At 45.7% G+C, this 126,392-nt stretch overlaps 1 protein-coding gene across 3 annotated transcripts; it reads right to left on the bottom strand.

Moving 5' to 3' along the window:
- Nucleotides 1-6,425: 6,425 nt before the first annotated feature.
- On the bottom strand, nucleotides 6,426-52,444 carry KHDRBS1 (KH RNA binding domain containing, signal transduction associated 1). Of its 3 annotated transcripts, XR_008793704.1 has the most exons (12): nucleotides 51,809-52,444; nucleotides 34,666-34,790; nucleotides 31,426-31,542; nucleotides 29,095-29,241; nucleotides 25,628-25,761; nucleotides 24,297-24,498; nucleotides 23,186-23,253; nucleotides 21,806-21,864; nucleotides 18,514-18,707; nucleotides 15,879-15,939; nucleotides 13,114-13,253; nucleotides 6,426-6,592 (listed from the first exon to the last, which is right to left on the bottom strand). XR_008793704.1 is itself a non-coding variant. In XM_056123187.1 (9 exons), exons 1-9 carry the CDS (start codon nucleotides 52,188-52,190, stop codon nucleotides 18,610-18,612), a joined length of 1,332 nt encoding a protein of 443 aa, XP_055979162.1. In that variant the 5' UTR covers nucleotides 52,191-52,443; the 3' UTR covers nucleotides 17,379-18,609. The 3 variants fall into 3 exon arrangements, 1 of the variants encoding a protein (XP_055979162.1); XR_008793703.1 differs by lacking the exon at nucleotides 13,114-13,253 and having other exon boundaries at nucleotides 6,427-6,592; XM_056123187.1 differs by lacking the exons at nucleotides 6,426-6,592; nucleotides 13,114-13,253; nucleotides 15,879-15,939 and having other exon boundaries at nucleotides 17,379-18,707; nucleotides 51,809-52,443.
- Between the last annotated feature and the right edge of the window lie 73,948 nt (nucleotides 52,445-126,392).

Raw genomic sequence — 126,392 nt, 5'->3', positions numbered from 1 at the left:
CTACAGGTTCTGTTTTGGGGTTTGTGAGAGATCATCTTTGTGACCCCAAATCAGGTAAAAGGAGATGCAGCCTTAGGGTTGGGAAATACACACACACACACACACACACACACACATCATGGCTCAGCAAGTAGGATATAAAACTTAGAGCTATTGGTGCAAATCATCCTGCCAACATTTTTGTTATTGTTGTTGCCTGTGGGTTAAATTCAGTAGTGATTTTGGACTACTTTCAGCTCTGTGTTTGGGGTCAGCTCCTGGTGGTATTGTGGGTGGACAAGGCAGTGCTGAGAATTGAACCTGGGCCTTTGACACACCAGCTCCTCCATGCAAAGCATCCACTCAATCTTTTGAGCTCTCACTCTGGCCTCTTAAACTTTTTTTTTTTTTTTTTTTTTTTTTTTTTTTAGTGAGGGGATTGGGATAACACCTGGAAATGCTTAGGAGTTATTCCTGACTCTGAACTCAGAAATTACTCCAGGCGGTGCTCAGGGGAAACACATGGGGTACTGGGGATTGAACCTGGTTGCTGCATTCAAGGCAACTATGCTATCTCTCCAGCCCCTTAAATTATTTTTGTTTGCTTTATTCACACACAGGTGCTAGGGATTGTTCCTGGTGGTGCTCAGGGGATCAAAGCTGGGCTCCGGCATGCAAAGCTTGTGCTCCAGCCCTTTCAGACATCGCCTAGCTGTGATTCAGTCCTGTGTACTCCAGGTCTGTGGCCAAACATGTTTTTCAGTCAAATGTTTTGTGACTTTGAAACCTTTACTTCCCTTTTCTACCATTTCCTGATGAACGTTCCATTGGCTTTTCCAGAAGTCTGTGTTTTGTTTTTGTTTTTTTGGGGGGAGGGGAGACACATCTGGTGATGCTCAGGGATCACTCTCGGCGGTACTTGAGGGACCATATGGGGTGCCTGCGATTGAACCCAGGTTGGGCATGTACAAGGCAAGCACCCAACCACTGTACCATCACTCTGGCTCTAGAGTCTATTTTTGAGGAAATGCCACTCATTGGCTCTGTGCCAGCTGTTCACTGGTAGAGAGGAGGTGGGATCTCTTCCTTGGCCAGGTTATTTTGGGATAAAGGCCAGTATCTGACCTCTGGATAGCACTTTTATTATTATTTTTTAGAATTTTATTTCAGTTTTTTGGGCCATACCTGATGGTGCTCAGGGATCACTCCTCATGGTCTTAGGGAACCACATGGGATGCACGGATGGAACACACACACACACACACACACACACGTGTGTGTATTTGTGTGCATGCATACGCACAAGTATTGAGGTGTCAGGGACTGAACTCAGGGCCTCACACATATAAACAAGTGTTCTACCAGTATCAACTCCCTAGTTTTACATTTGATTTTTTTTTCTGGCCCATACTTGGCTGGATGCTCGGAGACATCTCCCAGTACTCCTATTGGGGGTCGCTCTGGGTAGTGTTCAGGAGAACCATGCAGTGATGGGGGGGCCAAACCCAAGCCCCCTGTATGCAAGGCATACACTCATCATTTGTGCTATATTTCCTGTCACCTTCCATCTGATATTAATGCGGGAATTCTGGTGTTTCCATGTTTCTGCTAATTTCCAGATCTATTCTTACTTACACACACATATATGTATATATGTGTATGTATGTGTATACATACATATATATATACACACACACACAAACATATGTGATAGACCTCCCATCCAAGCTCCAGACTCCTATTTTCTTCCCCCCAAAAATTATTTAAGACATTTGTCCTACAATGTCTTAAATAATTTTACTATTATAATTCTAGTTTTGGAAAATACTGTATTTTCTTAGTTTTTGGAAAACAAACAGAACTTTGGTGGATAATGTACTTAGGAAGTAGGATAGGGGGAGATTAAGGTCCAGAGGTAAGCTAGGATCCAAGATGAAGTCCATTTGGCTTGATGGTTATTCAAAGTCAAATTAAAATCATTTGAGAATGTTAAGTGCTACAAGATGGTAGAAAGTTTGGATTTTGATTGCACTTCTGTCTACTTCATCTGATAATCGAGATAATTCTTGTCATTGAATTACTGGGAATTGATGACAGAAAAAAGCAAACACATGGAAGACAGGTAATTAGAATTAGAATTACTGTCATTAGTAGCTGTGGACAAGGATTTTTCTTGGTATACAACAAACTATTTTCAAACTATTTCACAGCTCGGGGTGGTCTGTCAGTCCATCAGGTCTCTAGTCTGCGTGTATTTTCCTGCAACATACATTTCAGCCACCAGAGGGCGGGCCATACAAAGGAATCAAGGCTCTGCGCGAAGCAAGGCAAAGATGTGGATGTCTTTCTCTTTTTCTCCATCTCTATTATTAGTATTAATTTTTGGCTCTGGGAGCCACACTGGAGGTGCTCAGAGGCCCATGTACGGTTCCAGGGATCTCCGTGCAAAGCAATTAAATGCCTTAACCCCTGTACACTCTCAGGCTCCTTCTCTATTTTTGGGAACCACACCGTGGTGGTGCTTCGGGGGAACCACGTGGTGCCAGAAATCAAGCCCAAGGCCTCACACATACAAGTGCACCACTACTGACTCACATCCCTGTGCACTCCCTTTTTTGGGGGGCACACCCAGCTGTGCTTAGGAGTCAGTCCTCGTGGAACTTGGGGGGCCATAAGGGGTGCTGTGGATAGGTCACATTCAAAGCAAACATTCCACCTGCTGTTCTATCTATCTGCTGTCTCCCCACCCCCCACCCCCCACCTTTTCTTTCCTGCACCCATCCCAAGGAGAAGAGTAGCGCAGCTCCCTCTAGGAATGGAAAGGATGAGAGTGAGACAGATGAATTTGGGGCATACATTTCTGATCTCAATAAAAAATATCAAGACCACTGGGCCCAACTCCTTACGATGCGGGTTCAAGCCAGGGAAGAAGCCAGGAGCCTTAGGGAAAGGGGCAGGCAGGGCTGAAGAGACAAGATAATGGCCGACACAGGTCTGGTCCTGGAACCCCATACAGTCCTTTGAGCCCTGCTAGGAGTCTCAGCCCTAAGCACAACCAGGTGTGGCCCCAAAAGCAAATACACAAACAAAAACGACAAAAAAAAAAAAAAGGAAAAAGCTAAAGAAAAAGGGGCTTGCAACAGGTTGGAGCGATGCTGTGCAGGTAGCAGGTCCTGATTCCCTCTGAGACAGCATCGTGCCCTGAGCACCATCAGGAGGAACCCAAGTACAATAAGGCCAAGCGCCTTGTTGGGGCAAAATGGGGGGAAGAAGGGCCTAGATTTTCCAAGCAGTATCTACATTGCACTTACGGCATCAGATGAAATTTAGTCCTATCAGAAAAGGTTATGGGGGTCCAGTATCTCAAATCAATGACCTTATGCTTCATGGGATATTTCACAAAATCTCCTTATGTCATCTGCTCCATTTGCCTCCAGTGAATTAGCCAGCAACTTTTGTGGGGTGGGGGCTTCGGGCCACATCCTTTAGCGCGCAGGGGTCATTTTTGGTTCTCAGGAGTGACTCCTGGCAGTGCCAGGAATTTCAATCAGATTAGCCACGTGCAAGGCATCTTGTTTCCTGTACTCTTTGGAGTCCTACACAGCAATTATTCTCTTTTGGGGACCTCACCTGGCGGTACTCAAGACTACTCCTGGCTTGGTGCTCAGGAGTCCTTAGTAGTACTTGGGGGAATCCCTCGGTGCCAGGGATCAAACCTAAGCCTCTTACACGCAAAACACGCACTCTAGTCCTTTGCGCCATCTCCTGGGCATGCAGCAATTTTTGCTACAAGTATTAAAATGAAAGCCCAGAACAAGCAATTTACCCAAGATCAAGTATCACTCAAGGGTGAGCTGGGCCTGGAAGCAGTACAAGCCCCGCTGAAGGGGCCCCGGGAAGGGAAGGGGAACGGAGAGAATCGCCTTCAGAGTAGTGACAGCAAAAGCTGGCTCCTGGCCAAGCTTATACCCCCGTCCAAGGTCTGTGCTGAGGCCCCAGGCTGCAGCCTCCACACCCACTTTAGCCCCCAGAGAGCTATCACCCTGGCAACAGCTAGATAAAGGACCAGCTCAAATATTTATGGCTCCCAAACAACCAGGAGGCTTTGAATGGCTGATGGGATGGGAAGGAGGCTGATGTCATCGCCTTTGCTTGCTGGGGAGGTGACTGACAACCGAGGGCCCTGAAAGGAAAGTCCCCAGGGCTGGGAGAGGTAATGGGGGCTGCTTGTGACAGGTGACAGGACTGGGTAAGAAACAAGCTGAAGGAAGGAAATAAGCATTGAACGGGATCATGTGTTCTCTGCTTTTTCTCGTTTCGTTTGCTTCTCAGATCACGATCTATGGAGAGGAATTATCTTTCTGAGCACATTCCCAGTAGCGGTTGCAGGCCCTGTGGACACTGTTGGTCACTCAGCAGTGGTACTGATGTTATGACTGTGCTGCACCCCTCTGAGCGGAGTTCCTGGCCCCCGTTCCTGCCGATCTCTTGCAAGTGGGGTCTGAGGATGCTGCGGCTTATCAGAGTGAACCAGCTCTGAGTTTTCATTTCTCTTAAGACCATCATTCCCTAATTCTCTACCCCAAACTCCTCCTCCTCCTCCACTCAACTCAAAAGCAAGATCTCAGATGCTAGATAAAGGAATTCTTACCAGCAGGAAAATTCTAGGATGACTTAAGATTCCAAGATGGGACTTGTTTAAGTTGCCTCAAGCCTCACAGGTCTGCTCTCGACTGAGCTTCAGTGCAATACAGGGGGGACAAGTTGAGTGACCGACTCCCCTGACCCTCAGTGCTGGTGAACCTGGAAGGTCTGAGTGTAGACAAATACCTCACATGAGCAACACATCTGTTTCAAAGAGCTTGTGGCTGAGGGAGTCCATTAGGGGCTCTTACATCCAGAGCATGAACCCTTGGGATCATCTCCCCAGCCCTGGCAGAATCATTTTTATTTCTCTAGCATGTTTTATTCTACTTAAGTCTCTTTCCTATGTGCATCAAGTGTCGTACATACTAATGGCTGATAGTGCCTGATATATACTAAACACTCAAACATTGTTTTGGGGTCACACCTAGCTGTGCTCAGGGACTATTCCTGGCTTGGCACTCAGCGATCATTCCTGGTTGTGCGTGGGGAACATATGAAGTGTGGGGGATCAAACTCTGGATGGCTGTGTGCAAGGCAAGCGCCCTAACCACTATACTATCCAGCCTCTCAATACATTCTTAGAGGAATCAATAATAAAGACCAAACAGCTCAAGAGGCTAAATAACTTGCCCAAAGTAAATTGATTTTGACATCCATTTCCCATTTTTCTTCTAAGAATGCCTCCAAGCTCATTAGAACCCTCGCCGATAAGGCATGTTCTCCAAAACCTAGTCCTTTCCTTTGCTCCCAAGTTAGGATAATTAACAAGAAGGCACTGAATAATGACTAGATGCTCGTAACATGACATGAAACTGCTGTGAAATCAGCGTAGGTTTAAAGATGAGAAGGTATGCTTGTAGACTGCCACTCAATGCCTCTTTTGCAAACCACAACACCCAAAAGGAGAGAGAGAACAAAAGGGAATGCCCTGCCAGAGGCAGGGTGGGATGGGAGGGATGTGGGGTGGGAGGGATACTGGGACCTGTGGTGGTGGGAAATGGGCTCTGGTGGAGGGATGGGTATTTGATCATTGTATAATTGAAACCCAAGCACAAAAATTTGTAAGTCTACAACTGTATCTCATGGTGTTTCACTTAAAAAAAAAAAGTTAAAAAAAAATGAGAAGAGACCAGAAGTTGCTCGAAGGTTGACTTTCCAATCCTTGAAGAGTAAATTTTAGGATAAAGAGCTAGAGGAGGGGTGGGGGTTCGGGGGTGCGCTTCTGGGACTCTCCTAAAGCTGACAGAAGCACCAGAGTGGGAATATTCATCATTTGATCAACTCTTTATTGAACTCCTCAGTGCCAAATATTTTGGGGGTTAAAAGATGAAGTACAGAGAAGTGAAGTAGGAAGTTTTATGTTCCAAAAGTGTTTTGGACAATGTTAGTAATCAAAAATGAGATTAAAAACAAGCTTAGAGGGCTGGAGTTATAGGGTTGCCTTGCACCCGGCCGATACGGGTTCGATTCCTGGCATCCCATCTGGTTCCCAGAGCACTGCGAGGAGTAATTACTGAGCGCAGAGCCAGGAGTAATCCCTGCACACTGTACCGTGTAGAACTCCCAGCTGGCACCCATAATACAGGAGGTGGTGGTAGGTTGTTCTGCCAACTCTGCAGGAGGCCCAGGGGAAATAGGCAAGCAGAATGGCACAAGAGGTGTCAGTTTATTTATATCTACAAGGTTAGGAGGGGTCAGGGGTTACTTTTAGTCCCCTTTCACTCTTCAAAATCCTGAGCAGGTTAACTATTACTATCAGTCTCCTGTAGCCTGAGGACTCCATCTGTGCTTAGGACTGTCTTAGAGAATCCTGGCTGGCTGTGTGGGTAAATCAGGCTGATGGGACCCTGGGATGGGTGGGAAAAGATTGTCGATCTCCTCCCGGGCTTCCTCTGTGCTCAGCAAATGCTCCCAGGCCAGCCTCGACACAGCAGGTAGTTCTCCTGGACTCCGGACCCTCTGAATGCTGCAAAGACACAGAAAATTCAGAAATACCAAAGAGTCAGGGATATCCCAGTCTCCTATTTGTTCAGGATGCCCCCCCAACAATCTCCCCTTCCACAGAACTCGTTTTTTCACTCAGTGGAAGGCTTGCAGGTACACAGGTGGGTAGAAAAAAAAGTCACAACCTATTTTTGCCACCTATCAGGCAATGGAAACATTTCCCATACCTCAAATTCTTGGACATGCCTCAGCAAAATGATTAAAGCCCGTGGTGCTAGAGCTCAGATGCTCTTTCTCCTCTTCCAGAGAAATGAAAAGATAAGCAAAAAGCCTCCAAGCGTTTGGAAGAAAGGAATGAGGAAACAGGTCTTATAGCCTTAACCCAAGGCTCCGGTGAGTTCATCTCTTCTGGGATGAAGGATTGATCCTGGCTCTCCAGGTTATCCACAGGAGACACTCTAATGCTGGTGCTCAGAGCAGGGCCCTCTTAAATCAGTGCCCCCTACCTTTCCAAATACTGTACACCGTTCCACCAGTATGTTCAAGCCGGTCCTCTTCCCTTTATCTAATCCGTCTCTGAGTTATGTTCATTCTATTTCCTGAAAGTTGAGTCCTTTCTCTTTTCTATGTCTTCACTGATATCCTCCTCCTCCAAGTCTTCCTTATTCCTTGTTTTGTTCTTTTGGACCACACTGGCGGTGCTCTGGGGACCTACAGAGCTGGACCGCAAACCTGGGGCTCCTGCACACAAGGCGTACACACAGGTCCTTTGGGTGCTCTCCCACACCCCTGCTGTCTTTTCTGGACCACGAATTTCCAAATTGGTTCCCAAAATCTATTCCCCACTTAGGAACGAAGGAAATTTCTGTTGTCTTTGAGCCACACCCAGGTTCTACACTCAGAGATCACTCCTGGAGGCGCTGGGGGGACCATATGGAATGTTCAGGATCAAATCTGCATTGGCTGCAGAAGCAAATGATTAAAAAAAAGTCTTTCTTTTCTTCACTGTACTGTCGGATTAAATCTTTCAGCGATGTCTTCTGCTTAGCTAACTTTTCCTTTAGGAATCAGCTTCATTTCCTCTGGCAGTCTTGCTGCCGGATCACACCTCTGATGTATTTTCTCTGACTCTCCTTACATTCCTCTTTTTTGTCGTTTTAGGCCACACCTGGTGGTGCTCAAGGGAGCACGTGTGATGCTGGGAACGATTTAATCTGGGCTAGCTGTGTGCAAGGCAAGCACCTTACCTGCTGTACACTCTCTGGCCCACATTTTTCCTAATGAATACTATTTTACTGTACACACACAAAATTTCCTCAGGACTAGAGAGCGCATAGGACAAGTGGGCTGAGCACACGCAAAGCATGCAGGTGGTCTGGGCTTGACCCCCAGCACCGTGTGCCCTACTTTTCCTGCATCACCACAACTGACCACTAAGCACAGAACCAGGAGTCATCCCTGAGCATACAGGTATGACCCCAAACAGCCAAAACCAAAAAAGAAAAAAAAAAGTTCTCAGAGAAAAAAATAGTTCAGCTCCTTACGGTATATTCTCATAGAGCCTTTTCCCTTCCACTTATTAAAACTGAAATTATGGGGTTGGATGGAGCCCAGTATAGTAGGCAGGGACCTTGGTCAACCAGGGTTCGATCCCTGATATCCCACTGCCCAGCTAGGAGTGATTCCTGAGAGCAGAGCTAGGTATGGCCCCAAAATCAAAAACCCAAAACTAAACAAAAAACCTTAACTGAAGTTGATTTATGAGCTTAATACCTGTTGAGTTTGCCTCTCCAAGTGCAGTGGTAAGCTCCATGAGAACAGTGGTCATTTTTGCTTTTTCTCTCTTGTCAGAGATTTGCCAATGTTTAGCACAAAACTAGTAGGTGCTCCAATTTATAACAGTGAATGATTGACACTGAAGGGAACTGAAGACCCCAGTGAAGAATTCAAGGTCTATGAACCAGAATTCTGTCAAATTCTCCCACAAAACTTGAACATGGAGGAGAGGTGCTACCCAGAAGGTAAACAGTGAACCCAGGCGTCCTGTAAAATACGGATCACCTGGACAGCATTCAGGAGTGCGTGGAATCACTTTCTGCCTGCAGTGCATGCTCAGAGGCCACCAGAGCTCTTCTGGTACAGAGTGGAGCAGGTGCACGCAGTGGGGTTGCAGAGTGAGGCGGAGAAACACAGTGGGGGGCAGGTGCACGCAGTGGGGCTGCAGAGGGAGGCAGGTGCACACAGTGCTACTGCTGGATCTGGTGCAGTCGGGGGGTGTGCATAATAAATGCTGCTGTTGAACACATGCCCTATTCTCCCTAGTCCCTAGTCTGGGCATCTTTTTGTCCTGTTTTGCTTGTTTCAGGGCCAAACCCAGCAGTGCTCAATGGTCACTCTTGGCAATGATCAGGGGGACCCTATGTCGCTAAGAATCAACCCAGGGCCTCCTATATGCAGAGTAGGTTAATGCAGTTACTTAGCAGGTGAGACGTGCCTTTCACCCGCTGTACCTCCTACTGCCGAACAACATCTCGAACGTCCTCTCTCTTCTCAGAGCCCCCATAACCTCCCACAGTTTACCTAGCAACAAGGCATCCTTGAAGCAAACGCTTGCCTAGGTCTCGCTGGAGGGAAGCATGGAGATGTATGTGTGCAGCTCCAAGAACTCGGACTGGCCCATTCCCCACACTCAGAGGCCATCGCCGACGCTAGGCTTGGGATGAGAAGTAAACGTACTCCCGAGAGGCTGCTGCATCTACAGCCAAGGAAATGTCAAAGACTGAAGTACGAGTATGAAACTCAAGAACTTTCCAGATACAAGTCTCCTTTCAGAGCAGGGAGCTGCAGTCGGCAGCATATTGGATGAGAACACACCCTCAGGCCCAAAGCCGTTAACTGGTTACAGAACAAAAGATGTCTAGCTTCAAAGTTGAAAACCCGATTCTCGATGTCAGTGATGGTATCTGTTAACTATCACCCCCGAAAAGGATTTGATCTACTGCTTGAAAACCTCCTTGAGATTCCAGGGTAGTTACTAGGGTGCAGCGCCCAACACAGGCATTTGCTCCTAGTAAACAGGTCAAGGGCTGGCCACAAAAAAAGAACATGCAGTTAAGCAGTGCAGTGAGTGCAGTGCGCCCTGCAACCCCCAGAGCTGCTGTCTCAGCCGGATCTTGCCCGTGTGCTTAAGGCTATTAAATATTCATCAGATGTTTGCTAGCTTCAAACATGCAATGACTATTAATCTGGATAGCAGGAGGCACAGGAAGGCCTGGAAAGACTGACTTAGGATGACCCAGTTTTCTTCCTTCAGGAATCTGGACTCCAAGCTAGGACCCGTCCTGTATACAAAGCCAGCACTCCTTTAAGTGTAAGCTCATGACCACTGGAGGAATAGATACACAAAAAGCGGCAAGATGGAAGCATCAAGATTTGGTGTTAAACTTGGGGCTGGAGAGGGGCGGGACAGTGCAATAGCAGGGGGCGCTTGCCTTGCACATGACTGACCCAGGCATCCCATATGGTCCCCCCCAAACCAAAACCAAAACCAAAACCAAACCCTGAGGCTGGAGAGACAGTCACTGGAGCACACGTTTTGTATGCAAGAGGCCTGGGCTGAATCCTGGCACTGAGTAGCCCAAGCACTGCCAGGTATGGCTGGGAAAACCAAAGGAAGGGGCTGGAGAAACAGTACAACAGGCAGGGCATTTGCCTCGCCGGAGGCCGACCCAGGTTCGATTCCCAGCATCCCATATGGTCCCCCAAGCACTGACAGGAGGAATTTCTGAGTGCAGAGCCAGGAGTAACCCCTGAGCATCCCTGGGTGTGACCCAAAAAAGCAAAAACAAACAAAAAATCTCAAAGAGAAATTAAAAAAAAAAAAAAAAAACAAAACCCAAACAATAAAACTACAGCTCTGGGATCCTATAGTTGTGCTAAACCGTACACATCAGAGTTCCAGGATAATCCTTGCTTCACAAAACTGTTTGTGAGATGCACATGGGGTGCACAGATTATACTTTTAGAACAAAACTGGCACAAACTTTAAGAGCTTATAGGGGAGGCCAAGACCGCATTCATTCAGGAATCAACATTGGCGAGGCAAGTCCATGCTTAACAATTTCTTAAGAGTGAAGCTTCCATCCACAGAGGTTTGAGGTTTGGTCTCCAATTCACATCAGAGAAACATTAACATCAATAGCACATTGCCTACGCCACCCAACACACAGGCGTCCTAGTAGTACCCAACCGAACAGCTTTCAAAATCAATACTAACCCACTCTCTGCGCAGCCTTTATTAATTTAATCACCTTTACTATTTTAAAAAACAACTTTTATGTAGGTTGCAGAAGCGACTCCTGCCTGTGCTTGGGGGAACCATAGAGGGCAGCAAGATCAAAACGGGGTGGGTCACATATAAGGCCAAGAGTCTTCCAACCCTGTATTAGTCTTCCAGTGCTCCCCCACCTTTATTGATGGCTCATGTTGATCGGCTATCATGTTGAGTATTTTACAAGCATTCCATCTGAACGATGTTTTGAAGTAAACAATCACCTACTTTAGGAACAATGAAACAGACTTGGAGATGTTTACTCAACTAATTCTAGGGTAGAATTTGAAAAGATTGTTAAGCATAATAAATATCAAGTTCACCTGGCGCTCTGGCAAACCTTAGTTAGCCCCTCTCCTTAGTAGCTGACTATGAATGCCACGCTGCGGCTGGTACTCGGGGGCCTTTCTCAGACAGCTTCTGCAGGCTCCTTTACATTCACATCAGCCACAGAACACAATCACCTACTTTGACAACTATTTTTGGTTTTGTTTTGGGGCCACAGATGGTTGTGCTCAGGGGACCAGATGGGTGTTGGGGATCAAACCTGGGTTGGTTGCGTGCAAGGCAAGCATCCGATTAGTTGTACTATCTCTCTGGCCCCACTCTCTTTTTTTTGAGTTTGTTTTTTTCCATACCTGGGAGTGAACAGACTATATAGGGCTTGGTGCTCAGGGGCCATGTAGGTGCCAGGGGCTGGACCTGGGCCTCCTGCATACATAGCATGTGTTCCCAGTTCACTGGGTTATCTAGCTCTCTGGTCCTAAAGTGTGTTTCTTTTTCCTTTTCTTATTTGGTCATACTTAGCAGCACTCAGGGATCACTCCCGGCAGTGCAAGGCAAGTGCCTAACTCACTATGCTATTTCTTCAGCAACATTTTTTTGGTTTCCGCTTATTTGGGCCACACAGGCCATGCTCAGGGTTTATTCCTGACTGTGCATTTAGGGATCACTCCTGGTGGGGTGCAGAGGGTCATACAAACCCAGGCTGACTGTGTGCAAGGTAAGTGCCTACCTGCTGTACTCTCCAGTCCTTAAGAGTTTTAGCCACACTCAGCGATGCTAAGGGCTTACTTCTGGCCCACATGGGATGTGGGGGTCCAATCAAGGTCGGTCACATGTAAGGCAAGTGTCCTACCCTCTGTACAAGCTCTCCAGCCTCTGGCGTAAGATTTTCTATTTGTTTTTGGACTACACTTAGTGGTGCTCTGGGTTTACTCCTGGTTCTGTGCTCAGGTACCATTCCTGGTAAGTTCAGGGGACATTTTGGGGTGCTGTAATTGAACCTAGGTGAGCCGAGTGCACGGCAAATGAATGCCGTACCTGCTGTAACATTACTCCAGCTCCTGAAGTGTTTCTATTTTTTGCTTCCCTGAAGCCACACCTTCAATGCTCAGAAATTACTCCAGGCAGTGCTCAGGGACCATATAGGATGCTGGGGATCACCTCGGTGGGCTGCGTGCAAAGCAAGTGCCATACCTGTTGTATTATCTCTCCATGCCCTAGAGTTTCTTAAAGGTGGAGACTACATAAACGGATCTAGACCATTGCCTGCTTAATGACCAAAGTTGTTTCAGCAAACATTCATTGGATTAATTAGTACTTCTGCAGAAAAGTCTCATTTCAGGCACAGTGAAAGACTACACAGATTCCCCAGGATGCTCTAAATTCCAGTATGTAACTGAGACTGATCATAGATCAGAAATCAAATCACCAGAGTTGGAATCTGAGCTCTGCTATTTAAGACAGAGCAAGACAATAATTAGCTTAGCCGTTCTAGGCCTCAGTTTCATCATTATTTGAAAACAGGGCAACATGAATTTTTTTAATAAATGGAGGAGACAGGACATTATACACAGTAAAAAAAAAAAAATGTTAGAACTGACAAAAGACAATAGTAGCTTAACACCCCACCCCACCCTAGATTTTTACATGTCTGAAATAATGCATCCTTCATAACCGTTATGAAAGGAACTATTATGTCAATTTAATTGGCAGGATTTTTCTTTCTTTGCAGTTATGAATTTTATAATAAATGGCCACAGTGTAAGTAAAATATGGCACTATCACAATGAAGCAGCATTATTTTGAGGGGAGTGAGCACATTCACTAGCGTTTAGGGGACTGGAGACTGAACCCTCAATCCTCACACATGCAAGGCAAATTCCTGACCACTGAATTACATCTCTGGCCCCTCCTGAGGCCTTTTTTACCTTCATTCATAGCTTGGGGGTGGGGTGGGGAGAGAGAGCAAGACAAATTTTAAGATCATATCCTATGTCAGGAAGGGTGAGAATATTCCCTCAGCAGCAACTGTCATTGCCAAAAGCACCCTGGAGGCTCCATGGAAACCCTGGAGGGAGAGAGAAGAGAATCAAAGGTGGATGATGGGAAGATACTGGAATTATAACCCTGAGTCTTTGGAGAACATCTGATCAGGCATGGCAGCTACAATAGGTTCATTTCACTGCAGTAAACTTCAACAAAAAGCAGCACAGGATGAATTGGAGACATCTATATTTCAGGCCAAATCCTAGTCCCACCACTTAATATTAGCAATGCCAAATAATCCAATCAGTTATTTACTATTGAGTAGCTACTATATGCTAGCAATTGCACTGATCCCTTGAAATCAAAGGCAGAACTGCATTATACATTGAATCATTTTCAGTGAGGTTACAGTAGGGCAGTCAATGGTGAAAAAAGCAGTCTTTCCCAGTGGGGAGATAGCTTACATATGCCAAGCACATGTGTACAGGCCCTGAGTTGAATCCCAAGCACTACAGTATCCCCACAGCACTGACAGATATGGCCCTGGTGGCCCAACTCAATCAATAGGCAGGCCTACATCAGGAAGTATTGCCAGCAGTAGCCCCAGCAAGGCCTCCTATCCTCAACCCAGCACTGTGAGGCGTGGCCCTATAAAATCTGCTCAAAGACTACTCTAAAGAGAGTAGAGATCAAATTTTCTGTATTTCAGAGACTCTCCCCCTTAAGTTTCCTGACCATTTAAGTGACCACTCTCAAACTAGAAACTACCAAACCACATTCAATACAGTTGGTCCTTCTCAAAGTCCCAGATCTCAAAACACTCCTGGCTGAAAGGTAGGCTGAGAAAGAATTTTCTTCAAAGAGGCAGATTATTTTTTCCTTTCTGTGGGTTGTGGAGTTTGGGTAACACCCAGAGGCACTCAGGAGGTCCTCCTAGCACGGTGTCTTCTCTGCATGCATGACTGTTCTATTTTTGGACACGCGGCAGTGTTCAGGGTTTCTCCTGATTTTGTGTTTAAGGACAGACACTCAGGGGATCAAGCATACTGTGGTATGGGTGAACAAACTAGGGGTGATCACATGCAAAACAAGTGCCTTAACCCCAACAGTTTCTCTCTGACTCACAGGCAGATTTCATTGTCAAAGGCTTTATGTGCCCTCAGTCTAGTTTTTCCCCTGTGACCTCCTAACAGTAACAACTCAGGGGCAGAAGGAAAATCCTGACAGTTTCAAGCACCGGCAGATTTACTCAGCTGTCAGAGTCCCAATTAATGAGTGAGGTCAAAGTTTCTTAGGGGGGGGAAAAACCCCACTTGTATTGCGCTGGAGAGAGTGTTCAACAGATTGAGTGCAATCTGCCTATGAGGTGCCCGAGTTCAAGCCCTGGCACTACACCACACAAACAGCACCCCTGAGCACTGCTGAGTCTGGCCCCAAACCAAATATTTAAATTTTGACAATAGATAAACATGGGCTTGATTACTGACCATACTAATTTTGCATTTCTGGGAATTCACTTAACAAACATGATTGTATTTCAGGGACTGCCTCTATAAAATACGAATATTAGGACCCAGGGATGGCTTGGTGGCTAAAGCACCTTCCTTGCAAGTGTGAGGCCCTGAGTCAGACCTCCTCTGTGCACCGAGCACATCGCCTCTGGTTCCATAGTCTGGGACTACAGACGGCAATAGCTGGAGCACACCAGGCATGTGTTAAGTATTGCAACTCTAGTTGTGAGTCTCAGCAAGCAATACAACCAGAATTTGTTGTTCTTACACCAAAACTAGGTGAGTATGCACCTTGGTGAGAATTTGCGCAAGTAACAAATCTGTCAGTGTGCAAGCTCTGTTGAGTGCTACCACCCTGGGGATGTGGCTCAGTGGGCAGAGCACCTGTCCTGCCTGTATGAGGCCCTGGTTTGATTCCAGGCACCGGTCGGTCCCCTGGCACTGCAGGGAGCCGCAAGTACCACATTGGAAGCAGACTCCAGCACAGTGAGGGATAGTCCCTACACCAAACCAAAGGGAAGAGACGCGGGGAAAATACAGATATCACGGGAGAATTGTCTTTAGGCAGACCAATACCCACTTCCTTTCCCAAGTAATGTTCTTCCTTTTGAGGACGTTTTCTGCATATTGGTAAAATATGCCATGTGACTTAAAGAAATTTAATCGTATATTCTCTCCCCAGAACTTGAACAGAGGAAGCAAATATGTAAACATGGCCAGAGTTTACTTATTCCAGCTTAATTAAGCTCCAGTTTCAAGACCATTACTGTATGACTATTGTCCCAGTTCTCTGCTACTACTGGTTCCCAAGCCAGGATTTCTAGCCTTCACACCGCATCTGTGATCTGTGAACACATAACATCCTTTTTTTTAACATTTACCTTTGATTTTATTCATGTATTTTATGCTAACATCCTTTTAATTCATTCCCTTTCATTCACGTTAGACAATCACTTTGTTGCTTACACCAGTGAACTCCAAATAGACTATGATCTCATTAGATTATTGATAGGCTAGAGTAGGATTCAAAAGACTAAAGTTGGTACTACTTGACCATTACAAGTCAAGGAATAAGCATGGGTCTTCCTGAAAATATGGTAGACACAGGAAAGAGATCTTCCCGTTAACCACCTGTTGGTGAAACTTTCACCCATGATAAAAGTCCCACATCCTTAATAAAAAACCACTCAACATACCTGACTATGGGTCTTCACTACCCATTCTACTCCAGGAAATGCCTCAGGAATAATCAATTGCCTGCAAATGGAGAAGTAATAGATCAGTATTTTGAAGAGGAAGTTTTAAAGACATACAAAATAAAAGATAGAGATCCTGCATGCAGTTTACACATTACAGGAAAGAAACATGCAACTTTAAAGAAACTTTAAGTAACATTTCATTATAAATATCAAATAAATGAGGACCTACAGGGGCTCATCTTTGTACATTTTAAAATAGCTGAGCAGAAAGCTTTACTTTGGGGAGCAGCAGGTCTAATCTATAGTCATTGAAATTTTACAATGTGTCATTTAAGATGTCAGACTTTGTGCCCAGATTACATTACAGTTCACTTGTGATGGGCAGGATTATTAAGAGTTATGGCTAATTTATGCGGCAGCATATGGTTTTTCTTTTTACAGCTATTTTTATTAAACAAGTTTTTCAAAATTTTAACATTAAAATTAACAGCTAAAGAATTGTTTATGCAAGTTGCTGTCACAGTTTATGTAAAAGAGAAATATGTGCTATTAAAATCAGACATTTAGGTTACCTTTGGTTTTTTGCGATGCATGTTAGCTTTACACATCCTGATTCTCTTGCGATAATTTTCCTTTAAAAAGGGGGGTATAGAGTGATCTCTTTTCATCAAAACAAGACATAATGCCCTGAAAGCTGACTTCAAACCATGGTTGAAAATTCAGTTATTTACACTTTATCACAATCTACAAATACAGTTTTTGTTGGTGTGTTTTAAAAAGAAAAAAAAAATGTTCATCATGCACTGCTGCAGGCAGCTTGGCACTTCATACGAGAGGATTTTTCACCCCCGAGCAGTTTAGGTGGTTCTTAGGCAAGGCATGAGAAGCCTGAGAATTAACACGGAGGAGTGGGAACAGGACCAATTCCATCATGTCCTCTCCTTGTGTCTCAGGAGGGAATTCAGAGCAGGCCAGATCCTGCCCCAACCCAGTTGATTTATTAGCAGTGTTCCTGGGATCAAAGGGCAACCCTTAAGGGCCCCCCCACCGGGACTGCTGAATTGTTGTCTTTAAAAGCAGGTGCACTTTCCACGCTCGCTGAGATTATTCGGTTCACTCTTAGGGCCACCGAGGGCCTCTCGACAGAACGTGCAGACTAGGGTGGCTGGAGGATACTTGGAATTCTGTGATCGCTTGGGAAACCAGTCAAGTTTTGGCTCAGTCAGGTTTCTCTCCGAAAATTAGAGCTCGTGATAGGAATGGATAAAACTGCTCTCACAACTTCCAGGGGGTGAAAAAGCTTTGGTTATTTTTTAACTAAAACTTAACAACTCGATAAACTTTTTGTTTTTTGGTAAACTTAAAATAAAATCCCCACCACCACTTTTAAGAATGTCTCCAACTTTTAACAAGACCATTAACTTTAGAGTTAATTTAAGTTTATTTGAAAGAGAATACTATTTTATTGTCCACCCCAAAAAATGACAATTCATCACATTTACTTTGATTAAAAAAGGACTAAACTTTATTGACAAACTGCTGCAGACATTTTGACATAAGTTTAAGCTACCTATTTAGGCAGACTTACACATGTAGCATTTAATTTTCCAAGAACAAAATGGGAGGACGGTACAAATCCAATTAGGACTTTAACTTATGTACAAAGTGGATTTTGATTCCTTTTTCATTCAGCTGCAGTGTCCCTTTTTAAATCATGCTAGTGTTGAGACATACTTGACTAACACTACCTTGGAAACAGTTCAGTATTGACAACTGTCAATTTAAGAACATCATCAGCTTTTGGCTCCAGTGTCCAAGTGAGCTTTTATCATGGAGTGCAGAATCTCAGATGGACAGAATACTTTTTTTTTAAATACTGAAAATTTATTATTAGTACTATCACTGAGAGATTGTGTGTGGCTAAAAAAGCTCTGCATCAAATTCATTCATTTCAGTGGCCAGCCCCTCACCCCCTCTTCAAAACCTACTCCCTACTAAGTATCTCTCAACACTGTATGTCTGGGGCTAGATTTCAAAACCCACATAATGAAAAAGTCAGTTTACAAACCTAATTTTGTTGTTTTTAAATCAACGTTAAAAATTGCATCAACTATTTAATTCATGAGGATCTTTCATATTAAAATTTAACCTTAAGATTCAACCGCCATGTGCTTTTAAAGGAAACATTTTAGAGACGTCTGAGCTTACTTTTACATGGTGGCACCTACTGCCGTTAACGTTTGTGATTTTAAATCTTAAACAGCCCTGAATTTTGAAATGTAGCCTAGTTTGGGATTCTGCAACTACAACTTTACGGGATGCCTCAAATCAAAACTAAGAGAAAGTGAACAAGTCTTAACTTCAGAACCTTTAAGCAAGCAATGTCACTTTTGAAACTAACAGGTTTGTGTTTTTTTTTTTACTCAACTTTTTTTTATTATAAAAGGTACATTTGTTTATATTTAAACAACAAAGAAAAAAAAGCATCTACACACTTAAAAAATTAATTCGATATTCCTAAATCTATTTTAACTCATTTTAAAATACTACATACAGAAGCCAGAATGCAGAGTTAAGAATGGAGTAAGGTTGGGAAGAAGGGGACCACGAAGAAAAACACTTAGACAATTACTTGTCTGTTGTGGGTAAAGCAACAGGAATCCTGGGAGATACAAGAAATCAGTAACAACTTTGCTCATAACTGATATTTTCCCCTCATGTTTGTTTTTTAATAACGTCCATATGGGTGTTCTCTGTATGCTCCCTTCACGGGCCTAGCTGGAGGGGCCTTCAGTGATGGCCTGGTCCCATTCCAGTCGTCTTGGCCTGTGTGGGAAAGCAAAAACAGGTCATAAATCATGTGTCAGAGGTATTTTGGAGGCGGCGGCAGAGGTCACCTGGTAGAGATCATCAAAAACACTGCTTTGCTTCAATGTCTTCCCGTCTCCACGTAGGCCCTGCTTTTTTTTTACCGTTTGGCCCTTTTGAGCAGCTAAAGTAATTTCCAAACTGTAAGGTAGTTTTGAGCATTTGGACACAGAAGAAAACGGCTCAGAAAGGGAAGCAGTCACCAGCAAAGAATGTCCACAGAAAGCATACTAGAATACAATGAAACTTCTACTCTCAAACCTGGATATGCCCAACACTTTGTTTAAAACAGTGAAGAAATTTTCAGTGGACAAAAATGCCCTCTTCTGTTCTTTGCAAAGTAAACCCCAGGCAGCCTCCGGTAAGTTGACAACCACTCGAGCGCTTTCAGATTGGAAGCAGCCCTTTTCCAAATCAGATTTCCATTTTGAGAATAAGAATTCTTAAGATTCTGGGGGAAGCAAGATAGGATCAAAATTTTATGAACCCTTCAGTAGCAGGGCTGATCCACTGCTCTGATAGAAGAAACTACAGGCAAATGCTGATTACAGTATTTATTAGGGAAATTCATGATCTCCCTTTTTATGCCAATAGTTCAGACAAGTGTTGTGGAACGAAAAAGAGGCTGTATTTGGTCCAGGGAGTCAGCTTAAAGGGCTAGAGGGAAGAATTTACACATGGGAGTCCTGGGGAGAGAAGTAGAAAGCATGGTTGATAAATCAGCTCAATTTTTTCTTTTTAGCTTGTGGCCACACCCAGTGATGCTTAGGGGTTACTCCTGGCTCTGTGCTCAGGAATCACTATTGGTGGTGCTTGGGGGGAACCACATGGGATGCCAGGGATCAAACCCAGTTCCGACACATATAAGGCAAGTGCCTGATCAGTCATACTATCACTCTGACCCCTTCAAATGGGGTTTTCATTAGAAGGAATAGCCTAAAGGAGATTAAAAACATGACACTCAAAATAGGTCATGTTTCTAAGCTCAGTCTTCCTGTTCACCCTCACACTTTACCCACGCCAGTTCACGTCTCAAGTATTTTTCCAACTGCCCGAATTGACAAATATGAGCTTTCATCAATATAAATTTGAACATTCACTATAGGGAGCTGAATCACTAGAATTTTACCTTTGTCTATTTATACCCCTAATATAATTAAATTCATCAATTTCCAAAGTGGGCGTGGCTACCAACGTCTATTTTAAAATTTTGTACTTATAAAGGCAGGAATCAGATTAGCCATGGCAACACCATTCCATGAGTACAAGAAAGCTGCATCTTTCAGCCCAGTCCTTTCTCCAGCCAAACAGAAAAGCGATTTAGTCAAATACATACAACACAGGCCTCACTGTGTTGCCTTTCTGATGGCGGGAAATACCCAGGGGCAATCAGCATCCTTCTGAATAGTGGTATACTGAGAAGAATACTGCAGGGTTACAGGATGATAACTGTCCAGAATCATTTAATTAGAACAGTAAAAATGTCTCCCTGTGCTGGGGATACTGCTAAGCAGTAGAGCACGTGTCTTGCAAATGGAAGGCCCTGGGTTTGGTACCTGCACGTATGCACACACAGTCCTGGCAAGAAGCCAACTGAGCTGAACTCAGAGGCTCACACACACACAAATTCAGGCAGCCTATCCTAATAACACAGCATCACAGGGAAACTGTCAAGCTCTAAGCCCCCTGCCAAGGACTCTGGAATTCCCTCTGGTGTGTAGAAAACAGCGTACACTTAAAGGGCTCTATCCATCGCCACAAGGCACTCCCTCTGGGGCCCATTAACACAGTGCCATAGCTGGCTCAAGTATACTCTTGAGCAATGTGTTTTCAACCAAACCTCAGGGAAGGTAGTTTAGTTCTGATGTCATGCCAGCATCTGGACCTCTCTCAAGATTTAAGGACTGAGAGAATCCTATCAAGTCAGTAGAGAGCCTGGGGTCAGTACTGCCCTAAAAGGGTTAGCTCCCGTTCAGCCTAGGCTTGAACTTAAGAAGCACTGCTCTTGCCCCCTACCGGCTTCTGTTAGTGGCCATTTTTCCCTCTTTAAAGATTCTTATTTTGGGGGGTTTGGGGCTGGGGGCAGGGGACACTTGGTGATGCCCAGAACTAATCCTGGCTCTGCTGGCTCTATGTACAGATGGTGCTGGGGATGAAACTTGGGCTAAGCAAGAGCCTCAATTCCTATACGAACGCTCTGCATCTTTTGAGCTCTTTTACAAGGATTTCCACTACAGTTTTTAAAAAAACAAACCAAAACAAAAAACAAGGCGGGAGAGAAGAGTGGAGTTGCTTTTATCAAACTGTCACTATTTGCCAATGTGGTCTACTTATGAGCAGCAAAGGCTGAGCAATAACCCAGGCTTAACCCAAGCCTGGCCTACGGTAGGAAAAATACCAATTTGAAAGCCCTTTGCTACAATCAGGCCAAATCCTAATTTACAGATATCTGCCTAAGGTCTGACAGGGCAATGGCTGAGCACACACTCTCTATACAAGTCTGGGTTCTCTCCAAGGCACCACACAAGAAACAGACTCCCTACTCCCATCTCCCTGGCAAAAGAGAGCTTAAAGGAGTCCCCAAGCACCAGATGTGGCACCCAAACCAAACAAAACAAAAATTACAACTGCCTAGTTTTTCAAGAGTAAGAGTAAAGTGACCCTTAATCACTTTATTATTATTATTATTTGCTTTTTGGGTCACACCCAGCGATGCACAGGGGTCACGCCTGGCTCATGCACTCAGGAATAACTCCTGGCAGTGCTCGGGGGACCATATGGGATGCTGGGAATCGACCCCGGGTTGGCCGGGCGCAAGGCAAACACCCTACCCTCTGTGCTATCGCTCCAGACCCCCTTAATCACTTTAGTGGTCTCTTTCTCTCAGCTTACTGCCCACTATAAAATTTAAATAACAGTAAGATTTCTATCATCATTATTTCCAGCGTCTTGGCATTCTACTTAGGTGTGACTGTCTGACTCCCCAATAATCCGTCACTAACATTCCCAAGGCACTTACTTGCACATTCGGCCCCACCACAGAAATTAAAACATACCATAGGCTTCATAAGAATCTTGAACCTCCCCATGTCCATAGTCATAATATTCTGAGTCCCTGAAAGTTAAAGACACAGTATTAGAGAGCTACAGAGTAACTATGTTCAGTTTCACCTTTCTTCCTGTTTTCATATTTCAGAGCAGTTTACTACATACACAATATAGGAAAAGGGTCATTTCTGACCTACGCCAAAACATTTTTTTGGGGGGGAGTGGGGTGGGGTGTGTTTCACACTCAGTGATGCACAGGGACCATAGGCTGGGACCAATTCTGGAAATTGAACCCGGGCTGGCCACATGTAAGGCCAATATCTTAACTGCAGAACTATTGCTCCAGTCCCCTACATGAAATATTTTCAACATATGGTAATACTATCTAGTCAGAGAAAAACATATACAATAAGTTCAGGGAGGGATGAGGCTCTGAGGCAGTATATGACTGAGTTCAAATCCCTGAATCAAAAAAATCCTGACAACTATAGATTAGAAAAATAGATACCGTGAAATGCACAATCAGGGGGCTAGAGTGACAGTACAGTGCATAGGGCACGTGCCTCGCACGTGGCCGACATGGGTTTAATCCCTGGCAAACCATGTGGTTCCCAGAGTCCCTGCAGGAGTGATTCCTGAGCAGAACCAGGAATAAGCTCTTAGCACAGCCTGGTGTGGCCCAAAAAGCAAGCAAACAAAGAAATGAAAGAAAAAGCACAACCCAGAATTGGTCACTTTATTGATTTTTTTTGCTTTTTGGGTCACACCCAGCAATGCACAGGGGTTACTTCTGGCTCTGGACTCAGGAATTGCTCCTGGGGGTGCTGAGGGGACCATATGGGAAGCTGGGAATCGAACCCGGGTTGGCCGTGTGCAAGGCAAACGCTTTACCCACTGTGCTATCGCTCCAGCCCCGAATTGGTCACTTTAACCATAATGCCAATTCATATTCAGAGCTCACTGGAGACTGAAGACAAAAATGAAGAAGAGAATTATTCTGTTCCCCCATAGAATTTTGAAATGCTTTTTCAATCATAAAGATATACACAAAAAATATTTTAAGAACCTAAGTTATGGGGAAAAAAGAAATCCAAGTTATTTAAGTTATAGTAGAGGGGGTATATTTTCCTGCATACCACGTTAGTGTGCCTGTGATATTTTTCAGTAACAAATAATTTAAAGGCACTTTCCCTCTCTTTCCATGTACAGTCACAGCTTAGAAATTTTTCAGCTGCTGGTTCCAGATTCTATAAATTCTGTTAAGGTTCAATGACTCAAATTTGCAGATTTGAGTGTATGATGTATGCCTTCCCTCTAAATCATTCCTGAGACTTAACAAAATAAAACGAAACAAAACAAAACGAACAGCACCACAGTGCGTTACTCACCCCTGGCTCTGGCTGTAATAGCCTTCGTAGCCTTCATAACTTTGTTCAGCATACGTGTCATCATATCCCTAGAAATATAAAAAGAATCTCAGAGAGGGAGAAGGCAATCCTACAGAATATTCTACATTATCAGAATATAGAATTTACCTAAAAAATGCTAATGCCTATTGTGGAATATAAAATACTAGAGTTTTACTATTATTATTAACTTGGTTTGGGGGCCATATTCAGCAGTGCTCAAGGATTACTCCTGGCTGAGTCAATATAGAGGGTGTTTGAGATTGAGGCAAGTGCCCTATACCTGCTGTACTATACCCCTGACCCCTATTTTATTCACAAACACACAGCTCTCTCTCTCTCTCCTTTCCTCTCATTTCTGGGGCCATGCCTGGCAGTGTTCTCGGCTTCCTCCCAGCTATGTGCTCAGGCATCACACCTGCCAGTGCTCAGGGAACAATGTAAGGTGCCAATGATGAAACCCATATTGGACTCATGCAAGGAAAGCTTCCTGTGGTATCTCTCTAGTCATTAGTATTACTTTGTTCTTTTTGATTTGGGGGCCACACCCAGCAGTGCTCAGGGTTTACTCCTGACTCTGCACTCATTGATCATTCCTGGCAGGGTTTGGGGAATTATAGGGAGGACAAGGAATTGAGTCTGGGCCAAACACATGCAAATCAAACATGCTGCCAGTTGTACAATCTCTCTAGCACCTTATATTTTAAAATGAAACAAACCACTTAAACTTAAACGTACAAAAAAAACCAAACCCACAATACCCCCCCCCCCCACAAAAAAAACCCCTTCAAGTGTGGGCAGGTGATAAAGCACAAAGTGAACATAATCAGCAACAGTATCGGGAGATGCCTCAGTAAAACTCTACACAACAAAGCACAGCTCATTTCCTATGTAATCTATACACAAGTACTCAAGTGTCAGACATGTTTAAAAAGGAAAAAAGGGGGAAAAACTGTCTCAATTTAATACTGACTTCAAGAGAAGGGGGCAACTCAGTGGCATTTCTATCAACTATGTCAGGTGCCATGTCCCTGTAAACCAACTTCCTTGGCAATGTATGTATTCAAAGGGTCAAACTGTTCAGACTCCTTACATATTCTTCGTATGTTTCTGGCGCTGGGGGTGGAGGCAAGGGTATTCTCTGGATGCCTGCTGTCCGTGCTCGCGGTGTAGGAGCACCCCTCACGGTAGGTGGAGGTGGCACTCCTCGAGTCACAGTGGCACCTCTAGTGATGGCTCCTCTCACCGGCGTACCACGCACCAAAGCCCCCCGAGGTGGTCCGACCCCACGACCCCTGTATAAAGAAAGATCACTGCATTATTCTTTGTAGTGCTGGAGATTGAATCTACGATTTCACTTATATGAAACATGTATTTTACCACCGAGTCATATCTGTGGTCCAAGTTTACTGTGTTTTGGTTTTGGGGGCCACACTCAGCGATGCTCAGGAGCTACTGGTTCCTGGTTTGTTCCTTGTGGAGCTTAGGGGACCACACAATGCTGGGGATAAAACCCGGGACTCCTGCATACATTGAAGCATATACTGAACTCACTCTACGGGCCCAATGAAAGTTTAAAATTGTTTAAATATTCAGAACTACATAGATTTTTTTCAATGTTCCACTACTGAAACTAAAAGGAATGAATGGGTGGGTAGCATTATGCAGTCAAAGATAATACTACATACTAATACTACACAGTGTTACCCATGCTAGAAGACTTCCTAGACCCTGCACCCCTGAAATTTCTGAGGCAACTGTCTTAAAGACTGAGGATTCCATAAAGGTCAACCAAGAAAAGTAAAATTTTAATGTTAGACCATTTTAAAAAATGCTAAAACTAGCTGAATATGTAACTCAGTGGTAGAGCATCTTCCTTGTATGTGAGAGATCCCAATTCAATTCCTAGTAAACCCCGCCTACATTCCCACAAAACCCCTAAAACTTTTCAAAACTGAAAGACGGAAGACCAAAATTAAAAGAATGTTGCGGCCACGCGACATCTTATTATCTCAGTCTTGCTTTGGACAACTTGGCAGGCTACCGAATGTAACCTGCCCACACGGCAGAGTCTAGCAAACTCCCCATGGCGTACCCAATATGCCAAATACCAGTAACAATGATGGGTCTCATTCTCCTAACCCTGAAAGAGCCTTGAATGTGACACTTTTTAGAATGTCAGGGCTAGGACGAAGGAGACGTTACTGGTGCCTGCTCGAGGCAATTGACGAACAACAGGAAGATCGTGATAGTGAAGACCAAAAGGACCACAGTACCTGACTAGTCAAAGTGCCCAAAGATCTAGAATTTTACTCCTGATGCAACATATAACCCCCAACCCTCCAAGCTGGAGGGTGGATGACTAAATGAGGTACAACAGTCAAACTTCTATATCCTATTTCTGGCTGACCCTATTATTATTACCTAGGAACTGGTGGAGGAGGTGGCGCAGCTCCCCGGCCTCTCACTGGGACCCCACGTCCACGAGAGGGTTCTGGTACACCATTCAAATAGGAGAGCTCCAGGAACTGCTCCTGGCAGATATCGTCCATCATATCCTGCAAATGAAAAATAATAAGAAATGAAGTGCAACATTATCTCTACCTTCTGCCGAGAAGTAATCTAGCCCACATTAGATGAGCCTTGGGTGCTAACAGCTTTGAAAGCCAAGATGAAGTCTTAGATTGTTTGTTCTCAAATCACAGTACCCTACCTGTCACACACTTGAGGAAATTTTAATGGCAGATGCCTGATTAAAACATAAAGTCTTTATGATGTGGTTCCTACTTAGCTCTTTGCATCACTTCTATCCTCTCTTCATATACTGCCTCTTTTTAGACTATGCTGAACAACCTACAATTCAGAATCTTCTATTCTTACACCTGCATTCTTATAGTTTCCACTTTCTAGAATAAGTCACTACCACTAAGCTCTATGTATTTTATTAAGCTTTCCAGAGATTTTCCCATTTATCTTTTTTCTTTTTTTTTTGCTTTTTGGGTCACACACGGCAAAGCACAGGGATCACTCCTGGCTCTGTACTCAGGAATTACCCCTGGTGGTGCTCAGGGGATCATTTGGGATGCTGGGGATGGAACCCGGGTCGGCCATGTGCAAGGCAAAAACACCCTACCTGCTGTGCTACAGCTCCAGCCCTCCCCCGCCCCCAATTTAATTTTCAAAGTAATCCTGAAGTAAGCAGATCTTCCAATTTTACAGTTGGAAAAACAGATTAATGGGGGGAGTATAAGGTAACCAGCAAAGAATACACAGGTAAATGTCAATTTAGAATTACTTGTCTCTAAACCTAGGCTGTACTCATTTTTTGGTGCCACTTTCAGAAAACAGAATCTAAAATATCAATTTCTGAAAACCTTGCTCACTCATCTCTGCTCCCTCCTCTTGTCCCAAAGCAACAGGTAATTTCCTCTACCCAAGCACTTACCACATTATTCTGGAACTGTTTCTCTGTCTTTCTCATTACATTCTGGGCTCTTCAAGGAGCCATTATTTTGTAATCTCAGACCCAAGTATAGTATTAGGCACCTACCAGATACTTAACAAATGTTTGGGATGAACAAGGAACCTGAGGCTCAGAAAAGTGAAATAATAACTTGTCCAAGATGACGCAGATAAAGCTCCCAGTCCAGTGTTCTTCCTACTGTACCAGGAAGCCTCTCTGGTACAGGTAATGGCTCTACGGGGAAAACGGAGGGCTCTGGTCATGGATGCAAAAATTGGCTAACTTTTCTTTCTTCACAAGAGGGAAGAATTGAATCAAATGCCATTTGCAAATCTTTTTCCCGTAACTCCTAATGAGAGCCAGTCTTAGTATTTCATACATTTTAATACATCTTAGGTGAATGGAGCTTCAAAATAGAACATTCTGGAGCCAGAGGGACAGTATAGAAGGTAAGACGGGTCTTGCAAGCTGCAGACCTCATTTCCATCCCTGGAACTGCAAGTGCCCCCCCCCCCCCCCCCCCCCCGCCATCCTGAGCATCACGGGAGTGGATCCTGAGCAAAGCCAGGTATGCCCAGCAAAAGATTCTAATCACCGGAGAACTGCTCCCCTCAATTCTTCACATCCTTGAATCTTAGATATTGCTGCTATTTGAGACTTACAATGGAGACTCAACCGATCAATCACAGTCCATTTGCTCATTCTCTTCCAACCACTTATGACAATGACAGCTAAGGAAACCCAGGTCTCCCTGGCACGTCTCTTTTAAAAACAGATCCACTTTTATGGAAGCCTTGTAACCCTACCCCCCTTTGAGAAATATGGTTACACTAACAATAAAAAGGAGGTAGAAAATTCCTGTCAATAAACAATTCAGAGGATACATACAATTCAGAAATCAATTTAGGATGCTTCCTTAAGAGTAAAAATAATTTTCCAAAGACAAACTTTTTCAGCAGAGTTTTCACTAGAATATGTCAAATTTACCGTTTCATAGGGATCAGTGATGCATTTCAGTGGCAAAGAACTTGCTTTCATGTTTGGAGCTTTGCTCCTGACACCTCATTTGACATTTGAGAAAGTATCAAATCCTTGGAGCTTAGCATTATAGGTAGACATGGATTTTTGTTTTATCAATTTTTTTTAAAATTTAAATTTATTTGGTTTGGGAGCCATACCTGGCAGTGCTGAGGGCTAATATGAGTTACCAGGGAGCGAACCTAGGTCAGCTGCATGCCAGGCAAGTGCCTTTCCCACTGTACTATGGTTATGGGCCCGTGTTATCAATTCTTATATTCTGATACTATATTACTTCTTACTCACTGTTTACATATGAAAACTAAGAACTGTGTCTCATCTTTGTGATAAAAATATCACACATACTCAATTCTCGTGGAACATTCTAAATCCTTCTTGACAGTCTAGATTCATCCCTTGCTAGTGAATACTAAACAGCAGTATTTCTGACAAACATGGGATCTTTCTAAAAGTAACAGAAGCTCACAATTACCTACTTAAAAAGTGATCGATCTCCCAGACCAGCTGTCAATGAACATGACAGGTACCCTCAAAAGTTCCAACTCTTAGGTGTCAGATTTATGCTAAAAGGGTCTACACAACAACCTACCCACTTAGCCAAGACTTCAACTTGCCTATCTCTTCCAAATCAAACCCCTCCTGAGTAAACGGCTCTCGAAGAGAAAACCATGAATGCATCCATGCCAGAACTTAACCCTTTAACACCAAATACTATAAATGTCTTGTCGCCAGATTCTCAAGAATATAAATTCCTTCAATAAGAGGGATTACGATCAGTTTAATCAATTTTCATAATTTACCAGGTTTATATAACTATAAAAATACTTTAGCTCAATATTTCAGACCTTCAGACTGTTCAGCTAGACGATAGAATGCAAACAGTAGAGAGGAGAGGGGAGGGGAGGGGAGGGGAGGGGAGGGGAGGATCCAAGATTTTGACAACAGATATTGGTATACAACTAAAACCACATCAGATAAGGAAGAACAAAAGGGTCCTGGGACATGGCTCTGAGAACTATAAAAACTCTGTATTCAGAAAAATGAATGTAAATGCAAAATTTACTATGCAATTTCAAGTTATGCAGAGGCTCAGTTAAGAAACTCTGCCATGTTGGAATGATGTATGACTGAAACCTAATCATGAACAGCTTTGTAAGGGTCTATGTCACAATGATTTAATAAAAAAGCCTATTTTTAAAAAAAAGGAAAAAAGTGAGTCAATTAAGATTACATGATTTCTAACTAAAGTATTCCTCTTTCTCCCACATTAAAACGTCAATAAAATACTTTTACAAGCCAAAAAGAAAAAAAAAAAAAGAATGAAATCCTGCCGTAAAGCACAAGATCCCAGTTCTCTTGGCCCCAAAAAATAGGATATAGATTTCCTTACTGGTACTAGAAACTTCTTGACTTCTTCCATAGCATGGGCCATGAGAGCATAAGCTTCACAAGGAGGCCCGAATACTTCGATGAAGACGTGCAGATCCATATTCAAGTGAGCGTATTTGGGGTCTCCACCTTTACGCAACTCTTCCTCCTGTGGAAGGAGAAAATGACACCTTTATGGAGCCAAAGAGATAGTACTTGCCTTACTGGGTTTGATCCCTAGCATCCCATATCGTCCCGCAAGTCCAACAAGAACGACCCCTGAATCCAGATCAGGAATAAGCCCTGAGCACAAGTGGGTGAGGCCCAAATATGAAGAAGAGAAAAAGGGAAAGAAGAAAAGAAAAGAAAGAAAGGAGGGAGAGAGACATCTTTATTTCAAGGTCAAAAGGGCAGCAAAAATAACCACAATATCTAAGAGTATTAGTGAAGTGCAAAAGGAAAACGAAAGAAGGTTTGGAAAATAGTAAAAAAAAACAGCCAACCCCGAATTTATCTAAAGAAAATAAAAATTGTCTTGAACTTCCAACATGTTCTGTTCTTGTTAAATGGCACAGTAAGAGGGACCAGAGAGATAATACAAGAGATAATGCAAGAGAGATAATACAAGAGAGATAATGCACTTGTCTTGCATGCAGATGGCCCCAGTTAAATCCCTGGCACTTTCGATGGTCAGCCATGCACCACCAAGAACGATCCTGAGCACAGAACCATGAATAAGCCCTGAGCACTGCCAGGTGTAGCCCGAAAACAGAACAAAAAGGCACAGAAGAGATTAATTTAATCCCAGTTTCCATTCAGATAATAGCTGTTTGCCAACCATTCATTCATTCATTCATTGCCAAGAATTTACTTTTAAATTCCAGTTAAAAATTTAATCTCCAGCTTTTGTGTGTTTAAATGGTCTGGGGAGTTCCAGCAGAAGAAAGAAGTCAAGCCAAGGTAGAGGGAAAAAAAAAACAAAACAACAAAACCCCACATAAGTCACATTAGCTAGATAAAAACCTTAAGCTCCAATTTTATTTACTTTGTGAGAAAGGTAAGTGGAAAAAACAGTCTGAGAAAAGAATGTTTGTCACAGAAGGCCCAAAGTGTGTGTTTTTCGGCTTCAACAGGAAAGAAAAAAACTTTAAAAAAGATTTAGATTTTTTGGGAGTTAGAGCAACAGTATAGTAGGTTAGGTGCTCGTCTTGCACGAAGCCAACCTGGGTTTAATCCCCAGTCACACATATGGCCCCTTGAGCCCTCTAGGAATGATCCCTGAGTCCAAAGACAGGAGTAAGCTCTAAGCATGGCTGACTGTGGCCCCTAAATAAAACAAAAGTCAAATAAAAACAAGACAAAAAACTTCTGCTTTGGTGTACAGCTTCAAAGAGAATTAAGTACATAGAGCTATGGCATGGGGGTTGTGGGGGAGTAAATTCTGTGAAAGGTTTACTCATGGTTTCTTAGAATAATTACTTTCTTTTGGGGGGGGGGGTGTCACACCTGGTGATGCTCAGGGGTTACTCCTGGCTCTGTGCTCAGGAATTACTCCTGGCGGTGCTCAGGGGACCATACGGGATGCTGGGAATCGAAACCGGGTCGGCTGTGTGCAAGGCAAACGTCCTACCCGCTGTGCTATAATTACTTTAGTAGGTTTTACTTTCCACAAGGCTATAAAACAAACCTGCCAACTAATAATCCTCAAACTCACCCCCTGCACCAACATTACTACTCTTACTTTTCCACAGCGAGTAGGGCATTTATCTTGCACGCGGGCGACCCGGTCAACCCAAATTCGATTCCTCCGCCCCTCTTGGAGAGCCCAGCAAGCTACCGAGAGTATCTCGCCCGCACGGCAAAGCCTGGCAAGCTACCAGTATTCGCTATGAAAAACACAGTAACAACAAGTCTCACAATGATATTGGGCCTGCTCGAGCAAATTGATGAACAACGGGAGGGCAGTGACAGTGACAGTGACTTTTCCAGGTTATTGAGAAGGGATTGTGCTATTCACATTTTAATATCTTCAGTCTGGTAAGTTCTAGAACAACTAGTTCTCCTTCCAGGTTTTCTTAGATAAATACCCTAATGCTAAAGCTGATATTGTTTCCATTAAAATGCACACAAAAAAAGTCAGAAAGATAACAATCACCAGGGCAGACCCAGGTGCTTCCAAAGGTTGCCAAGCAAATAAATGAATGGGGTCTATAATTGCTTACGTTCAAATACAAATGGGAAAGAATCATTTTCTGCTCAGAAACAGATGCTCACTTCCACAAAGCATCTATCCTGAATCCAGGTTACTGGAAGGCATTAAGGTGTCCTCTTGCCTCACTAAGGTGGGATGTACCTTGGCCTTGTCTCTCATTGAGCCTTTTCCCAGCACAGAGATCTTTGCACCAGTCTCCTCTTGCAGTCTTTTGATTGTATTCCCTTGTGGTCCAAGGATCTTTCCCACAAAATTGAACTGCAAAAGGTAAAAACATTTTAAAATACACAGACTTCATATTAGTAAACATTATAGTGTTTTTTATTTCGTTTGATGGTCAACAACTCTGAAAATGTACTATTACTGGTCTCATTTTTCTGAGAGATATACTGAGGTTCTACAGAAAAAGTGATTAAGGTTTTGCAACTAAAGTAGCAGTTTAGGAGACAGTGGGTAGGGCGCTTGCCTTGCATACAACCAACCCAGCACCTCATTATGCTTCCTTGATCTCACCAGGAGTTATCTCTGAGTGCAGTCAGCAGTAAATCCTGGGCACTACTGGGTGTTGCCCAAAAACCAAAAGAAAAAAAAGGGTGGGGGGAGAGAGAGAGAGAGAGAGGGTGCAGTTTATCTAGACTTGAATTTTGGAGTCCTGATACAGTTTGGTACTCCTTCAAGATTCCACTGCAGGGCTAGAGATAATGCAGCAAGTACAGTTCTTGCCTTGCACACAGCTTACCCAGGTTCTTTGAGCCCCAGTACTACATACGGTCCCCTCGGCATTACAAGGTGTGATCCCCAAACAAACAAAACCAAATATCACCACATCGGAATCATACTTTCATAATGGGGGTGGGGGGTGCAGCACGCACGTCCAGCAAGTGTGCGTGTGCGTGCTGGGCCCACCATATATGGTGCCAAGGATTGAACCGGGGTCAGCAGCATGCAAGGCAAACCTTCCCTAATCAAGATTTCTCCAGTTCGACATGTTTTTTAAAAATAAGAGATACACCAGAAGTCCAGGGGAATGTAATGCCAGGCCTCACACATACCAGAATTGTGCTCTACCATTTAAGTTATGAAACATGTTTATTAGGCGATGCCTGGTGGTGCCTGGTGTTTCTCCCAGCAGTACTCAGGGGAACCCTATAGTGCCAGGAATGAACCTAAGGCTCTGGCATGCAAAGCACATGATCAAGCCCTTTAACCTATCCCCTTGGCCCCATAAACTATTTGGAGGTGGGTTTTTTTTTTTTGGGGGGGGGGGGTTATTCTCAAAAGATTACCCCTTGGCTCTGTGCTCAGAGACCATTTCTCATGGGGTTCAGGGAATCACATGGGGTGACAGAAATTGAACCAAGGCTCGCTGTAAGGCAAACACCCTACTTTCTGTACTATCCTTCCAGTTCCTTAATAAAAAATTTTAAAACACTGAACTCAGGACATAAGGTTTCTTCTGGTAAACTAAATTTAACCGCTTTCAAGAAAAAAAGGAGAAAAATGATTTAAAGTACAACAGGCAAAGAGATAGCAATAATGCACTTGCCTTGCATGTAGCCAACCTAGTTTTTTTTTTTTTTTTTTTTGCTTTTTGGGTCACAGCCAGCAATGCACCAGGGTCATGCCTGGCTTATGCACTCAGGAATTACTCCTGGCGGTGCTCGGGGGACCATATGGGATGCTGGGAATCGAACCCCGGCCGGCTGTGTGCAAGGTAAACGCCCTACCCGCTGTACTATTGTTCCAGCCCCACCAACCCAGTTATGAGCCCCAGTACCGCATATGGTGCCCTGTGTGCGCCAGGAGTAATTCCTAAGTACAGAGTCAGGAGTAACCCCTAAGAACTGCCAAGAATGATCCCCAAGGGGCCTAAGCGATAATACAACAAATCTGCCTTGCATATGGTCAACCTGGATCCAACCCCCAGCACCCCATATTGGTCTCTAAGTACTGCCAGGAGTGATCCCAAAAGCCAAAAAGCCCCCCACCCTAAAAAAGATCCCTAAGTGCAAAGTCAGGATTTAGTCTTGAGTACCGCTGGTTGTGCCCCTCCTGCCCACCCCCGGGGTGGGGGGGGGGGGGGGGAGGGAGATAAAACTATGAATAAGAAAGTATCACCAAACTTAAAGATTTAAGCAAATACCCTACCCGCTATGCTATCACTCTAGCCCCTCTTCAAGATTTTTATTCCTAAGAATTTGAAACATGAACAAACATTTGATGATTTTTGATAATTTAAAAAATGAGTATTGGGGCCGGAGCAATAGCACTGCGGGTAGGGCATTTGCCTTGCACGCGGCTGACCTGGGTTTGATCCCCAGCATCCCATATGGTCCCCAAAGCACCGCCAGGAGTAATTCCTGAGTGCAAAGCCAGGAGTAACCCCTGAGCATTGCTGGGTGTGACCCAAAAAAGCAAAATAAAGAAATAAACCCTTCCTGAATGTAGTTATGCCATTTGTCATGAACTTTGATGTTCTATCTGATAGAAACAGGTAGTATAAAGTTCAGGGGCTGGAGTGCTAGTACAGTGGGTAGGGCGTTTGCCTTGCACGCAACCGACCTGGGTTCGATTCCCAGCATCCCTCAGCACTGCCAAGAGTAATTCCTGAGTGCATGACCCAGGAGTAACCCCTGTGTACCGCCGGGTGTGACCCAAAAAGAAAAAGAAAAAAGTTCAAAGCTTTTTTGGAGGTGGGGGTGAAGAAAGACAGACTGACACACACACACACACACACACACACACACACACCCCTCCTCAGCAATACTCAAGGGATACCCTGGCTCTGCACTCAGCAATCATTCCTGGCAGGTTTGGAGGAAAATAGAGTGCTGGGAACTGAATCCATGTTGGCTGTGTACAAAATAAGCAACCTACACAGTGTACCCACTTTGACCCAGATTCAAAGGTTTTAAGTTTGGTTTTTTTGGGGGGCTTTTTTTGTCTTTAGGTCACGGTCAGCTGTGCTCAGGGCTTATCCCTAGAAGGGTTGGGAGACCATATAGGGTACTGGGGATCAAAATTGGGTTGTACAAGGAAATGTTCTATCCACTGTACTATCTCTCTGGCCCGGCTTTTAAGTTCCCTTTTAAAATGCATCAAGAGCTGCAGAGATACTCAACAAGCTGGAATAGAAGAAGCCTTTGGTTTGATACCTGGCTCATCACCAGGTGTAGTTCCCCGCCCCGCCACTCCCCCCCACTCCCCTAAAGAATTTAGACTCTTGGGGCTGGGGTGATAATATAGCGGGTAGGGCATCCTATATGGTCCCCCGAACATTGCCAAAAGAGTAATTCCTGAGCATTGCCGAGTGTGACCCAATAACCCTCACCCTCCCCCCCAAAAAAGAAAAGGAAAAATGAAGTGACTCTTTTTGCTTACCTTGGGATACTGTTTGACAGGTATCAGTACTCGCTCCTTCAGCTTCATGTTCTTGTGAGAAAACAAATCTAAATAATTCTCTTCATCATCCTTTTTTGAATCTCCTTTCTGAATCTTCTCTATTTCTGAACAGGACAAAGAGAATTTGTTCTGGTAAATAAAGATAAAATTTCAAGTCTCCTTAGAATAGTAATGGAGTATAGCACAATAGACCTGATGAATGTGCAAATTTCAGACAGCCTGGTTGAAACAGCATCAATCATATGAAATTGATCAAGAAACCTAAAGTTAGTTTCTAATTAAGGGTGTGCTCTCAGACCCCACCTGAAATCTCTTTATCAGAGATATTCAACCATCCCCACCACTACAGCTACGCAAAGGGCTCAACTATATTCGCCCACAAATTTCCTCTGCATACCCCAATCTCTGAATATTTTCAGGCACTGGCACATGGGCTGAGAATTTGGGTGTTTTTTTTTTTCTTTCTCAGAGTCAAGAGTTGGTAGCTTCTCCCTCACCTCCCATACTTCCGGAAGCCCCAGCAGTTTGTCCCACCCACCACCCATGTGTGCCACCTTGTTGATTCTTTGGCTCAGACCACAGATCTGGAAATGTCTGAATCTCCCCAAACAACAAAAAGCTTAATGAATTCTTAGACAAGAATTTACCAACCCTGCAATAAAACATAATATTTATATAAACTTATTTCCTAGATCTATTGATATTAGTGACTTTGTCACGTGGGTTCCGGGGCCGAGATCTCCAAGCCTACTCGGATTTGGGCCGAGCATCCTCCACCCAGATCCTCCAAATTCCAGTAGGCGGGGGTCACACCCACCAACTGGCCCCCTGGCGCCATGTAATCCCATCAACGGCCAAGACTTAGAGACTATAAAAACCAGCTCCCAGAAGAACAGTGCAATCTCCTGCCCCCACACCTGACTGTCCTCGCCGCCGGGGCCCCTTGGAGGGGAGCGGGTTGAGCTTTCCTCCCCGCCCCGACCAGGGCTCTGGCAGCCAAAGACCTCCAGGACCAGCCACCACCATGCTGAGACCACTCTCCGCACACATGAAGGTACTGGCAGAGGGACAAAGTCACGTGGGTTCCGGGGCTGAGATCTCCAAGCCTACTCGGATTTGGGCCAAGCATCCTCCACCCAGATCCTCCAAATTCCAGTAGGTGGGGGTCACACCCACCAACTGGCCCCCTGGCGCCGTGTAATCCCATCAACGGCCAAGACTCAGAGACTATAAAAACCAGCTCCCGGACATCCTATTATGACATCTTATTATCTCATTCCTACTTTGGCAAACTGGCAGGCTACCGAATGTAGCCTGCCCACACGGCAGAGTCTGGCAAACTCCCTGTGGCGTACCCAATATGCCAAATACCAGTAACAATGATGGGTCTCATTCTCCTAAAGAGCCTTGAATATAATCTCAGGGCTAGGATGAAGGAGACGTTACTGGGGCCTGCTCGAGGCAATCGACGATTAACAGGATGATTTGTGATTGTGATTGATATTAGTATTGCAACTTTGTTATCTAATCAATTTTAATCCTAGTACTACATCAACAGTTGCCAGAGTTTTCTACACTAAATTAAAAAAAATGATAGTCCATTCCTGATAAGGACGTGGAGAGAGTTTACTGGGCTGAGCACATGCCGAGTATACAGGTTTGGGCTCAAACCCTCAGACCAACCATATGGTCTCCTGAACATAGCCCGGTGTAGCCCAACATCAAAAATCTTGATGAGGTAAGAATCAATAATTTAAGGCCAGATCGACAGTACAGCAGAGTAAGGCGATTGCCTTGCTTGTAACTAACCTGGGTTTGATCCCCAGCACCGTTCCTCAAAGCACCATCAGGAGTGAGCCCTGAGCAGAGCCAAGAGTAAGTCCTGAATTCAGTGGGTGTGTGGCCCCCAAACAAAGCAAAACCCAGTAATTTGGGGGCTAGGACTGTGGCTCAGTAGTAGAGTCCATGCCTTGCATGTGGGAAGCCCAAGCCAAATTCCCCACACCATAAGGGCACCCAGCACTTCCAGGATAAACTCCTAAGCAGAGACGCAGAAGTAGCTCCTGAGCACTGTTGGATTTGACCCAAACACAAAACAAAACACTAAGATGGGGCCAGAGTGGGCAGACAATGACCCACTGACAACTGCCAATAAAAATATTTCATTTTATAAAATCATTAAACAGTCTAAATAACAATGTTCTCACATAGTATTCCCACACTGTGTTTCTATTTTCTATAGTTAAGAAAGGGGTTCTCAAACTTTAGTAAGCATTAGCCTCAACTGGAGGGAGTGAAGTACAGAATTGGGCTCCAATTCCACACCTGGTATTCAGTTAGGAAACGGCATTTCTAACAAGTTAACAGATAAGGCTGGTGTCGCTGAATTAGGAATTATGTTTTTAAATCTCTGATTTAAAAATAAAGACACATCACAAACATGTTCTGAAAATTTATACCTTGTACACTTAAAAAATACAACTCTTGGACCAGAGTCATAGTACGGCAGGTAGGCCTTACAGGGAGCCGACCCGGGCTCAGTCTCTCAGTGGCTGAGTCCACCAGGAGTGATCCCTGTGCACCACTAGGTGTGGTCCAAAACCAAAATACAACTCAGTTAAACGCTGAAGCACATAGACAGACAAAACTTACTTTGAGACTTCTTAAAAGTTCAGAATTGAAGACTCAAAAGTCTACCTTACAGAATACAGTGAACCTACGAGAGAATATCCCTTACTCTGACAACTACAAACAACTACTTTTTAGGATGATTCATCCTAAGAATAATTTTAAGTTTTTGGTCCACACCTGGCTGTGCTCAAGGACCAAAAGGGGTGCCGTAGATCATACTTGGGTTGGCTGCTTCCCCAGTGTACGACTCCTCCAGTTCCTCATACTGAAAATATTCTTTCACTTTTGTTTTTGGGACACATCCGGCAATGTTGAGGGATTACGCCTGGCCCTGTACTCAGGAATTATTCCTGGTGGGTTTCGTGCAAGGCAAACACCCTCCTTACTGTAATATTACTCTGGCGCTAGAAAATACTCTTCTGTGAGAAGTGTAAATGACAGTGTTGTTCACAGTCCTGTTTCAGTGCTTGGAATGGAAAATAAATTTGTCCTTACAGCTAAGAAACTAAATGCTTCATTCAACACCCAATTTGTTTGCTGTTTTATTGGCTATATATTTTGATCTCCAGTCAACCCTTCCCACCTGCTACTAATATTAACTTTCTCTAGTCACTACTTCTGAGCCTATATCACTGAATACATCTCTTCTTGAGTTCCAGGCTGAAAAACTGGGTACTTGGTCCACACTCTTTTTAGGGAAAAGGGAGGGGCATCCACAACCAGTAATGCTCAGAGGACCACAGGAATCCCAGGGAACAAATCTGGATCTCCTGCATGGAAAACATGTGCTCTAGCCCATAGAGCTATTTCTCTGGTACAAAGATGTCCTTCACTGATCTGAAAACATTAGTGAGGAGCTGCTAAGCTTCTAAAAATGTGGAATAAATTACATGCTTTGTGTTATATAGATACCTCCAAGAGTTTCATTGCTATCATCTAGTTAGTTTCTTCAATTATACTTATATCATATTCCAGAAACTTGGGTTACTATAATGTATGTTTATTTGTCACAAGAAGTAGAGTTGTAAAAACTAAACCCAGTACTTATGTAAATGCAATACAATTTAAAGTTTTCCTATAAATGGCTCTTTCTGCTACATATGTATGTATTTACACTCGCCTTCCAAATTGTCACTACTGGTAATACTTTTTCTAGTTGGACCTGACAGGTTTGGATCTACTGAGACCCCCCTCCTTTTTGGGAGCGGGAGGTTTACACCCAGCTAGGTCTTACTGCTGGTTCTGAGATCAGGGATTACTCCTGACAAGGCTAGGGTGCTGGGGATCAAATCCAGGTCCAGATCAGCAGTATGCAAGGTAAGCGTCCAATCCACTGCACTACTGCTCCATGGCCCTGGACTTAGTAATCCTGGGATCCTGTAGTGCTTCGCTGAGGGGATAGCATACCTGGAACTCCTGAAAGCATGTGCTCCACCCTTTGGTCTATTTCTCTTGTCACCACCCCCCTTTCTGTTGTCTTTTGATTTTTTAAGGGGCACTACAAAAGCAAAAAAACCCAAATCACTGAACTAGTAAGATCTTACTTAGATACCTTTTAGTCCAATTTATTACATACTTTTTTTTTCTTTTTGGGTCACACCGGCGTTGCACAGGGGTTACTCCTGGCAGTGCTCGGGGGACCATATATGGAATTGCTCCCATATGTGGGAATTGAACCCAGGTCGGCTGTGTGCAAGGCAAATGCTCTACCCGCTGTGCTATCCTCCAGCCCTACTACATACACTTTTAATGACTATAAAATTATTTTTTAAAGAATTCATAAAACATTAATTCAAATAAAATTGAGAACTGTGGGCTGGGTAGATGTCTCAGAAGGTTGGAGAACGAACATACTCTGCATACAGAAACCACAGGTTTGATCCCTGGCACCCTATGGCCTGCCAAGCACCGTTAAAAATGAATGATCTCTAGGAATTGAGCTAGGATTAGCCCGTAAGCACCACTAGGAATATACAGCGGCCAAACAAAAATAGTGAAGTCAAAAAACCTGAAAATTGGGGCTGGAAGAAAGCAGAGCACATGCCTAGCACCTGGCACATGCAAGACCTGGGTTCAACTCCCAGCATCACATGGTCCTTGGAGTACAGACAGGAGGATGATCCAGGTATCTGTGGCACTGCAGTCAGGGTCCCTGCTACACAACACTACATTTTCAGATCCTTGCACTGAACTGCCAGTCCAGATGACTAAGAATCACCAATGAGGGCCCTAAACCTCCTGAGAGCCACTCGGGAGAATTCCAAATAAAAAAGAAAGAGGTAAGTCAGGAGTTGGAGATAGTACAGTAAGTAAGGCATTTGATCTGCATGATGCAAAATTTGGTTTGATCCAAGGTACTACATATGGTTCCCTGAACCCCACCAGAGTGATCTCTGTCTGCAGAGTTAGAAGTAAGCCCTGAGCACTGCCAGGTGTGCCTCCAAACAAAAACAAAACAAAAAATACTTAAAAACACCTGAAAATAAAAAATTCAAAGAAAAAAATTAGGAACTTGGTCTAGAAAGCAAAAATGGGGTGACATGAGCTTCAAAAAAGGATACTATATCTGGGAGAGGAAGAAAACATTCAATATTCATTAAGCATTAAATATTATATAAATAACTTATTTAAAAAAAACAATACTTTATATCCACATTTTACAACCAAGCAAATAGAAATCCAAAAGTTAAATTTTCAGGCCTGAAATTGCCAAAATATTTAAACACTGAGGGATAGGAGTGACAGAACGGCAAATAAACTGCTTTTCTTATACACAGCTGAACCAGGTTCAATCCCCAGCATCCTATATGGTCCCCTGAGCCTGTGAGGAGTGACTCCTGAGCAATGGACTGGGAGTAAGTACTGAGTGCGGCCAGTGTGGCCCAAAGGCCAAAATAAATAATACTCAAGTTTTTTCTAACTTCAAATCTTTTTTTTTTTTTTTTTTTTTGCTTTTTGGGTCACACCTGGCATTGCACAGGGGTTACTTCTGGTTCTGCACTCAGGAATTACTCCTGGCGGTGCTCAGGATGCTGGGAATCGAACCCGGGCCAGCTGTGTGCAAGGCAAACGCCCTACCCGCTGTGCTGTTGCTCCAGCCCCCAAATCTCATGTTTTTATTATTGCTTTTCAATGAAGGCTTGAGGGGAAGGACAGTGGGCACTAAAGCAAGAAAGAACTTATTCTATAAAGCTTGAGGAAGCACAGTTTATATTCAATTGATACTGCCATGTGGTGACAAACAACGAAAGGGCTCTGCAATGTCTTGGATGTTCAGCTGCCTGATCTTTTTTCAATTCTATCTCCTTGGTTTCACTTTTTCTGGGAAGCTAGGAGCAAGCTGTAAAGGAAAGAGAAAACAAATAAACAAAAGTAGATTCCTTAAATCCTGGACAAAACTTTCTAGACTAACTTTTGAAGCTGACTGCTTTAACTGATCTTTGTCTAGATCTCTGGAGACCCTAGATTTCCCGAGAGGCAAAGAAAGAAACCGTAAGGTGTAAACAACAGAGGTGACCAATTTGTTTCCCAGGTAGATGCTTACAAATAATCATATCTTATGCAATGCCTTCTATGTGCTAATAAGTGTTTTATGTTTATCGTTTCCTTGTCTTTATAACCAAAATTATTCCCTATTTAACAGGTGAAGAAATCTGGGTTCAGAAAAAAAATGTTAAAACCCAAGATCACAAAACTATTTAGTGACAGCAAGTATTCAAATCTAGGTCATCCAACATCAGCAAATTCAACTGTGGCACTTCTTTTAAGGGCCCTGACTTCTTTTATGGTACCTGAATCTTTCAGTTTCTAGGTAATCTTATCACAACGAGACTTTATTATTCAAAACATGGTTCTGAAATGTATGTCTCAGAATATGTTTCCATTGTGATGCCAATGGCTAAGCCCAGGGCTTCACACGTATGTGGAAGGCAAGTGACCTACTGCTGGGCTACACCGCTTTCAAAGAACAGACTGGGTTTGATGCCCAGCTCTGCTAAGTGCTAGGTGTACAACACTGTAACTTAATTTCTCTTACTATCTTCTCTTTTTCTGGCCATACCCAGTTGTGCTCCATCTACTCCTGGCTGTGCTCAAGGAACTGAACGTGCAGTTCCAGGGACTGAACCCAGGTCTGTTGAAAGTCAAACTTTTTATCCACTGCATTTCCTCTCCAGCCCCATTTTTGTGAATATCTTTTTAAAAAGGTATTTATACCTCTAAATACAGCATTCATTACCCTGTTAATGATTTTTGGATTCCTTCCACAACTAACCTATGTAGCTGTCATTCTTAGTGCAATGCCTAATTATGCAAAAGGCATCTATAAACGTTCATTGAATGAAAGAAATGTACCATTAATACCCTCAACTTCCCTCAGCAATTTATTACCTCCTCATTCCCAAGTTAATTTTGGTTTCCTGAGCACAGGCAATGGTCAAGGCTTACTCCTGCTGGGTCAGGGGATGATATGGGGTGCCAGGGATCCAACCAGTCATCGTGCCCAAGGCAAGCACCTTACCCACTATACACCCCCTTCCCAAATTAAAACTTTCAAGGTTGTATTACCTTTCAAAGTTACAAGTTTACTAAGAACTATCTTTGTATTAAAAAGACATCTATGAGTATTGCAACATTGTATGACTGAAACCCAATTATGAAACATTGTAACTCTGTACCTCAGTGATTCAATAAAAATAAATAAAAAGAAATCTAGAAGACTGAGAAATAGTGTAGCAAGTGGGGCACTTGCCTTACTCTCCGGGCCCTGGTTTGATCCCCAGCATTCCACCTGGTTCCCCCAAGGGTCTGAAGGAATTCCTGAGTGCAGACCCAGGAATACATGCAGCATACATACTCCTAAACATCACCCAAAACAAGAACATGGCCTGAACATGACCCCAAAATAAAAACTGTCTATATCTATCAAATTACTTGTTTCAAGCAAGAGAACAAAGGGATAGATTCTTAATCTTCTTTTGGTGGAATCAACCCTTGAGGTTCAAGAAAGTTACAGACTTGCTCCTTAGAAAAGACAAGACAGAATGAGAATGGGAAAGGAAACTCAACCCAATACCCCTCTGGATAAGGGTTAATATCAAGGATATACAGAGCACTGGTTGAATTCTACAAGAAAAAACATCCAACCCCATCAGAAAATGGGGCGATGAAATGAATAGAAACTTTCTCAAAGAAGATATTCGAATGGCCAAAAGGCACATGAAAAAAATGCTCTTCATCACTAATCATCAGAGATGCAGATCAAAACAACAACGAGATATCTCACACCACAGAGACTGGCCCACATCCAAAAAACAAAAGCAACCAGTGTTGGCATGGATGTGGGGAGAAAGGGACTCTCCTACACTGCTGATGGGAATGTTGACTGGTCCAGCCTTTTTGGAAAACAATAGGGACGTTTCTCAAAAAACTAGAAATTAAGCTCTCATTTGACCCAGCTATATACCACTTGTAGGAATATATCCTTAAGATGCAAAAAAGTACAGTAGAAATGACATCTGCACTTGCATATCTATTGCAGCTCTATTTACAATAGCCAGAATCTGGAAAAAACCCAAATGCCTGAGAACAGATGATTGGTCAAAGAAACTTTGGTATATCTACACAATGGAATACTACGCAGCTGTCAGAAAAAAATGAAACCAAGAAATTTGCACATAAGTGGATCAACATGGAGAGTATCATGCTAAGCAAAATGCATCAGAAAGAGCAGGACAGAGACAGAATGACAGCAGCCATTTGTGGAATATAAAGTAACATAATAGGAGAATAACACCTAACGATAGTAGAGATAAGGGCCAGGAGAATTGCCCCAAGTCGAGTTCATGTGCTGGGGGAAAAGGCAGGAGGGGAGGGAGAAGAAACCACTAAGTAAATTATGGTTAGGGGGATTGCTCGTGACGGTAGATGTGTGCGCAAAGGAGACTATAGACCAAACATGATGGCTGCTTGGTGTCTACCAAGCAAGGTGTTATTGCAAACCATAACACCCAAAAGGGGAGAGAGAGTAAGAGGGAATGTGTCACAGAGGCAGGGGGAGAGAAGAGGAGGGGGAGGCGGCAGGGATACTGGGAACACTGGTGGTGGAGAAAGGGCACTGGTGGAGATGGGTACTCGAACACTGTTTGATAATCACGAAAGTTTGTAAGTCTGTAACTGTATCTTACGGTGATTCATTAAAATAAGAAATTTAATAATAATAATAAAAGATACAGACAGCAATTCACTATGTTAGCAATATAAAAAAAGCCCCCAGGGGCTGAAAAGATGGTATAGGAGGTAAGCCACTTCCTTGCACATGGCCACTTTCTACAGAGTAAGTCTTAAGCCAGGTGTGCTCCCCACAAAAAAAACCCATCTTCCAATGAGTCCAAAGGGCTGAGTCACTTCCAGGATAGTGGCAAACCCTATTATGGCATGTTGACCATGGTCTACTACATCTCTTAGGGAACAATTCAGAATTCGGGGCTTAAAAATGGAGAAACAACTTTACATTCTAATTACCATTACTATGGAGGAATGGGAGTTGGGCCACACCCAATGCTGCTTAGGGCTTACTGGTACTTGTTTGGTGCCAGGAACCAGTGTTGGTCACATCAAAGACTAAAGCCTTATGTCCCTGTCCTTTCTCTGCAGCCCTGCAATTACTGTACTTACAATGGTTTTTTTTTCCCACTTAATATACTTCTCTCTTGATCTATGCAAGTTCTTGCATGTATCAATAGTTTTATTTCCTTTTATTGATGAGCAGTATTTCATGGTATGGACATACCGCAATTCAACTTAAAAAACAAAGAACAAAAAATGACAAAGGACTGGAGAGACGGTACGTGTGCTTGCCTTGCACATGGCCAAGCAGGGTTCGATCTCAGGCATTCCATATGGTCCTCCAATGCCACCAGGAGTAATTCCTGGGTATAGTCAAGAGCAACTCCTGAGCATTGCTGGGTTTTGACCAAAAACAAACAAAAAAACCCCACACATTTTAGCTATTTATCTACTAAAGATATAATTTGTTTCTAGTTTTGGATATTTTGAAAAAAGATGCTATGAATATTCAAGGACAGATTTTGTCTGAACCGAAGTTTTGTTTTGTTTTGTTTTAATTTTTATTAGTGAAACATTAGCGCCCTGTAATCCCATCAACGGCCAAGACTCAGAGACTATAAAACCCAGCTCCCGGAAGCGCGCGGCTGCATTCGCGGCCACGCGACATCTTATCATCTCATTCCTACTTTGGACAACCTGGCAGGCTACCGAATGTAACCTGCCCACACGGCAGAGTCTGGCAAACTCCCCGTGGCGTACCCAATATGCCAAATACCAGTAACAATGAAGGGTCTCATTCTCCTAACTCTGAAAGAGCCTTTAGTATGGCACTTTCTAAAAATCTCAGGGCTAGGATGAAGAAGACGTTACCCTGGTCTGCTCGAGGCAATCGACGCGTGAAACATCATGAGGTACAGTTGTAGACTTACAAATTTTTGTGCTTGGGTTTCAGTTAGACAATGATCGAGTACCCATCCCTCCACCAGTGCCCATTCTCCACCACCACTGATCCCAGTATCCCTCCCATCCCCTATCCCCCCATACCACCCTGCCTCTGTGGCAGAGCATTCCCTTTGTTCTCTCTCTCCTTTTGGGTGCTGTGTTGTATAGAACACACATCAAGTTAATTCTGGCTTTTTTTTTTTTTTGGAGGGGGGTGATAAGGGGAAAAGAAAGAACTCTCCCGAGCAGTGCTCAGAGACCTGGAGTCCCTTTAGGAAATCTCAGCAGACTAGAATGCAGCTGAAGGCAAGGACTGAGGCGGCAGTGCTGTTTATTGAAATGGGGGTAGGCCACAACCAAAGCACATGCCTTGATCCTTGTAAAATCTATCCAGTACCTACAATCTACATATCTAGATTGACAAAACAAAACAAAATAACTTTATTGGATATATGTACACTAAAAATCTATCCTGCTGTATCTGTTGTATTATCAAGTTAGACTTTCCCTACTAACAGCAGATTTCTAAAATTTCTCTTGCTGCATAGAGCTGTAGTTTTTGTTTACATCGCTAAACATTTCACTTTATAAATCTCACAAGTATCCAATCAAGTGGTGAAACAAGTTGACCATTTTGCTAACAAGGCGCACCATTTCATGAAAGAGGCATTAATGCACAAATTTATTTGGCCTTATTCCTAGGAACAGCGTTGAATTTTAAGGAATCTGAATGTTAAGCTTTCAAATGAAATGCCATGCTGTTATCCAAAGTGGTTGTACCAAGTCACACTTTTACCAGCAATGTTTAGGATTTTTTTTCTAATTCCTCTCAAGCCCTAATTCAACTTAATTTTCTCAATGTAGGCTTTCATTATTTTCCTGCTTCCAAAAATCTTTTTCACATTAATCTCCATTTATTTTTAATTACTTTATATATTCAGCACATCAGACTTAACAAAACAATTTGTAATATCTCCAGAGAGAGTACAGCCTTACAAGCTGCCGACCCAAGTTTTATTCCTGGCACTACATGTGGTCACCCAGCACCAACAGAGCCAGGAGTAAGCACACAAGAGCAGTGAGGTACAGCCTGAAGACAAAAACAAAAACCAACAATCAAATAGACCTTTTCGTTGTTTGCCTGTCTGGTAGGACTCAGGGCCTACTCCCAGCTCAGTGCTCTGGGGACCACACAAAACATGTAAACTAGCCCTTCACTACAGATTGGTCTCGTGGACATTACAGTGCTGCTCATTGGCCCCACGGTAAAACCCCAAGTAACTTTTAAAAATATACTTTTATTTTAAATGCCATGAAAAGTTTATTTTTCTAACTGACCAGATTTCCATGTTGCCTTAACTGCCACATAGTTAATTAACTTTTATTTGTATTTTCCTTGGGCTGGAGTGATAGCACAGCAGTAGGGCATTCGCCTTGCACGCGGCTGGACCAGCTGGGTCTGGTTGGATTCCTCCACCCCTCTTGGAGAGACCAGCAAGCTACCAAGAGTATCTTGCCGGGGCTTGCAAAGCCTGGCAAGCTACCGTGAGGTATTCAATATGCCAAAAAAGTAACAAGTCTCACAATGGAGACATTGCAAATCCACTGATGAACAATGAGAGGACAGTGCTACAGTTAGTTTTAAAATGAGTGTTTATGGTGGGACTGGAGCGATAGCACAGCAGGTAGGGCGCTTGCCTGCTGACCCGGGTTCGATTCCCAGTATCCCATATGGTCCCCCGAGCACCACCAGGAGTAATTCCTGAGTGCATGAGCCAGCCTTTGCACTGCCGGGTGTGACGCAAAAAAAAAAAAAAAAGTGTTTATGGGGGATGGATTTATAAGTACTTTTTTTTTTCCTTTTTGGTTCATACCTGGCAATGCACAGGGGTTACTCCTGGCTCTGCACTCAGGAATTACTCCTGGCAGTGCTCAGGTGACCATATGGGATGCTGGGAATCGAACCCAGGTCGGCCACGTGCAAGGCAAACGCCCGACCCCACTGAGCTATCGCTCCAGCCCCTATAAGTACTCTTTTAAGATATTGATAATATATTAAAAATGTTTACTGTTCTTGATTCCTATACACATTTTTTTTGAACTGCAGAAAGAAAAATACTCTTAGAAACAAACAAAAAAAAAAATCCGAGGGGCCAGAAAGATAGTACAGCAGTTAGGGTGCTTGTCTTGCATGGAGCAGAGACAGTTTGATCTCTGAAATCCCATATGGTCCCCCACAGCCCCACCAGGAGTGATACCTGAGCGAAGTGCCAAGAATCAGTCCTGAGCATTCCCAGATGTGGCCCAAAAAAACAAACCAAATACAAAAACAAAAACTGAGGGTCTTGAGAAATAGTACAGTGGATAGGGCCTTGCAACTACATTTGATCCCTAGCACCACATATACTCCCCACACAAAAGTGATCCCTGAGCACAGAACCAGGGGTAAGACCTGAGCTCAGCTGGGTGTCGTCGAAAAACAAAGCAACAACAAAATGAAATAAAGATTTGATATTGGGCAGGAAGCTAGTACAGCAGGTAGGGCATCTGCTTTGCACACCTGGGCTCAATCCTTGGCATCCCATGGTCCCCCAGCATGCCAGGAGTAATTCCTGAGTGCAGAGCCCAGAGTAATCCCTAAGCATCACCAGGTGTGACCCTCTCACCAAGCGACAGCACAGTGGGTAGGGTGTTTGCCTTGCACGCAGCCAACATGGCCGACCTGAGTTCGATTCCTCCGCCCCTCTCGGAGAGCCCGGCAAGTTACCGAGAGTATCTCGCCCAAACGGCAGAGCCTGGCAAGCTCCCCGTGACGTATTCGATATGCCAAACACAGTAACAACAAAGTCTCCAATGGAGACGTTACTGGGCCCGCTCGAGCAAATCGATGATCAACGGGAGGGCCTTTACTTACTTATATACTTTTAAAAAGTACTTTGTGCGGGCTGGAGCGATAGCACAGCGGGTAGGGCCTTTGCCTTGCACACAGCAGACCCAGGTTCGATTCCCATATGGGTCCCTTGAGCACCACCAGGGGTAATTCCTGAGTGCATGAGCCAGGAGTAACACCTGTGCATTGCTGGGTGTGACCAAAAAAGGAAAAAAAAGAGAAAAATAGAAAGGTACTTTGTTTCAGAAACAAACATGGGTACACAGAGTACTGGAATGTCTACAAATGCACCAAATCTAAACATCACCGAATCTAAATATCACTTCAGTTAATACAGAAATCTGTATTAAGATTACTGTGCTATTTTTTCCATCATGATGAAGGTGAATATTCACTGATCAAATAGTCCGAGGCCACCTGGCAACACTCTTCAGTGAACTGAAGTTAGAGTGGCCAACAAAGCAAACAGATGATTTCTGCCCTGGTGAATCTGACATCTTAGTTATGAAGGGAAAATTCAAGTAGTTAACACATACAATATATGGTGTATCAGATGCTGAGTGTAAAATAAAGCTGTCAAAGAGGGAAAGCAGTATGATTGACAATGGAAAAACAGTTCGGTAGGTAGGTAGGTATCTCTCAGAAAACGAGTATAGTTCCGAAAACAAAACAAAACAAAAAAAGGTGCCGAAGCAAGAGTACAGTCGGAAGAGTGTTTGCCTAGCACATGGCCAACCTGGGTTGGATCCCCAGCACCCCATATGGTCTCCCAGCCCACTAGGAGTGATCCCTGAGCTCAAAATGAGGAGCAAGCTCCAACCTCAGGTGGGTGTGGCCAAAACCTGAAAGCAAACCACCCCCATAGCCAGAAAATTAGCACAGGTATCTGAAAGTGTCACTTCAAGTTCTAGGTTCTATAGATCGTCAATTTGCTCGAGCGGGCCCAGTAACGTCTCCACTGGAGACTTTGTTGTTACTGTGTCTGGCATATCGAATACTCTCGGTAGATGTCCTTCTAAAATTTAACCTGTCATTCTTTGTTATGTTTTTGGGCCACACTGAGCAGAGCTCAGGGGACCATACAGGGTGCCAGGAACTAAACCCAGGTCAGTGTCCTGTAAGGCAAGCAGTCTGCAGCTGTTCTACTGCTCGGGCCCAAACTGTCATTTTCCACTGCCCTTCATTAGTATTCACTCTGATGATTTCAAAGGGGTTTTCTTTCTTGCTTGTGTGCTTTCATTTCTTGGTCACACATGATTCAGGGTTGGGACAGAACTCTGATAGGCCATGTGCAAGGCAAGGCAGAGGCAAGGCTGTATGCTGTACTTTAACTCCAGCCCCTAGAACACTTTGTTAAAAAAAAAGAATCACCAAGAATTACAAAGTTACAAAGGAGGAAAGATAATACAGGGTAGGATAAGGTACTGGGATAGGGGCCTCCGCCTTGTACTGCACAAGGCCATGGCCAGGAGGCCAGCCTGGGTTGGATCCCCCTGGAATCCCATAAACAGTTCTTGGCCTGGTCCCTCTACTACCGCACACCCCTCAGTAAAACTGCTCAGGAGTAACCCCTGAGCATAGCTAGGTGTGGTCCAAAAACCAAACCAAACAAAGTTACAAAGTTATTCATGATTGAGTTTAAGGTCTACAATGTTCCAACATCAATCCCTTTCAATGTCCTCAGCTTCCCCTCAGCCCTTACCAGCTCCCCGCCTGCCTTTAAGGTAGTCAGGAGCTACCCCTCATTCCCCCCAACATTTTTTTCCTAAAAAAGGAAATTCTGTTGGTTGGGGGAAAATGGCAGAGAAAGTGCCTTACAAGTAGGAGTCCCCTGATGTGCCTCCTCATCCCTCAGAAACACTACATTAAAAAAAATTTATGATAATATGTTGCAGGTAATCTAATGGCGAGGTAGAGAGGGTCAGATGTGCGGATCCAGAATTACTAATGTCTAGTTATAATACTTATAAATTGTTACCATATGTAAATTATTTAATTTACTTGCTAGGGTTTTCTCAAGTGACTAACTTCTCTGTTAGTAGTGCCATAAATTTAGGTTAAATATTTGATGTTAAGTGTTGAGATCAGTGCCTGAAACAATGTTTCAGCTACAGTTTTCTTTCTTAGATGTATTTTTTAATCAAGGCTTAAAATATCAGTACCACCTTTTCAGTCAGTGAATTAACTACACTCCCCTTTCTACACCAATCAGAAATCCTTAAACGTTGGGTCCAACTTATAACAAGATACCATGCTAAGTAGTATCCCTTACAAGCCATCTTCTCAGCAAGTACAAGCATCTCGTTTTGATTCAGGAAAAAAATTATTTTTAAGTCTATGTTAAAAAGATTAAGAAGTTAACCAGTGAGTGAAAATTACAGTAACTTTTAAGAACTGATAGTTTTTTTATAGTGATCTTAAGAAATAATCTGACTCTGAAATACCACAATGAGCACTTGATGTAGTCAGAAAAAAAAAATCACTTTGCAAATCCACAATATAACCACTATTGATTTAGAACTAGAAAACTGGTAACAAGCTGTCATCTAAAGAAAGGGAAACAAGGGCCACTGTGCCTGTGCTGCCACACACTTTTTTCATAACTCACTAACCCCTTTTACAGATGGGGTTATCGAGGATCAGAAAGGACCTGAAATTCAAATCCAAGTCAACACCTTAAAATTCTCAAGTTTGTTTTAGTCTCAGGCATTTAATCTGCACTGATCTAAAGGCTTGAGGAAATTAAGATTAGACCAGTAAATCAACCTTACCATTTAGTCTGACATCATTAAGTCTGAACATACTTGTATTCAGAGTGTTCGCTATGTTCAAAACAGACCCCCTCCAAAAAAAAATTCCTGCACTTAAAAGAGCTTGCCAGAACACAGTGACAGTAATGTTCAATGACTGTTACAGAACAGCAAAACCCTGAACTGAAAATATAAGCAGGTCATCTTAATCTTGTTCTTTGCCAGCACGTGCTGCGCCTGTTTGAAAGCAGACCCCTTTCCAATGTTGGGGATACAGAACAAAGGGAGGGAAATGTTTCGTTCAAAAAGACCTGTCCGTTATAGCAACCTTGCCAAAGAGTCCAACCATTCGTTCTGTGTTGACGCCTGTTAATTTTAACCTGCTGAATAAAATTTGGTCAAAGAAACGCATCATTAAATCGTTTTAACAAGAAGTGAGGGTGAAACAAACGTCTTTTAGAGAGGAATCTGAGCGACTAGGTGATTGGCCGATGTTGAGCAGGAAAGGAGCGCTGGTCTTGAGAACAAAGACTACTATTTTCACTATCGAAGCAACGGGGGAAAAAAAATCCAACGAGGCCCAGCCTTTCAATTGTAAACACTATGCAACTTTTCTCAATTTCGGTGTAATTCTTTGGGGAATCCCACGCAAAACACTCTCCAACTCCTCCTAGCATCCCGTTTAACCGCACTGAGGCTATGAGCCCTCCTCCGCCCCTCCTCCCCAGCAAGGGTGAACGCACGTTTTTTAAACTAAACCTCCAAGCTCTGCGGCAATGACCCGCTGCGGACGGGGAAGCGGGGGTTCGGGTAACCTCCGGCTCCGATTCCCACAGGTTGCTCCCCGCCTCTGCGCTCAACTTCAGCTCCAGTTACTCCGAGTGGGCCGGGGCTCGGGGCCCCGCGTCGGTCCGCGGCGCGCTGGACAGGGCGCTCGGGCCTCGCCCCACCCTCCCGCGCGCTCCCCGCTCCCTCCTACACCCTCCGCACCCGAGCCCCAAGCAGCGCGCTCTTTCGGGGTGGGAAGGGGGATGGGGAAGGGAAAGGCTCATCGCCTTTCTGGAAGGATCCCGCCCCCCCGGCAGCGGGAGGCGGGGAGCCCGGCACTATCCATCACCGTCTCGGCGCTCGGAGATCCCCAAGTCGCCTTCGGGCCTCCCCGGCAGCCCAGAAACCCGCCTTGGTGCCCCGGGCCGGCCTGGCAGCGCTTCGGCGGGCCCGAGCGGAGGCGGCGGCGGCACGGGGGCTCGCGGTGGCTCGGCTCCCCCGGGGCGCGGGCAGCGGGCGGAGAACAAAGCCCCCCGACCACCCGTGCCGGGCGGCCCCGCCAGGCCCCGCTTACCCGCCGTCAGCAACTGCATGGCGTGCGTGAAGGACGGGTCGAGCGAGTCCTTCTCGGCCATGAGCTCGGGCAGGTACTTGTTCTCCGGTTCCATCTTGACCGAGGCCGTGGCTGAAGGGGGCAGCAGCGGGGTCGGCGCCGGGCCGCCCACCGTCGCGTCGGGACCCGTGGAGGCGGGCGGCAGCAGCGGCGGCGGCTGCGTGGCCGGCGAGGCCCGGGCGCCCCCTCGGGAGCCCCCTCCGCCGCCCCGGGATCGGTGGGGCAGCGGCGGCTGCCGAGAGGGCGCCTGACGCACGGAGGGGTGGGCACCCGAGGGGTCCAGGGTGCAGCTGCGGCACGAGGAGCGGCTCATGCGCGCCGCGGGGTCGTCCCGGCGCTGCATCGGGGAGGATGTGCGGATCGAGGGGTCGAGGGAGCGACGCGGCGGAGGCCCGAGCGGCGGTTAGCGGGGTGGGGAGAGCGGGAGCGACGGCGACCGAAGCCGACCCGAGCGACCCAGCGAAAGAGAGCACCGGAAATGAGGCGGCGCGCGTGCGCAGCCGGCCACCGGCACCGCCCTTGGGTGTCTCCGCGGAGAACAAAGTCTCCGGGCGGGCCAGCGCGCCTGCGCAGCGCCGCGGCGCCCGCCGACTCCGACTGCGCGCTCGCCGCCGGCCTCGGGGCCCGCCAGGCCGGAGCCCTCTGCGCAGGCGCGCGTGGCCGCGGGCTCCGTTCGTTTTCTTGCCCACGTGACTCGGCGCTAGCGGGACACGTGTCTCCTCCCCCTGAAGGCCGGGTGCGCGGAGGGGGCGGGGGCTGTGGAATGTCTTTGTCTGCGCGCGGGCCCGGAGCTGCGGGCGGGGCGCCCCGGTGCTCGCGGGGCCACGCCCCCTCCAACGGCTGCGCGCCGGAGTGGGGGCCCGCTGGAGTCGGGTGGGAGTGGGCGTCCGTGGGGGCCGCGGGAATGGGGGCGGGGGTGGGGAAGGCTGGAGAATCGAGGGCGTCCGGGCAGGAAGGGAGGCGCGGGGAAAGTGATCGCCGGAGCCCGGAGCGGGGAAAGAGACTGAAATCCGAGGTGCGGGCGGTGAAGGGAGAGAGGGATGCGGCAGGGTGAGGGGAGCGTGCGGGGACAGATGGGGAAGGACTGCTCCGTGGGGACACTGAAGGCCACCGGAGGACTGGAACTGAGAGGGAAGGTGGAGATCGGAGACCTGGAAGCCAGTGAGGAACAGGGCCCAGACCAGAGCAGGGCACCCCACAAGTCATCTAACTTTTCCTGGAGGGCAGGTTCTCCAACGTTAGCCATGGCTAATCGAAGATGTAGTTTTTTTTCAAAGACACCTTAAAAGCCGTCTAGCCCGACAGAAGAATACTGCTTTCTGCTGGCATCCCACCTCCACCCTCTACTTTCTTCGGTCTGGGGAGGCTCTTTCCACTGAAGGGCAGGGCCCCTCCTGCTTCTGTGGGCCCCCCTATTATGCGTCATTCCAGACGCCTCTAAGAGACCCACCCTTTAAACTTCTGAAGACCCAGGTGTATACAGGTGGGCCGCCCTGGAGTGTGTTGTGCAAAAGGATAGCCTGCGTCTGTACTCTGTCTCCAAAATCTCCGGGCTGGAGAAATTGAGGTCACTTATGTGACCAACCGGGGTCAGGTCCCCAGCACCCCATATGATGTTCTGAGCCCCGCCAGTAGTGATCTCTGAGCACAGAGCCAGGAGTAAGCCTTGAACACCGCTGGGTGTAGACAAAAACAAAAATCTAGTGTCAGACCATTTCCTAGCTCACAGATTTTTTTGCTTTTCATGTTCTAAGCACAGTCTTCCATTTCGTTACCTTCTGGACAGTTTTTATAATAAACCCATTTCATTTTGGGGTTTTTTTTTGGGGGGGGTGACGCCCAGCAGTGTTCAGGGCTTACTACTGGTTCTGGTGCTCAGGATCACTCCTCAAGGGGCTCAAGAGACCATATGGGGTGCTGAGTTTTGAACCAGGGTCAGTCATATACAAGTACCCTTCCCTCTGCTCAAAGCCCATGCTTTTCAACAATTTTATAATGTCTTCTGGATTCCTGGAACTGGTTGCTTTTTTGTATCTGAGACTTAGAGGCTTTCAATTAGCCTTCATTAAGGCCCACCTACCTTCTTGGGGATAGAGGAGAGAAATTACCCATAGAAATGAGAAAGATACACAGTATTGCCATAAATTGTCACATGTACATTATATGTATGTGCTTCCAGTGTCTGGTGAGTACTTTGAAGTCTCATGGGTCGTTAATCGAAAAGAGAGAAAAGGTTGTTTTCAGATAATTATGAGAACTGTAATGTGGCAAGTGCCAAAAGATAAGTGAATATTAAGTGTGATAAGAGTTCCAAGCAGGGAAGTTTGTCCAGGGGAGAATGAGTTCTAAGCAAAGGAACTTCTGACAGAATGAACAGAGATGGAAGAGTTTAAGAGGAGCAATCTAGTTGTAGAGTCAGAGCAAATAAATGCAGGGAGAAGGGAAAGGGGCAGGAGGGACAGATGGCTCCCTGGCAACCCACTTCTGCTGCTGTCTTTGAAGTTCCTGGTAGGGTGGTGACAATACAAACCACTCAAGCATGTGTTCTTGCACTGTAATGAGATGCCCAGGGAGAGGTATCTTGAGCTGAGGCTAATAAAACTTTGATAAAGCAGTGTCTGGGGGAGGAGCTCTGTCAGCTGTGGTGTCAGTGAGTATCTAGAGTCAAATAAACAGTCCAGGGGGGCTACCAAACCAGAGGGTGGGGTGGGGAAAGCTGAAACTCTTCTTACTGGGGAGAAGTAAAAAGGTGATGGGGTTGTGAGCTGTGATGCTGCCCCAGGTGATGTGACAGTTTTCACTGTGTGTGGGGGAGGGGTTTGGGAGTAATATCTGTGAAAGCCAGGAGATCTGGAGTTCATTTTTTTCTTCCCCACAACTAGTGGTGCTCAGGGCTTACTCCTGGCTCTGGTCAGGGATCCCTCGGCGGTGCTCAGAAAACCAAATGGGGTGCCAGGGATCAAGCCTGGGTCTGCTACATGCAAGGCAGGCACCCTACCTGCTGTACTGTCTCTCCTGCCCAATCATTTACATTTTTTCTAAGATTTTGTTTTGTTTTTAGGGCACACTTAACTATGCTAAGGGCTTATTCCTGACTCTGTGCTCAGCAGTCATTCCTGGCATTGCTTGGCCAAACCAGGCTCAGCCACATGCAAGGCAAGCACCTTGCCCCTGTGCTATCCCTGTGGTCCTTTTCCTAAGATTTTTAAATTATGAAATATATGCTGGGACTCAGGAGTAGCGCAGTGGGAAGAATAATCTACTTTTCTACATGCCTGCCTTGTAAGCCTGTGGCCAAGAGTTCAATTCTGGTGCCACCCATATATGTCAGGTGTGGTCCTGGTGATCTGCTACTTTGGATTCCCAATGCCTCAACAATATATGTTGGATCCAGGGCACTGAATCCAAGGGCGTGCAAGCTGAGCACTGAAACTAAGGTGTGGGGCCCCCTGGTGAATACCATAACCAAGATGCATACGTACTGCCGTTAAATGTGTGCCTTCGCTGAGGTCAAGTGGGCAACTTCATGCCAGCATGTGCATGAGCATGACTAGTGTGTGATTCCTGGCAAGTACCACAACCAGAATGCATGCAAGCACCACAACGAAGCATGTGTACAATCCATGGTCATGGCAACACAGCAATAGCAAAGAAAGGGAAGGGCAGTTAAGTAAATGCTGCTATTTCTAAGAAAAGTCTAATCCAAAGACTGACATTAAGCATAATTAATGAGGGCAGAGATACAGTACAACAGGTAAGTCACCATGCATGCGGCAAACTGCAGGGTTCAATTCCTGTCATTGGATATAGTCCCCTAAGTACTACCAGGAATGGCCCCCTGAGCACTGCTGAGTGTGGTCCAAAAGCCACATTTTTTCCCTCTCAGTATATATCAATCTAATCTTTTACATGACTGCATAATATGTCTCTGTGTACTTCTTGACCATTTTCCTTCTGTCAGAAATATCAGTTATTCCAGCTTATCAGTCCTGAAAACAATACTCCAGGGAGCATTGTGCTACCCAACATCTTTGTGTACTGATAATAACAATGGGTACATTCTTACAAGTAGAAAAAGACTCGAGTAGCAGGTCAGGCAACATCCTCTTTTTCCACATCAATTCTGGATCATGGGTACTGTCTTTCCATAGTTTTCGTCCTTGTGAGTATGTTGGAAATGACGTTTCAACATTGAGTAAGAGAGTTCCTCGAGGAGCTCATTGTTAAGTGAAGGAAATAAAAAAAGTAAGTGAATAGTGCTGGAGAAATAGTATACAACAGGTAAGGCACTTGGCTTGCATGCAACCCACCCAGATTTGATCCTCAGTACCCTTTATGGTGCCCTCAGCACTTCCAGGAATAATTCCTGAATGTAGTGGGGCCTGGAGTAAGCCCTGAGCATTGCTGGGTGTTGCCCCCAAGCTCAACTGCAGCACTGTCTTCCCCTTGTTCATCGATTTGCTCCAGCCGGCCCAGTAACATCTCCATTGTGAGACTTGTTACTGTGTTTGGCATATCGACTACGTCACAGGTAGCTTGCCAAGCTTTGCCATGCGGGCGAGATACTCTCGCTAGCTTGCCAGGCTCTCCAAGAGGAGCGGAGGAGTCAAACCCGGCTCGGCCGGGCCAGCCGCTTGCAAGGCAAATGCCTACCACTGTGCTATCGCTCCAGCACCAAGCTAAACAAATTTTAAAAAAGTAAACCATGTGTATGTGTACAAAGGGTTGCAAGAGAAGAGTGTCCACCTGCCAACATGAGGGAGGGAAGGTGGGTGCCCACTTTTCCTGGGTCTTTGGAGATTGCCGTGGTATATAAATTCCAGGAGTCGAGCAGAGCTGGATTCCCTGCTCTTTGTTTCTAGCTCTGGAATTTAGATCTCTAGCCCAAACTTGTGTTTCAAATAATTGCATGGCTGGCATCTCCATTTAGATGTCTCAGAGGGCCCTCAAAACAGCATTTCCTCATTAGAACTCCAAGCATATCCCTTCCCAGTGCTGCTTCAGGGGGCTTAGATAACAATGAAACTCAAGGCTGGGGGCTGGGGCAGCTGCTCTTACCCCTGCCAGGCCTGCTCCAGCTTCTGGAAAGCTTCCAGGCCAGTGAAACTTACAGAGGCATTCATTCACTTTTAGGGTGTGCTCCCTGCCTGCCTTTGTCTAGTCCTGGAATGCTATTAGCACACCCACGAAAGACACCTTTAGTATGGGCTGTGAGGATCAGAACTGGAATTATGCCCCCACTGCTTTGTGTGATAAATGCTTGGGAAAAGTTCTTGGCAGGGTCCGTGAAATACTTTAAGGGGACTTTGCAGAACCCCCATAAAACTCAGAGTGGTTAGTGTTCATGTGGTTTTGTTTGAATCCACAGGCTGCTGAGACCTGCACGATACTGGATTATAATCTTTTTCTGCCTGCCCCTTCCTAGTATTTCCCCTGGCCCTCGATTTGTGGGCAGGAATCACTCCTGTCTTTGTATAGGCAGAGGCTGGCCTAGGAATTCAAAGCAGGAATTCAAAAAATATATATCTATTGTCTAAAAATCATTGAATACCTATTTTTCTTCTTTCCTTTTTCTTTTTAAGTCGCACATAGCAATGCTCAGGGGTTACTCCTGGCTCTGCACTCAGGAATTATTCCTGGTGGTACTTGGGAGACCATATGGGATGCTGGGGATTGAACCTGGAACGGCTGCGTGCAAGGCAAATGCCCTACTGGCTATAATATCACTCCGGTTCTGAAATACTTATTTTTCCATTGTCTTCACTGTGAAACTCACCAGATCGTTTTCCAGAGTCTTCTGTCTTAGGCACAGACATTGCAAAATAGAAGTCTGATCTTCTTTCCAAACCCTCACCACTCTATTCCCATCTGCAATTCGTTTCTGAATTCTATTGTTAGACCTAAGTATCCAAAGGCCCAGCTCCTTCGTCCATCTCTACCACTGCCTCATCTTGAGTGCTCTCATGCTCCACCTTACCCATGACCCTCTGCCGTTCCTCGTCCTCTCTACAAAGCATTCCTTAATGGGGCTTGGAATCACATAGTGATATTAATAACCAGCAACTAACTACACGTATTCAGTCTATTTCATTCTCACGAAAACGCCTATGAAGTTGGTCTTCTTATCCTTATTTAATAGTAGGAAAAAGCTCAGGTGATTTGCTCATCAAGGTTACCAGAGATCTAAATTTAGGTAACTTGGATTGAGCCCCAAAATTTAAGCACTGTACCATATATATGGGCTGGAGCGATAGCACAGAAGGTAGGGAGTTTCCTTGCACACGGCCAACCTGGATTTAATTCCTCTATTCCTCTGGGAGAGCCCGGCAAGCTACCGAGAGTATCCTGCCTGCATGGCAGAGCCTGGCAATCTCCCCGTGGCAAGTTCGAAATGCCAAAAACAATAACAATAAGTCTCACAATGGAGACATTACTGGTGCCTGCTCAAGCAAATGGATGAACAATGGATGACAGTGCTACAGTACTACCATATATATGAACATCTTTTTTCCTTGGGTGGGGGCCACATCCAGCAGTAAGCTCAGGGCTTACTCCTGGCTCTGTGCTCAGGGATCACTCCTGGTGGGGCTTGGGAGACCATAAGAATGATGCCAGGGATCATTCTTAGAACAGCTACATGCAAGGCAAACACCTTACCCACTGTATTATGACTCAGGTCCCAATTTTTTATTTTTAATTTTTGGTTTTGGGGTCACACCTAGTGATGCTTAGAGGTTACTCCTGGTGCTGCACTGTTACTCCTGGTGGTGCTTGGAGGACCACATAGGATCCTGAGAATCAAAGCCAGGTTGGATATATGTCAGGCAAGTGTCCCACATGTTGTACTCTCTATCTGGCTGCCAATTTTTACTATCCTATGGCAAAAAATCCCATATATTTATAATTCATCGGCTGCACTATGTAGATGATGCCACATATGTTTGTTTTTGAATCTTTTTCTTTTTGAGTCACACCTGGCAATGCACAGGGGTTACTCCTGGCTTTGCACTCAGGAATTACTCCCGGTGGTGCTCAGGGGACCATATGGGATGCTGGGAATTGAACCCAGGTTCATCACGTGCAAGGCAAATGCCCTACCCACTGTACTATCGCTCCAGCCCCTGTTTTTGAATCATTCTTGGCAGTGCTTGGGCCTTATTCCTGGTTCTGTGCTCAGGGATCACTCCTGGCAGTGCTCAGGGAAATGTGGTGCCAGAGATAAAACCTGGGTGAGTGGAATGCAAAACAAGCACCTTAATTTACACTCTCTCCAGCCAGCTGATTGCAATTTTGTTGGCAACGTCCAAGTCATCATAGTCAGAAAACAGCCAAACATACAACTTCTTCTCTCTATCAGTCTGATCAGTGGGTTGATCTTGACTTGATAAGTGCCCTAGAGCTTCTTTACAGTCTTTTGGCCTTGACCGTCACCGTGAACACAAGTGTGTAGTCGTCTGTCTTCCTCATGGCCAACTCCGTGGTCAGAGGCTACGTGATGATGGCACAGTATCGAGTTTGTTTCTCTTAGAGGTACTATTCCAAGGATATTTGTGCTGCCTTGTTAGCCTGAGTGTTTTGGGCCTTTGGAAAGTGGGTGAGGTGTACAGTTTTTGTGGGGAGCCGGGATGTCAGAAAAGCAGTCAATGCCTTTCAGCACCACTTTCTTAGTCTTCAAAACTTTGGCTTTTATGGTGGTAGGATTGGTGTCTGAATATTAAATATCATGATATCATGGTCCTCCCGTTGTTCATCGATTTGCTCGAGCGGGCCCAGTAACGTCTCCATCGTGAGACTTCTTGTTACTGTGTTTGGCATATTGAATACGTCACAGGTAGCTTTCCAGGCTTTGCCGTGCGGGTGAGATACTCTCAGTAGCTTGCCAGGCTCTCTGAGAGGGGCAGAGGAATCGAACTCGGGTCAGCCATGTTAGCTGCATGCAAGGCAAATGCCCTATCCGCTGTGCTATCGCTCCAGCCCTGAATATTCAATATAATCAAATATTATGAACTATTTTATAAAAATAAAATTTTAAAAATTAAAATAAAACTTTGACTTTGCTTTCAGATATTTTGTTCTGTTTTGGAGCCCTGGTGGTTCTCAGGGATCACTCCTGGCAGGCTTGGGGGACCATATGGGGTATTAGAGATTGAATTTGAGTTGGCACACGCGTGGCAGATACTCTTCCCGCTGTACTATCATTCTGGTCCTTACTTTCAGCTTTTGGAAAGGCAGAGACTTCTGTTTTGGTTTTAGGTTATATCTTTGTGAGAAGGGTTTCCCAGGTGAGAATTTTATCAATTGAAAGATAAAGTGCCCCTCGTACCCCAGATGGTTCCCTAAACCTTGCCAGGAGCAATCCCTGAGCACAGAGCCAGGAGTAAGTCTTTTTTTTTTTTTTTTGCTTTTTGGGTCACACTCGGCGATGCACAGGGGTTACTCCTGACTCTGCACTCAGGAATTACCCCTGGTGGAGCTCAGGGGACCATATGGGATACTGGGAATTGAACCCGGGTTGGCCGCATGCAAGGCAAACGCCTTACCCACTGTGCTATCACTCCAGTCTGCCAGGAGTAAGTTTGGAGCACCACTAAGTATGTCCCCCCAAAAAAACAACACACAAAAAAAGATAAAGATATAATTATATCCCCTAAAATTACATAAATTGGTAAATTTTGTTCTGTAGTTCTATGAAACAGAATATATTGAATTAAGTGATCATACAGTGGTATTGATACAATGGCTACAAAATACATTTGCAACTCATAAAATTATTTTTATACCTTTAAGTTGACCTAAATAGATTAGTCTGTTCTAAAACTATTATAATATTAAGTTACTATAATAAAATTCACATTAAGCAATTGTATTTCCTTCTTCAGTATTTTTCCTATTGCAGGCCACATCTGGTCATGCTCAGATGTGGGGAAAGATGGCATGCAGGGGAGTCAACCTGGGACTCCAGGCAAAGCATGTGCTCTAGGGCTGGAAAAACAGGGGATAAGGCATTTTGCATGCAGGTTTGCTCCCTGGCCCCATTTATGGTCTCAGTACAGTCAGGAGTGAGCTACTGAGTATGACTCCAAATCCTCTCCCCACCCTAAGTAAAGCATGTGCTTTAACCCTTTGAGCTGGCACTTTGCTTTCTTTATTGATCAAGTTTTTTTCTTTCATACAAGATCTTATTTACTTATTTGTTTTCCCTCTTGCCTTCCCTCTGCTGCCATTGTTGAGATGCTCAGAAGTCGCATGCTTCACTGCAGTGCTCACCAGGGTTTGTACTACTCTAGTTTCAGTGCTTTTATACATTCTTCCTTTGGGTCACTCTCTTTGGTTGTGGTATTTGCGCACATTCTGGCTATAATGTTTGCAAGGGATCACACCCTTTTAGTTGTGGTATGGTTAGAAATTGCTTATTTAAGGCAAACACTGCACCCTTAGACTCACCTCAACCTTGTAGGTTGTTTCTCCAGATAGAATTCCCAGGAATCTCTTGGTTGTGATTTGCCAAGTGATTTATTTCAATGAGAAAGTTTGACCAAAGGGATGATATATGAATTGAAAGGTTTTGCTGGTGGCCTGATCATCAGAGACAAGGACTGCCATGATTGTGCCAGGCACACAGAGAAGGAAGTTCTCTAGACATCAGGCCATTTTAGTCACCCCTATCCCAGTTTTTTTTTCTTTTGATAGGAGCCAGGGAAGGAAAAGATGATCTACCTTCTAATAAAACATTTCAAACTAGGGAGGTAGCTCAGCAGCAGAGCACTTGTTTTGCATGTAAGAAGCCCTGGGTTTGATCACTTGCACCACAAGAATAATTTAAGGAAACAAAGTGGTGTTTTTTTCTATTGGTAAAAGTCCTTATTATGTGGGGCCAGAGAGATAGTACAGCTGGTAGGGCATTTGCCTTGCTGTGACCAACCCAGGTTTGATTCTCAGCATCTTGAGCACCACAAGGAGTAATTCCTGAAAGCAGAACAGTAACCCCCGAGTATAGCCACATATGGCCCAAAATGACAAACAAGTCCTTATTATAAATAGAACTTTTAAAATCTCATTCATCTTAGAACCAATACTTATGTGTCTAATAAGTAATAACTACTACAAACCTATAGCACTGTAGCACTGTCATCCTGTTGCTCATCAATTTGCTCAAGTGGGCACCCGTAACATCTCCACTGTGAGATTTGTTGTTACTGTTTTTGGCATATCAAATATGCCATGGTGAGCTTGCCAGGCTTTTCCGTACAGGCGGGAAACTCTTGGTAGCTTGCTGGGCTCTCCCTGAGGGATGGAAGAATCGAATCGGAGTCATCCACATGCAAGGCAAACTCCCTACCCACTGTGCTATCGCTCCAGCCCTATTACAAATCAGTCACATAAAATTAAAGATTTTAAAAATTGATTTGTTTGGCCTCCCAAGGATGCTTAGGAGCCCCGAGACTCCCCCAGTTGATTCTCAACCAACCAACCCAGCAGTTCAATGCCAGAGACTGAGGATATAATTCTTCTCAGGACTTACAGGGCTGGGCACTCCCCAGGCTACTGTAGCAGTGCTCAGGGCTACCAGTCTGGTGGCTGGAGGAGTGTGTGATATTGGGGATCAATTGTGTCTGTCACATGCAAGGCATGCTCTTTAACCTCTTCTATCTCTTTGGCCCCATAATTACATAAGATTTTAAAAATTCCCTTCCTTTTTGGTTATAGTTGTTGCAGTAACTAGATTGCACACAATTGATTGTGGTGCTTATACACATGCCTAGCAGGGATCATACTGTAGTGGTACTCACATACACACATTTTTGTTGCAGTGATTGTTGGGGATTGCACAGCACAGTTGTGGTTTTTAGCAAACTTTTGATTGTGGTGCATTAGAGATATCATGCGTTATTGTGGCTCCAGTATCCCAATGGAAATGCCCCTGGTATCACATTGCATATGGAGCCATGGTGGAGATCAAAATCCAAGGCGTGGCCAATGGAGAGTTAGCACAGGAGTTAAGGAGTTTTCCTTGCATGGTGAAGACTTTGACTTAGCCCCCTGCATAGTATATAGTCCCCCAAGCACTGCCAAGAGTAGCTCCTGAGCACCACCGGATGTAACCCTAAACTCACCCTCCTTAAAAGATCCAGGGCTGGGGGCTGGAGCTATAGCACAGCAGTTTGGGTGTTTGCCTTGCACACAGCCGACCCAGGTTCGATTCCCAGCATCCCATATGGTCCCCTGAGCACTGCCAGGAGTAATTCCTGAGTGCATGAGCCAGGAGTAACCCCTGTGCAATGCCAGGTATGACCCAAAAAACAAAATAAGCCAAAACAAAACAAAACTAAAAGATTCAGGGCTGTGGGTTGGAGAGATAGTACAGAAGTTAAAGCATATACCTTGCATGCAACTGACCCTGGTTTGATCCCTCATATTACATATGGTCTTTGGGGGCTGGAGACATGGTACAGTGGCTAAGGTGTTTGCCTTGCATGTGGCTGACCCAGGTCCAATCCCCAGCATCCCGTATGATCCTTCAAGCACCACCAGGAGTGATTGCTGAGTGCAGAGCCAGGAGTAACCCCTGAGCATCACCAGGGGCAGCCCCAAACAAAAAGACAAAGACTCTCACCCGGTCTTACCACCTGGCTGCTACTACATGATCTGACATATCTGTTCACTGTTTGATAGTGTATAAAGTGGGGATAAAAATAGTATATATTGTCTTTCTTTTTTTAATTTTTGGGCCACCCACAGCCCATGAAACTGAGGTGTAGAGAAGTTAAATAATTTGCCTAACTCATAGTGGTGATTCAAGCTTTGGAAGTAAAGTTCGAGTGGTTTAAAAGCACAAGCCCTTAGGTTACAAAAAATTGTAGAGAATTGATCTAAGAAATAGATTCTTAGACAGGAAGATAATTCAAAGGGCTAGTGCACATGCTTTGTATGCAGGAGCCTGGGCTCAATTCCAGGCTCTGAATGATACCCTGAGCAGCACAGGGAGCAAACTGTCAAATAAGACCCTCCAGGGGACTGAAGATACAGTACAGTGGGTTAGGCATTTGCCTTGCACGTGGCCAACCCAGGTTCAGTCCCCAGCATCCCATATGGTGGTTCTCCAAACCCACCAGGAGTGAGCCCTGAGGACAGAGTCAGGAGTAAGCCTTGAGCAACTCCAGGTGTAGCACAAAAAAGACCAAAAACACAATATGACCCTCCAAAATTGTTTTTGAGGCTGAGTTATGGCTCAAACAATTGAAGCACATGCTTTGCATGTGGGAGCCTCATGCTTGTTTGTTTTTTTTGGCTCTTGTTTTATGCATCATACTTGATGATTCTCAGGACTTACACCTAGTTCTGTGCTCAGGAATCACTCCTGGCCGTACTTGAGGAATCATACAGTATGTCTGGGATAGAAGAGGGGTCAGCTGCATGCAAAGCAAATACCTTATCTCCTGTACTATCTCCCTGATTTGAAAGTCCATTTAAAAAATTATTTATTATTATTATTATTATTTTTAATCACCGTGAGATACAGTTATAAGGCTTTCCTGTTTGAGTTTCAGTCATATAGTGTTTGATCACCCAACTCTTTACCAGTGCACATCTTCCACCACCAAGGTCCCCGTATCCCCCTCCACCCCACCCCTCCCCCTGCCTCTATGGCAGACAATATTCCCCATGCTCTCTTTTGTATTGCTTATTATGAATAGCATAAGATGTCACATGGCTGCAGTAGCAGCCGCATGCTCCTGGAATTCTAAAATTTTAGATAATTAGAGTGTGGGGAAATCTCTGAAGCAAGCTGCTCAAACTGCTTGGTTCTGAGGGGTTTTTTTGTCTGTCTGGATCATGGCCATTAAAGGAGTTTAAGTAGCAGCCGGAGGCAGTTTGTGGGCATGACCTCCAGGGTCCCATGGGGATGGGTAGAGCGGGATGAGAAGGATCAGGCCATCCCCTATCCCTTGAGGCATGGAGTTTGCCATCACTGAACCTGTGTACCTGCACTTCTCATTGGGTTCTGAAAGTTGGCAGCTGCCAGGATTTTTAGGGGGCAGGTGGAGGAATGATGCCTGCCCCCATCTGAGGCACTCTGGTGAAGTTGGCTTGGCTTAAAGACCAGAGGCATCTCTGCAGTGAACTGCTCAGTTTAGAGATTTTTCTGTGTGTCTCTGGATCATGGCACTTTCTACCTTTTCCAGAGAAATAAACTATTGGCATAAGCCTTGTAGGGCGCGCCCGCTCTCCCACAACCCACCTCTGGCCCTAACTGCATCCCTAACTCGTCTTTTGATTTCCTTCAAGATTTATGAGTCTCTGAAAGAAGGCCAACAAATGAGCTTGTATAGCTGAGCCGGAGGTGGTTTGTGGGTGTGACTCCCACATACCTAAATTTTGGCTGTTTAATTTCATGGTTCTGGAGGTCTTTGGCTGCCGGAACTCTGCTCGGGGCAGGGAGGGAAACTCAACCCGCCCCCCTGCAAGGGGCCCCCGATGAGGATAGCCAGGCGCGGGGGCAGGAGACTCTGCACTGTTCTCTTCCGTGAACTGGTTTTTATAGCCACAACCATGCTGAGACCACTCTCCACATGCATGAAGGTACTGGCAGAGGAACAAAGGCATGTGGGTCCCGGGGCTGAGATCTCCAAGCCTGCTCAGATCGGGGCTGAGCATCCTCCACCCAGATCCTCCATCTTCCAGTAGGCAGGGGTCACACCCACCAACTGGCCCCCTGGCGCCGTGTAATCCCATCAACGGCCAAGACCCAGAGACTATAAAACCCAGCTCCCGAAGCGCGTGGCTGCGTTTGCAGCCACGCGACATCTTATTATCTTATTCTTACTTTGGACAACCTGGCAGGCTACCGAATGTAAACTGCCCACATGGCAGAGTCTGGCAAACTCCCCGTGGCATACCCAATATGCCAAATACCAGTAACATTGATGAGTTTCATTCTCCTAACCCTGAAAGAGCCTTGAATATGGCACTTTTTCAAATCTTAGGGCAAGGATGAAGGAGACGTTACTGGTGCCTGCTGGAGGCAATCGACAAACAACAGGCTGATCATGATCTTGATTGTGAATTTTATGGTAAACTTGACCCCAAGTTGTTGGAGTCCGGCCAAAGACACAGAAGCAATATAGGGATATCAGAAAGCCTGAAGGAACCATCAGGCTGCTGATGCACTCGCCCTGCAGGTACAGGTTGACCTGCTGGAGGCACCATACGTGCAAAAGTCCATTTGTTTGTTTGTTTGTTGGTGGAGCTTACTCTTGGCTCTGGATCTCAGGGGGACCATATGCAGTGTCATAGATTGAACCCAGGTCAGCCATGTGCACAGCATTTGCATGCAATGCCTTACCCATTGTACTATCTCATCAGCCCTAGAGAGCTCCAGCTTTGATCCATGCCATCACCCGGTCCTCAGAATAGAGACGAGTGACTCTCAAGTAGTATACTAAGAGTAGCCCCCTGAGAACTGTGGGTATGGCCCCAAGATTTTTCAAAAAACTACTGAAATACATGAAATATTATAAAGGAGTGTTTCTTTTACAATTTTTAACAAGTAATCTTTTACTTTCATCCCAAACTGCATCTCAGTTTAATCTAAGTTATCAATCAAAATATGAAAGGGGAAGCATTAGGGACTATTATCTTTTGTTCTAGAACCCTCTTTACACTTTGCAGATGTGTAACAGAGCATAATACACACGCATACACACATATTGGCAGTCATTCTTATAAGGAAATCTAAGATCTCAATGAAAATGGAAAATATAATTATAGTAGAGCATGTTCTCCACTAGGTGGGGTGAGGCAATGAGAACTGAAATATGAGAAATAATTAGGTTCAATGTGGGATGGCTAAAGACAAGTGTTTTGAATGGGTTTGCCTGCCTGATAACCCCCAAAGATCATTATAAACACAAATGCTTTTTGTTTCATTGATTTTATTTGTTATGGAGGTAAAAATGCAAGTTAGTCTCAACTAAACAAGTTTTTTTTTTAATTTTTATTTGCCACACCTAGAATGCTCAGGGATCATTCCTGGTATCTTGAATATTAGGATTGAGGGTAGAATTGGGAAGGTTACCTCTCACATTTATACTTAATATTTCACTCACAGACATCTTATGTGTGTGTTTATGTGTGCGTTTGTGTGTGTGTGTGTGTTTTGTCTCTGCAACTTTGAGTTCAGTGAATTTGGAGATCCTATTCTCCAAGGTGCCAATTAATTAGGAAATGGTCATTTTGGTTTTTTTGCTATTGAGCCCATGGAAGAAAAGAAATTTCTAATATTGGTGAAGCTGACTGATCCTGATAATCAAATAGAAATATTTGTGCTGCCAATAGAGACAAGATCTATTCTTAGAGGATTTAGCAGGGTACTCCTTACCACTAACAAACCTAATAATTGCCTTTGATGATTTTACTTTTACTGTTTTTCTTTAAACTTTTTGGAGTCACACCTGATGGTGCTCAGGGATTACTTTGGCTCTGCACTCAGGAATCACTCCTGGTGGTGCTCGGGAGACCACATGGAATGCCATATCAAACATGGGTCAGCTGCATGCAAGGCAAGCGCCCTCCCTGCTGTACTCCCAGCTCCTGTTTTATTATTTATTTATTTATTTTTGGATCACACCCTGCAGTATTCAGGCTTACTCCTGGCTCAGCTCTGGGATTAATCCCGGCAGAGCTCGGAGACTGTATGGAGTGCTGGGGATTGAACCTGGGTTGGCCTTGTACAAGGCAAATGCCCTATTTACTATACTATCTCTCCAGCTCCTATAGACCCAATAATTATCAATGTAAAACTCCAGCTCATAGAGGGAACCAGAGGGTGTCATGTTGAGTGAAATGAGTCAGAAAGAGGGTTGGAGAGCTAGTACAGCTGAAATGGTGATTCTTTGCACATGGCCAGCTCGGCTTCGATCACTGGCATCCCATATGGTCCACCAAGAAGTAATTCTTGAATACAAATAATTCCTGAGGAATGACTCCTGAACATCACTGGGTGTGCCCCAAAACAAAGCATAAAAAACAAAATGAAGAAAAAAGATTCATAGGGTTAGAGCGGGTAGGACATTTGCCTTATACACAGCCAACTGAGGTTTGATTCCTGGTACCTCATGTGATTGATCCCCCTGAGCACCACCAGGAGTAATTTATGTGTGCAGAGCCAGGAGTAAAACACACACATACACACACACACACACACTAAAAATCAAGAGATATAGAGTGATTTCTATCATATGTGAGCTATAAAGATACATAGTAAGGGAACAATAAATGGCCAAAGGCAGCAGAACTGGAGAGCTGGTTCACAGAATTGAGTTAATAAGATCAGGAAGGGTTTGGATGGGAGGGGGTTTGGGACCCTGGTGAAGGGAAGCGGACATTCTGGTGAGAGGAGTGGTATTGGAATGATGTCTGCATGAAACTATCCTTAACAGTGTTGTAAATCATTGATGGGGGTGATGGAATTTATAGCAAAGTGGGCTAGGGAACTACTTCAAAGATCTGGAGCACACACACACACACACACAAACACACACATATACATACATATATACTGTAGAACTGTAGCACTGTCATCCAGTTGTTCATTGATTTGCTCAAGTGGGAACCAGTAATTGTCTCCATTGTGAGACTTGTTACTGTTTCCGGCATATTGAATATACCACAGGAAGCTTACCAGGCTCTGCCATGCAGGCGGGATACTCTCAGTAGCTTGCTGGGCTCTCTGAGAGGGGTGGAGGAGTCGAACCCAGGTCGGCCATGTGCAAGGCAAACGCCCTACTCGCAGTGCTATCACACACATATATGTATATTAAGCTCAAAGACAAGGTTTTTCTCCCATGTACCGCATGCCTACCCCATACCACTACAAGGTGTGACCCTGGTGGCCCTGAGTACTGCTAGGCCTAAGCTATTGCCAGGAGTGGTCCCCACTGCTAGGGAGAAGCCCCCCAAATTTCATTCATTTCATTTCATTTCATCATCCTGTTATTCGTCGATTGCCTCGAGCAGGCCCCAGTAACGTCTCTTTCATCCTAGCCCTGAGATTATATTCAAGGCTCTTTAGGAGAATGAGACCCATCATTGTTACTGGTATTTGGCATATTTGGTATGCCACGGGGAGTTTGCCAGACTCTGCCCTGTGGGCAGGCTACATTCGATAGCCTGCAAATTTGTCCAAAGTAGGAATGAGATAATAAGATGTCATAAAAAAAGTTCTGATAAGATTAAAATTAAAACTATAAAAAAGAAAAACAACCCTTAAGGGGCAAAAATCCTGCATAAACAAAGGTTTAACCCATGTCACCAAAGGTTGAACTCATGACACCAAACATGTCACTCATGTAACTCTCAGAGCCAATGTGCTTGTGAAAGGGAACGGGACATGGGAATCCTCTTAGCTTCATGGCTAGCTACTGATCAGAGTGAGCAGCAACTGTGACTATCTCTCTTTTTTTTTCTTTTCTTCTTGGGTCACACCCAGCAATGCACGGGGGTTGCTCCTGGCTCTGCACTCAGGAATTACTCCTGGCGGTGTTCAGGGACCCATATGGGATGCTGGGAATCTAACCTGGGTCGACCACGTGCAAGGCAAATGCTCTACCTTGCTGTGCTATCGCTCCAGCCCTGCTTCTGTGACTATCTCATCTTTATTATTTATCCTTCTCCCCTCTCTTGTCACTATTTTGTATGAAAATCACTGGTGGGGGCCGAAGAGATAGTATAGCAGGTAACACACTTGCCTCATAATGCAAAGCATGTGTTTTATCACTAAGTCACACTCCAGCCTCTTCAAGTTTTTTTAAACATCTGAATTTAGTTCAGTTTCCTGCTGAGACTTTGATTAATCATCTAAAGATGAGGTGCAAAGTAAATCTGTTTATTATTAGTTAAAAATTAATCGAACCATAAAATTTATTAGAAAGTAGGGACTGAGGAAATAGATCAAAGGGCTAAAGAGCATACTGTGCATGCCAGAGCCCTGGGTTTGATACCCGGGATTGCACGACCCCCTGACCACTAACAGGAGCAACCTCTAAGCACCAAACCCAGAGTAGCCCTGGCAGGTATGGCCCCCAAAGACTAGCTTCCTGATTATGGCTGGGTGTAGCCCCTATACAAACCAAATACAAAAAAAAAAAAAGAGAGACCTAGGGATATGCTCAATGGCAGAGCGCTTTGTCTACTAGGAATTAAGCAGTTCCTTAGCAAACATTTATTGAGTGCCTACTGTGTACAATTAGGTGCTGGTAATATCATAATTACTGACAGGCCTCTACCCCAGTGTATAAAGTCAGTGGGAGGCAGAAGTGTGCAGAAACTGTGCAGTGGGTAGGTGTTCTCTGATAGTCATCAAAATGCCGTGGAACAGAATTAAAGTTTATTCGCTGATCTCACAACTTGGATATGTTTTAATCTTCCTTCCTTCCACCTCAGAAATGGCTATTTGGGGGCCATGTGAAATGTAAGAGAAAGAATTATTTTAAAGACTATTTTCATATTCAGTCTGAGTATGGGATATTCCCAATGCAATGGGATATATCTGCAAAAATATCCAACAAATTGTTCATACTTGTCACCTTTGAGAAATGGAAAATAAGAAAAAATTTCCATCACCACTTTATAGCTTTTTTTTTTCTTTCGCTTTTTGGGTCACACCCGGCGATGCACAGAGGTTACTGCTGGTTCTGCACTCAAGAATTACTCCTGGCGGTACTTGGGGGACCATATGGGATGCTGGGAATCGAACCTGGGTTAGCTGCGTGCAAGGCAAATGCCCTATCCGCTGTGCTATCACTCCAGCCCTACCACTTTATAACTTTCTATTATGATTGATAGAAAAAATTCTCAGGGGACAAAAATGATCTGGAGAGATAGTACAGTGGGTAGAGTGCTTGCCTTGCATGTGATTGACCTGAATTCAATTCCCGGCATTTTGTATGGATTTCTGAGCACCACCAGGACTAATTCCTGAGTACATAGCCAGGAGTAACCCCCGAGCATTGCCCAGTATGGCCCAACCCCTCCCTGCCCCCCAACACCAAAAAAAAAAGAGAGAGGAAAGAAAAAGTTTTCTCAATTTTTAATTTTAAAACCTCTATGCAATTAAATATAAATTGCATGTAATATAAATGAAAGAAAGGAAATAATGTTGATGTTAGGATGGTAGACCTCACATATTTGGACATTAAAGAATGAATGTGGGGGGCCAGAGAGATAGTACAATGAATAGAGGTTTGCCTTTGCATCTGGTCTACGATTTTAATCACCAGCACCCCATATGGTCCCCTGAGTCTACCAGGACTACAGAGACAGGAGCAAGACCTAAGCACTGCCAATATAACCTCCAAAACAAAAGTGTGTGTGTGTGTGTGTGTGTGTGTGTGTGTCCTCTCGTTGTTCATTGATTTGCTCGAGCGGGCCCAGTAACGTCTCCATTGTGAGACAAGAAGTCTTTCTTGTTACTGTGTTTGGCATACTGAATACTCTCGGTAGCTTGCCAGGCTCTCCGAGGGGGGCGGAGGAATCGAACCCGGCCAGGCTGGCTGAGCACAAGGCAAACGCCCTACCACTGTGCTATCACTCTAGCCCCAAAACAAAACAAAACAAAACAAAACAAAACAAAACAGAACAATGAATTTAGGAGGCCCAGAATAAACCCTCAGCATTACATGGTTCCCTGAGCACCTCTGGGAGTAATGCCTGGAAACAGAGCTAGAAATAGCCCCCAAGCACCTCCAGATGTGGAGGTACTTGGAGGCAAAAAGAATCTAAACAAAGGGAGAGAATAAAACAAATCACCCGACTGTCCTATTCTTGTTTCAGATTGTTGTACCTCCTTCACACCAGTCCATGTAAATTAATTTGTTGATAGCATCTTGTCAGAAATCATGCATGGAGTCCCTGCTCTATGTCAGTGTAATAGATACCAAGGGAGTGTAAGTCAGAGGTCCTACTCTCCAGGCACTTGCAAGCTTGTGGAGAGTTAAGACGTCCTCAGAAAAGTTAGACAGCCCATAGGAAAGTGCCAACGTGTTGGCTCATGAAGGAGCAGGAGAAGCTGAATACATTGCCAAGGTTTGAGCCTGGGAACCGTAGAATAGAGTTGCCATTTATAAAAATGGAAAGTTGGAAAAAGAGAGCTATTTTGAAAGCAGATATACCTACAGTAAAATATCACAGCCTATGTAAATTACTAGTTAACTATGCAAATGATCAAGGCTGCATAAGTAATGTTTAGACTACAGAGTGCCAGGAACTATAATAATCTCTACCTTTTATGAGTGTAGACTGGGTGCCAGACGCTGGGCTAAGTCGTTTGCATACTTTGTCATTTAATCTTCACAACAACTCTGAGATCATTAAGACCCCTGTTTTTTAGGTGATAAAAGTGAGACCTGGTGAAGTTGGGTCACCTGATAAGGACTTGCAACCAGTAGGAAAATGACAGGTTAGGATGTGAAAATGTGTTTGTCAGATGACACTATGCTATGTCATCCAGGAGGATGTAGGTAATAGCAACTCGACCTCCACTATGAATTGAAGGGACAGTAGCTGTGCCAACAGGCACTGGTCAACTCTCAAGACAGACAGTCCTCACCCCAGTATCATCAAATTAAACTCAGAGAAAGTGATCACTGCATGTGTTAGCCTTCAGGAAGGAGCTGTTTGGAGCCAGAGCCTAAAGAATGGATGATAGCACAGTGAGTAGAACACTTCACCTGCACACAGCTGACCTGGGTTTGATCCCCCCACCCCCATGTCCCACATGGTCCCCTGAGCCCTCCAGGAGTGATTCCAAAATGGAGAACCAGGAATAAACCCTAAGCACTTCTGGGTGTGCACACCCCCCCCCCAAAAAAAAGGATGGATTTTGTAAAGAGGAAATGATGATTCAAGGAGAGGAGGCTACAAGGAATGAAAAGAAGGAGATATACATTGGTAAGGCAGGCATGGAAGAAAAATTTGGAGGCAGGCCAGTGCCCCCTGAAAAGTCAAATCTAGAAAATAAACTCTTGAAGAGAAAATCTTGATGATTGAAGAAAATAGCCTTAATAGTGTTGTAAGCAAAGAGAGCTAGGGGGCTCTGATAATGTACTACTGGAGAAAATACTGTCAGGAACCTAAACCAGACCAAAGGAATAAGGGCCTTTGGGATAAAGACACAGGTTAGGAGGCCAACGCAGAAGACCTTTAAGATGTAGAATCCCAGGTCCAGAACATGAATGACTCCCTGGGAGGACAAGCTTCATCACGGGCACAAAGGCCATGCTAAGACCATCTAAAGATGGACACTCCACGGGGGCTGGAGTGATAGCACAGTGGGTAGGGGTGTTTGCCTTGCATGCAGCCGACCCAGGTTCGATTCTCAGCATCCTATATAGTCCCTGAGTGCAGAGTAATTCCTGAGTGCAGTAATTCCTGAGTGCAGAGCCAGGAATAACCTCTGTGCATCGCCGGGTGTGACCCCCCCCCAAAAAAAATAAAAGATGAACACTTCTCAAAAAACTAGGAAGTGAGCTCTTCTAGGACCCAGCAACTCCACTTCTTCATATCTACCCCAAAGACCCCAAAATTTTATTCGGAAACAACATCTGCATTCCTATGTTCACTACAGCACTTTTCACAGTAGCTAAAATTTGGAAACAACCCAAGTGTCTAAGAACAGATGACTTAAAAAAGAAACAGTGTTACATATACACAATGTGATACTACTCTCAGCCATAAGAAAAGATGAAATCATGCAATTTGCTCCTACATGAATGAATGTATGTGGAGAGTATCAAGCTGAGCATAGTTAGGGAGAGGATCACATACAGAATGATCTCTCATATTCGGACCATAAAAAAAACCATAGTAGGGAAATAACAAATGCCCAGAGGCAACAGAAACTGAGAACTGGACTTCAGCTTGTAGGTGGGGAGTGTTGGTGTGTATGTATGTTGGGTGGTGGGGAAATAGGATGGATGTGGGGCATTGGGAAAATTGTGGAGAAAAATTGACTCTCTGGTGAAGGGTATAGTGCTGGGATTTAAAAAAAATGTTTAGTTTTTTGTTTTTTTGTTTTTTTTTTAGTTTTTGAGTCACACTTGGCAATGCTCAGGGTTATTCCTGGCTCTGCACTCAGAAATTACACCTCGAATTGTTCAGGGGAGCATATGGGATGCCTAGGAATGATCCCAGATCAGGTTAATGAAAGACAAGCTCCTTACCTATTGTACTATCTCTCTAGTCTAGTGTGCCGGAATGTTTTATGTACAAATGCCACCATTAATAGTACTATAAACTTCAGTGCTTAAAAAGCAAACAAAGCACTATCTAAAGACAATCAAGAACTTCAGGTTCTCCTCCTATGCAATCACCCTAGCAATAGACTTGTGGGACTGAAGGTGGTGTGGAGGGCAGTGGGGCGGAGGGAGCAGCTGGGAAAACTGTATGTAAAACTAACTTGGCAGCAGCCACGGCATGCAATTGCCTTCAACTCTGATTGACACATGTGCATACTTTAGGGTTCATTTCTCCATTCAGGAAAAGGGGCCCACATTTCTGTGATATGGACTTTCTACTTTAGGGCTATGTATTTTTCATGTTGGGAGTTTTTTGTCTACTTGAATCTGATTTACTTCTTCCCTCTCTGAAGAAGCCCATATTCTTTTTGGAGCACACATCTCTCTCCCCCCCTCAAATTTCTCTAACCATATTTCATTAAATAAATGAATATCACTACACTAAACATCTGAAATTCTTTACTGTGAGGGAAGGTGACAGTCCTGGAAAAGCTGGATAGAATTCAGGACTGATTGTTCTTTCCTGCAAAGAGCAATTCCTTGCTCCAGCCATGGATATCTGAGAAATCAGGTGGCAGGGAGCATTTACCACACCAGATAGAACATGTGTGACTCTGGTGCAGTTTGACAGCTGCCAGGTGGACCTGGTGAGACCCAAGGTTTGTACTCAGGTGCAGGTGCTCAGAGCAGACTCTCCATCAATCTTCAACTTCCTGAGGCACTTCCTGGGTGGGTAGAGAGGGAAGTACTAGATTCCCTCCTTGAGGATGCTACCTCCTTCTTCCACTTTATATAAGTCACCTGCAACAATAGTAATTTTTTCTTCTTCAGTGTCCAGAATTCAACCCAGGGCCTTAACATGGCAGACAATCTCTACCACTGAGGTACATCCCTGGTTCCTTAATAGAAGTTTGTTTGGGGTTTTGAGCCATCCTGGCTGTGTTCAGAGCTTACTCCTGGCTCTACACTCAGAAATCATTCTTGGGGCTTAATGGACCATATGGGAGGCTGGGGATCAAACCCAGGTGTTGGAGTACACGGAGCTTGGGTTTATCAGATTGTACCCATCACAGTGCTCCCGAGTCACTCCCATTACTTTGTCTGTCTGTGACCTCTTCTATGCTCTCTTCCCCAACCAATTTGTAAGGTCTCATCCTGCTTAGACACTGAAGCTGTACTGTAAGTTAATATTTGTCTTTCTCCTCTCCTTATGTCTTTTGAGCAGTTTACTTTAATGCAATGTCCTTTTGTATAGATACAGGAAGACAATTAATTAATATGCTCCGTAACTTAGGAATTGATTGGCTTTGAATATTATTCACTCCTGGGCATCTGCCTTCTCAACTTAAGCCTCAGTTGCCCTCACTTCCTAGCATTCCAAGGGCAGGGTCCCGACGTGGGACTGGATGGAACCAGGGCAAGCCGGTAAGTTATGTGCTACCCTGGCATCGCGATGGGCCAGGCCAAGGTGCCACGATTCTTAACTATAAGTTAAGAGTTTGATCATAGGCAAATGATGTCATGATCCAAAAGTAACGACAAGACTAGGACCCTGCTGCTAGGAATAGGAAAGATATCTGGCCTGAGCACTGCAGTCTGAGATCGAGATGGCCCTAGGAGAGCAATTCTATAAGCCCAAAGTATTTCTTACTGTGTCCATACAAAATGATTAATATTATGTATGCTTATATGTTGTTTGGACAAGGAGAGGAGAAACACGTTCAAGAAGCAGTTTCCTGTGTGTCCTGACTAGCTTGGATGAGACTGCTTTTTTGGAGATGTAGATTCCAAGCTCTAGCAGACTGGTCTTTGTTGTGCTAATCTAAGTGCTTGTAGTTTGTGAAAAGGTGAGCCCAGGATTACTGGCCTGCGGATGTAAGGAAACAATGTATGTTTGCTGCCTCAGTGTTCTTTCTGTAACTCCTTTTGATGACATCATTATATTGCGCCCTTTAGAGGTACTATGACCTATATAAGGGAGATTTCAGGGCTCTCTGGGGGGACACGTGCATCAGAGAACCTGGGAAGATGGGGCTGAGGACAGAAGCTGAGAGAACAAAGGTGCACGTGCTCGAGGATTCCTGAGGCCTCCATGACATACATCTCTTCCATGTAATAAACGGCTACTAAGACCAACTAGCTTGGCCTCGTTTCCTTCCTTCGCCTGACCATCGCCATCGACCTCCCTGGAGTGGGGAAACGGCCAGACCGCCGGCCGTTTTATTTTTTGTGTGTTTACACACCAGGTTGGTCACATTCCAGGCAAAGCCCTACCCTCGGTACTACCTCTCAGGCCCCAAGATTTTGAATGTATATAGGAGGATGGTAGAAGAATAACAGGCTTGCTAAGGTGCCTTAAGGAAGTCTGCAATATTTAGGGTAGATTGGAGTTAATCACTTAAACTGGATCAAACCTGTTTGTCTAAAGGGGTAAGAGGGGAAGTAGAAAAGAAGGAAGAGGATATAAGAGACATTTTGAAGGAGAAAGGTAGAGATCATTAGTGATAGATTGGAATCTGGAAAAAAGAAGAAAAGAAAGGATAAGAATCTGGTGACTGGGGGGTGGAGAGATAGTACAGCAGGTAGGGCATTTACCTTGCCTGCATTCAACCTGGATTCAATCCCATAAAATCCCGTGAGCACTGCCAGAAGTAAGCCCTGAGCATAGATGAATGTATGCTCAAAACAAGCAAATAAAAAGAATCTGGGGATTGATGCAACAGTAGCCTGGAATTAATGATGCCTTTGAAATCAGGACCAAGAATAGATTTCTTGCTTTTGGTAACTGTGTTGTGGTCTTTCTCTGGAAAGCGAGCAGGTAGAAGGTGTGGAGCCTATGGAGGGAAGGGGGAGGGGAGAGGTAGTGGAAGAGGTGGGGGGAGAGAGAGAGAAGGGGGGGGAGAAGGGGATATGTATCTGCCAATTATATCAAAGAGTGAAGATAAAGGGGGAGAGGGGAAGGGGGACTTAAAAAAGTCAAAGGTAGGGATTAAGGATATGGCTCAAAGGGTGGAACATGCTTTGCACGTGAGAGCCCTGGGTTGACTCGTTACCACCACATGGTTTTCTGGCAGTGCACTGACAAGTACCACATGTTCTCCTGAACACCACCAAGAGTGACCCCCAAGCAGCAAGCTAGGAGTAGCCTCTGAGCACTGCAGAGTATGGTCCAAAAACCAAAACCAACTCAAAACATAACAAGAGATGGCCTCCAGAGTCACATAGATTAGAGAAGATGGGGGCTGGAACTATAGTACAGCAGACAGGACGTTTGCCTTGCATGTGCCCACCCCAGGTTCCATCCCCAGCACACCATATATTCCCATAGGCATCACTAGGAGTAATACCTGAGAGTCAGGAGTAAGTCCTGAGCATTGCTGGGTGTGGTCCAAACACAAAAATAAAACAAAAAAAGAAAAGAAAAGAAAAGAAAAAAGATTAGAGGATGACAACAGAAAACACACCACTGACTTTGAGAAAATCTGCTACCCCAAAGTAAATCACTTTGAGTGGGATTTCATCTCACATAAAAACTACCAAACAAGGTGAACGATAGCGGGAATAGGCCAATGATTCTGTACCGTGTCACTAATAAATCATTTTCTGAGCCCCTTGTTAGTACTTGCTTGTGTGATGATTGAATTCTTTCTTTTTGACAAGGCCAATAGCATCATTGTTGCCTCAGAGAGGGAACCAGAGCTGAAAGAAGTGACCATGTGTTGGAAGTAACAGAGCCTGAATTTCAAACCAAGACTGGACAATCCCAAGACCCCCCCACCCCCATTCACCCCTTACCCCAGCATCAGGGCCAGAGCGTCTGTACTGATGGCTCCGAGATGATATTGTGAACATCTATCATTGAGCAAGCACGTCCTGGGCTCTGTGCCGAGTGGTTTATATTAATTTTATTTTGTGACACACCCCATCAAAGTTGGTATTATTAATTCTATTTTACAGATGGAGAAACTGAAGCTCAGGGAGCTTGAGTGATATGACCAAGGTCATGCCATTAGAAACCGTGGTTGAAGTGGACGATTTATGAAGCTGCGAGCTTCTATTGCCTCTTGAGGATTCCTCAAAGGAACTTTCTGGGGCCCAATAGACGATAAACCAGTGCTTCAAAGCTTTTTAAGTCATTAATTGTGTAAAGCCAGTGTCATGCTTCCCAGGTCATTTTTAGTTCCCAGCACTCGGACTGTATGGAGCATTAGATCACTCAAGATGGCTCAGTTGAGTTTCAGTGCTTTTTCTGTTTCACCCCAGGGGCTGAGGACAGTGTATGGCTTCTGAACTTGCTTTTCATGAGGGACGGAGTCAAGCAGGAGAGTTCATCTACGGCCTTAATTGTTAGAAGTGTTTGGGCAAAACCCAGGACTTGTGGCTGGTCAGTGCCTCTCCCTGGCAGTTCTAGCAGCTGGCATCACTTTTCCTGTCTGAACTCTGCAGGGAGAGGCTGGCACAGTCGACAGAGGCGTCTGCCTGCTGCTCAGGGGCCTTCAAGACAGAACTCTAATTCTCTCCCAGCGGCCTTGGCTGTGATTTGGGCAAAACCTAGCCAACGGCAAGATCTTAGGGAGAGTGGCCTGGGGTGGAGAGGGGCAGGCAGAGAGGTTTCCCAGCAGGATCCTGGGCAGAAATGAGAGGAAGCACAGCTGGGTCCGTGTGACTGGTAGTTCTGAGCTAGGAGGGGGTCAGGCCAAGTGCCTCGCTTCCCCCTCGGTCATTAGTCAGAGGGTCTCTGGGAAAATGTCAGCCTGCCTGATCGGATATAATTTCCAGCCCCCTGCTGTATAACAGAGTGAATCTCTCCACATACGGTCAGCAGCAGATTTTTCTCAAGGTGAAAGCAATTAGGCCTTTGCCTCTCCTCCCCCACTGCTAGAAAGAAAAGGAAGATGGAAAAGAAGGCAGCCCCACTCGGCCAAGGTCATTGGGGTGCAAAGACTATCCTGGTAGCCCACCCTCCCCCTCCTGCTCCCGCCTCTCACTGGTTGTCCTGGTCTCAGGCAGGCTGTGTCCCTCTGGCTGAGCCTGTGAAGAGGGCAGGAGCTGCTGCTTTCACACCTCTCTCTGATGCAAGAGAGAGGGCAGCTCCCCGGCCCTGCGTGGGGAATTAGTAGAAGTACTGGGAGCTGGGAGCCTGGTTTGGGAAGCATAGGCAGGTGGGATGCAACTGCTCGCCCAGCCCCTCCACTCCAGTTGATTTTTTAAAAAAATTTCTATAAAGGGAGCCCTAGAGCTGATACAGCGGATAGGCACTTGCGTTGTACATTCAATCCTCGACACCCCCTTTGGTCCTTTGAGCCTGCCAGGAATGATCCCTGAGTGCAGAGCCAGGAGTAGGCCCTGAGCACTACCAGGTGTGGTCCAAAAAAAGAGAAAGAAATAGAAAAAAAAAACCCACTCATTTTTATGGTACCAGGGTTTGCAATACTGTTAATCACACTTGTCATGAATACATCATTCCAACACCAGACCCATCCATCACCAGAGTCTGCTTTCCCCACCAGTGTCCCAAGGACCCCGCCTCCAAGTGTAAGCTCAGTTCAATAAACAAAATCTTCAGTTCTGATTACTTTGACTACTTGCTGTTTTTTTCTTTTTATTTATTTTTTGAATTAGGGTGGGGGTGAAGGGCACACTATTTGTGCTCAGGCCTTACTCCTGGTTCTGCACTCAGGGATCACTCTTGGTGGGGCTCAACGACCATATGGGTGCTGGGAATTGAACCCTGGTTGGCTGTGTGCAAGGCATGTACCCTACCCACTGCACTATCTCTGTGGCCCCAAGGCAAGTGCCCTACCCACTGCACTATCTCCGTGGCCCTGTTCTCTGACTATGTTTATATCTCACATACAGGAGATCTCTTCTTTGTGGAGATGGTGACACCTACACATATATGGATGAACAGAGCTAATCTGAAATTCCACAAAACTGGAAATAATTTTTTTTTCAGAAACTAAAAATTTTAGAGATTTATAAATTTAAAGAATATGTGTAGAACTCTGTGTTAATACATGTTAGAATTTATGTGAAATAGGTAAATCCTACAAATATAAGATTAAGTAAGAGTGAACAGAATTTAGAAAGTTTAAAGGGGGAAGTCTGAACAGGCCTATACATGTACTGTGTTTTATCCTAAGAAAAGGAATATTTGTTTTATATTAGAAAATATGGATGCTGCTTAAGTTTCACACTTGAGTACATGTGTTTGGTTTTAACACACTTGCTTGTTTTCTCCGTCCCTCTTGGAGAGCCGGGCAAGATACCGAGAATATCCCGCCCCCATGGCAGAGCCTGGCAAGCTACTTGTGGTGCATTCAATATGCCAAAAATAGTAACAATAATTTGTAACAACAATCATTCTCCTGACTGTGAAAGAGCCTCCAATATGGCATGAGAGACTGCTAAAATCTCAGGGCTGGGACAAATGACATGTTACTGGCACCCGCTCGAGTAAATCGATCAACAACGGGATGACAGTGATACAGTGATACTACTTAAGTGTCTACATTAATAAGTAAAACATTGTAATAAAAATCTCTATAGATATAAAAAATAAACTAATCAGACATAGAAACTGGGGGACGGGGGTGGGGGCGGTTATGCATCTTCCTGATTAGTTTTCTAGTGATCTTGCTGTGCTGAGGGTCTTTGTAGCTAATCCCCTGGGAGACTCTGAAAGATAGGCTGGGAGTTGCCCTCTTCCTTCTCTGCCCATCTACACCCGTCACAGGAAGTATAACTGGGAGGGCTGAGCAGCCAACAGGGGTTCAGATGCTGTGGGGTGCACCCATTGATGTGACAGAGGCCCGTGCAGAGGCTCCTGGGACCTAGTTGGAAGGGAGGCTTGGCGTCCCATTCTGAGTAGGGCCACTGGTATCAGCTGGACATTAATCTTGCTTGGAACGATGAAACTGCAAGCAGAAGTTCAGGAACTGTGGCGAGGCCCCATAAATACATCCGCTCAGGTTTTATAGATTTAAACTCAGGCAGGAGAAAAGGCACTGGAAGGTGGAAGAATTCGTTTGTTGGGTTTACGAGTACCTCAAGTACTTTGCAAGGGGTTCCTCTATTTTGTAGCTGAGGAAAGTGTAGTGGCTATTAGGAGGTGGAGGTTAGTGAGAGGTATGGAGAAGGGGTGGTGGTGAGGGGGAGCTGGCAGTAAGCAAGCTGTTGCAAAGGTACTGAATGTCCCCACAGAGGAAGACAGGACACCAGGACAACAGGGAAGGCTGCTTGGAGGAAGAGTCTTTCGAGAAGGATACAGTTGTTGTAGGCAGAGAGATAAGGGGCCTGGTAATATGTACTGGGAAAAACAGTCGGTAACCTAAACAGCCCAAAGCCTTTTGAGACACAAGCCTCAGATGAAGAGACAAAAAAAAATCTTTTTTTAAAATTTTTTTTATTATTTTTAAAACATTTTTATTAGTGAAATACCATGAGGTACAGTTGTAGACTTACAAATTTTTGTGCTTGGGTTTTGATTATACAATGATCAAATACCCATCCCTTCACCAGTGCCCATTTCCCACCACCATGGATCCCAGTATCCCTCCCACCCCCATCCCCCCCATTTCATCCTGCCTCTGTGACAGGGCATTCCCCTCTGTTCTCTCTCTCCTTTTTGGGTGTTGTGGTTTGCAAAAGAGGCATTGAGTGGCAATCATGTTCGGTCTATAGTCTACTTTCAGCATGCATCTTCCATCCTGGGAAGATCCTCCCAACACCCTTTATTTGGTGCTCCCTTCTCTATCTGAGCTGCCTTTTCCCCTAGCATCTGTGGCTGGCCTCCAAGCCATGGAGTATACCTCCTGGTACTTATCTCGGCTATTCTCGGGTGTTAGGAGGAGACAAAAAATCTTTAAGATGCGGAGCATATGCTGCCCGAGCCCATGTGTGCTTGTGTCCATGTGACCGAGCACATATGGTGCCCACATCTCCCCTCTTGAGATGTGTACTTTTGTGCTTTCCTATCTAATGCTGGGGTGTGTGTAGGGGCTCTCTCCACCCTTGGAGGAGCCCACGTTCTCTCGAGTGCATTACTCTGTCTCTCTTACTCTCCACTCTATCCCACTTTGCTCTTCCTCCTTCTCTTCAAAAGCCCTCCAAATAAAATCTGTTTACTTAAAAAAAAATCTTTAAGATGCAGAATTCCAGGTCCAGATTATGGCTGGGCCTCCTGGGAGGAAAGCTGCACCCCTTGACCCACACTAAGGATATTAGCAGACCATCAACAGCTCCTAGTCTACCCTTGGCAACCGCCTTAGTGATACACTTTGGGGGGAATTTTGGGAAAACTGTATACAGGCTAACTTGGCCGAGGCAAAGGTGCACATTTTCTCATTCTGGGGAAATGGCCCACATCTCTGCTGAAGTTGTGGACTCTTGGTTTTGGGATCACACCCGGCAGTGCTCAGAGCTTCCTCCTGGCTCTGCTCTCAGGGACCGCTCCCAGTGGGCCCTGGGAACCATATGGGGTGCTGGGGATTGAACCCAGGTCAGCCCCGTTCAAGGTGACTGCCCTATCCTCTGTCCTATGGTTGTGGCCCTCAAGTCTGGACTTTCTTACTTTATGGCACAGTCTCTGTCTTGGGAGTTGACTGCAGATCTGCTTGGGACAGTTTTTGACTCTCTCTGTTTCTCCTCTCTCAAGGCTCCCTCTTTTTTTTTCTTTTTGGGTTACACCCAGCGATGCACAGGGGTTCCTCCTGGCTTTAAACTCAGAAATTCCTCCAGGTGGTGCTCAGGTGCTCATATGAGATGATGGGAATTGAGCCTGGGTCGACCCCGCGTGCACTATCACTCCAGACTCCTCAAGGCTCCCTCTTGACCCTGACACTCTTTCTCTCCCCTCATTTCCCAAATAAGCATATCTTCACTATCTGTCTCCTTCCTGAAGTTTCTTTTCTTCAAGGGAAAGAAAGGGACAGACCCGTAAAAGCTGGGTAGAATTTAGGGCTGGCATTTCTTTCCTGCAAAGAGCAATTCCTAACTGAGTTTCCACAACTCCCAGGGAAATCGAGTGGCAGGGATCATTTCTCATCCCGGGTAGAACAAGTGTGACTCGGGTGCAGCTTCACACTGCTGTGTGGGACTGGGAGGCCTAAGGGCTGTGGCACAGAGGGGCTCAGAGCAGCACTTGCCCATGTGGCAGGTGGGGAGAGAGGGAAGGGGTAGGCTACCCCTTTCACGGCTGCCCCCTCTTCTCCCCAATTTACTTAAGCCACCTCCACAACATAATCTCACGACTGAAATGCTTAAAAGAGGGACCAGAGCGATAGTACAGTGGGGGAAGGCACTGTATGCTGTCAACCTGGGTTCCATCCCTGCCACCCATCTGGTCCCCCAAGTTTGCTAGGAATAATTCCTGAGCACAGAGCGAGGAGTAACCCCTAAGCATTGCTGGATGTGGCCCCAAACCATAAATAAATAAATACATAAAATGCTTAAAAGAGGCCAAAGAGAGCTCACCAGACTGGGATGCATGCTTGGCAAGCAAGAGGCCTGGATTCTCTTCCCATCATGGTGCAGTTTCCTGAGCAGCACTTTGCTATGGTCCCAAACCTCCACCCACCTGGAAGTTTAAAGGTTAAAAAGGATACATGGAAACACTCTTCTAAGTATCCCTGTGGTAGTGATAGCTACATACCAGTAACACCAACAATGTTTCAAACCTTCAAGAAAGATGTTACGTAGCTTTCCAGGAATTTCCTATGTCCAAAGTACAAATAATAAATATGGTACTCCTTGTTAAAATTTGGGGAGTTATAGGAGAGCCTGGCAAGCTACTGAGAGTATCTCGCCCCCACGGCAGAGCCTGGCAAGCCACCCGTGACGTATTCGATATGCCAGACACAGTAACAACAAAGTCTCCAATGGAGACGTTACTGGGCCCGCTCGAACAAATCCACGATCAACGGGAGGGCCTTTACCTTCAGGGCTAGAGCGATAGCATAGCGGTAGGGCGTTTGCCTTGCACGCAGCCAACATGGCCGACCTGAGTTGGATTCCTCCACCCCTCTTGGGTCCCGCTCAAGCAAATCGATGAACTGGGCCCGCTCAAGCAAATCGATAAACAACGGGAGGGCCTTTACCTTATAGGAGCAGGAGAGACTTCAGTGGGCAAGGGAAGTGAGCACTGCTGTGTGGCCCAGTCCTGCTCCTAGACACCCCAGCCCTCGCCTCCTGGGAATCTATTACACATTTACTCTTCCTGTTACTTTTCTTTCCAGTGTAGTCAGTGCAGCCTTTTCTTCCATGTCAGCCGAAAGTGTTTTTGCTTGGTTCTTCTGGAAAGCTGTGTGTGGGTCAAGGAAGCAATTTTTAAAAGGTAAAACCTGAAGAATGAGAGAGATTAGGGAAGCAAGGGGGTGGTTCTCTAAGGAACAGAATCTGGGAAACCGAAAACAACATAGATCTCCCTAACTAGGCTCTTAACGGGTCCCTTCCCTCGGTTTCAGCACGACACCCCCCTCCCTCCCTGCTGCCACATTATTCCCACTTTAATTTGCAAAGCAATTCGGTTCCCTTTGTCTTGCCCTAGCCCTGGGGAGCTTCATTCTTCATGCCAAAGCAACTTATTAAGCATTTTCCTAAACAAAGAGCCATCTACCCAGAGAAAAATTATGCCACTCCCCTAACAAACGAAAGTAGAGCAGGCAGTTGTGGTTTTAAATAGCAATTAAGGGGGGAAAAGTTACTCACAGGAGCACCTGGCAGTTCATAAGGGGCGGTTGGCGTTACTATTCTTATTTGACAGGTGTGATGGATGAACTGGCTGCTGCAGCGACCTGTCCTTCATCCTGGAGCACCCACCTCTTCTTGGATGCTTCTCATGTGCAAGGACGCTGTTTCCTCTTCACTCTCCCCACCTCTCAGCACAGAGCCTGGCACAGAGCAGATGCCCAGGAATTGAATGCCTAGAGGTACACCGAGCAGACTTTGAGTTGTAGTAGATGCCTTGGATGGGCTGTGATCTGAACCCTAAATGGGATGCTAAGAAGCAATGTAATGTCCTTTACGAAGAGTTGGCTCAATCTCTAGTTTCTCAGAGTGTCTCTCGCCCACTGGTCATCCTCGTTTTAGAGCCACGCTCACAGTGCTCAGTGCTTACTCCTGGCTCTGTGTTCAGAGATCACTTCTGGTGGGGCTCGGGGGACCACATGGGATGCCAGGGATCAAACCTGGGTTGGCAGTGTGAGGGATAAAGCTACCTGCTATACCTAGTAAATAGATCCTGCGCCTAAACTCCACACCTGTATCTCCAGCTGGGTCTTCATTAGCCTTCACAGGATGCCGGCATGTCCCACATACCCCTCAAGAGCAACATCCCCAAAGGGAATCTTTATCTTCTCTTCAGCTCCAAGTCCACTTTCCTTCCTTCCTGCTTAGACCCCTTCATGATGTGGCTCTCATCTTCATCCTCAATGCCTCTCTAATGCGCAGGCCACCATCTAATTTCTTAAGAAACGTGTAATGGGTTTTCTTTTTCCATATTTCTTTGGGGGAGTGGTGGTGGGATGAGGTGGGGACACACCCAGAAGTGCTCAGGACTTTACTCCTGGCTCTGTGCTCAGGGATCACTCCTGGTGGGCTCTGGGGACCATATGTGGTGATAGGGAGGGACCAAACCTAGGTTGGTCATTTGCAAGGCAAGTTACCTGCTCTACTGACACTCCAGCCCCCTTTTCCCACTTTTCATCCCTCCTTGCCCTGAGACTGCTTCCTTCACGGACAGTTTTCAAGTCTTTCTCTCTTTCCATTGCTTCTCCAGGAATATCCTCCCACCAGGTTCCTTTGTCTCACTGTTTTGTGATAACCAGCATCATTGCTGGGTCCCCGGAGCAGCTGGCTGTTGCTTTTGTCCCCTCCATGTACACTCTCCAGCTCTAGGCTCATAGTCCGATCCCTCTCTCCAGCCTCCCTTCACTGCCCTCTCTTTTTTGGGGGGTGGTTGGGGTGGGTGGGATGAGGTGGGGACACACCCAGCACAAAAAAGTGATTCCATACAGAGAATGTGCATGCATCGGTCTGGTCAGGCCACATATTCTGCCCCATAACTAGGTCATTATGAAGCATGAAATCAAAGAATTTTATTGAAACCACTGGGAAAGAAAGATTCTTTTTCTGAGGACTTCACTGACTGAGATGAAAGGCAGGACCCAATGGCCGCCCAAGGTCACTCCCATGCTGTGAGTCCCTAGAGAGCAGGGTCTGAGGTGGAAAAACAGTGCAACAGAGATTTTGCCACACCAAGGATTCCTGGAGCACTGCTGGGGGAGATCCCTGAGCATGGAACCTAGAGTAGAGTGGGATGTGGCTCTCCAGGAAACAAAGATTAAGATACTTGTTCATGTGAACATTCTGGAGCCCTGGATTGTCCTGTCCGAAGGCCATGCTACCAGCTAGCTGACTTTTCAGCGAAGTGAACCAATAGGTTCTTCTTTACTCAAGTCAATTTGAATTGCTTCAGTCATGTGCAACTGAACATGTGCTGAGTAAAACACTCTCCCTCTAGATGTACCTACAAGCCTGGCTGAGCACTGGAAAGCAGCCGTGTGTGTGTGTGTGTGTGTGTGTGTGTGTGTGTGTGTGTGTGTGTGTTAGGGTTGGTTCAGGCAGGGCAGAGGAGCTTCTCCTCTTCTCTTCCTGGGACCAGCTGAGGTTCCAACCTGCTCTCACGTTCAGCCTGGCATGTCCCTCACTTGTGGCCATGGATTCTGCTTCCTGATTCCCTGTTAGAAGACTCAGTTTTGCCGTTAGAGACGCAGGGGCTGTTCCTCAGCTGTCTCCAGATGTTCCTGCTGGCTGATCCAACCCTCCACATATTCTAGATGGGAGAGATTTTCCTTATTACTGACGTGTATAGATTCCATAAAAATCACTCCATGGCAAGAGATGTAGGATTCCTGTAATGTTTTCTCTTTCTCTCTCTTTTCTTTTGGACCACACCCAATGATACCCAGGGACTATGCAGTGTTGGCTCAGACCTGAACCTCCTGCAAAACACACACACTCAGATTACCAAGCTATCGCCAATCCAGCCCTGTAACGTGTTTTTATTTCATTTTATTTTTTTGGCCACACCCAGCAGTACTCTGAACTCAAGAATCACTCTAGCAGAATTTGGGGGACCACCGGGGAGGGGGGATTGAAATCAGGTCAGCCATGTGCAAGGCAAACACCTTCCCCCTTGTTCTTTCTCTCTGGCCCCCATAATGTATACTGAATACCACAGTTTTAAAACTAGTGTAATAAATTATTTTTAAGTGTTTAGCTTCTCTTAGGAGGGTGAAAATGGCGGAGAGCCAGAGTGATAACCAAGTGGGTTTAACCACAAAAAGATAATGGTTTCTACTGCAAAAACTTGGGAGCTAGACTTGTTTACGCTGCCCAGAGTGTTATTTCATTAGGACAATCAGTTTGGCTCTCTGACTGCTTCTCAGCTTGTCCACCCCGAATCAGGGAAGGTAAGTGTTCCTGCTGTTGGGACTGCATGAAGCTTTCAACACTGACATTTCGCAGCTCTGTCCTTTGTTTTCTTGTGTGATGTTGAACTGACAGGTTATCCTCACAGAGCCTCAGTGTTCTCTTCTGCAGAATGGATCAAGTCACAGCTCCTCAACGTGCCTCGTGGCCCGATCCAGAGGATACTCGGCACAGCATCGTTTGTACACCAAAAGCCCTATCTTACAGGCATCTGTGGGGATTATAAAAGACAAAACTTGTGATGTGTTTGGTTTTCTAAAGCAATCCGCGCGTCAGGCAGCATTCCTCTTAGCAAGTAGAAAGCGGCTGTGAGGAGCTGTGGAAAATGGAAGGTTTGAAGAAGCCGGCTGCAGCTCAGCGGTGGAGCACAAAGCCTGGCGTCTGAGACCCTGGGTTCATCCCCTGCGCCCAGAACAAACGAAATAACAGGCTTTTCTAGTCAGAGAGCATGAGACCAGTTATTAACAAAAGAAAAGAAAGATTATTTTAGGCAAATCCACTTTCCCCGCAGGAAGAGAAGGGGGAGGGACTGTTCCTCCGAAGCTGCTTGCTCTGCTGGGCTTGGCCAGGGAATTCCAGATTGGCTGTTTTAATTCCTTGTGAACTGCGTAGACACGCGTAGGCTTGGTAGACATCAGCTGTCTCCCTGGCCCAGCCTAATTGTGCCCCTTTCTCTCCCCGCAACCACCCCCCCCCCCTTTCCCTTTTGTTTCTGTTTTTGTTGCTATGACCGGGCGCCACAGCCTCGATTTCGACCTTGGCGCTTGCTAGCTGCGGCGCTTGCTCGCCTTCTGGTTATCAAGCTCGCTGTGGAACCTTGTTGTGCTCGTGCACCCACACTCCAGGGGGTGCGCTCCTGGCTGTGGCACTCGCACATCTCCAGTGCTGTCTTCCCACACACCGGATGTGTGCGGAGCCTCGCAGACAGCAGAGCTGAAGGACCTTGCTCGGTGCACGCAGGCGGCACAGGGACCCAGCTCCTGTACTCACGCTTGCAAAGCAGGTGCTTTAGGCCAAGGCCATGCCCTGGGCTCAGCCTACTCCGCCTGCTCCTCCTCCTTCTCCTCCTCCTCCTCCCCCTCCTCCCCTCCAACTCTTCCTCTTTGTCCTCATTGTTCTCCTCCTCCTCCTTCTCCTCTTTGATCTCCTCCTCTTCCATCTCCTCCTCCTCCTCTTCCATCTCCTTCTCCTCTTCCATCTCCTCCTCTTCCATCTCCTCCTCCTCCTACTCTTCCATCTCCTCCTCCTCTTCCATCTCTTCCTCCTCCTCGTCCTCCTCCTCCCCCTCCTCCCCCTCCTTCTTCTCCTTCTCCCTCTTCCTCTTCTTCCTCTCCTTCCTCTCCTTCCTCTCCTTCCTCTCCTTCCTCTCCTTCTTCTTCCTCTCCTTCCTCTCCTTCCTCTCCTTCCTCTCCTTCTTCTTCCTCTCCTTCCTCTCCTTCCTCTCCTTCCTCTTCTTCTTCTTCTTCTTCTTCTTCTTCTTCTTCTTCTTCTTCTTCTTCTTCTTCTTCTTCTTCTCCTCCTCCTCCTCCTCCTCCTCCTCTTCCTCCTCCTCCTCCTTTTTCTCCTTCTCCTTCTCTTTTTCCTTCCCCTCCTCCTCCTCCTCCACTTCCTCCTCCTCCCTCCTTTGTGATCCCTAAATCAAACTCAGGTATAGGCAACACATGCATTTCACCACTGCCCCCCCCCCTTTTTGTTTTGACTTTTGAGTCATACCTGGGAGTGCTCAGGGCTTCCTCCTGATCCTGCTAGGATGACCATATACGGCACTGGGGATTTGAACGGAGTACATCACATGCAAAGCAAGCAACTTAACCCCTGTATTGCTTCCTTGGCTCCAAACTGCTTTACTTTGTGTGTGTGTGTGTGTGTGTGTGTGTGTGTGTGTGTGTGTTTAGTTTCCGGCCACACTCAGCAATACTTGAGCTTGCTCCTAGCTCTGCACTCAGGAATTATTACTACTGATGTGACTTGGGGGACCATATGGGATGCCGGGGATCAAACCTGAGTCAGCCTTGTGCGAGGCAGGTGCCCTACCCACTGTTTTTGATTTCTTTAGCCACCCCCCTGCCTTTTTTCCAACTTGCTCAAACGTGATACATTCTGTAAGGCAATTATATCAGTGATGGGAATTTAAAAAAACCCTCAGTAAAACATGGGATGTTATTATTTGTCATTTTACACATACTTCTGATAATAATTATCAAAACAGCAGGAGCACATAGAAATCGGATGAATTCAAGAGAAAGCCTTTCAGAGGAGGTTCTAAGGTTTAAGATGGTTTTTCAGTAGTAGGGAGAAAAGTAGCTGGTGAAGAGGATTAAGGGGTGTTTGGATGAGAGGCAAGAGAAGATGGGTCAGGTGGCCAAAAGGAAGTACTTGGATGCAGCCTGGCCCTGTCCTCGGGGCACACTCGGTCCTGGCCAAGAGCAGGGAATTCCAGAGCTTTCAGACTTGGCTACAGAAGGAAACAGACATCTCCTGTGGAGAGAAAGGGAAGTCTCAGAGCTGCTGTCTGGTGAGGCCCGGGACTGGGCCAAGACGGCCAGGAGACAGATTGCTGTGGGGGCAGTGGACTGACAGCGAGGGCCTGGACTCAACCCGGGAGGAGGCTTCTCTCTTTCTCCCTGAAAAGTCAGCAGAGTTGGTACTGTGGCTTCCTCCTCACTCTTGGATTCTGAGCTCCTGTGCACAGCTCCTTTGTGTCCTCTTTGGGTCTGCTCTCAGGCTCCCGAAAGGTTTTCCTGGGAAAGAAAAGGAGGGAGCCAGGTGAGGCTGTGCTGCTGTCCCTTGTTGGGCACCCCCCATGCCCCCGCCCCCTGGCTTCCCTCGGCTCTGGTCTGACTTGTGTGTACAGGTACTCTGGCTCTCTTGCCTTCTGCTCCTGGTGGGGCTCAGCTGGTGGGGAGTACGTGGAGGAGAGGGAAGAGAGGGAGGTAGGGTGTTTATTTCCTTGCTTCTCTCCACAGGTTGGCACTGTGCCTGCATTCAACTGGCGAGACAAGTGCTTTAATCCTGTACTATTTCCCCTGCCCCCGAATTCTCTTCCGAAGAGGGTCTCTTCAAAACTCCCTCCCTTGAGGTGAAGGTAACTACTGTTCCTCTGTCCCTCAGGCCTAGGGGTGGTGACAGCGACTCCACTGTTACAGCCCCCAGTCACTGTCCCTTGTAGTTCTACTCCTCCTGTTCCTGCGTAAATAAACCCTCTCAAATTATTTTAATTTGAGTGTGCCATCTGTTTTCAGTTGGGATCCTGTTTGATACATTTGCCAATTAGGATTCTTTTGGTTGTCTTAAGGCTGGGAGAGAGAATGTGAATTATTGCTTCATTATTGTCTCACGTACCCGAAACTTGAGGTGCAAATGTTGTGCCAAGAGCTCAAAGTTTGCAGGTTCAGTTTTTTACCACGGTGTCTTCCAAAAGGGCTTTCCATCTGCCTTTCTTCTGCATGCAGCCTACTCTCCACCTCGCTGTGAGCTTAGAGTCTTTCCATAAGCTCATCTCTTGTCCAGTGGATTCCAGCAGGTCCCCACAATCTCAATGATTTTGCACAGGTTACGGGCCCACTCTTAAACCAATCACTGTGACCAGAGAGATGAAATTAGCAATTGGTTACAACTAGGTCACAGAGTCTCCCCTGGAGCTTGAAATAGAGGCGTCAACCCCTCCCAAATCACAAGGCCTGACTGGGGGAGGGTGTTCTCAAAGAGAGTAAAGTTGAACTAACCCAAGGAGGAGACATGGATGTTAAGTGGGTTCAAACCGGGGGTCTATCCTGTTTGATGATCTAAATTTGGACAAGGAACCCACCTTTCTGGAACTTCTTTGTCCTCGCCTTTAAATACTAAGAATGTTGATGATCATGGATCACACAGAGTGATATTCCCTATACTGCGGCTTGTAGATGAATCTTTGACTGGTAGGCACTGCTATATGTCCCCCACTTTACAGATCGGCAAAGTAAAACTCAGAAAAGTATACAGTTGATTTCCCCAGGTCAAAAACCTAGATGTGGGGGCTGGAATATGACTAAAAGAGGGAAGCACAGGCTTTGCACCAGGAGCCCCAGGTTCAGTTCTTTTAGCACTGCATGGTCTCCTGGGCACCAAGACTGAGTAACCCCTGAGCATTGATTGTCAGGTGTGATACAAAACCAAAGAAAACCTAGATGTGACAGAGCTGGGATTTCACTTTGATTTTTTTGAACATGTGTCCAAAACTCCCTGATTCTGTTTTATTCTAAATAACTTTACTGCTCAGAATTTATTCAGTGACATGTTTTATCAATTAGCCTAAAGATTCAAGAGAATACCCAACTCAGCATGTCCAATACAGAACTCTTCTCTGGTATTAATCACACTGGCCCAAAAGTGTTCATCATCTTCATTATCCTTAACTCCTTCTGCTCCCTAACTCCCATGTTCAACCTGTCAGCAAATCTTGACTTTTCTGCCTCTATATGGACCTAAGATCAAACCCTTTCTCTATTGCACATCGGCCATACTTGGGTTCAGGCTGCTCTTGCTTGAAATTGCCTCTAAATATTTGTGACCTCCAATTTATCTGACACTGAGCACACATCATTTGGTGTAGAACACAGTTTAACTGTCTTGTTATGAGGGTGAGAAGATGTAATAAACACAGTACAGGAACAGAGGATAGTACAGTGGGTAGGGCCCTTCCCTTGCATGCAGCCAACTTCAGTTCGATCTTCAGCACTGTAGATGATCCCCTGATCCCTGCCAAGGCCTCAGCATGGATTCAGGAGCAAGCCCTGAGGAAGAGTGGGTGTTGCCACCAAACAAAATCAAATAAACCACAAGCATTATAGCCAACATTTACTATGCTTTTATGATGTGCCAGGCCTTGAGACAGACATTCTACAAGGGTTAGCATCTATTCCTTGCAATCACTGCTCAGCCTTGCAGAGGCCTCACTCAGTGCCACTCCATGGAAGAACTCCCTTTAGTTTCTCTGCTTTGTGCCCCTGCCTTTTCTCCTTGGGTGGGGCCAGTAACTCCCTGACATTTGCTGTTCTAAATTCTCTGATGTTGCCCAAGCTCTCTGAACTATGCCTCCAGCCCCCAACGTCACCATCCAGTTAAAAATTGAACTCCAGCTGTATCATTCCATTCAAAATTTTAGAATTCCTGGAGCAGTCAGTCATGACATCTTATACTCTGCACCACTAATATACCAGGAATAGCACACCACATTGGATGGGATGTAAAGTAGATGGCAACCAATCTCAATTAAGAAAATATTAACATACAAGGCTTACTCTATAACAACATGTTAGTAATCTCTTATACAAGGGTTAAATTGTTCCGGGGTAAGATACAACAATCTTCACACACTTTCTCTAAGGAAATTTTTTTTGATCATTTTTAGTGAATCATACATAACAAGCAATAAAAAATATATTATTTAGGGCCTGCTATTGGGGCAGGCTTGGGTGGTGGTTGGGAAATTTGGAAATAATGGTGGTGGGAAGGTGGAATGGTGGTGAATTGGTGTTGGAATATTGAATGTTGGAATATTGAATCATCAAGGGCGTCTGCCTTGCACGCAGCCAACATGGCTGACCCAAGTTCGATTCCTCCGCCCCTCTCGGAGAGCCTGGCAAGCTACCGAGAGTATTCGATATGCCAGACACAGTAACAACAAAGTCTCCAATGGAGACGTTATTGGGCCCGCTCGAGCAAATCGATGATCAACGGGAGGGCCATAAACAACCTTATAAAAATAAAATTAAATTAAATTAAAAATGTAATGATAATCTTCAAGCTCACTGATCTATTTCCTAGTTATCTAGAAGCTGAGAAATTCAAGTTCAGGGCCTGGAGGTCGTAGAAATCCCAATGGGGGGCTAGGGTTCAACCCAAAGAGAGCAGATGGGAAACTGGGGAAGTAAGGTGATGAGTGACTGAGTCAGTGTTTCCCCTGAGCAACTCTAGACACATTTAGACATCTCTGGTGAACTGAGGCTTGCCATGTTGGGGAAGTGAGAGGTTGGGGGTTGAGGAGCCCACAGCTTCCCAGCAAGCAGGTGTGAAGAGCAAGACTCTGTCCTGATTGGCTTCCTAGTCCCCAGGCAAATCCCTCCTGATCCCAGCTGCCCATTTTCTCAGACTCTTCCTTTATTATTTGTTCACTCAGGTGCCAGGACCCAAGGATTTACCCGAAACAACTGTTTTTTTCTGCCTGGGTTGTTAAATGTAAGTTTTGACTACATTTCCCTATTGGGATTAGGGGTTGGAGCTGTAAATCTTATTTGGGGGGTTTCCTGCAACAGAATGCATGTTTAAGTGATTTAATAATCATAATAATTTATTCCAGAGCTGTCAGATGTGAGTCAATTAATAATCATCACATTTATTTATTTATTTATGGGTTTGGGGCCACACCCGGCAGTGCTTGGATCACTCCTGGCATTGTGCTCAGGGATCACTCCTGATTAACTTGAGGGACCATATGAGGTGCCAAGGATAGAATTTGGATCAGCCACTGTAGCACTGTAGCACTGTCCTCCCGGTGTTCATCGATTTGCTCTAGTGGGCCCAGTAACGTCTCTGTTGTGAGACTTGTTACTGTGTTTGGCATATCAAATCCGTCACAGGTAGCCTGCCAGGCTTTGCCATGTGGGAGAGATACTCTCAGTAGCTTGCCGGGATCTCTGAGAGGGGCGGAGGAATCGAACTCAGGTCGGGCAAGTTGGCCGTATGCAAGGCAACCACCCTACCGCTGTGCTATGGCTCCAATCAGCCACATACAAGGTAAATGCCCTCTTCACTATACTATTGCTCTGGCTCTCTTTCTCTCTCTCTTTCTCTCTCTCTCTCCCTCTCTCTCTCTCAGCCACACCTGGTTTGTGCTCAGGGATCACTCCTGGTGTGACTTGGGGGACCATCTGGGGTGCCAGGGATTGAACCCAGGTTGGCCTCGTGCAAGGCAAAATAACTCTACCTGCTGTACTAAGAAGTGATCATTGATGTCAAGAGAGGGGTTCGGCAGGGTGATACCATTTCACCCAAACTCTTCAGTGCCACCCTCGAGAACATCATGCGACAACTGGAATGGGAAGGAATGGGAGTGAAGATAGATGGTCGGCAACTACACCACCTCCGCTTTGCTGATGACATTGTTTTAATAACACCAAACATCAGCCAAGCAGCACAAATGCTGGCCGACTTTGACCGTGAGTGTGGAAAGGTAGGACTACAGCTGAATCTTACGAAGACAATGTTTATGAGAAACAGCCTTGTTACTGACGCCCCATTCGCTCTCAATGGAACGACCATCTCCGAATGCAACAGCTATGTGTACCTAGGTCAAGAAGTCAACATGACAAATGACCTGGCACCCGAGCTACGCAGGAGGAAGAGAGCGGCTTGGAACGCCCTCAAGAACCTCGAAGAAATAGCTAAGAGGACGAAGAACCTCCGGCTCCAGGCACATCTCTTTGATTCCACTGTTCTTCCTGCATTAACATATGCCTCAGAGACCTGGGCCCGATGCAAACAGGATCAGAACGCTATTCAGGTCTCTCAAAGAGGAATTGAAAGAGCTATGCTTGGAATATCACGTTTCACTCAAATGAGAGAAAGAATCCGGAGTTCTGACATCCATCGACGATCAAGAATCAGGGACGCTGTCTCGTTTGCCAAGGTGTCAAAAATCAGATGGGCTGGTCACGTAATGAGATTTAAAGACGACCGCTGGACTAGAGCTGTTACCGACTGGATTCCACGGGATGTCAAAAGACCGCGTGGCTGCCCACCTACCAGATGGTCAGATTTCTTCATCAAGATCATGAACAATCGGTTTGAGGCTCTTCATGTTCCCAGAGCGAACAGATGCCATTGGGCTACACTAGCACGCGGCAGGGACAAATGGAGATGTTACTGGCGCCCGCTCGGGCAAATCGATGACTAACGGGAAGTTAAGTGATTAAGTGATTAAGTGCTGTACTCCTGCCCTCTTTCTGTTTTTTTTTTCATGACTTGCTCCTGGTGATGCTCAGGGCTTATTCCTGGCTCTGTGCTCAGGAATTACTCTTGGCAGTACTCGGTGACCATATGTGGTGCTGGGAATAGAACCATGGTCAGTTGGATGAAAGATAAATGTCTTACCTCCTATGATATCTGTTTGGCCTTTAGGGGATAAATTGGTGAGGAAATATCAGTCTTGACTCTGAACTACATGGTGTTATGAGCTATATAAGCTGGCTTCTGGAGGCTTCTCTTACCTTCTCGCCCTCCCCCAACATGGAACAATAGAATCAACAGACCTCATTTCTTCTCCTAAATTTATTGATCCATATATTTATACAACTTACATCTGTCACACACTCAGTATGTGCCAAGCATTGTTAAAAGAGCTGGAGAATCGACAGTGAACAAAAACAAACAAAACCTTGCTATCATGAAGCATATGTTTTATTGGAAAGATTGACAATAAACCAGATATATATTATCCTAGATGATAGTAAGCTCTGTTGTGAAAAAAAAAACACAAAACAAGGAGGATAGAATATCTCAATGGAGGGCATGAAGGTTTGGGAATCGGGTCCAGAAAAAGCCCCACTGGAGTAAGCCCTGCGGGAGCGCAGAAGCAAGTTCCCGGGCAGCTGGGGAAGAGGTTTCCAGGCAGAGGTAACAGTGCCCATAAAGATTCCAAAAGACGTGGTCTGAGGCAAAGCACGTGCAGGAGAGTCAAAGGGAGCCTGGAGCTTGGAAAATGAGCTAAGACCAGATGGAGCAGGAAAGAGAGTTCAATGGACTGAGCACGTGCTCAGTAGCACTGAGGGGAGCAACCCAAGTATCAAACTGGTTTAACCCCTGAGCACCCTCAAGTGTGGCCTTCAAACCATATCAAACCAAACAAACAAAGCCAAGAGAAAAAAGCCAGCAGAGATTTTGATTTCACATGGAAAAGATAAGTAGTTTGGGAACCAAGGGCTGTCTTATTCCCCAGAGTGCCATCAGTTCATTCCTATCCTTGAACACGAGATGTCTTTACATCTATTGATTTCTTTTCTTTCAACATTTTACTGCTTTCGGTGTGCTAACACTGAGCTCCGCTTGTTACATTTATTTCCATGTTGGAGCCAGAGGATAGTGCAGGGGTTAAGATACTGTCTTTGCATGCAGCTGACCCCAGTTGGATCCCTGGCACTACCTATGGTCCCCTGAGCACTGCCAGAAGTGATCCCTGAGCACAAAGTCAGGAGCAATCCCTGAGTACTGCTGAGTATAGGACCCCCAACAAATAAAACTATCAAATTAAAGTGATACAATATGTTTTTCCCTGAATCAATGAAGTATCAAACCATGTGTTCTACATGACAAAGTTAATGTCTAGAGGGTGCCCTTACGTAGAAAATAATGTGAATAACACACCCTGGAGGTGTGCAACAGAATTGCTTCAACCCTAACTAAATGTTGAGCTTTAACTCTCACAAGCATGCCATGATATTGATGCTTCTATTCCCATTTCAATTTATTGTTATTTGGGGACCACACCTGGATTTGTTCAGGGAACACTCTTGGTGGTGCTCAGGGGACCTTATGTGGGTGCTCAGGGAACCTTATGTGGTGACAGGGATTGAACCTGGGTGCGCTATGTAAAAGGCAAGATTCTTACTCACTGTATTATCTCTCCAGCCCTACCCCTTCTTTTTTTTTTTTTCTTTTTGGGTCACACCCAGTGATGCTCAGGGCTTACTCCTGGCTATGCTCTCAGAAATTACTCCTGGTGGTGCTTGGGGAACCAAACGGGATGCCGGAATCGAGCCCAGGCGAGCCTCATGCAAGGCAAGCACCTCCCATTGTGCTATTGCTCTGGCCTTCCAGCCTTCCTATTTTAAATAGAAAGTTAGATTACAGAGTAATTCAGTGATTTACTTAACATCATACAATTGGTGTGCCTTACAGTTTAGTTAAGAACACGAGGCTTTCTGATTCCTTATATTTAAGATGTCTATTAAAAACTTATTTTTAATTTTCTAAAAAAAAATTTAATTTTTAATTTTTTTATTTTATTGAATCACCGTGAGATATAGTTACAAGATTTCATGTTTGAGTAACAATCACACAATGATCAGACACCTATCCCTCCACCAGGGCACATTCTCTACCACCAATATCTCCAGTATACCCCCTCCTTTCCCACCTTCCCACTGCCTTCATGGCAGACAATATTCACCATACTCTCTCTCTCTCTCTCTCTCTCTCTCTCTCTCTCTCTCTCTCTCTCTCTCTCTCTCCTTTTGGGCATTGTGGTTTGCAATACAGATACTGAGAGGTTATCATGTTTGGTCCTTTATCTACTTTCAGCACACATCTCCCATCCCGACTGATTCCTCCAACCATCATTTTCTTAGTGATCCCTTCTCTATACCAGTTGCCTTCTCCCCCGCACTCATGAGGCAGGCTTCGAAGCTTCCTCAAAAAAGAAATACAGGGGCTGGAGTGATAGCACAGCAGGTAGGACGTTTGCCTTGCACGCGGCCAACCCGGGTTCAATTCCCAGCATCTCATATGGTCCCCTGAGCACTGCCAGGAGTAATTCCTGAGTGCAGAGCCAGGAGTAACCCCTGTGCATTGCCAGGTGTGACCCAAAAAGCAAAAAAACAAAAAAAAGCAAAAAAAAAAAAAAAGAAATACAAATGGCCAAAAGGCACATGAAAAAAATGCTCCACACCGCTAGTCATCAGGGAGATGCAAATCAAAACAACAATGAGATATCATCTCACACCACAGAGATTGGCACACATTCAACAAAACAACAAAAGCAATTAGAGCTGGTGTGGATGTGAGGGGAAAAGGGACACTCTTTCACTGTTGGTGGGAATGCTGAATGGTCCAGCCTTTCTGGAAAACAAAAACTAGAAATTGAGCTTCCATATGACCCCACAATACCACTTCTGGGAATTAAAAACTTATTTTAGAGGTGTGGATAGGTGGTACAGCAAGTAGAGTACTTGCGTTGTACATGGTTGACCAGAATTCAATCCCAGCATTCCGTATTCAATTTCTTGAACTCCACCAAAAGTCATCTCTGAATACAAAGACAGAAGTAAACCTTGAGCACAGCCAGGTGTGGTTCAAAAACCAAAAAGAAAAATTATTTTAGAAATTTAAACAATTTTATCTCAAAAAAATACATAACATGGTAAAGAACTTAGGGGTGCAAAGTGACATGTGGTGAAAATAATTCTTTTTTTTTTAAATTGCCTTGTCGTGATTTCTCCCCCGCCCCCCGCCCCCCCCAGCTCCAGAGGTAGTCATTACTGTTAGTTTCTGGTGTTTATTTCTGATATGTCCTCTACATCTATACATCTACAGTTATACAGATTAAAAAAGTATTTTGAGGGCCGGAGTGATAGCACAGCAGGTAGGGCATTTGCCTTGCACGCGGCCAACCTGGGTTCGATCTCCAGCATCCCATATGGTCCCCCAAGCACTGCCAGGAATAATTCCTGAGTGCAGAGCCAGGAATAACCCCTGAGCATCGCTGGGTGTGACCCTAAAAGCAAAATAAATAAATAAATAATAAAAAAATAAAGTATTTTGATGAGTAGAGGGAAGTGGACACTTGATGAAGGGATTGGTGTTGGAACATTGAAGGCCTGAAACTCAACCACGAATAACTATAACTTTGTAGTTCCCAGCAATTCCACTGAAAAGAAAGTATTTTGTTGTATTTTTGTGATTTTTACTCCCTTTGCTGCTGTGTTGCTGAAGCAGGCAGCCGTGCCCTTGGCTGTGGCCCTCACACTTGGCACAGAACTCAGGAGAGCACACACTCTTGCCGCGGTGCCACAGCAGTGCCATGATCCTTATTTTACACATATGGGGACTGTCTGACCTCTTGCTTTCTGCTTGTTTTTGTGCTTCACCCTTTAGTTGTGGTTCCCAAGTGCACGCTGTCATGCTCTGCTCACACCTGTTGTGGCTCTGGGGAGCCTAATGACAGTTCCAGTGGGCTAACATGAAGTGCTGGGGCTCAAACTCTGGGCCTGCAGGGTGACCACTCTACTCCTGAGCCACTGGGCCAACAGTGGATCCTATGGAGCATGCCATGGCATCCTGTGTGGGAAATACACCTCACTGTTTGTTTCATTTGGGTGCCACAGTCAGAGTGCTTAGATGTTACTCTTGGCTTTGTGCTCAGGGGTTGCTCCCAGGGATGCTTGGGGTACCATGCAGTGCTGAGTATTGAACCTAGGTATCCCTCATGCAAAGCATATGCTTCAGCTCTTTGAACTGTCTTTCCAGCCCTGCCTCATTCTTCTTTGTTTTGGGGTCACACCTGGTGATGCTCGGGGGTTACTCCTGGCTCTGAACTCAGGAATCACTCCTGGCGGTGCTCAGGGGAACCATATGGGATGCTGGGAATCAAACACAGGTTGGCCATGTGCAAGGCAAGTGCTCCACCCACTGTACTATTTCTCTGTTCCCATTCATTTAAAATTTTTAAAAATTAATTAAGACTTTTTGGGTCACACCCAGAGATACTCAGGGTTTACTCCTGGTTCTGCACACAGAAATCACTCCTGGTGCTGTTTGGGCGACCGTATGGGATGCCAGGGATTGAACACAGGTCGGTCACATGCAAGGCAAACGCTCTCTCCACTGTAGTATCGCTATGCTCCCCTCTGCCCCCATTCTTTTTATTAATAGATTAATACACTGTTCTGTTTGTCCAAATTACCCATACTGAGGGATGTTGATTTAGATTGCTTTCAGTTTTCTGCTGTTACTAACAATTCTGCAGAAACATCTTTCTAAGATTTTTTTTTTTTGGTATATGTGAAGCTGCCATAAAAAAAAAAAACTTGGAAAACAGAAAGAACCATCAAGGACAGCATATTTTTATGGTTAGGATGATTTCTGTGGTCTTTCTGTAACCATTTTCTTTATGATTTTGTTTTGGTTTTGGGTTCTTGGATTACACCTGGCAGTTCAGGACATGGTCCTGGTCCAGTGCTCAGGGATTACTCCTAGAGGCGCCTGGGGGAAGGGAACCATATGTGGTGCTGGGGATTTGAACTGAGGTCAGCTGCATAAAGGCTAGCATCCTGTGTGCTGTACTACTGCTCCGACATCTTTTCTTTTTTTATTTACTTAAATCCCAACTACCAGGGCCAGAGAGATAACATCGTGGGTCAAGTACTTGCCCTGCTTGCAGCCAAGCTGGGTTCAATGCCTGGCATCCTACATGGTTCCCCGAGCACCATCAAGAGTGATTCCTGAGTGCAGAACCAGGAATCTGGGCATCGCTGGGTATGACCCCAAAAACCCAAGTCCTGATCATCATTGCTTTTGAGTGAACAGGAAGACACTATCATGTGCTCCAGTGTTTGGAACAGAGCCTTTTCTGGACTGGAGTGAATGTTACATCCAGGGGGGTTTTCAGTCATTAGACTGAACTAGCAAAGCCCAACTCATGGCCTGTTTGTGGGTGGGATGCTGAGTTGCTGATGTGCAATGACTGCAGTACACTCTCAAACAAACATGGGACAGTCAGAAGTGATGCCTCCAGAAGACACTCGGCCATCAGGGTGCGCTGGGGGTACAGGCCAAGGCCAAGGGGGTTTTTTGGTTTGTTTTTTTGTGTGTGTGTGTTTTCTTTTTCTTTATCTTTTTTTTTTTTTATTAGTGAAACACCATGAGGTACAGTTGTAGACTTACAAACTTTCTTGCTTGGGTGATACTGGCCAAGTTTTGCCTGTTAAGGCTCTGACCTATTCTGACCAGGAGAGGGCAAGAGCGAGCTGCTTACCGTTTCTGCCAGCCTCAGACAAGGCTCTCTTCTCCCTGTAGAGGGAGCTTCTATCTGGAGCAGTTCCATGAGGACTGGCCCCCAGGCAAATTTTCCTATTTTGAGAGAGGATGTGTTAGAGAATTTGTGTGTTAAAATATAAGTTGACGACAGTAAAGGAGAAAATAAAATCAAGGCATCTTCTCCCAGACCCTCCAAATGAATGCAGCTTTATTATCTTTTCTCATAAATGTAATGCACACACATTTTTGTAAAAGTTTAGGGATTTTCTGGCCACATCCACCAGTTAGTGGAAGCACCACTCGCAGTGCTGGGGGGTTGTGGTGGGAAATTAATGGGGGTCCACTGCTTGCAAAGTGAGTACCTTAGCTTCTGTACCATCTCTCTAGCCCCACATTATAAGAGTTTTAGAAAATATATTAAAATACAAAAAGAAAAAAACACCTCGGGTCTGGAGCAATAGCACAGCGGGTAGGGCATTTGCCTTGCATGCGGCCGACCCAGGTTTGATTCCCAGCATCCCATATGGTCTCCTGAGCACTGCCAGGAGTAATTCCTGAGTGTAGAGCCAGGAGTAACCCCTGTGCGTCGACAGGTGTGACCCAAAAAAACAAACTAAACAAAAAAAAAAAGAAAAACCACCTCAAATTCCATGGCCTTAAATGACCACTATATACATTCCTGATGATATTTTTTTCTAACTTGCCTTTTGTTTTTAACTTGAAAAATGTTGTGGACATCTGTTCTTGTCACAAACTTTAACATTAGAGGCCTCAGGACTTATACCCACAGAATTGCTTCTCAAATTTTTCCACCCAAGCTATCCCAAAGGCAGAGAAGATAAACGATGGCATTGCTGGGTGGGTGTAGAGTAAGACACTGCGCATGGCTCTAGAGAGCAAGAGAGCAGCAGAAATATCTTTGAAATATTGGTCTTTTACTTAAAAAATTCTTCCAAACTTTGCATTCTACTCCATAACATTTTGCACTCTACTCCATATTTATTTTTTATTTTAAAATATTGTGCCTTTTTCTCCTCTAAATCTTGTTAATATTCTCATGTATATATGTACCATCATCTATTAAGCAAAATACAGTGTTGGGCTTTTAACTCATTTCCAATTTTTCGCTAATATAAACACTACCACAACAAGCATCCTTATGCATATGTATTTTTCTCTTGTCTGAGTTTTATCATTAGAAGAGAGTCATGGAGTGGGCTCTTAGAAAAACAATGCTCTTCTTTGCCTCCTTAACATTTCGAAAAATTGCCACAGAGAGATGAAGCTGGTTCTAAGGAGGAGAAGAGCTGTCCCGGGCACATTCCCTTCCCAGTCCTTGCTGGGATCTCCCCGTGGATGGGGTGCAAGCAAGGCCCCATCCCTCTTCAGCATCCTTCTCAGACTGATGAGGTGCTTTCTCGGGTCTGGTTCCATGCTGAGCACTTCTTTTCACAAGCTCTCAACCAGTCTTCACAACAACCTAGTAGGGGAGCATTGATTATCCCCATTTCATAAGAGAGAAAGGTACATCAGTCAATGTAAGTATTTTAGCCAAGGTTACAACAGACATCAATGGGATGTGGGACTGTCTCTTTTCAAGGGACCAGATCTTTGTTCGCCTAATGACCAGGGCACCTTGACTGGAGACTAGATCCTGAAATGGTTGTCTGAACATTTCTTGGTTACAAATAAAAACCAAATTGAGGGGGCTGGAGTGATAGGGCAATTGCCTTGCACGGTTGACCTGGTTTGGATCCTTGGCACCTTATATGGTCCCCCGAGTACCACCTGGAGTGATCTCTGAGTGCAGAGCCAGGAGTAACCCCTGAGCATTGTTTGGTATAGCCCAAAAACAGAAAAGAAAAATGAAACATCCTCCCTTCTCCTAATTACTAGAGCTATTTTAAGGAAGAAGAAGAAGAAGGAGGAAGAGGAGGAGGAGGAGGAGGAGGAGGAGAATAAGGAGGAGGAGGAGAAGGAGGAGGAGGAGGAGGAGGAGAAGAAGAAGAAGAAGAAGAAGAAGAAGAAGAAGAAGAAGAAGAAGAAGAAGAAGAAGAAGAAGAAGAAGAAGGAGGAGGAGGAGGAGGAGGAGGAGGAGGAGGAGGAGGAGGAGGAGGAGGAGGAAGAAGAGGAGGAGGAGGAGGTAACAGTGAGGGAGAGAATAATAAGAACATAAAGAAAACCCAAGGAACCTGAGAGAAGTAATTGGTCTCAGGAGGAAAGAAAAAGCAGCGCTCTCTTGTTTTCCTCCCTCTCTGGGGGATCATGGTTTTCTGTTTCCATGTATGCCTCAGCCACCTTCTCCTGACAGAGCAGCTCCTCCGCTGCTCTGCTACTGGCACCTCCTCTCAGGCCCTTTGGTTAAAGAATGCAGCCCAGACTCAAGTAGGGCCTCTTTGACTTAAGCCCAAATTCCCTGGAGAGAGTCTGATTTGATTATGTTGAAGTACATGAGCCTTCTGCTTCCACCTTCTGTGGGGGGCGAGGGTCAGTTGTGCAAACATGCTGTTAGTCCAGGTAGTTCTTTGATTGCTTGGTTTGGGTTTAGGTTTTGGCCCACACCCAACTGTGCTTGGGTATCGCTCCTGACTCTGCTTTGGAATCACTCCTGACCCTGATGTTCAGGGAACCATCTGAGATGCTCGGGATGGAACCTAGGTGGACTGTATGCCAGGCCAGCGAGCTACTTGCTGTACTGTCTCTTCAGTCCAGGAGGCAGTTCCTAAGGGGGATTATTGTGGTCATAGAGGTTTCCCTTAAGGTCTCTGTCTATGGCTACTATGACTCCTCATTATGAACTTGGCACTCTTGGATGTGACAAAAACCCACGAAAAATAATTTAAGCAAAGCAAAGAGGAAACAACAACAAAACAGATGGATTTCTTACCTCTAAGAAAATAGTCAATAGCTTGACTTTAGGCAGGGTTAGGTCCCTAGCTTGGAAACTACCATTGGGAACCTATTTCTTTTCATTTCTTAGACCTCTTTTTCTTTGCTTGCTTCACTCCTAGATAGGCTATTTTTTAAATTTTTTTCTCAGAGGGCTGGAGTGATAGCACAGTGGGTAGGGCGTTTGCCTTACATGTGGCCGACCCGGGTTTGATTCCTCTGTCCTTCTCCGAGAGCCCAGCAAGCTACCAAGAGTATCCCGCCCACATGGCAGAGTCTCGCAAGGTTCCCGTGGCATATTCGATATACCAAAAACAGTAACAACAAGTCCCACAATGGAGATGTTACTGGTGCCCGCTCGAGCAAATCAATGAACAAAGGGAGGATAGTGCTACAGTGCTACAGTGGTAATATGGCCACTGGCAACTCTTGGATTATAGTCTCATGATTTAGCATCTTCCATGGGAGTCCATTTTCTCCTTTTTAAGAGCTCTGATTGGCTTGATTGTGCTATAAACTCAGCCTGAACCAATCACTGTGGCCAGAGGATAATCGCCTCTGATTGGCTAGTTCTGGATCTCATGATGACTCCTAGCACTGCACTATGGTGGGTGGGCCACGTTGAAGAGGGACTGACCAGTTGCCCAAAGAAAAAATGAGGTGCTATTAACAGGGATTCTAGAACCTGCTATTTTAGAGCAGTGTACCGAGAGTTGAACCAATAACCTCCAAAATACATTAAAGAATTCTGGTGAAGGGTGTGGACATGTCTTTAATTCTTTACTTCAACAGAAATATATTGGGAGTTCTCTGTGTTCAACACTATATGGGACTCAGAGTAAACAAGGTACACAAGGGCCTGTGTACCTGGTTTACTTTTGTGTACCTGGTACACCAGGTACACAAGAGTAAACTAAGTACGCAAAGGCCTTGCTTCGAACTTCAAGTAGTATAAAATTGTATAAAACTCTGCTTTCCAGCTTCACTTCCTTCCTCACTTCCTTCCTTCCTCCTCTTTTTAAACAAAGATTTTTTTTAAAAAAAGGAAAGAAGGAAAGAGCGAAAGAAAAAAAATGTGGCTTTTTCCTCTAGGAGTTTACAATATTACCAAGACAGTGATAAGTAATAAGAGCATTAGAAAATACTAGAGGGGCTGGAGTGGTAGCACTGTGGGTAGGGCGTTTGCCTTTCCAACCCAGGTTCGATTCCCAGCATCCCACATGGTCCCCTGAGCACCGCCAGGAGTAATTCCCGAGTGCAAAGCCAGGAGTAACCCCTGAGCATCGCCAGGTATGACCCCCCCCCCAAAAAAAAAAGAAAATGCCTAGAGAGTTATGTGAACAAGAAAGTGTTCTGAGAATGAACTGGACTGAGGAGCAAAACTGCAGTTATTTGAAAGGACAGTAATTATGACTAACAGTCATTCAGGGCTTAGTGTGTGCCTGATGAAGAGCTATGTGAGCGATGTGTGATCTGATCCTAATGGCAACCTTATGATAAAAGTAGTTCATTCCACAGAGGGAGAATCTCAGGCTAAGTGATGTGATTTGCTCAAAAACACATGGTGAGAGGGAACTACAAGTTAGCTTCAAATTAGCCTTAAATCCAGGTATAACTGACATCAGTGCACAAGATTTATGTAATTATTGATCGACTTATTTATTTTATTATTTTTGTTTTGTTTTTTTATGGGGCCCCATCCAGAGGTACTCAGGGCTTATTCCTAGCTCTGCACTCAGGAATCATTCCTGGCAGCCTTGGGGGACTATATGGGATGCTGGGGATTGAACCCAGGTTGGTCATGTGCACGGCAAGCGCCCTACCTGCTGGAGTATTGCTCTGACCCCTATCTATTTATTTACTTTGGAGGCCTTCCAAACTATGCCTAGGGGTCAGGGCTGCTCCCAGTAGTTCTTGGTCAGCCAGACTAGTGGGTTATTGTGGGGCCCCAAAGATGTGAGGCTGCTTAGTCCCTGCTGTAGCCAAGATTACATTGGTGCTTGGGGGCCTTGAGGACCACACTTGTCAGTACTGGAAAGACCTTCAGGGTGATACTTGGCAATACTCGGGGAACCATATGGTGCTGGAAGTTAAAACAGGTTGGTTTCATGCATGACAAGTGCTTTAACCTCTTTACTATCTTTCAGACCCCAAGAGCCCATGATTTTATCTATTTTATAGTCTTAGTCTTGGGAAGAAGATCTAGAGATATTGGGCTAAGAAATGTGGACATGTGTTATATCCGGGTACCCAGGAACCAGCAAGAATAGACTTTGTTCTCTGTGTGTGTGTGTGTGTGTGTGTGTGTGTGTGTGTGTGTTTGGGCCACACCCTGCGATGCTCAGGGGTTACTCCTGGCTCTGTATTCAAGAATTACTCCTGGCAGTGCTCATGGGACCATATAGAATGCCGGGGATTGAATCCGGGTTGGCTTTATGCAAGGCAAGCACCCTACTTGCTGTACTATCACTCCAAACCCCAATGTACAGACTTTGTTCTGTACATTGGTGGCTTTCTATGCTTCTCCATACACCAGCTAAAGTAGCTGTCCCCAGCTTTGAGACCTAAATCTGACCCTCCAATGCTCATCACACTGACAACCCATGTGTCAAATAGAGTGGACAAGATATACTTAGCTTGTGATACTTGTTTCTTTGTTCTTTTTGGTTTTTCTCCAACAGTGCTCAGGGAATACTCCTGGCCCTGTGCTCAGGGATCACTCCTGGTGGGGCTCAGGGACCTTATGGGGCTCTGGAGATTTTGAACCGGGTTATACACATGCAAGGTGAGCACCCTACCTGCTATACTATCTCTCAAGGCTCCAGCTTGTGACATTTAAAGAGTGAATTAGGGCCAAGAATGTTGCTTAGTAGTAGAGCATTTGCCTTGCATGTGTGAAGTCCTGGGTTTGATCTCTGGCACCAAAACAAACAAATGAACTAACTAGAGTGCACTATTCAAAATTGGGAAATTTCAGATAAAAATGTGGGAAACAAGACTGGCTCTGCGTTCCCATGGCAACCACTTGCCAGAGCCCAGCAGTAGCGTCTCCTTTAGAGGAAACACCCATTTTCCATGAGGCACAACTGCCATTTACACTCCCTTGGGGCTGTTTCACTCATTCTCATCACGGTTGTGACCTGCTGAGGCATTTGTACAAGAGTCACTATGCCCCAGCTTCAGACTCCCCAGGGTCCGACTTCTGCCCTACTTGGGTCAAATGTGCACTCTTGGGCTTTTTTGCTTGTTTGGTTTTTGTTTTTTGGGGGACATACTCAGTGGTCCTCGGGTCTTACTCCAGGCTCTGCACACATAAATCACTCTTGGTGGGACTTGGGGGACAATATGGGATGCCAGCAATTGAACCTGAGTTGGTCACATGCAAGGCAAGTATCCTACCCATTGTACTATCTCTCTGGCCCTCAATTGTGCACTATGGATCAGAACACTGAGGCAGTGACAGGCTCAGTGAGCTCAGCCTGGGACAAGGGTTCCTCTTCAGCATAGTATGCGGGCAAGAGCGAGGCCTCAGGAAACAGATGGCATTGGCCAGAGACCCCATGCAGAGTCTAGTACAAACTGGCATAAGCCTTGGGGAAATGTAAAGGGCCAGAAAGATGGCTCAGGGGCTGGAGCCTGTCTTGCATGCAGAAGTCCTGGGCTCCATCCTAGGCACCATAGGGTCCCCTTAGTACTGCTGGGAGTGATTCCCTCACTCCAAACCAGAAGTAGCTTTGATACCCAGCACCACTGGGTATAACCCAAAGACAAACATGGAAGAAGAAACACAAAAAGTGATAATCTAGGTTTTGGGTTAGGATGAAGGCCGGTACTAAAGCAGGAGCAGGGGAGACCAGGGGGAAGGGGTGGCTTTATAAGATGCAGGAATATGGTAAATTGTATGCCAAGAACATGGCAGGGAGGGGAGAGAGTGCCTTTTGAGACTCTGACTTGGGTAATAGGCAAAAGGTGGTGTCATGTATGAGATAGAACATTGGAGGAGGAGAAGGAGCAGGTTTGGGGGGAAGATAAAGAATTCAGTTTGGGCGTGTTGAGCTTGCCAGGCCTGAGGTCATGAAGCAGAGTTGCCTGATAGGCAGGTGGCATTTGGGGAAGATCAGGCCTGGAGATAAAGTCTGGGAAGTCCTCAGTAAAAAGGTGGAAGTTCAAAACTTGGACATGGAGGACCCATGTGATAGTATAGTGGGTAGGGTGCTGGCCTTGCACAGGGCTGACCCTGGTTCAATCTTGGCACTCTATTCAATACTCAATTCCTGAGTATTGCCAGGAATAATTCCTGAGTGCAGGGCCAAGAGTAACTCCTGAGGATCACTGGGTTTGGCCCACCCCAAAACAAACAAACTTAGACACAGGAACCAGGAAGATGGTTTAAAGGTTTGGGGCACATACTTGAATGTTGGAGGTACAGGTTCAGTCCCTAGATCTGCATGGTCTCCCAAGTATTGCATTACCATGCATTGCAACACCACCAGAAAAAAGTCAAAAAGTTAAAATCAAATTGACTCCAATCAATTAAACCCCCCCAAATTATGAACACAGTTTAAAGCAGGAACAGGTCTTTTTCCACTCTGGAGAAGCTTGTGTTCTCTTTTGAATATGTCTCTCTTTCTCCCTTCCTCTTTCCTTCCTTCCTCCCTCCCTCCCTCCCTTCCTTCCTTCCCTCCTTCCTTCCTCCCTCCCTCCTTCTCTCTCTCTCTCTCTCTCTTTCTCTCTCTCCTCTCTCCTCTCTCTCCTCACACCTCTCTAAATTTCTTTTAATAAAAACTATTTAAGGGGTTGGAGAAATATTATAGCAGGTAGGACACACTTACCTTGAGTTCAATCCCTAGAATACTCCATATGGTCCCCTGAGCCCCTCCAGGGGTGATCCCTGGGCAGGGAAGGGGAGATAGGGTCAAATCCCCCAAGGAAGAAGTGACAGGAAGAAGAGAGTCTGTCCAAGTTTGTACCAGTGGCTGGAGCCATAGGACACCAGGTAGGGCACTTGTCTTGCTTGGCAAATGACCCAGGTTCGATCCCTGATACCACCTATGGTTCCCTGAGCACTACCAGGAGTGATTCCTAAGTGCAGAGCCAGCAGTAAGCCCTGAGCATCCCTGGGTGTGGCCCAAGAACAAAAGCAAAAATTGAAAAGGAGTTTGTGCCAAACAAGAGTCCACAGGAAACCTCGCTGTGGGCTGGAGGTCCAGTGTCACTGCTCTCGGAGTCTTGGCACAGGAGGGCCTGAGTGTTGCTGAGGCCTTGGGTGAAAACTGAAGTGAAAGCTCATGTCAAGCACTGGGGAAGGGAGCTGCCCCGGCAGAGGCCCCAGCTCTGTGGCTGGGTTTTCCCCAGTCTGCAGCTCGTTTCCTTGATCCTCTGATTATCTGGGGCCAGTTTTGCTGAGTGACTCAGGAGCTTGAGCAAGCAAGCCTTGCCTTCTCGGTTTCACAGCTCTGGGGGAGGGGAGGCTGAATTCTTTCCTGATAGCTGGGCAACAGTCACAAGATACTGAAAGGACAATTAAGCCAGAACTTTATAAAGAAGAAAAAGAATTCTTAATGGACTTGACAATATCTAATCATTATGGTCTTACAGTGGTCACTGTTCTATGTACCTACGAGCTTTATCTCTGAAGTGCACTAGTCGTACTAACCTGTTTGAAGAGAGGAAGGAGAGAGAGAGGGAGAGAGAGGGAGAGAGAGAGAGAGAGTGAGAGAGAGAAGAACAGCTCAAACAGTAGGTAGTACACATACTTAGTATGTGTGAGAGGCCCTGGGGTTGACTCCTGGCATCACATAACAGCCTCAGCCTGACACCAGACATGGGCCCTAGAGAGAGAGAGAGAGAGAGAGAGAGAGAGACAGAGACAGAGAGAGAGACAGAGAAACAGGTGAATTGCCTGGGGTCTAGCCAGTACCCGTAAGAGCTGAGAATCAGCATGTGTCCAAAAACCCATGTTCTTTGTTTTCAGGGTCCCACCAAGTAGTGCTCAGGGGCTCCTTCCAGCTCAGAGCTCACTCCTGGTGGTGCCAGGGACTCAGGGGGTGCTGGAGATTGAACCTGGCCTGGGGTGGGAAGGCATGTACACCTCTCCTCCCATTGAGCTCTCTCTCTCTCTCTCTCTCTCTCTCTCTCTCTCTCTCTCTCTCTTTCTCTCTCCCTCTCTTTTTTTAAGGTCTCCTAAATGGTGCTCGGGAGGTCCAGGAATCCCACCAGAGATTCTTGGCCCACCAGGTCGGCAGCTCGATGCAGGCAGGGCCCAAGGATGCTACATCGCTCAGACCCTGCAGTGCTGGGAATAATGGGACACTCCAGCAGTGGTGCTTGGGGCCTTTTGGGCTATATCCAGCAATGCTCAGGGGACCATGTTGGTGCTGGGAATTGAGCCTGGGTTGAGTGTGTGCCCGGCATGGGCCCCAAACTGCTGTGCTAACTCCTGGCTCCAAGCCCACATTCTTGACCACTTGGAACCCTATACTTCTTTGGGTCTCTGAGCCGGCAAGACAGTGGAGGTGGATGAGGGTCCTCCCAAAGGAAGCTCCTAGCTAACACTGCAAATAGCTTCGGAAAAGAAACTGCTCTTCAGCTAGAATTTCACCTGGGAAGGAAGAAAGGGACAAGAGCTCCTGCAAGCCAGTTCTGTGGCTCCTTGTCACTTGAGACCCCCTTCCAGGGCTCCCTCCCTGGAGCTTCTAAGCTTCAGATAAAGGGCCTATTCATGGGGGCCTCCCAGAGCTGGGGCTGGAAGCTGGCCCTGGGGCAGCAACTGGCTATTCCCTCCCTCCTTGCCTCCCCTGCCTCCCCTGGGATCTGACACCTGGTATCTCTTTCCTGTGTCCCTGACTCCAGGGCTGCGGAGGCCCAGGAGAGCTCAGCCTGGCTTTCTTCCGAAGCTGTCACCAAATCAGGGACAGTTTTGAGAACTGCCCAGTCCCCTGCTGTCAGTGTACACTTCCAAGGCTCCTGTGGAATCCAGGCTCCAGTAAACACCCAAAGAGGAGGAAGTGGGCCAAGCCATGAGCCTGCGATTGCATCAGGCTGACGCACTTGCTGCCTTTTCCCCCACCTCAGTCTCCAGGGGAGCCCCCCCCCCGCCCCCGGGCTTTGGGCCAGGCCCAGGCCCTTTTCCCCTTCATGCAGTCCAGGAGAGAGGCTGTGGCAGAAGGGAAATGAAGATTCTGGGGAGGGAATACTGGCCTGAGAGATAAATAGCCAACGCCTCTGAAAGCTCAAGAAGGCCCAACAGTGGAATGGCCAGAGACAAGGGTCCAAAAAATGTCTGGGCAGGTAATGTGTGTGAAGTGCTAACAGCTGCCAGACGATATACATGTGTAGTACTAGTGACAGTAACACCTGACTTAGGGCACACCAGACACTGGATCAGGAGTGTTGCTCCCCTAAACAGTTGTAGCTAGCAGTGCTGGAGTGCTTGTTTCGCCTGCAGGAGGCCTGGGTTCAAATGCCTGGCACCGTATGGTCCCCTGAGCACAGAGCCAGGAATAGCTCTTGAGTTCTGCCAGATGTGATTCCAAAAGCTCAAACCAAAGAAACCAAACCAAAGAAGTAATTAGCATTTTATCTATGCTGACTGGTGATGGGGGTTTACATGTATTACCTGATTCTAGCAATACTCTAGCAGCAGGATTCTGATTATCCTTTATAGCTCGGTAGACTGAGGCTCCAAAGAATTTTAACGCAGAATTATCCAAGATAAGCCATTGAGTCTTGGAAAATTAGTGCTTAGACTCACTCTGTCTGATTTTGGTTTCATCATTATTAATTAATGGACTGAAGCAATAACACAGCGGGTAAGGTGTTTGCCTTGCATGCGGCCAACCCGGGTTCGATTCCTCTGCCCCTCTCGGAGAGCCTGGCAAGCTACCGAGAGTATTCCGCCCACATGGCAGAGCCTGGCAAGCTACCAGTATTCGATATGCCAAAAAAAGTAACAAGTCTCACAATGGAGATGTTACTGGTGCCCGCTTGAGCAAATCCATGAACAACGGGAGGACAGTGCTACAGTGCTTATTAATTAGTATTACTTTTTTTTCCCAGTTAGCGTCAGATAGTTAATACTAGCTTTGATTTTTAGATGGTGACAATGAGACTCAGGGAACGAACTTCACTTTCCTGAGGTCAGAGTACTGGTTTCGGCCTTGTCGGCTCTAATCTGACGCTCTCCTGTGGAACTCTTCCCAAGAAGAGGGAGCCCCAAGTTGGAGTCTTTCTTGGAGGCTTTGTCAGATGCATGTGGGGAGTGCGTTGTCTCTCCTCTCTGCGGTAGTGACCTGCCTGGTCGACTGTAGCACTGACCCTTGGACTTGGCTGACTGTGCTTTCATTCTGGACTGTGGGCTCACTGAGGGCCAATTATGGCTACTGAGACATCTCTCAGTACCTCCTGTGCTCGAGGAAGGCTGATTGGAAGGAACAGGTGGATTCACTTAGGGGCTGGGTTTTGAACCTTGGTTGTTTGGGGTCCATCATAACTATTCTCCTCACCTTGCTGCAGGCAACTCTCGCCTTGGAAGGTCACACACACACACACACACACACACACACACACACAATAACCAAGGAACCAGGCATGCCCACATAGAATCTTTCCCACTCACCTCCCTTTTCCTTTTCCACACACCAAGGAGACTGGAGACTCCAGTGTGCCCCGAACCAGTCTCAACCCCAACTTTAGGAATGTAAAGGTGAGGCATCACCATGGTAACAGTTGGGCAGGTGTGTTGCTGAATACTTAGCAGCAGAAGCAGCAGAAGGAAAGGCCAGGGCCCAGGCCCCTCTGAGGGTTTGTGTTTTCTGGCTTCAGGGGAGCAGCATTTCATTTGTCCTTCTTAATGGGACATAACTGGAGACTTTTGCTTTTCATTGCCTCTATTTTCTTTTAAGTGGAAGGGGAGGGAGAAAGCCATTTTCTCCCTCCCCTCCCACTTACTCAGAGAAAAGCAGGAAAAATACCAGCATTCCCATCAGAGGCTCCACTACCGCTGGTCACGAAACCCCATCATCACTTCAATCGCTCTATTTTAAAGGTTGTGAAAACGGCACCGAATTGATTTTTCCCATATCACTTCTATCTGTTATTTCTGTGGTTTCTCTTCAGGGCTGCATTTCCCAGGAGCAGGAAAGCAGGTCTATTTGGAAATTTGAGGTGCTCTTGTGTGGTTTAAGAAATAAAAAAATAAAAGGGTTTGAGAGGGTTCCAAATTGTTTTTTTTTTTTTTCATTTACTTATTCACAGATTCAGGTATTTTTTTTTTTTTAACCCTGGGGTTTGTTGAAAGGGATTTGGCTTATAGGTTCCAAGTGTAATTTACCTTTGGGTCTTAATTAATTACTGTTGAACAGAGAATCTTAGAATCGTTGGTATGGAAAGAATATCTTAAATTCACCTGGTTCAGAGGTCCCCAGGCTTTTTTTTTTTTGTTTTTTGGGTCATACCCAGTGTTGCACAGGGGTGTTACTCCTGGCTCATGCACTCAGGAATTACCCGTGGTGATGCTTGGGGGACCATATGGGATGCTGGGAATCAAACCCGGGTTGGCCGCGTGCAAGGCAAACACCTTACCCGCTGTGCTATTTCTCCAGCCCCAGTCCCCAGGCTTTTAGATGTCATCAATGGTCACAAAGTTTAAAAAATAAGGACAGGGACTCAGATATGGTTGCTAGATTTTAGCTGGTCAAACAAGAACAAAAGAGAAAAACAACTATCATGTCATCTTTGTGTGTGTGTGTGTGTGTGTGTGTGTGTGTGACACCCAGTGGCTCTGCACTCAGGACTCACTCCTGGCGATGCTCGGGGGACCATATGGGATGTTGGGGATTGAACCCAGATGGGCCACGTGCAACACAAATGCCCTAGTATTCTATCATTCTGGCCCCCTAGCATTCTGTTCTAACTGCTGTTTCTTGAATGAAAAGATGCTTTAGGGCCAGGGAGAGTGCTCAAGAGACTGATCACATGCCTTTGCATGCTGTCACTGTCACTGTCACTGTCCTCCCGTTGTTCAACAATTTGCTTGAGCAGGCCCAGTAACGTCTCCATTGGAGACTTTTATTGTTACTGTGTTTGGCATATCAAATACGTCACGGGGAGCTTGCCAGACTCTGCCGTGCGGGTGAGATACTCTCGGTAGCTTGCCGGGCTCTCCGAGAGGGGCGGAGGAATCGAACTCGGGTCGGCCATGTTGGCTACTTGCGAGGCAAACGCCCTACCACTGTGCTATCGCTCCAGCCATTAACCTTTGCATGCAGGAGGCTCAAATTTGAGCTGGACACTGCCTGAGCACCTGGAATGACTCCCACCACTGAGTTGGATGTAGCCCTTGGGCACTATCATGTGTGGCCACAAACCAAAGCCACCCACCACCCCATAAAAAAAGAAAGGATGTTTTAATAAACTGCCCTTTCCCCCAGACACACACACACACACACACACACACACACACACACCATGTAGGAATGGTGTATACTCTCACACTGGCCCTTAAACAGAGTACATTTACATAAGAGAATTCCTATCATTATCTTTCTTTTCTCTCTCTCCTTTCTCCACACACTCACACAAGCTGAGGGTAGACATTTGAGAACCACTAATTGGGCTCCTGTTGCTGTCAGTATTTGTTGGAGTTATTGTCTAGGCTTCGGTTCGGAATGCTCTGGCAACTGGGGTGTTTACTGCTTTCCCTGTTTGGATGATATAAGCTGTTCTTTCTCATTGCCCCTCTTTTGCCTGCCCTTCTGCAGGTTGATTCAACCCTCTTATACACTCTCTTATCTCTTCTGCAGTTATGTTACTGCCTTCCAGTACTTATCTCAAAGCTTTGCATTGTAAATCACCAGTACTCACTACTTTTAACTAGACTATCTACTCCTAAAGGGCAGGGTCCGTATCTGTTGACCCTTTGTTATTGCTTTGAGCCATACCCAGTGGTGATCAGGGCTTACTCCTGTCTGTCTCTGAGTTAGTGAGTCACACCTGTGTGCTCTGTTGGACCAGATGAGGTGCTGAGGATCAAACCCAGGTTGACTACATGCAAGGCAAGAGCCCTACCAGCAGTCCTATCACTCCAGTCCCATAACAGTTCTCTTAGATGCTCAGGCCCACACCACAGCACAGCTCGTCAATAATTGGTGACTGAAGGAATGGATTTCTATTCATCAGATTATTGATACTCTAATGCTAATAAGAGTCATGAAAATAGCAAATGTTGACTTTGTGTGTACTATCCTCAGCATTTTATGTGATTCTGTTCAGAAGTTGGTTTGTATGTCAGGGCATTTGGAATAGGATGAAAATAGTGATCTCTGGTGATTTATAATGTTTATTGTTTTATTTAAATGTGTGTTTGTGTCTGTGTTGCAGGGGATCAAACCCAGGCCTCATATATTCTATGCCAGCATTTCGTCACTCAGCTACATCCCTGATCTAAAGTTTGTTGTTGGTTTTGCTTTTTGGGCCACACAAGTGTTGCTCCGAGGTTATTCCTGGTGATACTCAGAAGTGAAACCTGGCAATGCTAGGGGACCACATGTGGTGCCAGGGAGTGAAATCAGGGGTACAGCAAACTCAGTTTGCATGCAAGACAAGTGCCCTACCTCCTGCACCAACTCTCTGGCATTAAAGTTTGTTGTTTTAAAAAAAATAGTGTCAGTTGTAGGTTCAGGTGTAGAGCACCAACTTTGCATGTGTGAGACACTGAGTTTGATACTGGTAATATGGGGAAAAAAAGCTATTATCTGGAAATTTATCATAGAGAATAACCCTAAAAGGACTCTAAGATGCATGTACAAAACCATTCATAATAGTACTAGAAACAACCCAAATATCTATCACTAGGGAACCTATTTGTTTGTTTGTTTGGTTTTGTGTTTTGGGCCACACTTGGCAGTGCTTAGAGGTTACTCTTGGCTCTGTACTCAGGAATTTCTCTTGGCAGTGCTCAGGGATTGAACCTGGGTTGGCTACATGCAAGGCAAGTACCCTACCTACTGTACTCTCTCTCTGGCCCCTTATTAGGGAATCTATTAAGTAAATTATAATTAATTTTTGGGGGGTTGGGCCACACCTGGCAGAGCTCAGGGACTACTCCTGGTTCTGTGCTTGGGGATCCTCAGGGGTCACCTGCACAGTAAGTCTCTTAACTCCTATACTCTTTCCAGCCCTGTGGAGTTAGTCTTCATTTATTTTTATTATTTATTTATTTACTTATTTATTTACTTATTTTTGGTTTGGGTGTCATACTCAGCCATGCTCTGGGGTTACCCCTTGCTCTGCACTCAAAGTTTATTCTTAGAAGTGTTTGGGGGACCCAAAGGATTAAACTTGGGTTGGCTATGTATAAGGCAAGCAAACACCTTACCCTATCACTGTACTGTCACTCTGACACTGTGGAGTAGCCTTTGAAATAATAAGGCAGACCTGGGCTGGAAAAATAGTACAAGGGTGTAAGGTATTTGCCTTGAATAAAGCTCCAGCAGTGACAAATGTTCAACTTGAAGCACTGTTGAGTATGCGTCCATGCATAAAGGAAGATCTGAAAATGTACTGACTTGGAAACTGACATGGAATACACAGTGACATGGAAAAATGAGACCGCTGGGAACCCCCAACACCACCAACAGGGCTATCAGGACTGTGAAAGCAAGGAAGGATTGAGGTTTGAATTCACAGCTTTTACTTGCTGGACAGTTATTTTTTGTGGGGTAGGGGCACACACAACAGTGCTTAGAAGTTATTCCTGGCTCTGTGCTCAGGTATCACTCTTAGCGGATCACAGGGGACCCTGAAGAGCTAGGGGATGAAGCAGGGTTAACAGTGTGCAAGTACATACCTTACTCCTTTTACACACTCTCTCTCTCTCTCTCTCTCTCTCTCTCTCTCTCTCTCTCTCTCCACACACACACACACACACACACACACACACACACACACACAGAGAACAGGGGCTCTAAGCCACAGAGGTGTCTTTTGGACTCTCTAAGACATATCATGGGGACATGAGTACATGTTTTGTATGCTTAGGTTTGGGTTTAATCCCCAGCACCACATGGTCTCCTCAGGAGTCACTAGAAGTGACTCCTGAGCGCAGAGCTAGGAGTAGCCCCCAAAGTAATACAAAGACTCCCGCTAAGAGAAGCATTCCCCTTTCTAGTAAATACACACAAATACGAGCATACATACCTAAATGTGTGTGTGTGTGTGTGTGTGTGTGTGTGTGTGTTACATGACTATAAAGGAAAACTAACAGAAAAACTTAGAACAATGTAAATTGTTAGTAGTTTCTCTGTTATGGTTGTGGAGAAATTATTTTATTAAGGATTTATAATCTTGGGGCTGGAGTGATAGCACAGTGGGTAGGGCGTTTGCCTTGCACACGGCCAACCCGGGTGTGATTCCCAGCATCCCATATGGTCTCCTGAGCACTGCCAGAATAATTTCTGAGTGCAGAGTCAGGAGTTAACCCCTGTGCATTGCCAGGTATGACCCAAAAAGAAAAAAATATATAATCTTAATAAAAGTAGGGCACTTGCCTTATACATTGCCAACCCAGGTTTGATCCCCAGCATCCCTTACGGTTCCTCAAACCTGCTAGAAGTGGTTCCTGAGTGCAGAGCCAGGAGTAGCCCCAGAGCATTGCTGGGTGTGGCACCCAAAACAAAAACAGAACAAAACAAAAAGAATTTATGTCCATATTATGTTTTTTTTCTTTACAAGGAAGTATGTATTATTATTTTTTTGGGGGGGGTGAGGGGCCCATGCCACTGGCCCTTACCCTGAGCAGGGCTTATTCCTGACTTTGCACTCAGGTATCACTCTTGGCAGTGTTCAGGGAACACATGGGGTGCTGGGAAATCAAACCTGGGTCAGTCATGTGCAATGTAAGTGCCTTACCCATTGTACTATCTCTCTAGCCCCACATGTCTTAATGATAATGTTATAATGGCTTGATTAAAGTATAACTTATATACTAGAAAGTGAATGTATAAAGACCGGGTGGGAGAGATGGTTGATGTTTAACATACATACATACACTTCACACACACACACACACACACACACACACACACACACAGAAGATGGCTATAAAAAACCAAAAGATGACTCAAAGGACTGAGTGCATCCTTTGCATGCAGGAGTTTCAGGTCTGAACCCTGATACTGCATGGTCTCCTAAGTACCTGAGTACCCAGCATTGAACCTTCAAGCACAGAACTCTAGAGTAGCTTCCCATCACACCCTAGTACTGACCAGGTATGGCCTCCAAACTGAACCAAAGTAAAGTAAGTAAAGGCCCTCCCGTTGATCGTCGATTTGCTCGAGCGGGCCCAGTAACGTCTCCATTGGAGACTTTGTTGTTACTGTGTCTGGCATATCGAATACTCTCGGTAGCTTGCCGGGCTCTCCGAGAGGGGCGGAGGAATCGAACTCGGGTCGGCCATGTTGGCCGCATGCAAGGCAGACGCCCTACCCGCTGTGCTATCGCTCCAGCCCAAAACCTATACACACATACTGGAAGGAAAGACTTCTCACACGAGCTGATCCTCTGTGCCTTTTGCTGCTCTTCTATTATCTCTCCTGTAATGGCTTTAACTGCTTTTAGGCTTTCAATCTTGGAGTGGCTAGGGAAACTGCTTTACCTGGGTCTATAAAAGAAGTTGCACTCTGTGCCTTCAGAACTTAAGCTATTTATTTTGATGGGTTTATAGACATTGTGCTTTTTCCTACCAAAATTCATTTTTAGGAGGGGCCTCTGATAATTTCAATTTTATTACTTGAATATTGGCTGTGGGGCCCAGCCTCGTTTCCCTTTGTGGTCTCTTCATCTTAACAAGTGATGAACTATCATTTTGACTCAACTGAGAGAGAAACCTCCAGCTGTGTCACTTCTGTTCACACAAACTGAGCAGAGGGGAGGGGAGATCTTTTGCCCACAGGACAACCTTTTCTGAACCTCTGAAGAACTCACAATAGCCAAGTTAGGAGTATTAGTGTGGGAATAGCTAGTTGAGGGCAACAGACTATAGGGAAGGCAAGATTCTGGGCAAAGCACCAGTTGACAAAGTTAAGACAACCTCTAGCTCTAGTGGGGAAACAGCCCTCTTGATTTCACAACGTGACCTGGATTGCCCCATTTCACCTGGTGTTTTGATGTCTCTCTGTATAGAAACAGTATCACGGTCAGAGAGCATGTATTAAACATTTATAACGTACACAGATCATCTAAGTCACAGTGAGAGAGGCCACCATAATGAAAAGAGCTTACACTGGCAAACTAACACATAGAGGAAGCTGTAGGTTAGGTCGTAACCACATTCTCTTCCAGGGAAACCTCAGCAGTGGTTGGGAGTATGGAGCTCTGGAAAAATACTCCCTGGGTTAAAATTCTGCCTTGACACTATTCCAGCTGCGTGACTTTGTTATTTGGTTTTAGGACCACACCCAGCAGGGCTCAGGGCTTATTCCTGGTTCTGTACTCAGGAATCACTCCTGGCACTGTTCGGGGAACCATATGTGGTACTGGGTATTGAACATGGGTCAGCTGCATGCAAGGCAAGTGCCCTACCTGCTGTACTATCTCTCTGACCCCTCATTGTCCCTATTTGTAAAATGGGGACCAACCCCACCTGCTCGGATTGTTGTGAAAATGATAATGTGGATACACGGTGTGCTTGGCACACACAGTGCTCAGCAAATTAGCAGCGACCATCATTACCTCTAAATCCCCTCTTTGCGGAGGGGAGATTTGATGCTTCACTTCCAACAGCTCTTGATTCCCTTAGTAATCAAGTCTTTGAGATTTTCCAACCGCCTAACCTGAAAGCAGAGGTCTGAAGGTATCAGAGAATGGTGTGGACTGAAGTGAGGAAGCAGGGCAGTTGAAGGGGTCACTGTACTGGCTGGGCGAGTGCCCTGGGCTCAGGGCCGCCTGGAACAGACGCCAACTCTTTCCGGGCCTCCACCGTCCTTGCTCTGGCTTTGGTAAGATTAAATAAGGTCTTCGGGCGCGCCAGCTGAGGTCGTTTTCACCTGCCCCTGGAATCCAGTTCACCTGACAACAGAGAGGCTGACCGGCTGGGGGAAGGTCCCTGGAGGAGGCCTCGGCCTGCTTCGGCCTCTGCTTCCCAGTGCTGCCCGCACCACCGACCAGAGGGACCACCGATGATTGCCACCCCACCCTGGGGACTCCGGAATCCACCGGTCCTTTCGTCCTCTAGGGGCCTCTCCCGTCCCTGCTGACACCCGTCCCCACCACTCTCGCCCCGGCCACCTCCCCCCCACCCCGCGGCCCTGCTGACCGCTCCCCGTTCTGGTCCCTTCCGTTCCCGTCGGGGCCCCTCCCGTCTCCGCTGACCCCTCCCGTCCATGCTGGGACCCTCCCTTCCACGCTGACCCCTCCCGTCCCCTCCGTTCTCCACCCATCCCTTCTGACCGCTCCCGTCCCCCGCTGACCCTTCCCGTCCCCCGCTGACCCTTCCCGTCCCCCGCTGACCCTTCCCGTCCCCAGCTGACCCTTCCGGTCCCATGCGGACCCTCCCCTGCTCGCTGACTGCTCCCGCCCCCTAAGGGGGTCCTCCCGCTGTCCCCACTAGGTCTCTCCCGACCCCTTGACGTCCCCCAGTCTCCTCTGGGCTCCCCCCCATGCAGCTGCACTCAGGGAAGCTGCGGGCACGCGGCTACCACCGGCCCGCTGGGATTTTTGTCTCGCTCCCTGGGGGTTCCCGCAGAAGCGGGTTGACAAGGGGGTGAGGGTGGACTCCCCTGGCCCAGGGCTCCCTGGCCCTGGGCCGCAGTGAGGGAGGGCTGTGAAATTCCGGAAGAGAGATTAGAGGCAGGGGATGGGTGGGGCGGTGAATCAGTACATTCCTTCCTCCCCCGCCTCCCCTCCTCCCGGGTTATCACTTTGGGAGGGCTGGGTCCTCTCCTGGCCTTCTGACCGGTCCGCTGGCAAGATCCGGACTCGCTAAGCTGCGCTAGGCGGGGACCTCCCAAGCTCAGCTGAACTTTGTGAGAGTCTGGATAGTCGACTCATTTGCAGATTTGGGTGGTTGCTTCCTACTGAGTCCTTTGAGAGTGGTTCCTGGGCCTGAGTGCAATTTCTAATAGCTCTCACGCAGTTCTGAGTCAGGGTCTGTTCCCGATCAGACGCTCTTATCTTCCTAAAACGTTGCAGTGTAGGCATCCCTTATCTCCGGTTAGAGGCCAGGAATGGAGAGCTCAGAAAGGTTAGGTAACTTGCCCAAGGTCGTGTAGGGGCAGAGCCAGGAATAATTCCAGCTCCAATGGTTCCATAAATTTCCCACCACACCCTGCCACTTCCTTTACTTTAGGACATTGAAAGTAACACTTACTCTCACACAGGAAAGTAATGTGTGGACCACCTCCCATTGGGCTAGACACTTTTATTTCCACCCCCCCTTCCCTGGGCTAGACACTTTAAATATGTTGTCTTTATTTTTGGGGCCACACCTGGAGGTGCTCAGGGTTTACTCCTGGCTATGTGCTCAGGGGACCAAATGCAATGTTGGGGATTTAACTAGGGACCTAACCAGGGTTGGGTGAATGCAGGGCAAGCATGTTACCTGCTGTACTTTCTCCCCAGTCCCAAAATATGTTGTCTTTAATCATTGGGGCAGGCGTGGGTGGTGGTTGGGCAAATTCAAAATAATGGTGGTGGGAAGGTGTAATGGTGGTGGGATTGGTGTTGGAATATTGAATGTAATAAATTATTGTGAACAACTTTATAAAAATAAAATTAAATTAAAAAGAAAAAAGAAACAGCTCCCTCCGGGGAGGGAGAGTTAGGGGTTTAGTAACTTGCCTTGCACATAGCCAATCCTAGTTAGATCCTTGGCATTGCATATGGTAATCTAAAAACAAAGCCAAGAGTGATCCCTGAACAATGAGGGGTGTGGCCCACAAACAAACAAACAACCCCTCCAACTCTGAGATAGAGTGATCATCTGTAATGATCGATCATATAATAGACAGAGCTTTCAGAAGTTAAGGGACAGGAATTTAAAGAATTAGTTTACAGTTATAAAGCAAAACTACAGTTAATTTTATGACGCATTAGGTAGACAATTTACAAAACATTATCAGGATTTTCCCTTCAAGCCATAACATTTCATAGAGGACTGAAATTCATTCATGAAGTAAAAGTAGCTGTCCAAGGTCACAAAGCAGGTAATAATTAGCAGAGCCTATATTTTGAAAGAAATGAAAGAACCAGTAAAAGCTTATTCCATTTATTCTGGAACTGGAGAAATAGTACAGTGGATAGGGCGCTTGCCTTGCATACAGCCAACCTGGGTTCAATCCCCAGCATCCCATATGGTCCCCTGAGAACCACCAGGAATAATTCCTGAGCATTGCTGGGTGTGGCCCCCAAACCTAAACCAAAACAACAGAAAAAAATTTATTCTATCCACAGGGCACCCTAAGACACTTCCCCAATACTAATACTAATCTCATGATACTTTGTGTCCAGTTCTGTGCTATTTTGTGTTATATGCACTAATGCCAATAGTCTTCCAAACTACCAATTGTAGCAAATACTGTTATCTTTTCCATTACAGATGGAGAGATTGGACTCAGAGGTAACTTCCCAAAGTTACACAGCAATTGAAAATGAAAAAGGTGTCAGATGAATATCTAAGACCTGAAAGGCATCTAAGGCCTGACACACCTGGTTGTGTCCCCATCTCTCTCTAAAATCACTTTTTTGAGGCCTTCAGTCTCTTTGTCACATTGGCGTTACTTCTCTTTCTCTGTCTCTGTGTCTGTGTCTGTGTCTCTCTGTCTCTGTCTCTCTCTCTCTCTCTCTCTCTCTCTCTCTCGGCTTTTTGGGTCACACCCGGCAATGCATAGGGGTTACTCCTGACTCTGCACTCAGGAATTACTCCTGGCAGTTCTTGGGGGACCATCTGGGATGTTGGGGATCGAACCCAGGTCAGCTGAGTGCAAGGCAAATGCACCTGTTGTACTATTGTTCCAGTCCCTACTTCTTCCTCTAACCTCTGTGTGTGGCAAGTCCACACACCACCTGTTCTCATGGAGCCTAGTGTCTTATAAAAATTCATCAAGAATACCACCAGCGGGCCTAACAGGGGTGCTGGGAGGATTAGTAAATTCGACTGCTCTTGGACTGTTTTAGTAAAGGTTGGATACTCAGAGAGCTCAATGTGTGTGAAACTTACTGCCAATGGGGGCTCATGCTGTAATAAGGTGTCTGAAGTCCATTTGAGCTGCTTGAGATGTTTAGCTTTCTGAAGTCATTCTGGTCAGGGGTTGGATTATTTCCTGCTGTCCCAGTGGCTGTGGGAAATTCGTGGTAGTGGTCAGAGGCAAACTTTTGCTCTCAGTGAAGGTGATTCCAACAGCTCAGAAAGATTTTCTGCTTACTCTAAGGAACACCAGTTATTGACAGGGGTCAAACTCTAACATCATTGTGCTTCAGAGGCAGATTCTGGAATAAATCTTTTGTCACTTCATCTGATTCTCAGACTATTATTATTATTATTATTATTATTATTATTATTATTATGGTTTTTGGGTAACACTAACGGTGATCAGGACTTACTCCTGGCTCTGTGCCCAGGGATCACTTTTGGTGGGACAGGGGACCATATGGGGTGCCAGAGATTGAACCTAGGTTGGCTGTGAACAAAGCAATGCCCTACCTGCTGTACTAAGCACTTCAGATCTTTTAATTTTTTATTTAAAATTTTTGGTTTAGGGCCACACCTGGTGGTACTCAGGGCTTACTCCTGCATTTGCACTCAGAGATCACTCCTGGTGGGTGTGGGGGACCACATGGGGTGCCAGGGATCAAACCCAGGTTGGGCACATGCCAGGCAAGCATCTTACCTGCTGTACTATCACTCCAGTTCCAAACTTGATATATATGTATACACACACAATTTTATTTTGTTTTTGGACCACACCTGGCAATGCTCAGGACTTAACTCCTGGCTCTGCTCTCATGAATTATTACTGGCAGTGCATGGGGGACCAGATAGGATGCCAGGGATCAAACCTTGGGCAGCTGCATGCAAGGAAGCACCCTAATGCTGTATTATCTCTCCAGCTTCCCAAAATTGATAATATATTTTATTATTATTATTTTTTGTCTTTTTGGGTCAGGGGTGATGCTCAGGGGTTACTCCTGGCTTTGCACTCAGGAATTACTCCTGCAAGTGCTTAGGAGACCATATGGGATGTTGGGGATTGAACTCTGGTTGGTGTGCAAGGCAAATGCCTGCTGTACTATCACGCTGTCCTCAGACAATATATTTAAAAATGCAGTGCCTGACTAGATGTTTAATAAAAAGTAGCCATTATTGTTATCATTATATTGTTGTTATAGTTTTTACTTACATTTTAGGGTTAGCTGAATGGAAGAAGAGTCATTCACTTATTCAACAAGCTACAAGTGAAGAAATTGTCCCAATGAAGTTATTCCAGGAAGGGAAAAATCATGACAAAAGGCATTTGGCAGATATGTGTGTGATGAATGCTATAAGAGGGCACTGTATGGAATGTTCTGGGACTTTGGTGGAAGAATCAATAAGCAGGAGACTCAGCAAGCTTTGCAGAGGAGGTTTTAAGTTTTAAGTTTGTGCTATGAGAAGTGGGAAGTGCTACAACTGCAGCTGTGCTTCTGGGCCTTGATTCTGACCTGCAGCCCCTCTGGATTCAAGGCCTCTTGACTCCCACGTAGCTCTGACAACCAGCCTGACCCTGGAAGACTCACTCCTGAGCCACCTCTTTAATAGCCTGAGTTCTGAGTTGTGGCTCCATGCGGCTGAGTCATAAGACCTTCCTTTTTACTGCTAAGCTCTAATGGGAACCTTCTGGTCAGAGCAGTGCCCCAGGTTTACCTTGTGGGGAACACCTAGAGAGGATGATTGACCGTTGCAATCAGTACTGCATAAGTGTGATGAATACATGTGGTGGTGGTGGTGGTGGTGGTGGTGGGAGTTATGGGCTGGTGAGATCTAGGGTGGACAGAGATGACATACCTTCCCCACCCCCAACTCCCATGGGGAAGAGTTCTCTTTTCCTTCCCACCAGCTTGCTGTGCCTTTTTCTGACTGCCATCTGGCAGCACACCAGTCCATTCAGTCTCTCAGCAGATCAGTGACATTTTCCAATCCTAAATACATGGGCTAACAAAGAAAGAATATCTGCCCGCTTTCCAAAGGCAAGGGAAAATACTGCAGTTTCAAGGATCATCCCTGTCGTCACAGGGGAGACAGTAAGTTGGATATCTTGAATTTCAGGGTTTCCCCTTTATCAGGAATTCCTCTTACATTATATCATTGATATGTGAAAAGAGCCCCCCCAGGAAGCTGATAACAATTTCCCTTTAATAGTTGAGAATACTCAGAAAGAGGAAATAACTTGCTCAAGATGCTTTGAGCCGGAAGTTTGAGAGTATATGTGTAAGTGTGTGTGTGTGTGTGTGTGTGTGTGTGTGTTATGTGTGTGTATCTGAGAGAGAGAGCCGGAAGTTTGAGAGAGTGTGTTCGCGAGCCTGCACCCTTGTGCTTTTCGGGTGTGTGTGTGTGTGTGCGTGTGTGTGTGTGTGTTTATGTCTGAGGGCGTGGGGGGAGTGCTGGAGCGGAAAAATCCTTCGCATGGACATGCACGCCATCATTTACTTGGGGGCCAAGAAGCAGGGTGGCCAAGAACTGAATTGCCCTGTTCCCGCGTCCGAGTTGGAACCCGGAGCAAAGGCCTCTCTCGGTGGCCGCCCTGTCCGGACCATCAGGAGCTGGCTCCAGGCTCCCGGGATGCAGGAAAGAGCCCTGAGACCCGGCGGGTCACCCAGCGGCCGCTGGCCTCGCCCCAGCCCAGGTGCAGCCCGGGCTGGCCCCGGCGTGGGCGACCGACACCCACCCCGACCGCATTCACGCCCCCCCTCCCGGTCACATGGTCGCGCCTTCCGCAGTTTGGGCGTGCGGAGCGGAGCGAACCACGAGGAGCGGCGGGGGAGGCGCCGAGGGCAGTGGGTCAGCGCCCCACGGGGCAGGTGGGCGGGCCCAGGCGCCCGCGGGCGGGCCGGCC

This window comes from Sorex fumeus, unplaced genomic scaffold (assembly GCF_029834395.1).
Source record: "Sorex fumeus unplaced genomic scaffold, SorFum_2.1 ptg000047l, whole genome shotgun sequence".
Classification (NCBI taxonomy): Eukaryota; Metazoa; Chordata; class Mammalia; order Eulipotyphla; family Soricidae; genus Sorex; species Sorex fumeus.
This window is presented reverse-complemented; position numbering and strand designations above follow the sequence as displayed.

What these genes read in the sequence shown, in the direction of transcription:
- KHDRBS1 (XM_056123187.1), bottom strand. Translation starts at nt 52,190, where the DNA reads ATGCAGCGCCGGGACGACCCCGCGGCGCGCATGAGCCGCTCCTCGTGC. An exon ending in CAATGAGAGACAAGGCCAAG is followed by an intron (nt 29,242 to 31,425) that starts GTACATCCCACC and finishes CTCCTTCCACAG; the next exon opens with GAGGAAGAGTTGCGTAAAGG. An exon ending in TATTACAGCCAGAGCCAGGG is followed by an intron (nt 21,865 to 23,185) that starts GTGAGTAACGCA and finishes TTTAACTTTCAG; the next exon opens with GGACTCAGAATATTATGACT.